This window comes from Raphanus sativus, chromosome 5 (assembly GCF_000801105.2).
Source record: "Raphanus sativus cultivar WK10039 chromosome 5, ASM80110v3, whole genome shotgun sequence".
Classification (NCBI taxonomy): Eukaryota; Viridiplantae; Streptophyta; class Magnoliopsida; order Brassicales; family Brassicaceae; genus Raphanus; species Raphanus sativus.
This window is the reverse complement of record NC_079515.1, coordinates 20,532,911-20,637,534: the sequence shown is the minus strand read 5'-3', so window position 1 is coordinate 20,637,534 and position 104,624 is coordinate 20,532,911. Positions and strand designations below refer to the sequence as shown.

The following is a 104,624-nucleotide window of genomic DNA, read 5'->3' as shown; positions in this document are numbered from 1 at the left end:
TGCGGGTATCCGCCGACCCGAAAAGTATTTAAAAAATAAAATAAAAAGAAAAGTAAACACTTTTTCAAAAATGTGGTAATTTAAAAACAATTTAAAGTTTTTAAAATATATTTTTAATTATAAATATAGTTTTATATTTTTATAATAATTAAATTAAATAATTATTTTAAAAAAAAATATAATCCATGGATATCCGCAAAATTAAATGGGGTGGGTCCCGGTATAAATTATTTTTTTTGCGGGTTGTGCAGGTTATATTTTTGACCAAAACAAAATTGAAACCCGCGGGTTGGCGGGTTCGACCGGCAATATACCGGATCAATTTTTAAATTGCTATTATTTAATAAAATACAAAGAAAAATACAAATATAATCACAAAGAAAAAATATAAAAATTAAATTAAAACAAAAAATATACCCGCCCTCTAAAGGGTGGATCAAAATCTAGTTATCCATTTTAAAATTTCACTTAGTCTGACTAGTTAATATTAGTTTATAGTTTCATTTAGGATCAACTTTGAATATCAGGCACATGGACTATGGAGGGATAATTTATTAAAAAAAATTCTGGAAATGATAATACAGATGATAAGTTTAGGAGCATGAAACCGTAGTGGAAATATTAAAATGTCAAATAAAGAACTATTAAAATGGTTGGTATGGATGGCTGTTGTTGATTTTTCTATTCATTTTTTTTTGTGTGTTTCTTTAGCATATAGTCTGCGTACAACCGACAAAAACAAAATGAAGAACAAACAGACCTTCCAATTAATTCAATATTACATGCATAGAATATGTTAGAAAAACGGTTGATACAGAGTCACGTTTTCAGTTTGGTTTACAAAATAAAGTAATCTTAACTATCTCGAAACGCCATGTAAATATGTATAACCTTTTATGATGCTTAGAAGTCAAATTATTTCCAACTGATGATGAATCATGTCTTGAATATAAATAGAATAGACAGCCGTCTTCGTTGGTTTGGTTGGTACAGAAAGAGATGGTATAAGTTGCGTCAAAGAAGTAATCCATCTTCTTTGTCAACAAATAAGTATTCCATCTTTAACACATAAGTATTCTCAGTTACAATCGTAATTTTAATCTGAACTGTAATGTCATCATATACTTCTTACCGTTATTTTCAAACCCACCAACCGCATCATCATTTTTTTTTTTTTGGAGAAATCGAACGCCAACTTTAGTTGCTCACATGAAATGATTGGAAAAGTTTGACACGCAAGATCCGAATAGAAAAAAAAAAAAAAGAAAAGATCCCAATAGAATAAGATCGAAAGGAACTAATATCCAACGTGGAGAAATGGCAGAGGGTGACACGGAAGTGGACCGAAAGCACACCGTCCAAGACCTCCCTGTCCTTGTCACTTATCACTCCGCCTCCCTACATATGCTTTATCAACAATTATGCCTCAATTTACAAGCTGTAAACAATTGGTGGGGGTATTTAACTATTTATCTTGGTATAACAAAAAGAATAAAAATGGCAATACTATTTTAAATTTATTTTTTTCACAACATATTATATCAAAGATATATTGGTTCTACTTCTAACAACTATTTAAAGCTTCTAACTATTATTATTCAGATATATAGTATTTTAAAGCAAGGAGATGCATTATTAAAAGAATAATTAGATATAGGAAAATATCAAGTGATAAAATATGTTTTGCATGAGGAAATGGAAAAAAATCTATTTTTTTTTTCAAAAAATACACGCCAGATCATGGAAGGATTAAATAATCAGTTTCCGGACATATGGCCCATAAAGGTTTTTAAAAAGTTAGATGCCAATCGCTTGGCAGCGAAGGTGATGATCCCAAAGGTTGCAAAGTCACGCAACTTCGAATAATAAAGTTTGAAATTAACAAAAAAAAAGGAAAAAACATTTTTGGAAACAGTAGAGGAGGGTGGTAGCGTCATTTCGAAGCTTCTCCGTAAGTCCACCGTACCTAACCAAAGATTCTTCATTACGTCAAAAGTTAGGAACAGAGCGGAAACGCCTGTAGAGAGAGAGAGAGAAGGAGAGATATTCAGCGGAAGAAGTTGAGCTGAGATACGAGGAGAAGAAGAAAGCGGAGGCTGATCCGAAGAACCTTTTAAAAAAACACTATTATTTCCGGTAATTGTCGCGATCTCTGCTCTCAGACCTGATTTCAGTACTGTTGGGTTAGATCAACAGCTTTGGTTAGTTTCTGTTTGGTCTAATTAGTACTATACTACGGTCGTTGTGGTTTCTCTTTGTGGATTTTGGTGTGATCATCTTATTAGAGCAGATCTCTCTCTCTCTCTTTTTCTTTTTTTGCTGATGATCAGGTTTGATATGTTTTTGACCAGGTTACTCCCGATTGCTTCGGACAGTGAAATATTTTTTTTTGTCTCGATTTGGCCTCCGTTGACTTGGTAATATTCGTTTCTATTTCTCTCCCTCTCTCTCTCTTTTTTTTTTGTTGTTGTCTATATATATGATTTATATATGATTGATTAATTCTTATGGAAGCTTAACCTCTTCTTTCGCTTCTTTAGTTTTTAGGATTCTTTCGGAGGAATTTGGCGTAGAGTTTTTGCACATTCTGGTTCAGGAGAGTGATTTAATATCATCGTCATAGTCTGGTGGTGGTGGTGGTGTGCGTGTAATTTTGCTTGTGAAAAAAATGGCTGCTGTTGCGAATTTTAACACTAAACGCTATTCTTGGTGGTGGGATAGTCACAATATCCCCAAGAACTCTAAATGGCTTCAGGATAATCTTACAGGTATGTTACTCACAGAGGCTGCTACTACTTCATCTTACTTAAAATGTTCTGTAAAAATTTGACTTTTTTAATGCGCCTTGATTGCTCAGTGACATATTGAGGCTTGATCATTTTCATCATATATTCATATGATGCAGAGTTCACAATAGTTTTTGTTTTGTATCACGCGGGTAACTTTGTATGCGGTTTTACTAACATTGTTTATTATTATTTTTTAAACAGATATGGATAGTAAAGTGAAGCAAATGATCAAAGTGATTGAAGAAGACGCAGATTCCTTTGCTAGGCGAGCAGAGATGTATTACAAAAAGCGTCCTGAGCTTATGAAACTGGTTGAAGAGTTTTATCGAGCTTATCGTGCTTTAGCTGAAAGATACGATCAGGCGACCGGTGTTCTTCGCCATGCTCAGCAGACTATGGCAGAAGCGTTCCCTAACCAAGACCACACCATGATGTTTGGTGAGGACTCACTCGTTGGTTCTTCCACAGAGGAGTTTGATCCACAAACGCCTGAGAGTTATCCTCCTATCCGAGCTCCGGTTTACCCCAGCGACTTGCAAAAGGATGCTCTGGGGATCTCTTCCTCTCATTTGAGTACCGTAAAGCGGAATATAGCCTTCATGGAAGATCCTCAGTCTGTGTATAACGGGAAAGGTTTGAGAATTGGAAAGGCAAGAAAAGGACTGGATTTCAATGATGTCGATGGAAACGGAAGAAACGCCAAGGTTCTTTCAGAGTCTGAACGCGCTAGCAAAGCTGAAGCTGAGATAGTGGCGCTAAAAGAGGCTCTTTCGAAAGTACAGGCTGAAAAGGAAGCTAACTTGGCTCAGTTTGATCAGAATTTGGAGAAACTGTCTAATCTTGAGACTGAGGTATCTCGTGCACAAGAGGACTCAAGGGGTTTTAACGAACGAGCCACAAGAGCCGAAGCTGAGGTTGAAACACTCAGAGAAACGCTCAGCAAAGTAGAGGTTGAAAAGGGAGCCAGCTTTCTTCAGTACCAGCAATGTCTACAAAACATAGCTGATTTGGAGGATCGCATTTCTCTAGCCCAGAAGGAGGCTGGAGATGTAGAAGAGCGAGCCAGCCAAGCTGAAGCCGAAGTTGTATCCTTGAAGCAAAGCCTTGTTCGATCAGAAACTGACAAGGAAGCTGCTCTTGTCCAGTACCGGCAGTGCTTGGAAACCATATCTAACCTGGAAGATAGGTTGCGCAAGGCTGAGGAAGATGCCAGGTTAATCAATCAAAGGGCAGAAAATGCTGATGGTGAAGTGGAAAGCTTGAAGCAAAAGGTCTCCAAATTGACTGAAGAAAACGAAGCTTATGAACTCCAATACCAACAGTGCCTGGAGACAATTGCGGATCTAAAGCTCAAGCTGTTTCATGCTCAAGAAGAAACCCAGAGGCTTAGCCGTGAAATAGAGGATGGGGTTGCCAAGTTAAAAGTTGCGGAGGAAAAATGTGTAGTGCTTGAGAGATCAAACAAAAATCTGCACTCTGAGCTGGATGGTTTATTGGAGAAACTGGGGAATCAAAGTCATGAACTCACGGAGAAACAGGAAGAGATGGGAAGATTGTGGACTACTGTGCAAGAAGAACACTTGCGTTTCATGGAGGCTGAGACCGCCTTTCAAACCCTGCAGCAACTGCACTCTCAGTCTCAGGAGGAGCTAAGCAGTTTGGCATTGGAACTGCAAAACAGGTCTCAGATCCTTGAAGATATGGAGGCCCGTAACATTGGTTTACAGGAGGAAGTCCAGGAAGCAAAAGATGAGAACAAATGCCTCAGTGAGCTCAATCTCTCTTCGGCTGCATCCATCAAAATTTTGCAGGAGGAGGTTTCAAGATTACGGGAGAAAATACAGGAACTTGAAGCAGAAGTTGAATTGAGAGTGGACCAGAGAAATGCTTTGCAGCAAGAAATATATTGTCTTAAAGAGGAACTAAGCCAGATAGGAAAGAAACACCAGTCCATGGTGGAACAGGTGGAGTTGGTTGGTTTGCATCCAGAAAGAGTTGGATCTTCTGTCAAGGAGTTGCAGGAGGAGAACTCAAAGCTTAAGGAAATAAAGGAAAGGGGAAGTATTGAAAAGGCTGCACTGCTTGAGAAGTTAGAGTTGATGGAAAATCTTGTTCAGAAAAATCTTGTTCTGGAGAACTCCATAGCAAATTTGAATTCTGAGCTGGAAACAATCAGAGGAAAGCTGAAGACAGTGGAGGAAGCTTGTGTGTCACTTGCAGAAGAGAAATCGGGTCTTCATTCTGAGAAGGACATGTTGATTTCCCGTTTGCAGAGTGCTACAGAAAACAGCAGGAAACTCTCTGAGGAAAACAGGTTACTGGAGAATTCTCTTTCTGATGCCAATGCAGAGCTTGAAGAACTCAAGTCAAATTTAAAAAGCCTAGAAGACTCATGCTACTTGCTGAATGATGAAAAGTCCAGTTTAGTTAATGAAAGAGAAAGCCTACTCTCTCATATGGATATAATGAGAAAAAGCATTGAAGATCTGGAGAAAGAACAAGCAGAGTTAAAAGTGAAACTTTTGGAGTTAGCAACCGAGAGGGAATGTTCTCTTCAGAAAATTGAAGAGCTGGGAGTGTCTCTAGATGCCAAAGACCGTGACCACGCTAGTTTTGTGCAGCTGTCTGAGAGTCAGATGAATGTCATGAAATCAAAGATCCATCATCTTCAAGATGAAAATCAACGCCAGGAGAGAGAGTATCAAGTAGAACTGGATCGAGCTCACGATGCCCATGTTGAGATTATTGTTCTGCAGAAATGTTTGCAGGACTGGCTTGAGAAGAGTTCCTCTCTCGTTGCTGAGAATCAGAAGATCAAAGAGGCTTCTCAACTGTTGGAAAAGCTAGTCTCTGAACTAGAACAGGGAAATGTTGGGAAACAAGTGCAGATTGAGTCCTCCATTAACTGCATTAAAACACTGAGAGCGGGGATTTTCCAGGTATTGATGAAGCTTGAAGTTATCCCATGTATAGATTCCGATGATGAGAACTCGCAAGACCAGAAAAACATGCATGACATATTGAGTAGACTTGATGAGATGCAAACTATGCTTTTGAAGGTTCAGAATGAAAACCAGCAGTCCGCTATTGAGAACCTCGTCCTAGTTGAATTTCTTCGGCAACTGAAATCAGAAGCTGTTGGCATTGCAGCAGGGAAGAAACTCCTTGAGAAAGAACTTGAATCTCAGCGTTGCCAGCTCTCCCTTTCGCAGGATGAGATCCAGAAACTTAGCTCCATGAATGGGGAATTGACCACAAAAGTTTATCAAGGAGTCAACAGAGAAGAAGTCTTGAAGGTGGAAGTTGAGGATTTGCAAAGGCAAGTCTTGCAACTTGGAAGTGACTACACCATTTTGCAGGGAGAGAATTACAAAACTTTGGAAGAGAAAATGTACTTGACAAAGTCTACACTGCGGTTAGAGGAGGAGAAACGTGAACTAGAAGAGGATATCTCTTTGCTTCTTTCCGAGGCTATATACCAAAGCAATCTCATTCTTCTTTTGGAGGATGTCGTTTTGGAAAAACTTTCAGAGGCGGTGAAACTAAACGAGGATTTGGACAGACTCAGTTTTGTTAAGAGTAAGCTCGAGGAAGAGGTAAGGGAGGTTGGTGATAAGTTAAAATCTGCAGAAACTGAGAACTTGCAGCTTAAAGGTTTGCTAGAGAAAACAGACACCGAGCTGCTCTCTGCTAGATCAGCCAATGATCAGTTGGAACAGGCAATTTCTGATGTGAAGAATCAACTGGTTCAGAAGGAGAAAGAACTTCTAGAAGCTATGCTTATGATCTCCATAGTGCAAAATGAAAAATCTGGATTATCCAAGGCAGTGGAGGATTTAGAATGTAAATACAAGGAAACTAAAGCAATAGAAGAAGATAAAGATAAGCAGGTTCTGAAACTCCGAGGAGATTACGATGAGCAGGTTAAGAAGAGCGGTCATGCCAACGAAGCTAATCTGAAACTGGAAGCTGAACTCGAAGGAATGAAAGTGGGGAAGGAAAAGCTGAACCAGGAGCTTTCCAAAGAGAAGAATGATGTTGAACTATGGGAGTCTCAAGCTTCAACATTGTTTGGAGATTTGCAGATTTCAGTTGTTCGTGAAACATTGCTTGAAGGGTTGATCCATGAGCTAGCGGAAGCCTACAAGAACCTTGAAAAAAGAAGCACATTAAAAGACGTGGAGGTTGACCAGCTTAAAGGAAGAGTGAGCAACTTAGAGGATGCGAATAAAGGACAAAACGATCTTATGAGAAAATATGTCCAAGCCATTATATTGTTGGAGGAGAGCATAGAATCTCTGGAAAAACATATTGACATGCCTCACGCATTCAAGAATGAACCAGCCAAGGTAAGTTAGCAAACTCTGCGTTTAATAATCGAACACTTCTATTGATCGTATTGAAGCGTTTAGATAGCTTTATTATTGGCGAAAGTCATCATGCCACTGAACTGATGTTGCATTTGTTATTTTTCTGTTAATTAAGAAATTTTCTTGTGGGAGAAGTAATCTTTTGTGGGTATGTATTTCATTTCAGGACACTGCTTCAATGGTGGATAACAACGAGGGTTTCTTAGAGCTTCAAGAAATATGTTTGAGAATCAAAGCTATTGAAGAGGCTGTAACCGAAAAGCTTGCAGTGCAAGAACTAAGAACAGCTGCCCGCAGAAGTGGAAGTCTGCAGAAACAGAACCATGAAATCTATCCAGAAGAAAACGAAATGATCACGAAAGATATCTTACTCGACCAGGTTTCTGATTGCTCGTCATATGGGATTAGTAAGAGAGACATTTTGAAGATAGAAGATGATCACAGTCTTGAGGTAAAGCCACAACACCCTCAAAAAGGTAAATCCATGTCTGAAGAGTCACTGGTCGTGGACAAACTAGAGGTCTCCGACAGGTTCACGGATCCAAACAAAGAAGTAAACAAGAGGAAAGTTCTCGAGAGACTTGATTCAGATTTACAGAAGCTCTCGAATCTTCATATAGCCGTAGAAGATTTGAAAAGCAAAGTGGAGAGAGAGGAGAGAAGCGAGAAAGAAAAGGAAGACGAGTACGAAACAGTGAAGGGACAGATCAATGAAGCAGAGGAAGCGTTAGAGAAACTTCTAAGCATCAACAGGAAACTGGTGACAAAAGTGGTGAGGGGATTTGAGATATCAGATGGAAGCAAGTCATCAATGGATCTTGATGAGGATGAGAACAGCAGAAGGAGGCGGATATCAGAACAAGCGAGGAGAGGATCAGAGAAGATTGGGAGGTTGCAGCTGGAGATACAGAGGTTACAGTTTTTGTTGCTGAAGCTGGAAGGAGAAAGAGAGAATCGAGCGAAAGCTAAGGTGTCGGATAGTAAAACGAGGACTCTTCTTAAGGACTATATCTATGGTGGAGTGAGAGGTGAGCGACGGAAGAGGATTAAAAAGCGGTTTGCGTTTTGTGGGTGTGTGCAGCAACCACCTCCATCTCCTTGATCGTTTTGAAACTTGTTAAAAGCATAATAATAGTATTCATGTGAATGAAAAGTGAGTTTGAGTTTAATATATGAATGACAAACACCTTTCTTAATATATGTTTTGCGTTTGGAAGATTTTAAAATAAATTTGTATATTGCATATGGCTCAAGTTCATATTGTTGTTTTGAATTTAGAAGGAAAAGTCGAAGGTTATGCGTCTTAGCGTTTCAAACGCAGACGCAGCACCACAGTCTAAGGGGCTGACTGGTTTTTCCGCTACCATTCGCAAACGCAGCTTTTGCGGTTCATAGCGGTTGTTAGTGTTTCGAAACAATCACATAAAACGCTATAAATCGCTTCAAACGGCTCTGAACCTCTTAAAATCAAAAGCTGGTTCCAACTAGCGTTTGCGGTTGCGGGCTGTTGCGGGAGGGTAAATTTTTTTTCTTTAAAAACAGAATAAATAAAATAATACTAAAAATATCCAATAAAAATTTTCAATTGAAATAATAGAAATTGTAAAATGTATTCATATTATATTTCAATTTATATTATAAAAATTCAAAACTAAAATATTTTCTATAAATTTTTAAAATTGAATAATATGATTTTATAAATATAAATTTTATATTATCATATTATTAATATTTTTAATATTTTTATAATTACCTAAAATGTAAATATTGTTAAATTATTATTTAACAGATGTTGGGTTTGGTAGTTTACCAGTCATAAGAATCCCGCAAACGCAACAATTTTTAACAGCTGTACCAGTCGTACAAATCTCTAGAAAACACTTAAAACCGCAACTACCCGCACCCGCAAACTCCCGCAACCGCAACCGCTGCGGTTACACCAGTCAAGCCCTAAATAACTCAGTTTAGCGTCCGATTAAACTTTATAACTTATAGTTTAGTAAAAATCTAATAAAAAGATATCATTTACTTTGTTGTGTTGTTAAAACAGGTAATCAATACTATTAATTTTGGAACATGACCAGTTGATATTAGTTGTGTCCAACTTAAAAAAAAATAGAAATTATATATAACCGTTTATGTGCCATATAAAATAACTGCTTAACCTATAATTTTACTTTTTATAACACGGCAACAACAAACAAAATTCCATAACAACCACTACATTCCCGATTTTTTAGGACCGCAGATAGTAACCAAAAGTTCTTGAAACTATTTTTTTCTTATTTTTTTGTTACCTAATAGTTAATAATATAGCCCATATCTAATTCCAAAATCACATTATTTATTTAACAAACAATAATATTCCAGAACCACAATATACGTGGTGGTTATAAAAATAAATATGATTATAAACAAAAAACACAAATATAATTACAAAAAATAAAAATGAAAATTAAATTTCTAAAAATGTACAACACAAAATATGTTTTGCTTACAAAATATTAATATTTCGGGATATATATATATATATATTAAAATTAAAACAGAAATATATATAAACCGATGGAAATATATTTCTTATGAAACTTTAAAAGTTAACTAATAAGTTAACTAATATTAATACTCCCTCAGTTTCATAATAAGTGTCGTTTTAGAGAATTTTTTTCGTTGCAAAATAAGTGTCGTTTTAGAGTTTCAATGCAAAATTTATTAACTTTATTCTCCATTCTATTTTTCTATTGGTTGAATTGTATCGGTAATGATGTTTTTATATTGAAAATATGCAAAATTAAATGCTTTCTTAATCCGTGTGCACAAGTCTAAAACGACACTTATAATGAAACAGAGGGAGTATTAATTAATGGTGGAAGCGGGTCATTAATAAAATTTAATTTTATGAATGACGGGGTTTAACTGGTTTAAGTGAATTTTTAATAGAAATAAATATTCATATGAACTCATTTAGTTTAACGGGTTTTAAATAGGTTATTCGAATAGAAAATATTTATTAAATGTGATTCTACTTAAAGTTAGTGAAGACCATTTTAACCCAACTACATATATATATATAACAGAATATGTTAAAAAAATATTTCTTTAAACATTTTTCAAAAAATTTGTTCGGTTTTAGTTGCGGGTTGAGTTTGATATTAGTTTTCGAATATAATAATTTAAGAACCGTTCGAATATATAGATCATGTCTAATAGAGTATGTGACTTTTATTTTTGGGGCGATTGGGATATAAATATTCTTGACTAAATTATGTTAGGTAACTATTAAGTAAATATAATATGTTGTAAACTTTAGGAATAAAGTTTTAAAATTGTTTTTGAATGCATATGATACAAGTATATAGTTATGCAACTTGACATATTGAATATAGTCACCAAAAATATATTAAATTAAATTAATATTAAACACTAATATAATTATAAAAAACACAAAATTAAATTAAATTATTTTTAAAAAACATAAAACAAAACATATACTCACCCTTTAAAGGGCGGGTCAAAATCTAGTCTATTCTATTATTAATCTTCAGTATGACCTATTGATAAAAGGTTGTGTCCATCTTTTTTTTTAAGAAAACTAATTTTTTTACAACTGCATGTATTATATCTTAACACTAACCACGTTTTCTTTTTTCTCTATAACAATTTTTTTTCTATAACAAAACAGTTACTTTTTTTTTGCTAAAACAAAAACAGTTACTTTTCTTCCTGCATAAACCAGTTGGATTATTGGTTTTTGATCCTACACATTGATTTTTCATCATCACCCGATATGAAAAAAAAAATATGATAACTTTTTTTTTGGTAAACAAAAAATATGATAACTTGGTGAGTATAAAGCAGACTGCTATACAGTATTTATAGCTGTTATTCTGTTAATCATGGTTGTTTCTCTAAATCGTAATCATCCATTTTTTTTTCTTTCTTTTTTTGGTTTCTAGAATCAAAATCCAGTATTATATGTCAAATTTGCAAGATTTAAACATAAAAATCAACAAAAACATATAACAATCACAGATGAGCAGAACAAAAACAATGGCGGTTGTAAAATCATGTTCTGCAAAACCTAATTCGACTAGGGAAAAAGATAAGAAATTACATTTATACCATTAGTAAAAGAATTACAAAAAAAAAAGGAAAACAAGTTGAACGTTCGAACCCAGGAACTGAGAACGGGTGGGTACATTGTTGCCACTAGGCCACGAATTTTTTTATAGACTGTGTTCCTAACTGGTTATGATATATATATATATATATATATATATATATATATATATAAACCATAATTTTTTAAAAAGTACTCAAAATTAATCGAGCAATGTCCAATTTTATATAGGAAACTGTTGACTTTATATATTTATACAAATATGAAGGTGGATAAGTTTATCCTATTTAACCTATTTAGTAGAATATAAAGCACAAGTACAAAATTTATCATTATCAACAAAATTTAACCTATTTAGCATAAACAAATATTAAAAAAAAAGATCTTACATGCATCTCCTCATTTTGTAAACTATATCTTCTTAAAGTTTCAAATGATATTGTAAGTAATCAAAAACATCTACTAAAATATTTTACAACCAGGTTTATTGGTTCAACCGCGGGTCTTGATCGAGTATGAAAATTATAACTAATTCGTTTATAAACCACATATATACTCCACCAAAAAGAATTAAATGGCTATGAATAGTTACGCATCATCACAAATTTAATAAACTATCAAAATCTATTACTATAATTAATAAAAAAATTACACAAATACGATTATAAAGAAAAACACATATATGATAATTAAATTTCTTTAAAAAATGTAAAATAAAAATATATATGCCCTTTTGAAGGCGGATCAGAATCACATCAATACTAACTATTTTAATACAATTATTAAAACATCTTATTAATCATTTAAAAGAAATATAATACAAAAAACCACAAATATAACTAAAACACAAATACAAAATTTAAATTTCTAAAGAAAATGTAAAACAAAAAATAAACCCGCCCTTTTAAGGGCGGGTCAAAATCTATTATGTCCTATAAAACGTTCGTTCTTCAATCCAGACCAGACTAAACCATAAACCGGAAACATATCTGAGTTGGATAGATAAATTACTATCAAAAATCAGAATACTAATTGTTTTTGTCTTTTAAATCACAAAAATAATTTTATTGTTATTATATTTATTTAAATTTTTGTTACAATTCACGCTGATAAGTACTTAAAATCAAAATATTATTTTATATCTGAAACCAAAAATATTATTTCTATTTGATACCATTTGTTTTGCATTTAAATTTTCTTTCACAATTATCTCTACTGAAAATTTTAATTACTAAACTTGGTTATGCTTGTCCAATTCATGGAACTAAAAAAGCTTTTAGTTAAATTTATTATTATTCAGTGATTGTCCTTAATTAAATTCAGTTGATATCGATTGAACCCGATCAAACCATATTGATTTATGAACAAAATATTTTCGGTTCAGTTACCGATCTGGTTTTAAAAATATTTATCTATTTTAATTCGTCCTTTTTTGACTGATCCCAAAAAATCAAATCATATTTACTCTAATTGTAAACTTGTATAATCAAATTTAAGCACAAATTTAAGATAGTAGCAATATTGTTTAACCGAAAATTGCAATATATTCAACCCCGTCATGTTTTTAGTGATTTCACAGTTTTCAAGTTTTTTTTTAGTTTACACAGTAGAAGGTCATGTTTTTTTTCTAAAGCGTAATACAAAATAAGTTAGAGATGAATAGGGATGAGTCTACTATATTGTTAATTCCAAATATCAGCATACAATATTTATGTTATAATATATTAGATTCACAGGAATATCAGTTAATAAAGAAATCATTTGATAACTGTACTCTATCATATATCTCGGTTACAAATCTTAATTATTGATTGCATAACTAATATAATGATTGAATTTTTTTTTAGTGAATCATATATCTTATACTGTTACATAAACTAAGGAAATTTTATAGATTTCATTAGTTTAAGATTATTATTTATATGGGATTCAATTTAATAAAAAATATTAGAGAAACTGATTATATTAAAATAAAATAATTTCTATAAATATATTAAGTTAAATATGGGAAGCTATAGTAAAAAGACCGAGATCATAATATGGTGAATACATTTACTACCTATTTTGAATAGTATATAGACTATAGAGCGTGTAAAATTATGGAAATATATTTCTATAAGCTCATGATTTTTTTAAGCTGAAAATATAATTATTATTTTTTGGGGGATATTAATTAGTTGTGTTAATAAATAGAGGTATATTCTCTCATTAGTTGATTTTTTTTAAAAAGAAATTTCTTTAAAATATTCCTGAAACTTATTAATTTTTGAGGGATATTTTAATATATTTCATTTTGTTTATTAGTATTTTTGAAAATTTTTCATTAAATTTTAATTATAAACTTGAAAAATATAAGTTAATATATTTGTGTCATCTATATTAAAATTTTAATAAAAATTATAAGGAGTACATCTACATAGAGTTTTTACTATACAACTCTAGTGATCACATAAATATACGTTAATATATCTATATTATTGATATATAACATAACTATGTGTATTAGTAATAAACTTTTCTATAATGTTTGATTACAAACTTGATAACATTTTGCTGGTACATTTAAATATAAATGTGTTAAGTGTTCGTAATGACATTGTCATTTAACAAAAAGTAGATGCCACTTAAGTATAAACATGTGATGCAACTTAAATATGTGATTCATAATTAGTATTTGTTGGTTTCTTAAGTGGTGATAAACTGATATATCTTAATTGAACTAATTGAGTAGTTTTAGGAAACTTTGTTATTTAGTTAGCCGGAAAAAAAAAAAGAAAAAAAAAGGAAACTTTGTTATTTAGTTTAAATAATTAATCAATACAATTTTATATTAAATAAGATAATGACATGACTGTAAATGCTTGTAAAAGAGAAGAAGATTTTCTTAAAAAGTCTTCTGTTTTAATAATGTAGATGATAAAAAATAATTAACAGTAATATTAAAATTACATAACTAAAACAAAATTAACAAAAACATACAACATAAACACAATATAGAATATGATTGATTGGTTATTTTCTAATTCAATAATAATTTATAAAAAAAATAATTTCAGTTTAAAATAATAAGTGAACTTAATTTAAAATTATATCAAATAAAATATGTTATTAATAATATACAAAAATTTAAAAATGAATATATTAACAATTAAAAAATGAGGGAAACTATTTGATAAAATCACACACATTTTAAATTTGCGTAACTTTGAAGAATAAATGCGCAAACCACTGTATATGGTCTAAATAAATAAATTGGACTTATATGGGTATAAATTATGAGAGATTGCTTAAACAAGACTTAGGTAACTAATGACTTTGGTTTCATATTTCTTTTTTGCTTTAATATAGTAAACTACAAAATACCTAATATAAAAGGGGATTTACCAAAAATCTCAAAACTTGATTTTGAATACAAAAGGTATACCTCAAATTCGATCAAATGCAAAAATAATCCAAAAGACTAATGAAATTATAGCAACCCCCTTATGACCAAACAAACCTTTTATTGAGTTTACAATTATAATCCTCCGCCTGAAAAAGCTTATAAGAAAGCTTCCGTTTAGTAGATTTTTAAAATAATTTCATATTTTTAAAACTATTTTGATGGAGAAAAATTGAAATCATGTATTAATTAACATTTCTAAATAGTGTAAATTTAGTTTTACTAAAATTTAATTATTTTTAACATAGATAAATGAATGTAGATTGAGTCATTATAGTCTTTAGTTTAGGATTTGGTAACATATGTTATAGTGTTTAGTATTTTTAGGGTTAGATTTTGAAATTTTATCTTTAAAAAAAAAATAACCTATATGTGTTTAGTAATTATCAAATAACTTGATTTAAATACTTTCTAAATTACACATTTATAGTGTATAATTTATTGTTTGTATTTTGCATATAGCTATTACTATATTTTTTATAAAACATGCTTATTTGTTTTTGATGAAATTATTTTGTATTTCAATTTTTTTTTAAAATAATATTTATTTATTAATAATATTTTATGTTATTAGTTTAGGGGAAAATCCAAAATTTAAAATCATCATTCAAGATTTTTAGAAAACTAAAAATTACAGAAAAAATCAAAATCCCAAATAAAAACCAAAAGAATAGATAAAACTACGTAAACAATAATCGATAATAAAAATAATAGATAAAAAAAAACCAAAATAATATATAATAAACAATCATCACAAAAATGTATGTTCTAATGGTTTTAATGCTTTATCCAACTATAAGGCTTTTTATAACTTTTGCAACTATTATATATCTATATATTATTTGAGAAGTGAATTTACCTACTTGTTATCTTCTCCATGATTTTATGATAAATTATTAGTTTAAAAAATATTATCAAGTGAATTTGCTTACTTCCATCTTCTCCATAATTTAGGATACTTCATTAGTTTAATTAATATTATTATTTTACATAATTTGTTTACTTTTAAATTTTCAATGATTTTAAGATAAGTCATTATTTTAATTAATTATTATTTAAATTATTATTTTAATATACATATTTATCATGATATTTAAGCCATTTAATTACTAAATAAATATTAACTATCTATACCATGGACGGATCTACGTTAGTGGAGAAGGGGTCAACTGCCCCAAATCATTTGAGATATTTATTAATTTTGTAGCTAAATAACCAAATATTTGCTGTTCAGTTGTGTTTGCTCCCATTAATTTTTTTTCTATCTCCCATCAATGGTGGTTCGAGTTAATTCGTAGTATTTTAGATTTTTTCTAAAATCGTTATTTTAAATTAACATCAACTACTGATTTACTCCCGTTACTTTTTACTTTCCGCCACTTACACATGTATATGTATGATAGAATATTTATTAAGTATTGCATCAGTTCTTTCTTTCCAATTATTTTCAACAATTATCACTAGATTCATTTCAATATTTACTTGATCCATTTGTACTTATATCTATTATCTATGCGGAATATTAACTATAATATTTTTCCATCTTCCATTTAAAATATTAGCTTATTAACTTTTTATATATTTATATTTTTAACATTTTGTTTAGAGTATTATGGTTAGCCTATTTATTTCTCCAATGTATACATGTAGTAGCTTATTTTAGCTTCAAAAATTAAATATACTTGAGAAAAATTAAAAATAGATGTATCACATAAATTTAAATAAGTTTGTGTGTGTTTAAAAAAAATATAATTTATATGCCTAAATTCTATTTTAAAACATATTTTTAAAAATATTTTTAAAATATAGTTTATTACATATTAAATATTATTATAATTAATTATTTTTAGTTGTTTTAATGTCCCCATTAAAAAATATTTCTAGATTCACCAATGATCTATACTATTATTTGAAAATTGAATTTAGTGTCATCATCTTCTCTGTGATTTTAGGATAAACCATTAGTTTAGTTAATATTATTAAGTGAATTTGTTTACTTGTTACGTTCTCCACGATTTTACGATAAATCAATTAGTTTAACAATATCAACCCGATAATATCATAATTATGTTTATCTTACATTTAGTTATGTTTTTAGTGATTAATATTATATTATGAATGATTTTGATCATTATCATTATGTTGTGAGTCCTAAATTTCTTATTATACGCCTTAAAATCTCATCTTGTAACAATTTTGATGATTGAGGAAAGAAAATCCTAAGAATGGAATGTAAGCGTTTAAAAACAATTCCGTCCATATTAAATATGTGAGTCTTTCTAACTTTTGTCGAAGTTAAAGAGTCCAACATTTTACTTGTGTATAGTTACATGAAAACATAAATATTGTGCATCAACAAATTTTTCATGGGTTTAAGAAGCCTTGCAACAAATCAGGTTATTTATCTGCCTCACTGAATTTTTTGTTAGTATTAACTTTGGTTTGAAATTTCACTATAGTAAGACTCAGTTAATTGGATCTTAGATTCAGTATTTTCTGAAAGTGATTTTCTTAGTAGTAGAGATCAGGATTCAGAGGTATGCCAACCTGAATACTCCACTTTTTAATATATTTTAAAAATATATATATAACTTTTTTGGTAAAAGTATATATAGAATTTATTTGCTAGAAGCATAAAATATATTTTAAAATAAAATTTAAAATCATAATAATCTGTATTATTATCCAAAAATATATTTCAATTGTAAATTTTTTTAAAAAATTAAGAAACAAAAATACATAATTAAATATTAATTAAATAGAGATTGAATGTTGCATAATCGAAAAGGAAATATTCAGTGATTTTAAAATTTTATTTATAATATTTATTTATTATCAACAAATATAGTATATAAAATATTTAAAAAATATTTATAACATGTGAAAGTTTCCAAAAATATTTTTTTAACGTCTGGATCGATTATTATCGATTAATTATGTTATTACAACGATGAGAATATTACAAAGAAGATTATACAACCGACAATTCTACCACCATGTGAGAATACACGCCTGACTACACCACTCTGAGCCGTCCTATGAGATCTATGTTCGATGGTACGTCATGCACTAAGCTGAAGATCTCTTGTAATATGTTTCTCCATAATCTTCATAATTTGGTATTTTCTGGGGTTTGAACCCCAGACTTCTGGGTATAGAAGTAATTGAACCCTTAGTCAAACCACTGGACCAAGGGGGCTTCCACATTTCCAAAAATGTTAATGCAAGAAAAGAGATACTTTGTTTGGTTTAAACTTTTTGAAAACATAAATAATAACTTATCGATGATACTTATATAAATTGGATAAATGAATTACAAATACTATTTGTTGAATATAATTAGTAGCAAAAGGTATATTTACATTTATTGACCAGGTTTTACCTTTTACTTATACAAATATATACTTCTCTTTTCGCCCAATTAATATTATCTTTATTCGATGACGATTTACCAATATAGGTGACATCAACATTTTATTTTAAAATACCTAAAGCCACAATCTGCTCAGTGACATATATAAGCTATATTTTTAAGAAAACAAAATGGTCCTACGTTTCATTTATTTATAAAATAATATAATAGCCCATAATACACGTTATATAGAGAAAATTAATCATTGAAAAATAGAACTCGACTTAAAAAATTATATCGAAAATTTCCAAACTGGATAATTGTCTATTCAAATCATTGTTCTACACGACCAAACAACGATTATGTAATTGTTTTTTTTACTAAAAAAATAAAGAAATAACAATGATTATGTAATTGTTATGGAATTAACATCTATCTAGTATTATAATTCTGCAAACACATGACATACACCTTTTTCATAGAGGAAAAAAAGTTTTGGTTACAAGTTTTTTTTTGTAGTATTAGGTAGGAGATAGAACTAGTTGCACCAAAAATAAAGAATAATGAGCTAAGAATCAGTTTAAGAATCCATGAACAGTAATATACATTGTGTGTTTTAGTAAAATATAAAGTTATTTGATTGAAACTAGACACAAATATGTCAAGGTGTGTCATTACTAAACATGCCTACTTGACAATTTGAATACGCATACAACTATGAGAACAAGAAGTCAACCTTTGCTACTTTCACGTATTAGATCTCAAAGTGTGCTTATACGTTCTTAGACCTTGACTTGGCTCATTGTCTGCGCCATCTCTACATAAAATTCGTAGTCGTTGGGTTGCAATTCAAGTCTCAATAGGGTCAAAATAGAAATATAAATTACAGCGGGGACATAATAGTAGAAAACAAAAGCAAGAGGGCTAGCTAATAAAGTAACAAAACTGAAAATTACAACGAGACAGGAACAAGGCGGGGGAGAGACGCCGTCAACAAATTAAAAAAAAAAAACAGCACAAGAACAAAAAATAAAAAAAAACACGACGAAAGCAGGAAGAAATTGAACAACAAATCATTAATTTAATTAAAACAAAAAAAAAATCCTTTTTTTTTCCTCTGCTAAGCTTCTTTTCTTCCTGTTTTGTCAAAATAAGTTTGCTCTCATTAACGTGGAAAAGGGAAAGAGATTAATCAAAGTGATTTGGATCTTAGATCTTTCTGCTTGCCACGAAACCCTAATTTTAAACAACACATTGTACTTTAGCTCAATCTGATCTTAAAGAGTCTCTTGAATTTAAATTCCTTTGGCGTCACTTAAGGATAAGCGATGAGAGTTTTGAGTTGATTTATTAGTTTAAGTTTCTGATCGACGACTCGACTCGACTCGGATCTTGGGAGTTCGGGTCTGCTCTCGTCGTCGGATGAACCATGAAATGGTCAACATTGCTTAAGGACATCAAGGAGAAGGTCGGTTTAGCTCAATCCTCTTCTGACTCCGCAACAGCCGATGCGTTTCCCGTTGACCTAACTGCTCCCTCCTCCTCCTCTCCATCTACTACTTACGCCGGCGAGTCTTCTCGCTATGACTTCAACTCTTCTCCTTCAAGGTATCCTCTCTACTCTTCTGGATTCCCGCTTGATCTAGTTTAGATTTGCTTTATCAAGTGATCAACATCATCAACTAAGTGGATACTCTCTTTTTAGATTGCTTTATTTGCAAACACTTGTGGTGCTAGATTTTGTGGTATAAGATTTTGATAAATAAGAGTCAGAGGCTGCTTGCTACTTACTTGTATAAATCTTTTTTCTTTGACATGTTTAGTAGAAATAGTTAAATCAGTTTTTTTTTTTTTTCTTTGTGATGGCCACATCTACATACAAGCTATCAGTTGTAATACTGTTGAATTGGAGGACTCTGTAATTCTATTGACTGATGATTGCTGTAAAACAATTGGTAATCCTCTTTTTTTTTTTTTTACTTCTTTGAAAGCAGAGAACACCATGAGTTGGAACTGGACTTCAAGAGGTCGTGGGAAGAGTTCCGTTCATCAAGCTCCGAAAAGGTTCTTACTTTGATCATTTTTGCTATATTTGTTCTTTTTTTTGACAGAATGTCCTACCTGTAATCTTGGATCAGTTTCTCTTTTTGCATTTTCTATATATGGTCTCTGCCTACAAAAGACTAGCAAATAATTAGTGCTAATCGTTCATATGTCACACAGGAGAAGGAAGCCGCCTTGAATCTCACCGTGGATACGTTTTGTAGATTAGTGAAGCGGAATGCTAATATTGATCAATTAGTTACAATGTAAGCTGTTCCAAACTATTTCTCCCATTCTGGTTGGATATACGTTGAAGTGGAGTTTGTTGTTTCGAGAGAAAAAAATTGCACTTGCACCAAACTAAAGTGTCTCCGAGTCTTCACATCTGAATTATTAGGGTGAAAAAATACGTTTCTCAACCTGCATGTTATTCCCCTGTCCAGCGGGTCCTCTTCTGTACTTCATATTCTATGACCGTAGCTCAGATATGGTAATATCACCTATATTGAGAAATTTATTTTGATTGCAGGTTAGTAGAAACACATATATTCTCTTTTGTCATCGGGAGAGCATTTGTGACAGATATTGAAAAGTTGAAGATCGGCAGCAAGACAAGGTCATTGGATGTAGAGAGAATATTAAGGTTCTTTTCAGATGTCACCAAGGTTTGCCTTTTTCTAAATATCGTGCATCTTGACATGCCAACCTCTCTGCTCTGTTTTTAATACATGATTTCTTCCTGCAGGAGGGATTTAGTCCTGGTGCAAACCTTTTGACTGCTGTTGAAGTACTTGTATCTGGGGTAGTTTTTTTTTACCTTTTCTAGTATACCCATTCCATAAAAGCTTACAAAGCTCAATTTATCTTACTATGCTGGATCTTTTATGCCTTTTTAGATATTATGTGTTACCTACTAAACGCCTTATATGTGTTCTTTTCAGCCAATCGACAAACAATCTCTACTGGATTCTGGGATATTCTGCTGTCTAATACACGTTTTCGGTGCGCTTCTAGCATATGATGAACTAAGGAAAAGTAAAACAACTGATTTGGAAGAGAAATCAGCGGACAAAGATGCTGGATATAAAGTACCTCAAACTAGACGACTTGAGGTTCTGTTTCCATAATTTTGTTCCAAATTTTAATTCGACTAAAACAAATACTTTGTTTTGAGCTGGATATTGACAACTAAAGTTTAAACTGCACCTATTATTCATCAGTTCAATAAATACTTTGTGCTCCTCATTTTTGTAGGTGGAGGGTAGTGTTGTACACATTATGAAAGCATTAGCAAGCAATCCTTCTGCCGCTCAGAGTTTGATTGAAGATGACTCTCTTGAATCGCTTTTCAATATGGTTGCCAGTGGCTCCGTAACGGCCTTCTCTCAGTATAAAGAAGGTCTAGTCCCTCTCCATAGCATTCAGCTTCACAGACATGCAATGCAGGTATTTTTGTGCATCTATTTTAGATTATTGTGTTGTGAACCGATAAAGTTCCGTGAACGGCTTTTTTAGCTTGATGGTTGAAACTTGATGCTTATAGTTTCATTTAACACCCTTTCGTGTCTCTTCCAGATCCTTGGACTTCTTCTAGTCAATGACAATGGGAGCACATCAAGATATATACGCAAGCACCATCTGGTATGACTGTGAATTATGCAGACTGCCTAAGTGTTGTTTATTGATTCGTCTGCATACTTAATAAGCTTTCAACGTGGGTATAGGTTAATTCTTTCTTGCTGATTGAATTTAGGATAAAGGCAAATTATATTTAAATGTTGTATGCGTATATTTTAGTTTCTTCAGAAGCTTAGTATTACGAAGTGATAAGTCCAATAAGCTATTCGAAAAGGTTTTCATTCTCTACTGTGAATTGCTTATAGTAGTCTTCCAAAGTTACAAACTAAATAACTTCCTGAGTTCTCCTGCAGGTAAAGGTTCTTTTGATGGCTGTCAAAGATTTTGATCCAGATTGTGGTGACTCAGCTTACACAATGGGCATTGTGGACTTGTTACTTGAGTGCGTGGAATTGTCATACAGACCTGGTAAATATGGTCTACACCAATATAAGGGCTCTAAATATATTTCTAAATATGTTCTCCATATGGAAAATGCAACGAGAGAGTAGAACATTCAGTTGTCACATTAATATATTTGGACATGTAAGCTGTTCTAACTATGGCTACTAATCGTTTTCAGTTTTGACTTTGTAGCGGCTGGTGGTGTTAGGCTCAGGGAGGACATACGTAATGCACACGGTTACCACTTTCTTGTTCAGTTTGCCCTGGTTCTATCTTCCTCGCCAAAAAATCAGACTTTTGGGTCCAGTAGTACATCTATCGATCAATATAGTGGTTCAGATGTTTCTGAAGTGTTTCCCGATGGAGGAAATACAAACAGTAGGGAAAATGCTGATTCTTCGTCACAAAAATTTTCTCCATCATTGTCGAGGTTGCTTGATGTCCTTGTCACCCTGGCTCAGACTGGTCCAGCTGAGCCATCTGTAGGTAAGGCCTCACGTTCATCCCAAACGAAGCCAACTGGGCATAGCAGAAGGCCAACTCCATCTGTTGATAGTATATATGATGAAACATGGGAATATGGAAATAGTATAGTTAAAGACCTGGAAGCTGTCCAAATGCTGCAAGATATCTTCCTGAAGGCAGAGAATAAGGATCTTCAGGAAGAAGTATTGAACAGAATGTTCAAGATATTCTCGAGCCACGTGGAAAACTATAGATTGTGTCAGGAACTAAGGACCGTTCCATTACTTGTCCTCAACATGGCTGGTTTTCCTTCCTCGCTGCAAGACATAATTCTCAAAATTCTTGAATATGCTGTCACAGTTGTGAATTGTGTTCCAGAGCAAGAATTGTTGTCACTTTGTTGCTTATTGCAACAGCCAATCACATCTCAGTTGAAGCAGACCATACTTTCTTTCTTTGTGAAGCTCATATCGTTTGATCAACAATATAAGAAAGTCCTACGTGAAGTTGGTGTTTTGGAAGTCTTACAGGATGATTTGAAGCAGCACAAGCTTCTTATGGGTCCAGATCAGTATAGTGGAGTCTCCAAAAATTCAGATCGGAAGCCTAGCTCAGGTAGCTTTAAAAAGCACTTAGATACTAAAGATGCCATCATTTCATCACCAAAGTTGATGGAATCTGGGTCAGCAAAGTTACCAGTCTTTGAAGTTGACAACACTATTACTGTTGGTTGGGATTGTCTGATCTCTTTGTTGAAGAAAGCTGAGGCTAATCAGGCATCTTTTCGTGCGGCTAATGGTGTGACGATTATTCTTCCTTTCTTAGTATCGGATGCCCATCGAACTGGTGTCTTAAGAGTCTTATCTTGTCTAATAACGGAGGACACTAAACAGGTAAACTAAACTCCGAACAAGACTTAGCTTTGTTTTACGTACACAGATTTGTTCCCCTCCTTTTCTTGGATCAGTTACACCACAGTAAAGTAAACTATATTGCAAAGTTGATGAATTAGATTAAACTGATGCCACTATTGTATATTTTGCATTATTGTCAAAATCCTTACTTCTCTTTAATTGTCTCTCTAACCAGGTCCATCATGAAGAATTAGGAGCTGTTGTTGATTTGTTGAAGAGTGGAATGGTCACTAGTATTTCTGGCCATCAATACAAGCTTCATGATGATGCCAAATGTGATACAATGGGTGCTCTGTGGCGAATTGTTGGTGTCAATGGTTCTGCCCAAAGAGTCTTTGGCGAAGCCACTGGTTTCTCTCTTTTATTGACGACCCTTCATACTTTCCAGGGGAACAAAGAAAACATGGATGAGTCTGATTTGATGGTTTACATCAAATTGTTTAAATACCTATTTCGCCTTATGACAGCTGCAGTCTCTGAAAATGCTGTTAATAGGATGAAACTGCACGCTGTTATAACGTCTCAGACATTTTATGAGCTCTTGGTAGAGTCTGGATTACTGTGTGTTGAGTTGGAAAGGCAGGTTGTACAGCTGTTGTTAGAACTTGCACTTGAAGTGGTAGTTCCACCATTTTTGACATCAGAATCTACTGCTACAACAGATAGTGAAACGACTACCTTTATTGTAACAACCCCATCAGGCCAATTCAATCCTGATAAGGAGAGAATCTACAATGCAGGTGCCGTCAGAGTTCTTATCCGTTCATTGTTGCTCTTTAGTCCGAAAATGCAGCTAGAATTTTTAAATCTTCTGGAATGTCTTGCGCGTGCCAGTCCTTTCAATCAGGAAAACCTCACATCAGTTGGTAAGAACCACGCCTCTTGGGGTATTCTTCAATCAATTTTCAGATCCCTATCGTTGTTGTTTTTCCCTCTTATTCTCTCACCTCTTTCTCTCTTTCATGAATTGTAATTGAACAGGCTGCGTGGAACTTCTGTTGGAGATAATTTACCCCTTTCTTCTGGGTTCATCTCCATTTCTTTCTTATGCTTTGAAGATTGTGAAAATTCTTGGAGCATACAGGTACGAGTTACTGCATATTTAGTATATTCAGAATGCATTTCGAAGGTTGCTACATTTGTTCTTTCAGTCTGTATTCTTAGTACGTAGTTTTCGTTGTGTAGATTGTCCCCGTCTGAGCTCCGAATGCTGTTTAGATATGTTTTGCAAATGAGGATTATGAATTCAGGTCATGCAATAGTTGGTATGATGGAAAAGCTAATTATCATGGAAGACACAGCCTTGGAACATCTATCCCTGGCTCCTTTTGTAGAGATGGACATGAGCAAAACTGGGCATGCTTCTATTCAGGTGTCTCTGGGAGAAAGATCTTGGCCTCCTGCTGCTGGTTATTCATTTGTTTGTTGGTTTCAGTTTCGTAATTTTTTAAAAACTCAAGAAAAAGAACCAGAAGCATCCAAATTTGGCACTTCATCAAAGACGCGCATCTCGACTGCACAGCAACAGAACATTTTTCGGATGTTTTCTGTTAGTGCTGTAAGCAATGAAAGTCCATTCTATGCAGAACTTTACTTCCAGGAGGATGGTACTTTGACCCTTGCCACTAGCAATTCAAGTTCTTTGTCGTTTTCTGGATTAGAGATTGAAGAGGGCAGGTGGCATCACCTTGCTGTTGTTCATAGTAAACCGAATGCGCTTGCTGGACTCTTCCAGGCTAGTGTTGCAAATGTCTATCTTGATGGGAAACTAAGGCATACGGGTAAATTGGGGTACTCTCCGTCACCTGTTGGAAAATCTCTGCAAGTAGTAGTTGGAACTCCAGCTACTTGTGCCAGAGTTAGTGATCTAACATGGAGAACACGCTCATGTTATCTTTTCGAGGAGGTGCTCACATCAGGTTGCATTGGTTTCATGTACATTCTTGGTAGAGGGTACAAAGGTCTTTTCCAGGATGCGGATCTCTTGCGCTTTGTGCCAAATCAGGCTTGTGGTGGGGGGAGCATGGCTATCCTGGACTCATTAGATAGTGACTTGACTTCATTGCCCAATGGGCAAAAGGTTGATGGAAGCAATAGACAAGGCGACACTAACGCAGATGGTAGTGGAATTGTCTGGGATCTTGAGAGGTTGGGGAATCTTTCCTTTCAGTTACCTGGCAAGAAACTTATTTTTGCATTTGATGGGACATGCTCTGAATTCATCCGTGCGTCTGGAAGTTTTTCCCTCCTTAATCTGGTTGACCCATTGTCCGCTGCTGCTTCTCCAATTGGAGGTATATGGGGACCATTAATACTCTAGTTCCTTATTGTACATTCTTATCCGATCTAGTTACGTTATTTAACTGATTCTGCTTTTTCAAATGGTTTAGGAATACCACGTTTTGGACGTCTGGTGGGAAATGTATGTATCTGCAGACAGAATGTGATTGGCGATACTATCCGCCCCGTGGGAGGAATGGCTGTTGTACTCGCGCTTGTTGAGGCTGCCGAATCTAGAGATATGCTACATATGGCTCTTTCATTACTTGCTTGTGCGCTTCATCAAAACCCTCAGAATGTCAAAGATATGCAAACCATCAGAGGATATCATTTACTAGCATTATTTTTGCGTCCCAAAATGACCCTATTTGATATGCCATCTTTGGAGATATTTTTCCAGATTGCCGCATGCGAGGCTTTGTTTTCGGAGCCAAAGAAACTGGAGAGTGGACAGAGTAATATTAATATGACACATGCGGAGGCTATATTCGAACACAGCTATGAGGATCTTGGTCTTTCAAGATTCCGCTACGAAAGTTCCTCAGTTGGGTCTCATGGGGATATGGATGACTTTTCTGTTCCCAAGGATTCTATTAGTCATCTTTCTGAGTTTGAAACCGGTATCCCTGTTGAAACATCAAACTGCATTGTCTTATCCAACGCAGATATGATTGAACATGTCCTCTTGGACTGGACCCTTTGGGTAACATCCCCTATTTCCATCCAGATTGCGTTACTTGGTTTTCTGGAAAATCTGGTTTCAATGCATTGGTACAGGAACCACAATCTTACAATTCTGCGAAGAATGAATCTGGTGGAACATTTGTTAGTGACACTTCAGAGAGGTGATGTGGAAGTTCCGGTGCTGGAAAAATTAGTTGTTTTGCTTGGATGCATCCTAGAAGATGGATTCCTGACTGCTGAGCTTGAAAATGTGGTTAGGTTTGTGATTATGACATTTAATCCACCTGAAGTGAAGTCACGAAGCTCATTCTTACGCGAGTCAATGGGAAAACATGTAATTGTGAGAAACATGCTTTTGGAAATGCTCATTGATCTCCAGGTGACAATAAAAGCAGAGGAACTTCTGGAGTTGTGGCATAAGATAGTCTCGTCAAAATTAGTAACATACTTCCTCGATGAAGCCGTGCATCCTACTAGTATGAGGTGGATCATGACCCTTCTTGGTGTTTCTCTTGCTTCTTCTCCTAACTTTTCCCTTAAATTTCGGACAAGTGGAGGTTATCAGGCGCTGATGCGGGTACTTGAGAACTTTTATGATTCCCCAGACATATATTACATACTGTTCTGCTTGATTTTTGGGAAACCTGTTCATCCAAGAATACCGGAGGTTCGGATGTTAGACTTCCATGCCCTAGTCCCGAATGATGGAAGCCATGTGGAGTTAAAATTCATAGATCTGTTGGACTCGGTGGTAGGAATGGCTAGATCTACTTATGATAGGTTGATCATGCAATCAATGCTCGCCCACCAGTCTGGAAATCTCTCTCAGGTCAGTGCCAGTCTTGTAGCAGAGCTTGTAGAGGGGGCAGAAATGACTGGGGAGCTTCAAGGAGAAGCTTTGATACACAAAACGTATGCGGCACGTTTGATGGGTGGCGAAGCATCAGCTCCTGCTGCTGCGACGTCTGTTCTCCGGTTCATGGTTGACCTTGCCAAGTTGTGCCCTCAATTCTCTGCTGCTTGCAGGCGTGCAGACTTCGTTGAAAATTGTGCTGACCTTTACTTTTCCTGTGTCAGGTTGGCATCATCAGACCTATTGATATAATTTTCACCACCTACTAAATATTGATGATTTTCTTTTGGGCTTTTTGAAAATAAATTATTTTCCTGCATCGATATAATAGTCGCTGAATATACTAGATGTGGACTGTAATTAGTTTCACGTGTCATCTCTTGCTCAATTTCAGAGGGTCTAAGATAAGACCAGGATATTTTCATGATGTTGGATAGCGTAACCTGCTAGATTTTATTTGCATAATTTGCGCCTAAAAGCTTTTTCGTCTGTAGGGCTGCCTATGCTGTGAAGATGGCGAAACAGCTCTCTGTGAAGGAAGAAGAGAAGCACACAAATGATGACGATAATGGCTCACAAGGAACTCTCTTTAGCTTGCCTCATAACCAGGATAAGTCCGCTAAAACCTCCATTAGTGCTGGAAGTTTCGCTCAAGGGCAGGTCAGTCTTAGCTCTGAAGAAATGCCTTTATCGGCAAATTATGTGGTTAGTGATAAGATGGAGAACATTCTTACACCACCACAGGACTCAAGTAAATTATTTCAAGGTGTTGAAGATGTTAAGAAACAAGAAGATAATCATGTTGACCATGCATCAACTTCAAGTCAAAAGGATTTTCAAGATCGCAAAGCGAATGCAAGTCAAGTTCAGGCAACAGATTCTCAGAGTTCTGCATCTTTCCCTATGATCGAGTCTCCCCTTTTATCTGAAAAATCAGGCCTCAAAGTCTCATTCACTCCATCACCATCTCCGGTTGTTGCAGTTGCATCCTGGCTAGGCTCTAACTATAATGAATCTAAAAGTTCTACAGTGGTTTCTCCATCTCTTGAATCGTATGTATCTGTTAATGAAGTTGATGCATCTTCAGAACGAAAGTCAGGCTCCCACGGGTCTTCTGCTGTCAATACCTTCTTCACAGTTAGCCCAAAACTTCTCCTCGAAACAGATGAAACTGGCTATGGTGGCGGGCCTTGTTCTGCCGGAGCGAGTGCCGTGTTAGATTTTATGGCAGAGGTACTTGCTGACTTAATGACTGAACAGATTAAAGCTGTACCTGTTCTGGAAAGCATACTGGAAATGGTTCCTTTCTATGTTGATCCTGAAAGTGTGCTGATTTTTCAAGGCTTGTGCCTTAGCAGAGTCATGAACTATCTTGAAAGGCGTCTCTTGCGTGATGATGAAGAGGACGAGAAGAAATTGGACAAGACCAAATGGTCTGCGAACTTGGATACATTTTGCTGGATGATAGTGGACCGTGTTTATATGGGTGCTTTTCCTCACCCTACTGGTGTTCTTAAAGCTCTTGAGTTTTTGTTGTCGATGTTGCAATTAGCTAACAAAGATGGTAGGGTTGAAGAAGTCATTCCCACAGGGAAAGGTTTGTTATCCCTTGGAAGAGCAACACGGCAGCTTGATGCTTATGTACATTCAATCCTGAAGAACACAAATAGAATGGTACTATATTGTTTCCTCCCATCGTTCTTGATAACTATTGGAGAGGAGGAACTGTTATCACAACTGGGTTTACTTGTTGAATCTAAGAAGAGGCCATCTCCGAATCCAGCTGTTGATGAATCTGGGATTGACATCTCAACAGTTCTGCAATTGTTGGTCGCAAACAGGAGAATCATATTCTGCCCAAGTAATCTTGATACTGATTTGAACTGCTGTCTGTGTGTGAATTTAATCTCCCTGATCCTCGACCAGAGGAAGAGTGTGCAAAACATGTCGCTTGATATTGTGAAATATTTGCTGGTACACCGAAGATCTGCCCTTGAGGATTTGCTCGTCACTAAACCAAACCAAGGACAAAACTTTGATGTTCTACATGGCGGTTTTGATAAGTTGTTGACTGGGAATCTACCAGAATTCTTTAAGTGGCTTGAAAGCTCGGAGAAGATTATCAACAAAGTATTGGAGCAGTGTGCTGCAATAATGTGGGTACAGTACATAGCTGGCTCGGCGAAATTTCCTGGTGTCAGGATAAAAGGGATGGACAGTCGCCGGAAGAGAGAGATGGGGAGAAAATCACGAGATATGTCGAAGTTGGACCTCAAACACTGGGATCAGTTGAATGAGCGGAGATATGCGCTAGAAGTATTGCGTGATGCCATGTCTACTGAGCTTAGAGTTGTTCGACAAAACAAATATGGTTGGATACTTCATGCTGAGAGCGAGTGGCAAACTCATCTCCAGCAGCTTGTGCATGAGCGTGGAATATTCCCAATGCGTAAATCCAATGGTTCTGAAGATCCCGAATGGCAGCTCTGTCCGATTGAAGGCCCGTACAGAATGCGCAAAAAGCTTGAACGATGTAAGCTAAAAATTGATAGCATGCATAATGTTCTTGATGGAAAGTTGGAACTTGGAGAAATTGAGCTTCCCAGAGCCAAAAATGAAGATGGGCCAGTTATTTCTGACACGGATTCTGATCCAGCTTTCCTGCTCAGTGAACTTTATGATGAGTCGTTTTTGAAAGAGTCTGATGATTTTAAAGATGTCAATTCTGCCAGAAATGGATGGAATGATGATAGAGCTAGCAGTACAAACGAAGCAAGTCTTCATTCTGCTCTTGACTTTGGTGGCAAATCAAGTACGGCGTCTGTGCCAATAACAGACAACGCCCATGCAAAATCTGAGACTGGCTCTCCAAGACATTCATCTTCTGCTAAAATAGATGAAGCCTCGGAAGAAAAATCAGAGAAGGAACTGAATGATGATGGTGAGTATTTGATCAGACCATATCTGGAGCATCTTGAAAAGATTAGGTTCAGATACAACTGCGAGAGAGTTGTTGATCTCGACAAGCATGATGGGATCTTTTTAATAGGGGAGTTCTGTCTGTATGTGATAGAAAACTTTTATATTGACGATGATGGGTGTATTTGTGAGAAGGAATGCGAAGATGAGTTATCTGTTATAGATCAAGCGTTGGGTGTGAAAAAAGATGTCTCTGGAAGCCTGGATTTCCAGTCTAAGTCTAGCACATCATGGACGACAGCAGTGAAAACGGGAGCTGTAGGAGGAAGAGCATGGGCATATGGTGGTGGTGCTTGGGGAAAAGAAAAAATGGGCACGACTGGTAACTTGCCGCATCCTTGGCGTATGTGGAAGCTTAATAATGTTCATGAAATTTTAAAACGTGATTACCAGCTGCGTCCGGTTGCCATTGAGATATTTAGTATGGATGGATGTAATGATCTTCTCGTGTTCCACAAGAAAGAGAGGGAAGAAGTTTTCAGAAATCTGGTTGCCATGAATCTTCCAAGGAACAGCATGTACGTTATCATCACTCTTTTCATCTCGTTTCCTTTTGTTCCTCCCTACTGATTTAGCATTAATGCATATGTTTCTTTTACTTTATAGCTGTTCACTTTTTTTTTAATTGTATATCTGTCAATCTATGCTCATGAGTAAGCATGGGAAGGGAATAGAATCTGTCTACATTGATCTGGGAAAGTGTTATTTATTCTTGTTTATTTTCCCAGGCTCGACACAACCATTTCAGGATCAGCAAAACAGGAAAGTAATGAGGGAAGCCGCCTTTTCAGATTAATGGCGAATTCATTCTCGAAAAGATGGCAAAATGGGGAAATCAGCAATTTTCATTACCTAATGCATCTCAATACCCTAGCAGGACGTGGATACAGTGATCTCACGCAGTATCCGGTATTTCCTTGGGTTCTCGCAGATTATGATAGTGAGAGTCTTGATTTGTCAGATCCGAAAACATTCCGCAAGCTTCATAAACCAATGGGTTGCCAGACACCCGAAGGAGAAGAAGAATTTAGGAAACGGTTTGTGCTGTGCATCTTTAACTTTCAATACTGCACGTTCCTTGTTGTGTTCTTCGTCATACATCTAACTTTTTCATGATAAGTCGTCAAGGTTTCACGATAACATAATTCGATCCAACTTTTGCTTATCCATGCATTCCTTTTTGTCTCCTTGATTTCAGATATGAGAGCTGGGATGATCCCGAGGTTCCAAAATTTCATTATGGTTCTCATTATTCAAGTGCTGGAATTGTCCTGTTTTACCTTATACGCCTCCCACCGTTCAGTTCTGAAAATCAGAAACTGCAGGGCGGTCAGTTTGATCATGCTGATAGACTCTTCAATAGTATAAAAGAAACTTGGCTAAGTGCATCTGGAAAGGGAAATACTTCAGATGTAAAAGAACTCATTCCTGAATTCTTCTACATGCCCGAGTTTCTGGAAAACAGGTTCAGCCTTGATTTGGGTGAAAAACAGTCAGGAGAGAGGGTTCGTGCCAATTCCAGTTCTTTTAATTGTGTTTGAATATACTATTTTCCTTTCATGTAATGTTGATATGGATAGTTCTTCTGCATAATTTCAGGTTGGTGAAGTCTTTCTGCCTCCGTGGGCTAGAGGTAGCGTTCGTGAGTTCATCCTCAAGCACAGAGAAGCGTTGGAGTCAGATTATGTCTCAGAGAATCTGCATCACTGGATAGATCTCATCTTTGGTTACAAACAGAGAGGAAAGGTACATTACACAATATTTTTTCTCTTGCTTCTAGCAAGTAGAATGCAAAAATAAAAGTATTGCGTCATGTTATTTAATCCTCCTTTATTGGAATGTTTATTCTCAGGCTGCAGAAGAAGCTGTAAATGTTTTCTATCACTACACATACGAGGGAAATGTTGATATTGATGCAGTTACCGACCCCGCAATGAAGGCTTCCATACTAGCGCAGATTAATCATTTTGGGCAAACTCCGAAGCAACTATTCCAGAAAGCTCATGTCAAAAGGAGAACAGACCGTAAAATCCCTCTCCACCCTCTGAAACATTCGACTCGTCTAGTTCCTCACGAGACACGTAAATGTTCATCTTCTATAACCCAGATCATTACTTTCCACGACAAGGTGCTCGTTGCCGGGGCTAACTGCTTCCTGAAACCCAGTGGCTATACCAAATACATAACATGGGGTTTCCCAGACAGGAGCTTGAGATTTATGAGCTATGATCAGGACAAACTGCTATCAACTCATGAAAATCTCCATGAAAGCAACCAGATCCAGTGTGCTGGTGTTAGTCACGATGGACGCATTGTGGTCACTGGAGCAGAAGATGGTCTTGTTTGCGTGTGGAGAGTGAGCAAGGATGGGCCCCGTGGTTCACGACGATTACGGTTAGAGAAAGCCCTATGTGCACACACAGCTACAGTCACGTGTCTACGTGTAAGCCAACCGTACATGATGATTGCAAGTGGGTCTGATGACTGCACAGTTATAATATGGGATCTCAGTTCCTTGAGTTTTGTGAGGCAGCTCCCTTACTTCCCAGTTCCCATTACAGCAATCTACATAAATGACCTTACCGGGGAGATTGTTACTGCTGCTGGAACTGTCCTTGCGGTTTGGAGCATCAATGGCGATTGCCTTGCTGTGGCTAATACATCGCAGTTACCATCTGATTCGGTATTATCTGTAACAGGATCGACATCTTCTGACTGGCTTGAAACAGCCTGGTATGTAACTGGTCATCAGAGTGGAGCAGTCAAAATATGGCGGATGATACATTGTACAGATCCGTTGAGTGCCGAGAGCAAAACAAGTAGTAGCAACAGAACAGGAGGGCTGAATTTGGGTGATCAAGTGCCAGAGTACAAGTTGATCCTACACAAGGTGTTGAAATTCCATAAACAACCGGTCACCGCTCTCCATCTCACGAGCGACCTTAAGCAGTTACTGAGCGGCGATTCAGCTGGACAGTTGCTTTCATGGACATTACCAGATGAGACGTTAAGAGCTTCAATGAAACAGGCATCATTGAAACAAGCTTCATTCAAACAGGCTTCATAGGTTTAGGATGTAAAGCAGAGAGCAGTCATTCCCCTTTGGGTTTCTTTTGCTAGAACCGGGCAAGGGGACTTGAAGACAGGACCACATAGTAGGAAGCAGACCAAAGTCTAAACAAAGGTGTTGGCTCTGTTGATTCTCTTACGTCACTGGCTTGCAGGTTAAGAAGAAGAGAGCGAGGCGAGCCGTTCTCGCGTAAGGAGTTTTCGAGTTTGGGAAGGAGAAAAGGTTTGGTTTAAGAATGTGTGTAAATAGATGGGAAGTTTACAAGCTTTACAGGGAAGTGTGTGTACTGTGTACTGTGTACAGTATTGTATTTTTGCGGCTTTTTTGTTTTTTCACTGTATTATTTTCTTTTTCATGAAAACATCGTTGCAAATAGCAGAAGCTGGGCAGCCCCAACTGTATTTTTTATCAGATTCAGTTCTTGTATTGTTTTAATAGTTTGTAACCTCTGTATTCTTCATCTCTTGCTTCAATGTCAGTGTATTTGTTCTTTGTTCTTAATAGTTCGTTCTTGTTATTGTGAGAAGATTATGATTTTATTAATATGGGCTTGCGAAACGGTGAGGCCCATTGTGAATTTTAGGCCACACATTATGTGTAGTACATCTCGAGTGTGTGTTAATTGTCTGGAGACTGCCGAGACACTCATGCACCACATGCCCGAGGACAAATCTGTCATTCAGGTTTCCTATCTAGTATATATAGACTTGGGAACCGTCGATTATTGGCCTCAGAAAAATAACAAGAACCTGCAACGAGTTCTCTCTTATGTTCTTCATTTTTCCACAATAAGACCAAATGATGAACACTAAGTTATCACTTTCTCAGACCAACATCATTGGTTTCACAATCCGGCTCAACGGTACACGCACTCGAGGTGGACGTTCAAGCATTTCCGCAACTCTCAGCTCAAAGCCAGCCTACTCTAGAGAACTCAAGGTTGCAAAAGAGACAACAAGAACGGAGCCATCCAACAAGAAGAATGCAAGTAACGAAGACAACTTATTGTCGAAAATGGCAATTAATTATCTGTCAAAGACTCTCCAAGACACCGCTGGTTCGTATATCTCCCATCTATTCTTTGAATCTTTTCTTTATTTAAGATAGAGAGGAACAAGCATGTGATATTTTTCTTCAGGGATGAGTAGTAGTAGCAGCAAGAGTAGTGGTTATGATAGCTTAGTGGACACGGCTACTAGGGTTGCTGTTAACTTAAGCATCAAGCAACAGCATGAGCTTGTTCTTGTCGCTTTGGACAGAGCACTTCCAACAGTGATACTCTCCTTGGTAAGTTCTCATGGATTTATGAGATCAAATAGTATGAAAATTTAATAAACAATAACATTTTCTTGCTAAAATTACAGATCAAAATGCTTTTACCACCTTCAAAACTATCAAGAGAGCTGTTCGCTCTATTCACCACAGTATTTTTCGCTTGGCTTGTTGGACCTTCAGAGGTAAGATATATAAACTGCTGCATTAACTCTAAATCCTAAACTTTGCCTTCGTTTATAAGTTGTAACTAACGGAAGTATTTTAATCTGGGAACATTATTAAAAAGGTGAGGGAGACTGAGGTTAATGGAAGAAAAGAGAAGAGTATGGTGTTCATAGAGAAGTGCAGGTTAGGTGTAATCTCTCTATTTGGTCCCATCTGATCACTTAATGTGAGACAAAAATCAGAATCATTCTTCCATAAACAATCATTGCATTACATAAACCACCAGTAACAACACTAATTTCACTACTGAGATTTGTCACTTAATCATGTCTTTTAAACTTTTCAGGTTTCTTGAGCAGACTAATTGTGTTGGTATGTGCACTCACCTTTGTAAAATCCCATCACAAATCTTCATCAAAAACTCACTTGGAATGCCTATCTACATGATGCCCGGTACTAAAAATCTCACTCGTTTACTATAAAGTTGCAATTACTAAAGCAAGAAGATTTAGGTTTTAAATAAAACAGTTGAAATCAAACTTAGTATATGGTAAAAATAGTAGTCTGCACTTCTCACTTGTGGAAGCTTATAAGTTATAAATATTATCTTGAAGGTCCCATTGAGTCACCACTAAGGACACAATTAACTACAAGTAGACCCATTAAGTTTTCAAGATGTATAATGATGGGTGATTATGCTTTCTAAGAAGTCAATGATTTGACTTAAGACACAAGCAATCATTCCCTTTTGTAATTATCACAACACTAATATACATTTGTCTTGAGTGATTTTCCACAGATTTTAATGATCTTAGCTGTAAGATGATGTTTGGTCAGGAGCCTCCAGAGATCAAAGATGATCCTGTAATGAAACAACCATGCTTTCAATTTTGTAAGAATCAAAACCTTTTGGCCAACAAGATAGCTTCTTAAGCAAGGCATTTGAGTATCTTTATCAATGACAATTCTCTGGTTTTTGCAGGCAAATCAAACAGAAGCTATGGTATGAAACACTAGAGCTTGTACAAGGGACATTAAATACAATTGTGATATCAAAAAAAGTATAGTATTTAAGTTTATATTGTAAAGATAAATCGGAGATTACAATTACTTATAGAAGCAAACCTCACATATGCCCTATGATATTGACCCAAGAACATCAAAATTGTTTGAGTTTGCAAAAAAGAATAAGACAATTAGTAAATCTATAAGACCAAGATAAGTTGTAGACAAAAAAAAAGCTGCACAACTGAAGAAGAGCTGCAGAATCAATATTGAGGTGTGTAAGAGTAATTAGGTTGGTTTTGGTTTTGTCTTATATTCATGTGTCCTTGTCTTCCTTCTCTTGAGAATTGCTCCCACATCATCTGTTCTTCCATCAACATTCTCTGTTTCTTCTCCATTTCATTCATCTGCACATATGGTGGCGCCGCAACCACCAATGAAGCTGCAAATGGATCCATCGGTACCGGTCCATTGCTGTTTCCATTGGCCGTTGCTGGTGCAGGTAGTGCCAACATAGTTGCTGTAGTTGATAGTAAATTCATGTTAGATTAGTAGAATGCAAATGGAAACAGAGTAAACAGAGCAAAAGAACAGAGCAAAGTAATATTTCTTTTGAAACCTGCTGGTCTTCCTGCAGAACCAAATGCCATACTGCTTGCACTTCCGCTGGCTCCATAAGCCGTGGAGTTTTGCACAGAAGCGTTTACAGTGCCGTGCTGATACATTCCGTTAAGAAGCAACATATCAAAGCCTCCTCCGAGTTCAGTCTTTTTTCCTGATAAGTTTGTAGCTGATTGCACCAAAGCTGTCTCCCAATCTGCTCCATCATCCTTAAACGCTTCCCATCCGGGACCAGACTCTGAACCTGTACCGCTCGCGTATGGGCCATCGAACAGAGCCAATGCTAAGCTATCTCCAGCTTCTGCAGCTTCACCGCTGCTTATATCCACAAGATCCAGCAAATCACCAACTTCTTCTTTCTTCTCCTCTATTATCACTGGTTCCTCTGCTTCTTCCTCTGTTTTTTCTTCTTCCTCTTCTTTTGGTGGAGGTGCAGGTAAGGCCTTGATCGCATTCATATCTTCTTCCTCCTCGTTTACTTCCTCTGCTCTTGCCTCATCCTCCTCTTCAACAGATTTTGAGTTATCGTTCTGTTCTAAAGCGGTTTTGTCTCTTATAAACTCATCCATGAGAGCAAGCTTCTTCTGTGTTATTTTCTCTATCTCTGGATACTCGGAAGACCTAGCGATCCCCATGTTCTTACACCAAGAATAGAACTGATCTAGCTCTTCAAACTGTTTCGAGACACGACAGAAAATGTCATAGATCTTGATCGAATCAGGAATGTCTAACTCCATAAACCGCTCGATCAAAACCCCCATTATCTCTGTCACATCATAATATATCTGAAAACTCTCCTTCACTATCGGATACAAAGCCACAATCACAACTCTGTTGTTCCTCGCGCCTCCTGTTATGCACATAACTTGTTACGCAAGAAACAAAGCAAAGAACAAGAAAACAAGTGGATGCGGTGTAAGTTGTATATTTTGTACAATGGTCAAAATCTTTATGTGAGGCTTAGTTGTGACTAATATTGATATATATATATATATATATATATATATATATATATACACTATAATTTAGTTTTTATGTCTAACTATACATCATTTGTTGATTTATAAAATTAGATATACAAAAAAGAAATTAGACAAATTTATGAATTTACACTAACATTGTTACTTGATTAAACAAATTTCTATTAATTTTATTTGACTTGAACTAATAACTAAACGATTTAGAACAGTTTAAACGGATTTGAATCGCATATATCGGATTTTTAAAAAATTGTTTCAGCTTGGTTGGCGCCTACACCAATTTCAAGAACATTGATTTTATATTACCTGCTGGACGACAAGCCAAGAAACGGTCAAGAAGTTGCTGCAAATGTTGTACTCTGGTGAAAATTTCCTCTGTTTTCATCTCAGCGGTAGGTTGTGACCTAACCACTATAGCCGTGGAGAGATCAGCCTCCGGGTTGTCTTTCTTGTCTTCCACGGTATCTCCTCCAACGCAGTAAACTCCACGTTTCCCATGTCTCGCTTGCATCCTCAAATCAAGCCTGTCGTCGAGGTACAAGGCGTAAGTCCTTACAAAAGCAGAGTAGTCCCAGGAGTTTGACCTAGAAACATCTCTGAAGTCAGACATGTTGAGGAGTCTGGTCCCACGTCGAGTAGCGAAGAAGATCTCTTGCTCATAGGCTTTGTCTCCTTCTCCTAAGAGACGTTGGATGAGAATCAAGGTTTTGAGAGCAACCGTCCAGCATTTGGTTTTGTTTAGGCGTCTAGAAAGCGTGTTGACGCATGCGTTTATGTAGTTGCGTGAGTAAGAAGTTAGGCTAAGAATCTCTCTTATGTATTTTTCTTCTGCTGGATACTCTTCGTGACGAGTGGCTTTGACGATGGCTACGTCAAGCTCTGATAATGAAGCGCTTCGTCCGTTGACTTTGGCTAGACCGACGCTGGTTTGGTCCTTCACGGCTCCTATGGCTCGTTTAAGTTTACTCGAACTCATATCTTTTGTAATTTATTATAATTTATTTTAATTAATAATGAGAAAAAAGACAAAGAGATGAAGAGAGAAAAGGGAAGAACGAGAGGATTGCTTTATTTTTTGTTCTCGTTTCCTCTCTTCTCCTTTGTGTTCTTTTTGTTTGTTTGTATTCTTCTTTGTGTATGTTGTTTTGTTTTTGTCAATGTAGTTTCTTTGGTGTTCGTTGATTTTTACCATGCAAGTCGCCGAAGTTGTCGGAGATTTTGGCCGGTGTTTAGTAACGCCACGTGACCTTTTTAATTGGTAAACTGAAATTTAGCTCGTCTTTACCATTAATTATGGGAAGGAGGAGATACTGATTAAGGAGTCATTCTCGTTCCTGTGATCTTCGTTTTTTAGCCATGGTACACACTATTTCGATAGTCTTCGGTAGATGAGGTTATATAATTTATAATTAGAATTTGTAATAGCATATGCCATATACTTTGATGAGGCTTTATATACAGTATATGAGTACTATAGCTCATATATATATGAATAAATATCGATCAGCAAGCTAATTAAAATTGTTATGAAAATGTTTTGGACAAGACTTGGGTTCACCCCCTGTGGTGAACCTTCAAATTCACCACCTCTCTAATAACCAATCAAAGTGCCAATTAGACTAATTATAAAATAATTAAAAAAATAAATAATATCATATTTAATAATGCTAATGTCAATATTTAATCCCTAAATTGAAACTATATACCCTAAATCCAAATTCTAAATCCTAAATTTTAAATTATAAACCCAAACTCTATACCCTAAACCCAAATTCTATACCCTAAACCTAAATCTTAAACCCTAAACCCAAACCATAAATCATAAACCAAGAAATCTAAATTTTAAACCCAAAATTATACCCTAAACTCAAGGACCCTAATTCCAAATCCTATAATCTAAAACCAAACCATAAACCCTAAACCCAAGCCGTAGACCCTAAACCCAAACCCTAGACAGTAACCCAAACCATGAACTCTAAATCCAAAATTTAATTCTTAACCTTAAATTTCAAAAGAACAACATCAATATTAATCCAAATATTTAGGGTATAGGGTTTGGATTTTGTATTTACGTTTTGGGTTTAGAATCTAGGATTTGGGTTTAGGGTATAGGTTTGGGTTTATAGTTCAGGTTTTTGGGTTTATGATTTATGGTTTGGGTTTAGGGTATAGAATTTGGGTTTAGGGTATAGAGTTTGGGTTTATAATTTATAATTTAGGGTTTAAAATTTGGATTTAGGGTATAGAGTTTGAGTTTATGGATTAGATATAGTGATATTAGTATTATTAAAATTGACACTATTTATTTTTTTAATTATTTTGATTTTTGAAAAAATTATTTAATATTTTTAATCATTAATCTAGTTGGCACTTTGATTGGTTATTAGAGAAGTGGTGAATTTGAAGGTTCACCATAGGGGGTTTATAGAAAACTGCGGTTTAGTCAGTGTGATATTTGTTCTGCAATATATTTCAAGCAACATCTGAACTTGCTAATCTATATTCAATCGCCCACAAATAATAGTATATCCTATAGTTTTCTGCATAAATTTATATATTAAGAATCTATGATAGAGCTTCGACGATAAAACTCATTTACCCCCAACAAAACCTTTTTTTGAACTGCCCCCAACAAAACATGATTGGCTATACTAACATTTATGTGTGACCCGGCCTCACATAAAAACAAGCAGCCCTTCAAAGTTCTATGGAGGCAATTTACTTTATATACCGCAAGGATCTTGAAATATATATACGATCATGAACAAGGAAAACAACTTTTTTCATGCATGCAAAAGCATTCAAAGAAGAATAAACGTGTAAATTCTTTCAATGTGTGTGTGTGTGAAACGTGGCTTATCTTGGTCTTGCCTTCGTGGAATATTAAACAGCTTTCAAGTACCTTTTCATTTCTCCGCATATACTCATTATTTCCTTGGATATTATTTCATAAATTATTTTAGTATTGGGAAAAAAGTATAAATAGAATTACAATTCAGGAAATGTAAGAGAAAGAAAAGCAAGTTGGTTCAATGTCTAATCACTTCTTCTTATCGAATATGTTCTTGGTAACATACGCCTTCTATCTCTGTTGTTTGTATTATCTAATGATAGTCTATGTCTAGGTCTGAATGCTTTCAGTTTCTTTGTTGGCATAGCTATTGATAAATTAAATGTTCATTATTCGAATTATTCTTATCATTTATGCCTGAAAACATTAGACTAATAATCACATATATTGACATGAACGTCCATAATTAAGTATCAAGTAATCATATATTATTATGCGATTGTCTGGACTCTGGATAGTATATTTGATTAGTTCTCTCTTTTCTTGTCGGTCGAATAATCCGAACGTAGAGAGGCAGCATCTTCTCCCGCTTGTACTATTTAAACGAAAATATGGCTCTTTCGCGGTCTTGATAGCATAATTCCATTTACAATGTATTTAGATTCTTTCTTCCAATAATTAATTAGTATAAACTTCTTGAGAATCGAAAACGAGATAGAATATTTGTTGATTGTGGTTCTTTCTTCAACCTTTTCTCTCGTTATGTCATTTCAATCATGTATAGTATAAGGGACTCCGATCCCAGTATAATTCCGGAAACAAAAATCCTCTATATATACTAATGACTTCGCCCTTGGACCAGAATCAAATTAACCAAATATCACCATTACTTGCACCAAAACACTTACACGCACATCAACGTTCAGACAATAATATATCAATGGAGAAGATATCAAAATTGCTAGAAGACAAGCCAGTGGTGATATTCAGCACGACTTCATGTTGTATGAGCCATACGATCAAGTCGCTTATATCTGGCTACGGTGCGAATCCAACGGTATACGAACTAGATGAGATGTCTAATGGATCGGAGGTCGAACGAGCACTGGCCGAGCTTGGATGCAACCCGACCGTGCCTGCTGTCTTTATAGGGCAACAACTCATAGGTGGTGCACATCAGCTTATGTCTCTTCAAGTCAGGAATCAATTAGGTTCGTTGCTCAGAAGAGCTGGAGCCATATGGATTTAAGAGGCCTTAATCGCAATAAAGAAAGTTAAAAAAAATCGCATTAAAGCTCTTAATGTTTTTTACTTATATATTTCTAGTATAGAGCATGATCAGTGTTTGAAGCATAATATATCTAGTGTTACAAGAAAAAGATTAATGTCACTTTTTCTTTAAAAATACATTAAAAAAATAATTCTATTCAATTCGCTTGTGTAATGCAATAGCAATTGTTAAGAAACAAGATTGTATCTTTTATAATAATATTAACTAGATTTTGACCCGCCCTTAAAAAGGGCGGATATATTTTTTGTTGGAAAATTATTTTACGTAATAAAAATTATGTTTTTGATAACATTATATATTTTAACTTTTTATGAAATTTATTTTAAATTTACTTATATGATTTATTTTTGTTATTTTCAATATGACTAAATTTTAGAAGACTCTATATAATTTTACATGTAATAGATTTATTTAAAGCAAAGTTAAACTTATTTTACACTGACTTTTTTTAATTTAAATAAAATATTTAAATATTTAAATATTAAACTTATCTTCAATACTTTTGTATTGAAAAATTCATTTGTGCGTTTCAAAATATTCTCTATAATTTTATTAAATTATTTTATGTGATTTAGTTTTTATTTCAAATAAAACTATTGTTTAAGGAGTTGAAATAATTCATACCCGTATTATGATTTTGTTAATTTAATCATTTGTTATTTCAAATTGACTTTATTTGAGGTTTTATTTAATAAATGCTTTCAAATAATTAATAATGTGAAAGATTTTTTGGAAAGATATGATTCAAATATTCAAGAAACAAAATTTTCAAAAAGGCAAAGAACTGAATTATATTAAATACTCTTTAATATAATTACAAAATAATGACTTTTGATTAATTTCAAATAATGCTTGGAAAAAAGTACAAGAAATTTTTGTAATTACTTAGAAATTTTATGAGTAGATTCATAAACAGTCATCTGCTTTAATAGTATAAATTAGATTTTGATCCACCCTTAAAAAGGGCGGGTATATTTTTTGTAAGAAATTATTTTACGTAATAAAAGTTATGATTTTTTATAAATTATATATTTTTAACTTTTTATGAAATTTATCTTAAATTTACTTATATGACTAAATTTAGAAGACTCTAAATAATTGTAACCCGTAATATGATTTTATTTATTTAAACCGAAGTTAAATTTTATTTTATACTGTTTTTCTTTAATTTAAATAAAATATTTTATATCTTCAGCACTCTTGTATTGAAAAATTCATTTGTGCGATTCAAAACATTTTTATATAATTTTATTAAATTTAGTTTTTGTAGTTTAGTTGTTATTGTTTATATCTTTAATGGATAAAATATATAAATTAGCTCCAAAAAGAAAAACGAATTTAAATGATTTTGATTAGATAAATGATTAAAATTAATAATTAATAATACTAATAATTATCCAAAATCAAAAAAAATAAAAATAAAAATATAACTATATATATTGTGTTATTATCCAAAAATATATTTTAATAAATTTAAAAAAACACATAAGTAAATATTAATCAAGTAAGATCATCAATTTTATATTATTGAAAAGATAATATTGAGTGATTGCCAAGATTTATTTATTAATAATGAATATATATACATAAGATTTTTAAAAAAATCATAATACATAAAATATTTCAAATGAAAACAAAATTATTTATTATTATAGTATTAGTGATTAAAATTAGTAATTAATAAAACAAAGAATTGTCCAAAATCTAAAAATTATATTTTAAATAAAAATAATAATTCTTATATATATTGTGTTGATATCCAAAAAAATATCTTTTAGTAAAAAGTTAAAAACTTAAAAAACAGAAAACACAGAACTAAATATTAATCAAGTAAAATCATTAATCTTATTATATAAAGCTTGCTTCTTCAAAATTACTAATTAACATGATCGCGACACGTGTCATTAAAATTTTTAAGATTGCGACATGTGTTAATCTAAACTATAATTAAAAATATATATTAAGATAATAACAAAAAAAAATTTTGTTAAAAAAGTAATTGTAAGTATATCTAATAGTAATTTTCCATTTTAAAATCCTAAACAAAACATAGTTGCAAATAATTATTTGATAGTAATTTTCTTTTTAATATTTTTAAAGAGGTTAAAATTCATAATGATATAAAATATATATACTAAGATAACAAAAAAACGAATTTTGAAATAATTAGTTTTAAAATTGATTTAATAGTAAAAAAGAAATTTTGAAAAATACTTAATAATATTCTAAAATTACTTAATAGGAAAATTGGTTCTTCAAAGTTGTTAATTAACATGATTGTGACACATGACAATTATACATTTAAAATTGTGATATGTGTTAAACTACTTCATAATTTTAAAAATATATATAAGATAATAAAAAAAATTTTGGTGAAATTAATTATATAGTCAATTTCCATTTTAAAAATCTTAAACAAAATATTATTTAATAGTAATTTCCTTTTTAAATAAAATAAAAACAAAAAACGAATATATACTAAAACAATAATATATACTAAAACAATAATATTTAGAATATATCATGAATAAAACAATATATACTAAGAAAATAAAAACAAAAACGAATTTTGAAATTATTTAAGGGTAAAAAGAAAATTTAAAAATTACTTAATAATATTATTTTAGAACTATTATTTGATAGTAATTTTTTCTTAATATTTTGAAGTTGTGTTAGAATATCTCATGATTAAAAATATATATACTAATAAAATTAAAAGAAATTGAAGAAATAATTTTCGTTAATTTAATAGTAAATTTTAATTTAAAAATATTTAATTGTATAATTTAATTTTAAAAATTATTTAATAGTAATATTTAGAAAATTTCCTTTTTACAAATTTTAAAGAAGAGAAGTTTGTAAAATAACTTATTTAATACTAATTTTCTTTTTCCAAAATCCAAAAAAAGATAATTGTAAGAGATTATTTGATATTAATTTCCTTATAAAATTTTGACATTTGTTAAAATATCTTATGATTAATAAAATATATAGGAAGATAATAAAAACAATTTGTGTTTTAAAAAGTAATTTTTTGCAGGATTGAGCAAGAAAAATATTTGGTGAGTTTTCTTGCATGTTCTTTCACATCTTCGTGTGTTATCTTTTTTTTTTGTGTCACATGAGAAAATAATTAGATATCCCGATCTTCACATTAAACTGACGTTGAACTTTTTCTAAAAAGAATATAATTGTCATGCTATTATACATTAGTTATTGTTACAATTATACTTAGTCGTTTGAACATATAGATGTAGTGGTGAACATGAATCGGATATCCGGATTTTTGGAGATATTCTAATCCGATCCATTTTGTTATAATAATCAATTATTTGATCCAATTCGATCTGTAGCCACACGAATATTCGGTGCTCCGGATATTCAGATAATTTTAGATTTTTGACTGGATATCCGATTCGATCCGCAAAAATAAATTAAAATTAGTAAATAAATCATAAATTCCAAATATAAGATAAAATAATAATAACATTTTATTACAAAAATAAAAATTTATTACTTTTAAAATTCTAATAAATAACTTAATAAATTTATTAAAATTTACTAGAAAACTTATACAATATAATATTTATATAAATTATTTATATACATATACGTCTTTACATACATGTATATGTATTCATATAACGGATCAGATCAGATATTCATTCTTAATAATATTGGTATTTTTTTATTTGCTTAGTTTCTTACAGATATTGCATATAAGTATTTTCTTTGCTTTGTAGAGTTACATATATTTGAAATTTCGGTTCATCAAAACAGATAAAATCAAAATTTACGGATATTTTGTCCAACTGTTATGGTATTGTGACTAAGTTAGTGTGACTATTATGCTTATATGTGATTATGATTATGTGTGTTTATTTTTATCAACATATAAAAATTGGTTATGTTGTTGTAGATCATGCTACTATGAAATTTAAATCAAAGAGAACGATTTTCCAATGGATTGTTGTAGGTCATGCTATTAAGGAATTTAAATAAAAAATGAAGACTGTCCAATAGAATAGCGTTATGGATAACTCGCCTATACAATATGAATATTGATGCCGAAATCCTAACCGGAATTTATGTGGAAAAACAGATTTGTATTCTTAGAATAAGTCTCATACCTACATATGCAAGATGACCTTTCAAAATGAAAAGACTTCAATTTTCTATAAGAGTGTTCTATGAAATGACTATCAATCAGAACTAAGGTCAAAGCTTAAAAAGTTGGTCTATTTGTCAAGTTCAGTCTTACAATTATATGTCGCACTATCAAAAGTCACTACAACTGGAGAATTTCAAATTTGTAAAACATACTGACAATGGTGTTTTACAAAATATTGTATATAGAAAAAGATGTTAAAGTCACACCATGAATGTTAAAGTAAATAAATTTAATGTTTTATCTAGAAATATATTCGATATTTAGCTGACTATCGATAAAAAATATTGACTGGTGTTATATAATATTAATATTTTTAATTGTGTCGTTTTTAGTTTTCTTACACAATATAAACAATATAAAGAGTTCACAGTTCTATATATTTCAATTAACTATAGCTAATATTATTTTGAAAAATTATAAAAAGTGAAGTATTTATTAAAAATATAAATATCAATGTACTATTTAAAACACAATTATTATTAAAATAGAATATCAATAAAAAATTATGTAAGAAAACAGATTATTGTTATTAAAATGTCACCAATATATACTGAAAATCCAAGAACTAACGTGAGAAAAATATTTCCAACTTTTTTATGTGTTCGTGAATTAAAACATCAAATAAAACCCGTGCAACGCACGGGTCCATATCTAGTTTTATATAATTGAAAGTTAATATTGAGTGATTTCTAATATTTATTTATTAATAATGAATGTATATACATAAGATTTTTTTTAAAAAAAATCATAATACATAAAAAATTTCAAATGAAAACATAAACAATAATTTATTATTATAGTATTTTAATTAGTAAGGAATTTATTAATAAGTAATTTTAAATGTTTACCCGAAAACATATTATTAATTGGTATCATATTTTATATAGCTTTGTTGTGATTATAAATTTATAATGCCTTGCGTATTTGTGTGAAAATTTGTTAAATTTGACTATGTTAATTACACACTTATCGGGTTAGAGAAATTTAGAATTTACTAACATTACACATTCACCTATTATTCAAGAAAAGAGTGTTTTATATATGAGATAATGAATCAAACATATGTGTTGTCGGATAGTACGATGGATTAGAAAATGTGCTAAGTAACTCGGACTAGAAACCTGCAAATTCAGATAAGTTATTATAGATTTAAAAATGTGTTAAGTACTCCAAATTCGAAATTTCTGTGATTAGTTTGGGTCTTCGCCCTATTTAGATTACCAAAATAATAATAATATAGAGAAATTATTAAAACAGTTGAGTTTACAATTTCCATATTTTTATGTATTATTTGAGTCATCAGGCGTCATAATAAATGTAATGTATGTTCTTGTAAGTTGCAACATGCAGATTTGGTACAAGTCAATGGCAAATACTAGACAAAACCCATCGCTCACATTTCACAAAACACAATTATATCAAGCTATACATACACACTGAAACCACAAATCAAACCCTCCAACGACAAAGTATATAATCATTCACTATACAAAGTGAATCAAAATATTGAATTTTGAAGACTTGTTTCTTAAATCAAGAAACCGAGTGTCGTCTTTTTCTCTGAAACAAGAAACGGCTGTCAGTACTTGCCTTTCCCTTCAAGGAAGGTTTAAGACTACTGAAGCTAAAAAGAGAATTGAGTTTGCTTATCTTTTTAGCAAATGATTTGAAAAGCTTAGCCCCTGGATTGGTTTTAACGAGTTCTTGTCTAATAGAGATATGATCTTTCTCTAGATCCGTTAATCTCATCCTCATCCTTGCAACTTCAAGCTTTAGCTCTCTGTTTTCTCTCCTCACCGACGCATAGTTATCTCTTGGTGATATCGCTCCACTTCCTTGTGATTCAAGTCAACCAAACAAACAACCATAAATTAGGTCAAACGTCTAAATGCTAAATCATCATATTATATATAATAGTATACTATATATTATACATTTCAGAGGGGTCATAAATAGCATTACCTGCTCCACTCCCTGCCCGTTGAGGAAACTGATGATAGTTACCACTGAACAGAAACTGAGTAGGACTAATGCTACTGCTCATTGCGTTTCTGAGTCTGATCTGCTCAAAGTACAATACTTGTACCGCCATTTGTACCGGTAGCCTCTCGTTTTGCGCTGCATGGCTACAAGCTTCTTGTGATAGTTTCTGTGAATCTATCGTCTTACATAGACGATAACGCTCTGAATCCTTTATATTCGGATGAACCTGCAGTAAATAAACATATGTATAAGTTTATTGTTTTATTTTTGATTAAACAGGAGCCGAAGCCCGACTAATTCTGCTCATGTGCCGTCTGTCTAACTACACGTGGAGCTAGCAATTTCGCACTGCATGACGGCTTTTTATCCAGTGGAAACCACTAGATCACCATCGAGTGGTTTATAAGTTTAATATTGAGAGGGTTGAAAGTGAAAGGAGTTTTTACTTTGAGGTAGATGTCAACGGCTCGATAAAGACCATCACTGATGATACGAGCATGATCTGGTAAGAGCTCTGCTAAAGCTATGAACTTTGACGTTGTCAGATTCGTATCCAAAGCTATCTCTGCTAGATAGTTATCCATCAGCTTCGATACTTTCAAGATGGAGCTCTGTTTTGGAGAACCAGGACTGTCGAAATCGAAAATCATCTCTGTTTCATCACCAAACCGATTACGATGATGTCGATCTTCTTCTTCATCATCGTCTTCTTCTAGGTTTAAGAATATAGAAAAGATTCTCAAGATAGAATCAATGTCATACATCGTGTTGTTGGCTCCGTTAGGGTTTGTCGGAATCAAGACATCTTCGAGGATGGCTTGGTCTAGCTGAAGACCGATCCTTCTCTCTAAGTCTGATCTACATGATCCTGAAGAAGCAGATGATGATGACGTAGTCATTTCCATTTTGAGAAGACTTGAAAGGAACGCCATTGGAACAGAGCTTTTTCTTCCTTGTGTAGGAAGTAACCTAACGATTGTTTCTACAATCAATCTCTGTTTCTTCTTTGATTCAAAATCAACAACCCTTTCTTTCTCCAGCTTTGTGTCCCTAACTATTAGCCCTTGAAGAGACTTATTCGTGTAACTGATAAGAATCTTGCTGATCACGTCTTGTCTCAGCCCTTTAGACCTAACCGCAGAGACAACTCTCTGGAAGAAATCAAGATTCAAAACTGCTACTGACTTCCCCCACCAGTCTAACGGAGTCTCTGGTTCCATATTCGTACCCGAAAACGTATAATCGAGCTTTAGTAGACCCGAGGTGAGCTGCTCTTTGCAGGCGTTGTTGGCGATAGCTATGACTAAACGATTCACCAAGTTGAGATCTTCAGAGACTGGGACAAGGGCTTCACAGTGATGTAGAACGAGGATGGAGTTCGAGATACTAGGGAGGACCGTTTCTTTGAAGAAATTTTCTGTTTTGATAGCGAGATTGTCCTCTGAAAAATCCTCTGTCATCTCTAGGTAATGAGATGCACAACGAAGCTTAGCTACGTTAAGAAGATTGATATCAATGTTGATTCCATAGCAGAACTTAGCTGCTAGCTCGAAAGCCTCAGATCCTCCGGGAACACTCGAGAGACAAATACTCGAAGTTTTCGAATCCGTAAGAAGCTTCCGGATCTTTCCACTCCGAGACACCAGAGGAAACTGAGAATACCAAACCAACAAGCAAAAAAAGTTCAAAACTATATAGCTCAAGAACAGAGGATCCTCTGTTTTGGCATAGATGCTCTGTTTTTAGGTTTTGTGTTTGTTATTCTTTTACCTTATGAAGACAGAAACTTGAAGATCCAACTTGAACTGTAAGATCACTAGAGACTTCAGATATTGGCCTGCAAGAACAGATAAACAAAACTCATTAAGTTTCTGAGATTTTACAATAATGATCTGTAATTTATTGAAGCACAAGATCTGTGTGGACTTGAACTTGATGATCATGTAAGAACTGCTTGTGGATTCCATGACTCCAACGCTAAGATTCTAGGATAAGGAAACAGTAACTCTATCATCTAAAATAGTGTGTGTTTTTCCTGGTTCTGAACGCCATTTTTAGATTCACAGGCGAGACATGTAAAAGGTTATGTCAGCATCAAACTTTTCAAATGAAGACAGAACCAGATGAATTGTTAATGTACGGACATGTTCCACATAGATACAAAAAAAAGGATGAAATTATTGGTGTTAATGAACAGTAAGAGACTTTGACAATAAATGATTTGTGGCTACAAAGATTCACATGACATACAAAGATTTTGATCTTGTAGCTAAAATTTCATGAGAAAGAACAAATCTCTTATTCGTTTTTCCTGACGTGTTCCTAGTGAATGCAGACAAAACTAAAAATGATAATCATAATTACAATACTATATATTACCATTCAGAGGCATGCCTGATGCTTGAGTTCAGACGAAACCCTCGCTTTCCTGTGAAAGTTGGTTTCAGTTCTCCAACTGTAGGAAGTCCCATCTCTGTCTCTCTCTGTCTTTACAGAAGAAGAATTGCCGTTGTAAATTGCAGGGAATGTACGTAGTTAATGATGCAAAAAGGTACACAAAAGAGTTTTGATATCTTAGGTTAATTAATCTGTTAATTACGTGTAAAGCTGAGGTCATTATTATCACAGATGAAATTAAGTTAGGGAAATAAATGAATGTACATACATAAATTGCTAGTAGTGTCCCTTGATGCATTTCAATCTCATTATTATGGTCTAAGGTATCTATTTATGTTCTTGTTTTTTTTTTTGCTCTTGTTGATTGTATGGTAATCGTAATGATGCCTTCTAATTTCATGATTATGTGCACTCATGTTTACCTTCAATATTAACCGAAATCAAAACTTCATTTTATATTCTCTGCTAAAGAGTCACCGATAAGCTTTTTTAAGCCTATTTACAATCAGTAGCCATATTAAAACGATTTTTAACAGCAAAAAAAAAAATGCTGCATAGTGTTTATCTACTAATATGATAATATCCAGTGGTGGATTTCTTTTGTAATGTAAAGTTTTATTTAAAAGACAGTATTGTGTCATGTGAATTATTTGGTGTGACCAAGCTTTAAGCTCACTCCATGCTTTATTCTGAATATGTATTATTTAGGTGTGGTCCAGAAAAATGTTATTTGCTTTGGTTATGAAAATTAAAGAAAAAAAAATGAAACAGAAAAGCGGTAGTGATTCCTAGTGATTACACCGATTGAGATTTATACTTAGCTTTAAGGCTGTTAATGTAATGATGCTAGGCTGATCGATATATTAATCTCGAGTCCCTCGAAACATAATATATATGATCTTATGGTAATTATGGCAAATTAATCTATGTTGGATTAGTCACAGTACAAATGTTAAGCTTTTGTGGGTTTGATTGTGTAAGGTTGACCAATTGATTAATGGTATTACAAATAACTAGGAAACGAATCCGCGCATTTGCGCGGACATATAAATACTTTACTAAAAATTTAAATTATTTTTGAAATATTAATAATATATATCTAATATTTATATTTTGTACTTATTCATTTCTATTTCATTTATCTCACATATTTATCAACTCTTTTTATTATACACAAAATTTTCGAGATATATTATATATGTACATATTATATGATGAAAATAGAATGCTAAAATAGTTTAAAAGTTCTAAAAAACAAAAAAAATATAATTTTAAAACAAGCATATAAATACTTTACTAAAAATATAAATTATTTTTTGAAATATTAATAATATATATCTAATATTTATATTTATTACTTATTCATTTCTATTTCACTTATCTCACATATTTATCAACTCTTTTTATCGTACACAAAATTGGCGAGATATATTATATATGTACATATTATATGATGAAAATAAAATACTAAAATAGCTTAAAGTTCTCAAAAAAACAAAAAAAAAATTGTTAAACAAGCAAAAAAATATATTCATCTCTCTTTCTCTCTCAAGCTTTTCTCCATTTTAGGTCACATGGGTTATTATAATTCAATCGGATTCAAACCGGGTTCGAAAATTATATTTAACAATATTTTTAAATAATATGCATATTTTTAAAAAGATAGATCATATCAAATAAAATGTTCAATAGTCCTAATGTTGATAAAAACTTAAAAATAACAACTAAAATGTAACAAAAGTAATAAAATAATTTAATAGTTCAAATATAAAATTAATATGAAAAACACATTTAAACTTTATCCTCCAGATGTTTATCACTTTATATCTTCATCACCTTTTAAAAATTTATATACACATTAGTTAAAAACCTATGTTTTGATATAAAACAAGTGTTTTGTTCTTTTATAAATTATACAAATTTCAAAAACATAAATATTTCAATTATTAAAGTTTTGAACATAAGTGAGAAGTAGACAAAAAAACAGTATCTTGACATGTAAAATAGTATTTGTGACTAGCAAAGACGTAAAAAAAGACTATACTTTATTAATTTTTCAATTTATTTTTACTTTTTTAAAAAAGGAAAATTTAATTGTTTGATCAACAAAATTTTACTTTATATACGAACCAGGTTTTGACCGGTTCATTGTGTTGTCGATTCCTGGATTTTTGATGGTTAAACATAGAGTTTTAACTGGTTCAATTTTAGTTAGATTTTAACATTAATCCAATCCATATTGTTGTCCCGTTTATGATCGATTTGGTCCGAGTTTGGAAACACTGCCTTTGGGCTATCGTCTTTATCAGTGACATAAAAGGCAATCGTCTTTTTTTTTTTTTGAATGAATGTTAATTTTATTCATCAAAAAGCCTTATTACAAGGCAATCATCTTTTTTTTTTTGAATGAATGTTAATTTTATTCATCAAAAAGCTTTATTACACATAATATGCATACTGTTTTTTCTTGAGCAACAAGCAAAACTAAAGACAAAAGAAACCAACTCCAATCCCCCAAGTCCCCCTCAACCTTGACCAAAACACTAGCCAAGTTTGGAAGAGCTATAAGATTTTCCTCATTAAAACCCCATTAGAGAAAACCCAAATGGGACAAAACTCTAAAGGGGAAAAAGAGTAAAAATCTTATAGCTAGAGGACATAAAATTTTCCCGACATTGCTACCCACACTTCAAGAATCCTCGAACCACTCTTCAAATAAACCTGTAACCTTCTGATCACTGAACTTCATGATCATTTTTAGCAATCGTCTTATTGTGGTGGCTATTCATGGCCATTTTTCTTATAACATAGCCACAATGTTATTTGTAGCTAATTTCTACACATAGCAAGAGATTATATTTGTAGCTATATTGTCCACAATTACACACAATCGTGACTGCAGTTATTTTCACTTAATTGCCCCAAGATGTGTTTTGGCTAACTTATACAATTTAATAGAAAAATGTAATTTTATAAAATCAATAAAATAAAATAATTAAATAAAATACAAAAAATATAATTAAATTTGTTTATAGTTACAAAATAAGATATACAAATATGAGGTTGTATATGTAACTCCACCTCCATTGTCACTGGCTCGATCTCCCCCATCATTATCAATAGCTTTGCCACCGTAGACACACCTCAGCTGATATGAGTCCTCTTTTCATTACAAAACCTATTTGAATCCACTACAATTTTTACAAGTAGAAAAGCATAAAACTAAACCATTCATAGCTAACTGCTGGTGCTAATGTTTTTTTCCTTGGAGTAAGCTTTTGTGTTCCCCTCCAATACATGCTTGGCGATGATAGAAGGATATGACAAGATCGAGAATGACTTATGACAAACACACATCACATATATAATAACAGTCTACAAGAAAGGTGAAGGACATGAGAGATATGAGTCAAAGAAAATGCTTACAATAAAGAGAAAAGTAAAAGAAAAGGGCGACTTGCTTTTAGAGTTCATGCGACACAAAATAGTATAGAGAAGAGCAAGTAAAAAAGCTGAAAAGAATGTTTATGATTGTGTATCTTGTTTTGTCCTGCCCATTAGCATATAAACAGAAATTGAACCTTGAAGTTGAATACATGAGAGAAACATCCGAAGAAGTTTAACAATTGAGCAAAAAGAAACTCTATTTGTGTTTTCAAGGTTATGAGGCCCTGTTCGTTACTTGAATGTAGCGTCAGAGTCCAGCGACAAAAAATAACAAGCTTGAGAGTCTGGAGATCAATTTGATGCAGCGTGTTGTTTGTACGGTTGCCGCCGGGGATGTCGGTGGTAGTGTTTTCACCATTTTTATTTCCTGCTGTAATTTTCAGCGGCTCATACACATGTATTATGTGACGTAAGCGGCAGGTTTATGCATCCTCAAAATCATAATTTAACCAGTTGCTGATTTGTCACTTTAAATCCTTTTATATTTGTGATCGCACGTTTTTGAGACTTCGTTCAAGCAACGAACAGGGCATAATTATAGAACATTAAGTAATACCGAAACCGCGAAACGTTGATAAAAGAGTATAATCAAAACAAGAGTGCTTTTGTTAAAACCTTAAAACGAGATATAAAAAAAAAACTAAAAGAAGACACTCCATAAAGGAAACCTAAGTCGCTTCCTTAAACCTTAATTGATGTTGTCTTCTTCAGCAAATTTGGTATATATATAGAAGCATGATGATTCTAGGTCTTCTGGTCAAACTGTAAACTCGCTCGTCCTCAAACGTTCCCATAAATTCCTACCATACCCCACTGCACGAAACGAAGACGGCGTTTGCGAAGTGTCCCATAGAAGAGACGTCTGCTGAGTGACTACCTTGCATCATATGAAAAAACATGAAGCGTATATATACATATATTGATCAGAGAGGATTGTGATGTTTGAGGCTAAAACAATTCAGGGAAAGATGCTAAATAGAGTACATATATTGATCAGAGAGAAGTGTGATTAAAGGGTTGCGTTGTTTGAGGATGAGAGGAAAGACGGCTAAATACAACAGTTTTTGGTGACGTAAGCCACTCAGAGCAATAGAATTTTATGTCCGTTAGATCAAAAGTAAAGAAGAAATCTGACTGTTGGATTCAGTTTTTTTTTCCTATAAAAAATTGATGACATCATCAATGGTTTGCTATTATATATAGATAGTTTATTAACTGACTAAGATTTAAGATATTTTGTTTCTGAATTGTTTTAATCATGAAAACATGAACAATTAAAAAATAAATATTTTCTTTTCAAAAAATTAATACTAAACAAATAATATATACATAATAAATTAAAAAAGAATTGAGTCGATTTTTAGCAATAAATCCAATAAATTCAAGTGATATAAGATATCTATACTATATTAAAAGGCTAATAAGATCAAAGGAGAAGTCGTCCACGTAGGCAGATTAATTCAGACCAATAGGAAGCTGATTTTTTGCCATGTCAGATCAACTCACCTTCTTCGTCGTTTACGCTTTGTTAACGAGAGATGATCAAACGACACACGACGCCATCACTCTGCAATCAATCCTTTGCAATCAATCCTTGGCAATCAATCCTTCGGAGCTTTAATCTATGGATTCTTTTCGCCTTTCTCCCTCAAATCTTATTTATACCACTCTGATTTTTCACAACTTCTTAATCTCCCTTTCCATCCTCGAAAAAAGGAACTCAGATCATGAATCCGACAACAAAAGCCCTGTTTCCGGCGACCATATGTCGAAGAAAGCAGCTTCCGCCTGCCCGATCAAACCTACTGTTGAATCTGGTGTCTCTTCAGCCAACTCTGTCTCTGCGAAACGAAACGGCAAGTCCGTTGTGTGTTCCGATGTGCCAATCAAAGGTAGGAGTGGAACCAGTGTCCCCTCCGCAAAAAATGCTCAACTGGTGTTCTTTAGAGATGTCAAGTTCGGTCCACAGGAAACCCAGCTAAGGTTTCGATTGATTCATTTTTGGGAAGCGCGTAACGTCCTCACGAAGAACCTTATTGGTCTTGAAATGCTTATGATTGATGAGCAGGTATATTCAGCTATGTCTGTTCTTGATTTTAAATCCGTTATAATTTTTTTTTTCTCGATGATAATACTAACAGTCTTTGCTTTCGTCCTGATCAGGGTACGGCGATTCAAGGATTCATCGCACCAGATTATTGAGTTTAAGCTTTGTGTTTTAAGAGAAAGCAAGCGTCGAGGATAAAATGTAAACTGTTTTTTTTTTCTTTTTCAGCTTCAGAAACCCTTTTTGTGTACTTACCCATATCGTTTCATTTTCAGCTTCAGAAAGCTCTATCGTTAAGCCAATACAGGTTAAAGAGAGCGCAAACAGCAGAAGTTCCAGGTCTGCTTCATGTTTAATCTGTGTTCTGTGAAAGCTTTTGGCAGTCAAGTAAATCGTGAATTGGTATTGTTTCGTTTGTAGGAAAGTTTCTAGAGTCATAGATACTACTGTTATCCCCGAAGTGACCTGTCAGACTGAAGATGACGTTGAAAAGGGGGTTGTCTCTCAAGGGGAAAACCAAACTGTTGACAATATTATCAACAAGAAGTTTGTTGCAGCTAACCCCGTAAAAGACAGTCTGCATAGCAAGAGGTTCTTATATTCAGTCCCGGGAATTACATTTTTAAAATCTTCCAAAACAATGGCAACAAGAATATCTTATTTGGGTTTTAATTCCTTTGTCTGGTTGTTTTCTGACAGGCTATCCGTACAAAGGAAATCTACCAGGTTTGCTGTTCAAGAAACTCAACAAACGGAAACTAAAGTAACTAAAGAAATAGCAAGGTTATTAAGAGTTTTTTTATAAACTCTGAATTGATAATAGCGTATCAGACTGACACTCTCCGTTTCGAGCAGGCTCTCTTTGAGAAGACGGTCTGCTCGGTTAAGGCCCGAAGAAGCTGAACCATGTAAAAGCTTTCATGAGAGAGGCGAAGTCAGGGAGACGACCAAGAGGAGAAGGTTTGTTAGCTTAACTTCCTATTTACAAATAATAACCTGTATGAATATCACTAAAAATAATGCAAAGGATAATATTTGAGAAGCGTAGTAAGCGAAGGATCAAGATCTGAAGCTTTAGAACCATCTGAAAGCGGACATGACACATCTAATACAAACGGGAAACGCAGGTTTGTTAGTAGCAGTTGAACTTCCTACAAGTTTTAGAGTCTCAGTGATGTAATGTGAGTGTTATCTTTGTGGTGTTCTCGCCATAGTGTCGACTAGAATGCAATCAACAAAGGGTAAATGTCAGACAGCTTCAGACACCAATGGAGCCAATAAAGATATAGTGACAGAGTGTGATCTGTTACCATCAACGGTGTCTCAGGGGGACCATGAAAGAGAATCAAAGAACAAGCCAAGAACATCTGTGGGAAGAAGACCATCGAGACATGCAGCAGAGAAAGTTCAATCATACAGAGAAGTCTCACTTAATGTGAAGATGCGGCGAAACTTCTGAATCTCCAGCATCCTCTTGGTCTCTATGTTCTTAATATGCAAAGTTGTTGTTAAGAAGCTTACTTCATAGTGCGTTTTTATAAATTTTTAGACTCTTTGATAATTTGTTTCTCATGGTTTTTTTTCCGACAGATTGTGCGTACCAAGTACTTTGAAATGCCACCATTGACCGTCTCCGAGGCAGTGGAGCAGCTGGAGTTAGTAGCTCACGATTTCTACGGCTTCCAGAATGAAGAAACCGGTATGCATACATATGCTTGATTGCATGAAATGCAAGGAACATTTACCTCCTTTTTTTTTTTGGTCTGGCAGGTGAGATAAACATAGTACAAGAGAAGAGAAGGAGGGTACGGTCTGATAATCCCTAAGAAAGATGGTAAGGCTGAGAAAGTTGAGCCGCTTCCAACAGATCAATTGAATGAACACTCTTTTCCTGAGTAGAGTTGTGGATTCTCGAGAGAAAACAGTGAAAGAAATTGAAACTGTTACGGTTCAGGAAATAGGTGTACATAAAAGGCTTAAAAACTCTTTTTCTTTTTTAAGATGATTATGTTTTGAGGTAGAAAGAAAATTGAAACTGAAGTTATGATCTTGATTCTCTCTAAACCAGATGATCAGCATAATACATTTCATAAAGCAAGAATGTCGCATTATAGTAATCATACAACAGAATTATCATCACATACATGGACACGAAGCAATGGCCACCACTAACCTCTGGTTCACTATTGATGTGTTTTTCTAATTAAAATAATAATATTATCTATAAATAAAAGAAATTAGTAATCATCTTGGGACCAGAGTGATTGTCCTCGATCAGCAGTTCAGCACGAAGAAATTGGATTTTGAGAAGTCGTAGAAAAATCAGTTTTCCCTCCTGTCAAAATCAGGTATAACCTCCTGATTTTTTTTTGTAATGAACAAATAGAAGCCAAGTTCTACGTCGTACAAGCCTAGGACATCACTCCCAAAAACTTGAATACTTTGAGGTGAAGCATTTGTCTTTGTCATTCTCTTGGTTATATCCATTGGATACTTTGGAGGAATCAAACTAAACGCCTTACTCTACAGGCTGTTGAAGGGATTCTAAAGATCAAGGACAGATACAATCCTGCAACGTGAATGCTTGAAGATGGACATTCACATGGAAGTACCTTATTGCACAAAAATATTAATTTCATAATTATTGCACGATGTCAACTAAATAAAATTTATAATCAGTGTATTTGCAAAAATAACTTAACTAAAACACATAATATAATTCACAATATTATGTAGTTAGAGAAGAAAATAAAATTTTCACAAAAAAATAAGAACAAAAGTAATGTACATTTTTATTTTTTTCATGTACCATAACTTAACGATCAAGCAAACAAAAATTAGGAAATTTACCATAAAATTTAACAAAATGATAGAAAAGAGCATCCACAAATTAACTTATAATCAAAACAGTGATTTTCAAAAAAAATTAGAAAAAAAATTATTAGGAAAATGAATCAATAACATTTATTTTGAAAATCAAAGTTCTTTACTCAGATAACATAGTTTATGTGCTTTTCCATTATAATGAATACAAAAAATTCAAGCAACACATGAATATTATTTTTATTATTTTTTTGAAATATATTAATAAAATATCTAATATTACATAAATGATACTATAATTAATAATACATTTAACTCAAAAATTTTTTAACAATATTCTATCGTAAAATTTAGTAAATTGATAATCAAAACAATAAATTTTAAGAAAATAAAATTTAAAAGTTATATTAAGAAAATTAATCAGTAACATTTTTTGCCAACTAATCAGTGACATTTATTTCAAAAATAAAAATCATTTATATAAAAACAGGGTTTACTTTATTTTCAAATATAATAAATATAAAAAGTTATATCAAACATGTATATTTTATTATCTTGGTCAAATATATTAATTAATTATCTAATATTACATAAATAATATTATAATTAATTATACATTTTAACTCAAACAAAAAATTTACAATAATCTACTGTAAAACTAAATTTAGTAAAAACATAAAATAATCCACTAAAACATATTAAAATTGAACAAAAAATATTGAATTATTTTACAAGTTTTTTTTCTACTAACAAAAATGAAAAAGAAAAATAATAATCTCACAGGTTTCTTATGGTCGGTTATCCAACTCCAGAAAATCACAAGAAATGATTTAGTGACACATCCAATTTTAATATATAATTAAAGGATAAATTAGTTAATAAAAGAAAATCAGTTAAGCTTTTAACAAGAAAAAAAGAAAATCATATTTTAATAAATAACAAGTAGTATTTATTTCGTAAACTCATAACTAATTTTTCAGATAACGTGGTTTTTATTTCTATACGAATTATTGTTATCGGCTTCTTATGTTTGATTTCTATATCTAGGCACACATGTCCACGCTGTTCTATCTATAAAAGATTTTAACCCTAGAGCAACCAACAGGAAAGACCTCGACGAGGCTTTGATCAACCTACGAGCATCAGTGAGAGAACCCATTCTGGAGGATGCTGAGAAAGTGTGCTTCACCTGCCATGGCAGATTCAATGGGACGGGGATTGTAAACTCACTGAGGTGCAACCACATATATCATCATATATGCATCGTCGAGTGGTTTTACCATAACCTAAGTTGTCCCACATGCCGTGACACAGATTTCTAAGCTGAAGTTTTTCTCTTTAACATTATCCAGATTATGTTATCATTCATCCTTAGATAAAAAATGTTTCTTTCTACCATTGCCAGTTACGTTTGATTTATCGAATTCTAGATTTAATACATTTATGATCTAGAAAATATATACTTTCAAAAAAAAAGTTTTACTCCTTAACATAAACCATATTATGTCATCATAACTCCTTAATTAAAAATGTTTTTTTCCACCATTGCCAGTCAGGTTTGTTTTATCGACTTCGACATTTAATACATTTATGATTTAGAAAATATATACTTTCAAAATTACTTGATAAAAAAGTAATTATCAATACATATATGTACCTTTTAAGATATATATTACAGAATACTTAGTAATAAGTAAGCAAAAACGAACATTTTTCAAAAAAAAAAAACTCAGAACACATCATCTTCTGAAACTAATTACCAAAATTATAAAGATATAACAGAAATTTACAATTTAGGATATTTGCCACAATTACGTATATGTAACACTACAGCTTCTGTTCTTCAGATACTTGGTCTCTTTCTCCTTTAGTTTTTCATTCCCACAGAACTTCGTACTTGGATTTATTTAGATTTCAAAAAACTACATTGTTAGATTGTTTTTGAAAAGTATTTGAACCTAAATGATCTCATTGTTTAATACATAATATTCATATAAAATAAAATAAAATAAAATTCAATAGTGTCAATTGAACATCAACCATTTTCCGCGCGTAGCGCGGACACCAGATCTAGTGTAAGTAAATATATGGGACATGAAAGAAGAGGTTGGTTCTGCCTTCAATGTATGTATAATAGTCTTATCGAAAATGTATATTTTGCAAAAGATGTGAACTCAAATGCAAATATAAAGGAAACAAATTTGTTATGACGGCGCGTGCGTCAGGCTCCGAGAGCATCATCTGATCCTCTTCCTTCCTCGGTTCGCGTTTCTTTTTTTTTGTATTGGAGTTTGAGCTTCTCAAGCTGAGTTTACCTCTTTGCTTATTCGATTCGATTCCGTGGTGATGGTGGAGAGACGGAGGAGTCCTCTGGTTCTATCATCCACCAGAGCCACACTCCGCTCTGTCCTCAATTCGCTTCAACCCGACGAGACTCCGGGCAGACCCGATTCGATACGGCGGAACCTTACGTTGCCAGCTGGCATTCTCAGGTGGCAAGGAGAAGGAGTAAATGGTTCCGACTTAGATGACTCATCACTGGTCGGACTCTCCACTCAGCTGCTCAAGAGACTTTCCATCAACTCTGGCTCTTTCGTAAGTCCTTTTATCTTCTTACAACTTAAAAAAAGAAGGATACTTTATTGTAAAAAATGGATGCTTTATTGTAAAAAAAGGATGCTTTATTGTGAGTTTTGATGTTAACATTGAGTATTGGTATTGCAAGGTTATTATCAGCAACGTTGACATAGGCATTCAACGGATTGCGCAAGTTGTTGTACTTGATCCTCCCAAGACGACGACTCTTCTTGAAGAAGATGCATCTCCCATACACTCTCTTCACACGATGCTTGTCTTCCCCACTTTTGATTTGATGACAAGTCAACAGTTACCAGACCAAGAGGTTGCTTACTTGTCTCCCATGTTAGCTTTTAATCTCAGCTTGCATATCTCCTGCCTCAAGTCCCTAGTCCATCGAGGGAACGAGGTCTTGGAGAAGTATTTTGTTGCTAGACTCGATGAGGAGCTGGATGAATCGAAGATTGGTTTGGATTTGGAACCTGTGTCCCAAGTTCCAGGCTATGCATCACATCTGAGGGTTTCTTTCGTTAAGATCCCCGAGTGTGGTACCATTCAGTCACTGGTGGTCAATTCTTCACTTGAAGATGAAGAGCGACAGGGGTTGATAGATTCCGCTTTGCATAAGTATTTTGGAATTGATAGACAGCTGTCAAGAGGCGATGTGTTTCGAGTTTTCATTGAATGGAACTGTTGTTCTAGCATTTGTGTTCCGTGTACTCAAGGGTTAGGAGGCTCCAAAAGCGAAGACTTTATCTATTTCAAGGTATAATCTTGTTTTCTTTTTTCGCCAGGAAAAGAAAGCTACTGAATTATAGTTTCCTGTGTTCAGGTCATTGCGATGGAACCTTCTAATGAGAGGTTTCTTCGAGTCAATCACTCCCAAACCGCTCTTGTACTTGGAGGAACGGTCTCTTCTGGTCTTCCACCAGATTTGCTTGTTTCTAGTTCAAAGGTTCCTATCCCTTTGCAGGAGGACACAGTAAATATATTGGCCTCGGTGCTTTCCCCACCTCTCTGCCCATCAGCACTCTCCTCAAAACTCAGGGTTGCTGTTTTACTCCATGGTCTGCCAGGTACTAGAAGCCAATATTCATCCATTTATGTGCATACAAATGATCGCATGCTAATAGCTTTTTTTTCTTTTTTTTTTTTGTCTCTAATTACTTGTTTCAAGGGTGCGGGAAGAGAACTGTTGTTAACTATGTAGCCAGAAGGTTGGGCCTGCATGTAGTTGAGTATAGCTGCCACAGTTTATTAGCATCCTCTGAAAGGAAAACATCTACTGCTTTGGCCCAGACTTTTAATATGGCACGAAGGTAAATTCATTGTTGTCTTTTTTTTTCCTATCTATTTCTCTCTCAGGTATTCATTACTTGAACTATGTAGATCAGCATGCTGTCTTTTCTGCATTCAGTAAAATATTGGTAATCACTAAACACTTCTTTCTTGAACGTGGCGAAATGCCTTTGTTTTCATTGTCACAGGTACGCACCAACGATACTTCTGCTCCGCCATTTCGAAGTTTTTAAAAATCTAGGATCTCAGGACGGCTCACAGGGTGATCGAGTTGGCGTGGCCTCTGAGATTGCATCGGTTATTAGGGAACTCACTGAGCCAGTTTCTAATGGTGAATACAGTTCCATGGAAGAGGAGTCGAATAGCAATTCCGTAAGATTTCCATTTCCTTCACATAATATTTTTAGAAAATTCTTATCCGAAGACATCTTCAAATAAATTGGCGTAACAATTAAAGAAGAAATTCTTGATTTGAAAAATACATCCTCTCATGATGCCTTATATGAATATATCTGTTAATGCAGTCTGTAGATGAAGTTGGGAAGTTTAGGGGACACCAGGTGCTGTTAATCGCATCTGCTGAAAGCACTGAAGGTCTCTCTCCGACAATCAGGCGTTGCTTTAGCCATGAGATACGGATGGGTTCTCTAAACGACGAGCAGAGATCTGAGATGCTGTCTCGGTCCCTCCAAGATGTTTCTCAACTCCTCAATGTATGTGAGTACATTCAAATCAAAACCAGAAAGTGTCAGTTTATTCATCTATCATCAAGCTATAGTTAAGAACTTAAAGCTTGATGCACAGATACTATCTTTTTTTTTGTGTAGACCAGCTCAGATGAATTTGTGAAAGGATTGGTTGGACAGACTTCTGGTTTCCTCCCTCGGGACTTGCGTGCTCTTGTAGCTGATGCTGGCGCCAACTTATTCATCAGTAAAGAGTCCGAGACTGAGAAGATTAATCCTCTGTCGGGTGATCCTCTTGGAGTTGATGTAGACCAGCCAAGTCAATTAGGTAACACCACTGAGACACAAACAGCTAAAGATGACTTCACTAAAGCTTTAGACCGATCAAAGAAGAGAAATGCATCAGCCCTTGGTGCTCCTAAGGTAACATTACCACAGTGTTTTCTCTTATGAGACCGATGTGCATTCTTAAAAAATGTTTAATTGCATTTTTAGGTTCCGAATGTGAAATGGGATGATGTTGGTGGGCTTGAGGATGTGAAGAGTTCGATATTGGACACAGTTCAGTTACCTCTCCTGCATAAAGATTTATTTTCATCTGGACTACGTAAACGTTCTGGTGTACTTCTCTATGGACCTCCAGGAACTGGGAAAGTGAGTAAAGCTGCTTTTGCCTTCTGACTCTTAGCTACTGTTCTGGCAGTTATCTTTGAAACCTTCGTTATTTAAATCTGTATAGACTTTACTGGCAAAAGCTGTGGCGACAGAGTGTTCCTTAAACTTCCTCAGTGTAAAAGGCCCAGAGTTGATCAACATGTATATTGGCGAGTCAGAGAAAAATGTTCGAGATATTTTCGAAAAGGTATTTAATACTATACTTCTCCTCTTAGCTTATTGAATCTGTGGTCCCGGTTCTTAAGTTGATTGAGAGGAATGTGGCAGGCGAGATCAGCACGGCCGTGTGTGATCTTCTTTGATGAGCTGGATTCACTTGCTCCAGCACGAGGTGCTTCTGGTGATTCAGGAGGAGTGATGGACCGAGTGGTCTCTCAGATGCTTGCAGAGATCGATGGACTCAGCGATTCTTCACAGGATCTGTTCATTATAGGAGCAAGCAACAGACCTGACCTGATTGATCCAGCTCTTCTACGACCTGGCAGATTCGACAAACTTCTTTATGTTGGAGTCAACGCTGATGCGTCTTACAGAGAAAGGTTTCACACAATTTAAAACAAATCAAAAACACATTTACTTACACGTTGTCTTAATCCTTATTGTTTTTGCAGGGTACTAAAAGCACTTACTAGGAAATTTAAGTTAAGCGAAGATGTATCGCTTTATTCAGTAGCAAAGAAATGTCCGTCTACGTTCACTGGCGCTGATATGTATGCATTGTGTGCCGATGCTTGGTTTCAAGCAGCTAAGCGAAAGGTGAGAAAGAGAAAGCTTTTTAACATACACTTTAAAAGACTGTATAATCGTTCTTCTACTGTTAATTGTATATGATCATTCTATGGCAAATGCAGGTGTTAAATTTGGATTCAGGGGATGGTTCTCTTCCAGAAGACGATCCGGACTCTGTTGTTGTAGAGTTTGTGGATTTTATAAAGGTACAACCTTTATTTTTTGCAGCAGACAAAGATCTGTTTTTTTTTTTTTTGCTGCAACTTGAGAAACCTCTGCTTATTGTGATTGTAGGCAATGGATCAGCTTTCACCATCACTCTCCATAACTGAACTGAAGAAGTACGAGGCACTTCGAGACCAGTTCGAAGGCCGTTCCAGCTAAAAACTCCTCAGCATACAAATTACAGAGCTGAAGCTTTTTTTTTTAATGATAATAAACCCATCAAAAGGTCTCTTATATGTCAACATGCTCAAATTCCTTATGAATATATAATCAGGTCTGTTATAGAAATTGAAGTTTGTTTACAAAACTGTTAAATGTCCCTCTCTTATACACTAAGTTCGGTTGATTTGTTTCCATAGTGAGGACAAGTGGTTAAATCCATGTGATTAATTAAATTTGGGGGTGAGAATCCAAATGGTAAAGAATCCAATTAGTAGTAATACAAATCTGACAGTTATTATTGTCACGTTGTCAACACACAAGGAATGTACAAAAGCTTTGAGACTTTGACCGACCACTTGAGATGCTGACATCATCATTTGTCACGTGGAACATTGCTTTGTTTGTGCGAGCTTGTCCGAAAAATCCAGTTAGAGTTTTCCCTTTTCTTTTTTTTTTGTTTGTTCGAGAAAATAGCGACCAACGAGAAGAGAGAGAGAGAGAGAGAGAGAGAGAATGAGAAGGAATCAGAAAATGGATATTTGAATTTACCAAAAGCTTCGATCTTTGCAAGTTCTTCAAAATCTTGAGGTGAGCTCGCTATTCACTTCCAACGTTGTTCCTTTTAGCTAAGTTGAGATTTTTTCTTGTTTTCCCCCATCTCGATCTGTTTTTTTTTTTGAGAATTGGTTCGAATTATAGAAATAAAGGTTGGGTCTTTTTTTTAATTTTTAGATGATTTCGGTGAGCAGCAGCGATGCTAGAAACGAAATAGGGTTAGGGTTTGGTGGAATTGAGGAAGTAGACATGGAGATGGAAGAAGATGAGGAAGAAAGCACACATTCTTATGTCTCTTGCGTTGACCCTGACGTTGCTCTCTCTTATATTGTAATAACCTCCCTCTTTTTAGATATATATTCTCAACTCTCTCTTGATTTCAACTACTTAGAAACAAAAATAAATAACCCATTTTTTTTTTGAATTATTTGAAAAAGGATGAGAAGCTCGAGAACGTGTTAGGACATTTTCAGAAGGATTTTGAAGGTGGTGTTTCTGCTGAAAACTTGGGTAATTGTTCCTTTCTTATTGCTAACTTACTTACCTTTCAGGGTTATTCCCTTTTTTCTAACACCAATCTCTCTCTCATATATATGTATTAGGTTCAAAGTATGGTGGCTATGGTTCGTTTTTGTCTATGTATCAAAGATCTCCGGTTTGTAAGAGTCCACCACAAGTTCAAAACCAAGTGGTAAGACCCTCAACACTCTCAAGCTTTTATAGAGGTTGAGTGTCTCTCTAATCTTACAGTCAACCTATTTTTTTTTATTTTTAATAGGTGGGTCAATCTAAGTGCTCAGCTTCATCGGCTGCATCTGGTTCCACTTCAAAACCTCCTCCTCCTCCTCCTCCTGCCTCCGATGTTTTGGCCAAGATGAAAAACTTGGTCAAATCAAGTAGTGATAGCAAACAAAAACCTGTCACCAAAACCTCTCCTTCTCCTTCTTCTTCTTCTGCTGCTCCTCCATCGAATCATAAGACATTCAAACTCCGTATCAAAGTTGGTTCAAGTGATCTCTCATTGAAAAACGTTTCAACCTATGATAGTAAACAAGGCCTCAATATGCCACCATCAGAAGTTGAAGGAAGGTTACTGAATGGGGTTCATGATTCGCCGACTAAAATTCTTATGGTTAATATTTTTTTTACCCTCTTTTTTTTGTTTTCTTTTGTTCTCTCAGTGATGAATGTGAGTTTGGTCTTGATGCATTTCTTTCTGTAGGCTATGGTGTCGTTCCCTTTGCATAAAGATCAGCTTTTGTCACCTCTCTCTGACGATCTTATTCAGTTGGGAAAGAAAGGAAACATCACGAAAGATGCACAAAAGTGTGTGAAGAAGGAAAAGTTAAAGTATGTGCCACCGTCAAACAGGCTTGATGGAAGTCATATTGGATTCGATACTGAAAAAGAGGCTGATAAAGAGTCATGCGAGGAGCTTGTTTCTAAGACTATGAAGCTTCCTCTTTTGTCCTGTCTATCACCGCCGTCATCTATCCACCGGGCAAAAGAGATTGATAAGATATCGGATTCTTATGTGGAGGGTACATTAAGAGGGATGAACAACACTGACCTAGATGCAACTTCGATGGGTTCAAAGCCTGAACTGAAAGATGATGTTGAGGGTACTGAAAGTGTTAACACAAGAAAAGACGTGGAAGAAGGTGAAGCAGTAAAGCCTTCAGGTATTGAACATGTAGATTACTCTTCTGTGGTAACGGTTGGTAAGAGTGAGACAAGGAGTGAAGAGCAAAGTTTGAAGTCAAAACTTCCTAAAGCACAGAAGTCGCAAAGCAAGAATAGTTTGAAAGGCAAGGATGCTGCTGTGAATATAACTAACACGAATGTACCAGATAAATTGCAAGAAGATATTGGAGGATCAAAAGAACAAGAACAGAGTGTTCTGGTTCCTAAAGCTAAGAAAGAAAAGCTCTCAGAAGAAAGTGCATTGAAGGAGAGTTTCAACAGTGTTAGAAATGTTGAAGAGGCATGGAAGTGTGAACCAGATTCGAAGCATCCTATCAAGTCAAGTGACTTATATAAAGATGGACACAACAGTAAGCAGAGTGTTAAATCAGAAGTGAAAAATAAGCATTTTGTTGAAGGTATCTATCTCTGGAATGTATTTATTTTCCTTATTATGTTTCCTTTCTGTTCAAACTATCTGATGCGCTTGATAAATGCGTGTGTAGGAGGAATGAAGAATGTGGGAATGGAACCTGAAAGAGAACTTTGTAAGAAACCAAAGACTGGAAAATCAAGATTTTCTGCTGTAGACCAACCTGGATCCAACAAAGCTATGAAGGATATTGGTAAGGCTTCCCCTCACGAAGACAGAAAGAGGAAACGAAAGGAAAACAAAGAAAGTGGAGATTGTATGAGAGAAGCCACAGTAATGGAGTCAAGTGGAGAGAAAGTTAGAAAGCAAAAGAGGCTTAAGGGTTCAAGTTGTGATGTAAAGGAGTTGCCTGAAAGTTGTGATAGGGACAGAGTAGTTACTCAGGGAAATGATAGAGATAGTGTCCAAGAAGCCAAAGGTTCGCTAGCTGACTCACTAGCTCCTTCAGCCTTAGACCCACGTGAGCTTAAATCAGAAAGAATCTCAGAGCAGGATGAACCCAATGATACTGCTGGTGATACGCGGAAAAGATGCCGAGAAGGTGAAGGTTATATCACTATGGATAAACCAGGAACAACAAAGAAGGCTGCAGAAAATTTCAGGGACAGCAAAGAAGGTTATTGCACAGAGAGTGAACCTCAAGAAAAGAATAGAGAAGGGAGGTCATCTGCAGCGTTGAAAGAGAATCACAGGGGTACAGCGAATGAAGTGCAAGATCTTGGCGCTGCTGTTGAAGTAAAAACAAAAGAAAGCAGAAACAAGAGAAGACCTGCTAGAAAAGTGTCTATGGAGAGTAATAAAGAGGACTCAAGGGAACATCAAGATCCTATTAATAAGCTAAATACAAATAGTACAGACCAAGTTGAAGTCTTGAACCACGGCAGGGAGATATCAAGTGCAAAGACAAAGGTAATGAGAAATGATAACCATGATGTTGGTTCAAGAAACCAAAAGCAAAACGGAAGTGCACATAATGATCATGTTGGCTCAAGCCCTTTGAAAAAGGAAATTACGAGTCAGGCTGCATCCAACTCAATCAAAGAGGCTACAGACTTGAAACACATAGCTGATCGTCTTAAGGTTTGGGCTTATTTATGGCAAAATGTTGTCTGCTTTCTCTCCCCCTGGCTTAACATAGACAATTGTCCTTTTGCAGAATGCTGGGAACAATCACGAGAGCATTGGTTTTTACTTTCAGGCAGCGCTTAAGTTTCTTCATGGTGCCTCCCTTTTGGAGTCCTCTGGCACTGAGACTGCCACACATAAGAGCATTGCCACATCCAAGCATATTTATGGCAGCACAGCAAAACTTTGCAAGTAAGTTTGGCATTCAGCAAGATCTGACTTCACTGTGATGGTACTTGTTCATGTTGGCCTCTCATGTTCGCTGAGTTTCTAGTATGTCCAAATGTTGTATTGAACCGAGTCATGTTATAAAATCTAATACTGTTTATGTAACAGGTTCTGTGCACATGAATATGAGAAAGATAAAGATATGGGGGCTGCTGCTTTGGCTTATAAATGTATGGAAGTGGCCTATCTAAGGATAACGTATTCCTCCCATGGAAACATAAACAGATATAAATCTGAGTTAGAAGCATCTCTGCAAGTGATTCCTTCAGGTATTTAGGGGGAAAAAAAGAAAGAACATATATCTTAAAATGTTTGGGGCTGATGAATTACTTTCCATCTTGTTGGGACAGGTGAATCTCCTTCCTTTGCTTCTGATGGTGAAAACCCAAACAAGACATTGGCAGCTGAGAAGGTTGCCTTGTCCACCCCTGTGAGGTCATCCCCTAAAGTAACTGGAAACCTTGTTCTCTCCTCAGGAAACAATTCCTCTCTTTCACAGCTTTTGACTTTTGTAAGTTCAGTTAGTTTGCTTCTGTGATCTGGTACCTTGAAATATATATATAATTTAGTTTAGGTTTACAGAGTCATTTAGCTGCTCTAGTTAGGCTGGAAATATCAACAGGATTTTAGTACGTAGTTGTAATAATTTCTTGGTTGAGACTTGAGCAACATTTAATTGGAATTATCTTCAATATAGGAACATATATTCATTACCATCATCGTTAAAAATAGTGTTGTGTATGTAAACATCATCAGATTTTTGAGTGAGAGTATTGCACCATATCTCAGTTATGCTTAATGGATGTGTTCGTTGGATGCATATATTTATGTCTTGCAGTCGCAAAACGTAAGCCTTGCAATGGATGCATCAAGAAAAGCACAGACCGCGTTTGCAGTTGCTAAAGGAAAATCGTCTGACACCAGATACAGCAGTAATGGCGTAACATCCATCAAAAGGGCTCTTGATTTCAGTTTTCAGGATATGGAGAAGCTGGTGCATGCGGTGAGGCTTGCAATGGAATCCATAAACCGGTGATTATTATGGATTATGATCTCACCTTTGTACAAGTAAGTTTAATACCATAGGGGCCATACTCAGCGGCGAAAAGAAGAGAAGGGAAAACGACCTTTGAGTTTTTGCTTGAAGATTATATAAACTTGTTTCACTGCGTTATGTGTATAGTGTTAGGATATTATTTGTGAGTGACTTGAAGAAGATTCAAAGTTATCATCATGTGTTGTTCATATATATAACCAGTATAAGAGAATTTTAGGATAACAAGGACTGGAACTAAAATTACTCAACATTTTTAGCAACTGTTTCTTTCTATTCGTTTGATCCATATTTTATATCAAAATTTGAATCATTTTTGTAAAGAACGAAGGTAAAAAAACACATTTTAAATCAGAAAAGTATTATCAAATATTTCAGAGAAAAAAAAAGAAAGACAAGAATGTATTAAAAGACGAAACCTAAACAACATTTTTGCTCTCAGTATGTCTTTGACTAAGCAACGTATTTGAAGGTGTTGGGATTTTCAGAATCCCTCTCCAAGTAATCTCTGGTTATCAAATCCTCAATACGTTTCTTGATCATCTTTATATCAGGCTGCAAAAATTAAACAAAAACCATTAAGAAACATTCATGATGAAACCAATGCGTGAGTACTCTTTTTTGGTTTTTTACAATTACCTTGAACATTCGGCTAAGCTGCTCAACACATTCAGAGACTAACTGTTGATGTGGCAACACTTTTCTGCTCTTCATGATCCGCACAAGAGAAGCATCAATAGCATAACGTCTATCTTTATCAACATCTTCAACTACTTTCTTGCGGTCATCCACAGGAGGAAGAGGGACCTGTTTCACAAAAATAAAAATCATTAGTAGCTAGCCTTTCTTTATTCGTCTGAACCAACAGAATGATCTTATGCATACATACCCTGATTCTCCGCATTTTATCGGTGAACTTGGAGTTGAATTCGAAAGAATCGGTTTTGGAGACGATTTTTGAGGCTGGTTCCTTATTAAGAAACTTGTACTTTGCGCATGAGAGTGAATGAAGCACCCTTACAAGATCTTCATGGCTAAGGTTTAGTTGTTCAATGAGCTCCTGGTAGGTTAATCTTTCTGAGTTATTGAAAGCACAAAGCACAGCAGCCTGGAAACAAAAAGAAATATATATATATATATATATAAAAATATAACGTTGAAATAAAAAAACATAACTAAGAAAAGAAAAAAAAGATATGGACATACCTGATAGGTAGAAACTATCAACTCGATAGGTTTAGAGTCAAATCTTGCATTAAGATGACAATTTCCCAGAGAGTAAATCCACATAAGTCTTCGGTGACCGGTTTTGGTTTCATAATAAGCCTTGAAACTCTCAATACAGTTGACCATTTCGAGTGGTAGATTGAGGTCTGAAGTCTTGTAACTGGGCCAAAAACCAGTGGTCAGAACAGTGACCGTGAAATCAACACCTTTTGGTTTATTTTTCATATACTCGTCGAAGTCAGTCTGCTGGTCTTTTGCCAATTGCATATCGGTCACCATTCCCTCCATCTTTGAAGTAAACTGCCCACCGAACTGTCCTTTAAGCTTTGTAAGTATACTTCTTTCATGATCATCATTAAACTTTCCGAATAATAGCCTACGTGCTTGCTTCTTCCTGCATGCATACAAGAAGCCATTCTAAATAAAATATTCATAGTATATTTAACACTGTAATAAAATAGCATTAAAGAAGTCATTCTAAATACTATCTTGAATAAATGAATTAGCCTAAGCAATAAGATTCAAAGAGGAGCGTATAAATGAATTAGCCTAAGCAATAAGATTAAGAGGAGTGTACCTATAGAACTCGGCGAAAAGATCTTTGTCACTAATGTAGTCAAGCAACTTAACAACCTGTAATCATTAAAACAAAAGACTATATTAGCATCAAAACAAAGGGTCAATGACATTGAACATATGAAGAATAAAAGAAGAGAATTCTTACATTGTCAACGGTGGAATCAATAGTAGAGTCATCATTGGATTTGTCATTCGCTGCCTTCCTGAAAAGATTGTCACAAAACGTTGCGAGTAACTCTGCACTTGAGCTTCCAGCCACTTTCTTGTTACAAAAGATTTCAAAAGCTTCTTTCAATGCCTTATGGAAGAGTGTGTGGTTCTGAAAACATTCCGTAACATAGGCCATGTACTTATCGTGCAAGTCCATTATCTTCCCGACAAGAACCTGTTCCTCCACGCTACCACTAGTAGCTGCGTCTTCGGCTTGTTTGATAAGAGCGTTACCTTCTGAAGTAACATGAAGCCTAAAGGCTTCCGTAACAGGTGCCAAACCTTCGGGGATTGCGTGGTAAAGCCTGTACATCCTCGAGAGATCATCCGTCTTATCATCTCTCAGCAATGCGCTGCAACCTGAGTTCTCCTTTTCTAGAAGCTGTTTTGCAACCGAAACCAACAAATGGCTTTGCAAAACGTCAACTAGTTTAGGCCCGGTGTCTGAATGAAGGTAGTGAGCGACTCTCTCCTTCTCCTTCTTTAAAGACTCCTCAGACTTGATCATGTACTCAGGGCAAGAATCCTCTTGGATCCAACTTGAGGCCTTGCGGGAATAGTAAGACTTTGTTTCTACAATAAAGAAGTCCTCAAAATCCTCTATATACCTGTCCGTAGTTCCCATCCCATTCTGAACAAAGAGATCTAACACGTTCTTCAGTAGTGCCCTATCAATCTGTTGGCCCTCTCGCTCTTTATGGATCTGGATAATACAAAGCCGTGTTAGATAAAGTTCTGTCTATACATCATCAAGAGTCGTGCGTATACATGTACTTACCATTGCAAGTACAACTTGTTTGACATTGAAGTGAACGTTATTGTAAACATGCTCGCGGAAACAGATCATGCCAACTTCTGGTAGGCCTGGAAGGCTTCTCCGTGCAGTGTAGTAACGGTCAAGATAGTAGAAGAAGCGAGTTAACCACCTAACCATACTCTTATTAGTATCCCACCTCTGAGAAAGCTCTCTCAGCATGTATTCATCATGCTTCTCCATGATAGAGGGCAACACCTAACACACACACAAATATGTGTTAAAAACTATTTATAAGAAAGTAAATTAAAAAAAAGTGGGTCGATACTCACCGTATGAGTGTCATAATCTATAAAGATGTCACCATACTTTTCATAAAGCCGTTCAGAGCAATCGTTAGGTGGTTTCTGGATGCACATATTGTAAACAGTTGTGTAGTTTCCAATATATTCGTGAGACACAAAGGCTGGTTCAGGCTTTCCTTCAAGAATCCTTTTGAGCTTGGTTACATAGGCATCAATGAGTTCAGATCCTTTTTCAAAGGTAATAATCTCAGGATTTTGTCTAGATCCCATTCTGAATCAAATTCTACAACCAAAGTAAAACGAGAATCAAAAACCTATACAATCAAAGTAATCGAAAACGAGAATCAAAAACCTAATCTTATATAATAAAAGAGTAAACCCTAATTAAGATGTTTACTTACCGCACAAGTATTTAATTAGGTTTCTGAGAGAGAGAGTTATGAGAATTGAGATTGAATGTATTAAGAAAAGCTTTGCAGAGGTACTTATTTATAGTCAACGAAACTAGTATAAGGCGGTGGTGGCTAATAGTTATCAATTATTTTACTTATTTTTATTAAAAAGAAATCTTAAAAATCGAGATTCTAAAGGAAGTAAATCTGGAAACTTTATTATTATCATATATATAAATAAGTCAATATTTCGAGATCTTTCTTTTTTTCGTTAATGATTTGGAGATATATACAAGTTTGGTTTATTTTTTTCTTGTGATAATTACTTAAAAAGAAGGTTTTATATAGTTGTAAATTTTAATTGTTTTAGTTATGATTTTTTGGATAAAAATGTTAGTGGGTGTTAAATATTATTTTTGAATTTTAATCTACATATTTATGTTAAAAATAAATATTCAATATTTTTTATATTCGATTTGGATCCATGGTTGAACTGGTAAATTCAGTGAATAGTATATAATCCGATTTAAATTAATTAAAATTTTGTTAGTAAAAATCTGATAAAACCTGCAAATCTAAAAAATATCATTAAATTGTGATATAATAATGATCGACCCATTAAAACTCCAAAGAAAACTGATAAGAGTAATTCTTGGGTTCACTCCCTACGGTGAACCTTTAGGTTCACCCATCAATAAGAGTTCACCATTTTATATTTAATGTCTTTTAAAAAAGGAAATAAACTATTGTCAATATTTATTCTTATCTTTTAATTTTAAAATATGACAATATTTTGTTTCCTTTTTTAAAAGATATTGAATACAAAATGGTGAACTTCTATTGGTGGGTGAACTTAGAGGTTCACCCTCACGAGTGAACCCAAAAATTACTCAACTGATAATATTTCTTAAATTAATTTTTTTTTTTGAGAAAACTATACTATGCATATATTTTTGACTAACTTATATTATTACTAACTACATATCTTTAAATAAAGACAAACTATCATTAATTGTAGTTTAATTATGGAAATAGTTTAAACTAACTAATCTCCATAAATATATCTTTCCTAAAAACATGGTTCCTAGTTCCTACAGATAAATATTTAATATTTCAAAATTAAGAAGATACTCCATTTTAGACAAAAAAAAATCCGGTAAACTTCCAAAAAATAAAGCCAACATCAACGAGCACAAACTACACATTTTATATATGTTTGCCATGAAGATTTGTTAAAAAAGGTTTACGTGAAATTATTATATACCGTAAGAGTTTTTTTTTTGATAAAAATTATAGTAAAATTAAACTGTTTTCAGTCGTGGAAACTCCGTTGGTCCAATGGTTTGACTAAGGGTTCATGTAATCAGTGCCGGCCCTTGGGCAAAGCAGAGGAAGCAGCTGCTTCCAGCCGTGTAATTAATAAGTTATTTTCGGCCACAAATTTACAAAAGTCTTCAGTAGTCTAGCGATTTCTGTGCTCTATATAATGTTTATCAGCCGGGGATCGAATCCCCATCCCACCATATTTATCTTTTTATTTTCCTTAAAAAAAAAAATTCTCCTAAAAAGTGGCCAATTTTTTTTCTTTTGCTTCTAGTCTATAAATTCCTAGGACCGGCTCTGCATGTAATGCTTCTACATCCGGAGGTCTGGGGTTCAAACCCCAGAAAATACCAAATTATACAGCTTATGGAGAAACGGATTACAGGAGATCTTCAGCTTGGTGCAGGGCGTACCATCGAACATGGATCTCATAGGACGACTCGAAGAGGTGCAGTCAGGCGTGTATTCTCACAAGATGGTAAAATTGTTGGTTGTATAATCGTCTTTGTAATATTCTAATCATTGTAATATCATAATTAATCGATAAAAATATTAGAATTAAAAAAAAACTGTTTTCAGCATATATCGTAAGAGTTATTTATGTAATTTATTTTCATTATTAAAATCAACTTCAGTATAAGTAGGCTTATAAAAGATAAAAAGTATTATATGTGAGAAAAGGGTTAAGCTAATTTTTTTGATAGAACTCAATCACCGTATATTTTTAAAATATTGATTTTTCTTTTAAAAAGAGAGAAAATGTGATTTTAAATTTAATTATTCAAAATCATCTTAAAATAGAGAACGAAACCAAATTAAACTCAAAAATTTTATCGGGTTCTAACATTGTTATCCAGGTCAAACCAAAACCAAATTTCGATTCATAAATAATCAAACGGTTTCTATTTCTTTTAAACAAAAAAAAAACAAAAACCAAAACCAAATTGAAACCAAAAAAATTGGAATCTAACTGGAAACTGAATATTAATGGCTAAACAAATTAGTGAACAAATTGACGGATTAATAAATTTGTTAAATAATTTAGCGCTTTGAAAGCACAGATCAAAATGTATTCAATCCTATTAAAACATAAGCAGAACATATAGACCTAACTTGATCGTAGGTAGATTTTTTTTTAAAACTATGCCTTATACAATTTTGCCTAACCTAAAATATTACTAACTATATATCCTTAAATATAGCTTAAATATGGTAAGATTTAAATAATTAAATCTAAACAAATATCTCAGTCGATTATGTATTAATTAAGATCTTCCATATCATATTTCATTTAATAAATCTATAATAAATTGTATTTTTCAAATATTTTTTACATCTTTAATTTTATTCTTCAAAAAATATAAATAACAAAACAAACTAATATTGTTGTAAATAAAATTTTGGTTTTTCTAATATCATTTTCTTCATGTTTGGATAGTAAAACATTTATCAAAATAAAAAATTACAAATCTAACAGTTTTTCAATTTTATTTACAAATCAAAAGTATACAAAATTTAATTTAAGAAATATTATCAGTTGAGTAATTCTTGAGTTCACTCCCTAGGGTGAACCCAATAATATAAGTTCACCATTTTGTATTCAATATCTTTTAAAAAAGGAAACAAAATATTGTCATATTTTAAAATTAAAAGATAAGAATAAATAAAAAATAATATTAGTTGGAAACAAAAAAAAACTTAAAAAATAATAATTTTAATGTCATCGACAAAAAATTAAACCCTAAATACTAAACCCTATACCCTAAATGCTATATCCTAAACCCTTAGGTAAATCTTAAGAGAAATTCTTGGGTTCACCCCTAGATTGAACCTTTAGGTTCACCCAACCAATAGGATTTCGTTATTTCATATTCAGTATCTTTGAAAAAAAGAAACAAAATATTGTCAAATTTTATTATGTTTTTAAAATAAAAAATAAATAGAAAATAATAGTAGTCGCATAAAAAGATTTTATATTTAAAATACGTCAGCAAAACACTAAACTCTAAACTCTAAACCCTGAATCATAAACCTTAAATTCATGGTAAATTCTTGGATAAATCCTAAATCTTTGGATTTTTTTAAAAATATTTTTAACACAATCAGCAAAACACTAAACCTTAAATACTAAACCCTAAACTCTTGGATAAATCATAAACCCTTGGATAAATCATAAACTGTAGGATTTAGAATTTATCCAAACATTTTGGATTTACCAAGGGTTTAGGATTTACCCAAGGGTTTAGGGTTTAGGGTTTAGTGTTTGGCTGACGGTATTAAAAATATATTTTCTAAAACCTATTTTTGTTTGCGATTAATATTAATTTTTATTTTTTAGTTTAAAAATATTAATATAATTTGATAATATTTTATTTCCTTTTTTAAAAGATACTGAATATGAAATAACGAAATCATAGGGGTGAACCTAAAGTATTTCTCAAATCTTAAACCCTTGGATAAATTTTGAATTCTAGAGTTTATGATTTATCCAAAGGCTTAAGATTTATCAATGGGTTTAGAGTATAGTATTTAGGGTTTAAAACTCTTACGGTATATAATAATTTCACGTAAACCTTTTTTGACAAATCTTCATGGCAAACATATATAAAATGTGTAGTTTGTGCTCGTTGACGTTGGCTTTATTTTTTGGAAGTTTACCGGATTTTTTTTTGTCTAAAATGGAGTATCTTCTTAATTTTGAAATATTAAATATTTATTTGTAGGAACCATGTTTTAGGAAAGATATATTTATGGAGATTCGTTAGTTTAAACTATTTCCATAATTAAACTACATTTAATGATAGTTTGTCTTTATTATAAGATATGTAGTTAGTAATAATATAAGTTAGTCAAAAATATATATATAGTATAGTTTTTTCAAAAAAAAAAAAATAGTTTAAGATATATTTATGGAGATTCGTTAGTTTAAACTACTTCCATAATTAAACTACATTTAATGATAGTTTGTCTTTATTTAAAGATATGTAGTTAGTAATAATATAAGTTAGTCAAAAATATATATAGTATAGTTTTTTCAAAAAAATAATAATTTAAGAAATATTATCAGTTGAGTAATTCTTGTATATAATTTTAAAAGAATATTCTACCTAGGATCAAATTAGGTCTATATGTTATGTTTCTATTTTAATAGTATTGATTTAATAGAAGTTAAATCTAAACACAATTCATATTTATTCGATGAGATGTAGTATTGGTTTAAAATAAGATGTCTTAAATGAAAGTCCAAAGTATTTTGGTTTTATTTTATGTTTATGATTATTAACGGTTTTCTTTAATTTTACTAAATTGTATCTTTAAGATAAGTTACTTTAGCAAATATGAATGATCTCATCACCATGTTCAACCGTAAATGGTCATTGTTTTAACAAAATCATTCCCAAAGGACTTAGACAAAATCCTAGTCTTAAATATTTAGTTTTGAAAGTTTTTGATGATTTTCTTTATAATTGTTTTTCTATTAAATTATTTCTATAAGGTAAAATCTTAGAACCGTTATTATATTAAATATTAATGATGTTCTCAGTAATTCAACATGATGAATCCCAAATGATTGATATCCTTACAAGACGTTTTAAATGGACATTTCTTAACTTATCAGCCTATAAGCAAACTCATATTAATATACAGATTTGATCCATATTGATCTAAAAATAATAAATTCTGATAAGAAAAACTAAAATTAGATATATTAAATAATACTTAAGAGAGTTATGAGAATTGGGAAGTGAGTGAATGGGTGAATGAATAAAAAGTAATATTCTAGTCTAGGGTAAGAGTAATGAACAACTAAAATTGTCAATTATTTATATTTTTAGAAATAAAAGGATATTAACCATTTATCAGTTGAAATTAAAAATATTAAAAATTTGGAAAATTTATTATTATTAGAGTTTTGCTCTGCGCGATTATATATTTTGACTTGTTACAATTATATTTGTTTCACCAAAAAAATCAAATTGACCTTTTGAATACAATATATAATTTGAATATTTTTTACATGTAACAGATAGAATTTAAATGTATAATTTAAAATGTAAATATATTGTTTAAAAAATAAATTAACCTTAAGAAAACATATAATACTACAACATACGCTACCAAACTCTAAACCAAAGAATACTATGACTTATTACATTCTTTCATCTATGCTGAAAACAATTCAATTTTACTATATCTTAATTTACATCATTTCCAAATATTTATAATTATATGATATCAATTTTTCCTTCAGTAGAATACTTTTCCATTAAATTTATAAAATATTTTTAAAATCTATTACATGAGAAGACTTCATGGAAGTCTTTCAGAAAACTTACGGAACCTCAAAATACTTACAAAACTTCAGAAGATTTTACGGAGTTATATTCGTAAAAAAGATTTTTGAATTTTTGTTTGGTCATAAAGAACTACTTATAATTTCACTAATCTTTTAGATTAATTTTTCACTTGATTTAAGTTGAGATATACCTTTATGTTTAAAATTAAATTGAAGGTCATATTTGGCAATAAATTCAGTCACTATCTTTATAGATTTAATATTAACTTCAGACACTATGCTTCAACCACAAAACATTTTTATTTGTTAAATGAGAATTCGACCAAAAAAATCCTGAACTTTTAAGGAATTGCCAAAAGAGACATGAACTTTAGGGCTGACAAAAAAAACACAAAACTTTTATTCACTTTAGAATTAATTAACAATGTTTTCGTTGACTTGCCAATTTAGCACGCCGTCAGCAAATTAAACAGAAAAATTTGACGTCACTAAATGTTGGTGTTAAGTGAAACGACGTCGTTTTCAAATCGTTTTACATGATTTGAAAATAAAAATAAGTAGACACTGGATTTTGAACCCACATTGTGTGGATCAAATGTAAGGTACTTTACCACTCAGCTAGTGGTTCATTCAATTGAATTACTAAAACATTTAATTTTATTTGGTACTGATTGAATATAAAAATAAATTATCTAAAACTTTAAAATTCCAAAATTTAAAAAATAATACCAAAAAAAGAAAATTTTCATTTTTCGGATTATAAAAAGAAAATTTGAAAAAAATAAAAAAAAAATTAAAAAACAAATTTCCAAAAAAATGTTATAAAAAATTTCGAATCTGAAAACATATAATCAGAAACTTTTTATAGTTTATAGTTTCTGATTATATGTTTTCAAATTCGAAATTTTTTATAACATCTTTTTGGAAATTTTTTTTTCTAATTTTTTTTTTTCAAATTGTCTTTTTATAATCCGAAAAAATGAAAATTTTCTTTATATAATCCAAAAAATGAAATTTTTTTTTTGATTTTTTTTAAATGAAAAATTTTGGAAGACTGTAAGTGATTAAAAAATCTGGTGTCTACTTGTTTTTATTTGCAAGTCATGTAAAACAACGTCGTTTTTGTCTTATTTGAAAACGACGTCCTTTCATTTAATGCCAACAGTTCTTAACTGTCGGTTAACGGCGTGTCAATATGGTCAGTCAATCATAAGTTGCTTAATAAACTTAAAAAGTCAACAAAAGTAAAAAAATTTGGTTAGGTTAGTGTACATGGTTTTTTGGCAATTTCTGAAAAGTTTGGAATTTTTTTTGGCAGAATTCCCATTGTTAAATTAATCTATCATGTGAATTTCATTGTCCATTGGACCAAAAAAACATTATATATATTTACTGGGTCAGAAGATTAAGTTTACACCTAAATAAAGAGGTCAGATATTTTACAAAAAGAAGATATATTACTTTCGACTCATTTTAATGATTCATTGCGATTGATATCTAATTTTAAAACAGAGTCGGTTAAAACTGTAAGTGATTGATATCCATACAAAACCATTTTAAATGGATTTTTCTTGCCTTGTCAGTCTATAATCAACTTCGTATTGAAAGCTTATACAATTTTGATCTATGTTGATCTAAAAACTACACAATTTTGATCCAACATACTAAAATTAGATAGAACACGAGCTATATCAAACAATATTAAAGACTATGACTGTCAGAAATGATGATATTGGTTTTCTTATGCAAATGATTAAAATTTTGATATTTAAGACTATGTCAGAAATTTTGATATTAGAAAAAAAAATCTTATTTTAAAAATGACACTAAGTAAATAAAAGAACCATAGAAACATCCTAAACCTTTAAAACAAAAACTTTGAAGTTTCAGTTACGCCATTTTAATTTTCAATTTTCAAAATTGTCCATTTTAATTTCTATATTTTGCTGATTCGTTTTAGATACACAAAAAACAAATGCTAAATCGAGTTAACAGTATTCGTAGATCCAAATGGTTAATCAATAAATATTGGCATTTAAAATAATTAAGGGAAACTCTATAAGAATGAAAGGCATCTATTAACATGTAAACCCTAAAATTTTTTGACTAGTACTTTTAACCTTCAAAATAACATTTGTATTATAAAAAATCTTCAATCTAATTTGTTTATTTATCAAGTAAAAAATTACCAGTTAAATAATTAAAAACGATGAAGTGTTGATTTTTTTAAAAAAAAATACTTAATCAAAATAAAGAAAAATCAGAAAATTAAATAAAAATAAGAAAATTAAATATAATTCAAAAAGATTAAATTAAATTAAAATCAGAAAATAAATTAAAATTCACAGATTTCACAAAATGGAAAATTTAAAATTGTTTTTTTTTTAAATTACAAGTTCAAGAAAATTGACATCATCGTTGACACTAACAATTTCAAACATATCATTGATAATAATGATGGTGTCTTACATCTATATTATTAAAACTGAAGTACAAAATCGGAGTGTTTGGAGACTTGAATAGGAGGATTAAAACAATTTGGAGTGTTTGGAAACTTGAATAGTAGTTTTAATAAAATTTGTTTGGATACATGAATAATAGTATATATTAATTGTGTTTCTATATTTCACTTAGTTTAACAATTTAATTAATTATGTTGTCTTAATAATAATTTACATCATTAATTATATTACCATAATAATAATAGTGCATATTTTTATTTATTAGTTAATCAATATTATCTTTGTGCCAATTATAAAATCAAAAATGTTAAATAATTAGGTTTAACATATGATTAAACCTTTGGTTTAGTTTATTTTACTAAAATATTTTTATTTTAGTTTCAAATCTGTGGAAAATTATGTACCCAAAAACATAGTTCAAAGATATGTTTTTATGAATAAAATAATAACTTAAATCAAAATAATTAAAATGTGTTACATTTATTGCCACTTAATTTTTCACTCCATATAATTATTTTACTTGATAAAAAAGTTCTTTCTATTTCACTTAATTTAGTCAGATACATAGAAAGAGTTTTTATTAATTTATAAAATCAGTTAGACATAAACATTCCATTTAGGTACATGTTGTTCCTTTATAGTATCATTTTTTTTGTTTTGAAACCAAGTCCTGCTTGAATAATATAACTTATGTGTGGATTTTGAGTTGGGTCATTCTGGATCTCGATGAATTCGATTTTGATGCATATGAACCTAAAAATATCTAAATAACTAATGTATCCAAAATGGGTTCGGATATTTGTAACAAAAATAGCCATATAACCTGATTCGGTCAAGGTCTTTTGAATATCGTTAATTATATTATGCTACATCTAAAATATATAACACTAATTATGAAAAATAGATATCGATAGATAAAAATATATTTCAGGGGCCAATTTAACAAAATATTAGTTGGTTCCGTTGAAATAAATATATTTAAAAAATTTATATGAACTGAAAAAAAATCAATATAAAAATACTGTACATTTGGATTCGAAATCATTTCTTTTAACCTACGTTACATGGAAACGGAAGCGGGTACGTGGAAGCGGAAGCGTATGGAAACGTAGAAGCGAGAATTTTTGAAAAATTAGGAAGTGGGTACGTGTTGGAAGCGTATATCTATATATAAGTATATATTAAAATAGAAGATAATCCTATAAAATTTAGGACTAAAAGTTATATAATTTAGATTTAAAATAAAGCATTTATTCATTTATTGAAATATTTCATGTCATAAATTAAGTTTTAAACAAATTATTATATTAATTATTTTTTATACTTCATAAATAATTTGCACAATATATTTGAATTTAAGATATACCTTTTAATAAAAACTTCAATGCATAAAGAAAATTTATAGTATTAGTTTTAATATTTGTATATTTCTATTCACTCATTTTTTTACTATTAAAATTTTGATTTTATATAAATTAAAACTATGATTTTATTTTTTTATTGATTTATGACATTGTGGTCTTTTTAAGAAACGGAAGCATGATTCCAAAATGGAACCGTAAGCTTCCAACGTGTTATTTAAAAAACTATTTTAGAAGCGTTTTGGAAGCGAGATTCCGTAAGCTTCCGCGAGATTCCGATTCCGATTCCGAAGCGGGAAGCGGACGTTCGATGAAGCTTCCGTGCAACCCAGCTTTTAACAACAAACTACACAAACATATTGATTTGTATACAAATCTAAATTACAATGTAAATATTTAATTAATATAGAAATATGTCATATTGTTTAAACAAAATATCAATGTAAAAATATTGTACAGTTGCGTTCTAAAATCATTTATTTTAACAACAAGCTAAATAAATATATTGATTGGAGAGTGAATAAAACAAAGTTAGAGAAACACGTTGTTTACCAAAGACACTCTATGTATCAAATTTATTATAAAGAAAGTTTTACTAAGATAAATACATTCAATAATTACAAACAAATAATATATTTCATAAAAGTGAAAATAATACCCACATTTTCGAGGCGCCGATCAAAATCTAGTAACCATTAATAATGATGTTTTTTACATATCTCCAATGATAATTTCCGACATCATTATTGAAAAAGACGGTACATATGTGTCAAAGCCAATGTTTTCGACAACCATCTTTTAAAAATGGTAGATATCGTCAAGAAAGATCCGTTTGAAATTGTTATTGTCAATGATAATATGTTAGTGTTCTAAAAAAATTTTTGTAGTTTTTAAAAACTATTTTAAATTTTCTATTTTTTGTGAACTCTGAATTTTTATTTAATTTTTAAAAGTATTTAATTTCTGATTTCTATTTTATTTTCATTTTTATTTATTTTGTTAAGTAATTTATTTTTGGAAAAAACTGATACATCAGCATTGTTACTTATACTTTTTTTTTGATGAGAAAATAAATCCGATTGAAAGTTTTTGTGATGCAAATGTCAATTTAAAAGTTAAAAATGCTAATATAAAAAACTCAAGATATAAAATGTTATTAAGCAAGTGCCACTTTCAAGTTTTTATGCAAATATATTATTTGAAAGCTGTGGTATAAAATAGGGCTAAGACAAATCGGATATCCAGAGTATTTGAAGATATCCGGATCTGGATCCTTATCTGGCGGATCAATGTTTTTACTATCCTTATCCGGATTTGAGGTTCTCAGATATCCGTGTGTCGAATATCCTTCTAAAAATTGTAATATCTGCATCCAGATCTGGATCCTTAAATGAATAAAAATAATATTAAAATATATAAAATATCAATAATTATTAAAAATAAAAATATATATAATATTTAGTTGTATCTATGTTTACTATTACAAAATTTATATAAATTTATATATGTATTACTATAGAAATAAAATATAATAAATAAAATTAGTTTTTATATATATTACTAATTTAAAAATAATTATCAATAAAAATTACATCCAGAATAAAAATTAAGATATCCGGATTCAAATTTGGTTTGTACAGATCCAATATTTTTTTATCCGGATTCGGCCCCAGGGGCGGCTTAGATGGGTGGGCGGGGAGTGCGATCGCCCCAGGGCCCAAGGGTCCAGTTTTTTTTTTTAGAATTTTTTTTGAAATTTTTATTAAATAAAATTGTAAATATAATATATTTTAACTAAATTTAGTTATGTATATTTTAGAAACTAAATTTATCTTGAAAATTTTCATACAAAATAATATAATTGCTTAGATAATTATATTAAATTTTAGATTTTAACTAATTTTCAAAAGAAAAATTGCCAAAAGCTATATAATTTATTTTTGCCCAGGGGTCTAAAAATGTTTATGAACCGGCCCTGTTTGCCCTGCCCCCCCCCACCCCCACCCCCCCCCCCCCCCCCGGTATCTGGCTTATCGAATCCAAATCTGAGATAATAATTTTGAGGCCTAGTATAAAATGGTGTAAAGGAAGTTTTTTGGTTTTGATCTGAAAGTTGCGAGTTTAAATGGCAATTTTCTACTAAACAAAGGGTGTACCGATGCAGAACTACAGGTGCTACGACCAGTACACTATGATCATTAGCACCATAATTTACAAACTTTTAGTTTCTCAACATCTGAGAGATTTATGAATCTCAACCTCGAATCCTATCCAACATGGGATGCTCCATTACTTCTCTAGCAGAAGGACGGCGCGTTGGATCACGATCCATCATTGTCTATTTTTTATTTTTAAAAAAAATAAAGAAACGTTAGAAATTGTGTATGTTTCATGAAACCCACAGAGGTAAAAAGAAATTGCAAATAACGTATATACCTTTAGCAGTTGCTGTAACTGTAACGAATGGCCGGGAAGAAGAGGAAGTTTGCCATCTTTGATATTGAGGGATTGGTTTCTTGATTCCGTAAGAGGCGATCCTCTAATCAGCTCGTAAACCGTCACACCTAAGGAGAAGATATCCACTTTATCAAGGTTCTCGTAGTTTTCGTTTAGTATTTCTTGTGGCATGTAACGTGCATCCCCTTCCTCTACTGGCAAGCTTTTATCCAACCGCGTTGCACAACCGAAGTCGCCGAGCTTGCAGACACCGTTCTTGATGTATATGTTGTCGGGCTTTACATCTAGATGAGCTACTCCTTTCTCATGCACAAACTGCAACGCCTTAGCTATCTGTAACAGAGAATGGTTAGTGGTACTGTTAAATAAGAATTCTCATGAATCAAGAAACTCTCTATGGAAGTGTGTACCTGATGCATAATCACCAAAATCTCTCTCTCTGAGATTTTAAGCGAAGAAGATTTCTTGGACAAGCTGTGATCGCAGAGTTCCAGTTGAATGTATAACTGCTCGTTTTCAAACCACGAGTTGTAGTATCCTACTACATTTTCATGGAATCCTACAAACAAACAAAAATATAGAGACTGTTTAAGGTCACTCTGACAATAAGCTTGCAAAGAGCGAACCGCTGAAAAAAGGTTTTAAGGACAAGAAGGCAAAACAAGGGACTATACTGACCTAGAGCAGCAAGAGCTTGAACTTCCATCATAGCTTTACGCCTGTCATAAACTCGGTTATGATTATAAATTGATCCAAACAAGTTGAACTATTTCTAATACAGCACAAAGAAAGAAAGAAAAAAAAAAGGTAGGAGAAATCTCTACCTCTCTGAATCTAGATACAGCTTCCTTGTGCTGTATTTGACAGCATACAAGCAACCATCAATTCTTTTCAAAACTTTAAATACACGGCTGAAATTCCCAGCACCTATTTGCTGGAGAAACAAGACCAAGTTATGTTAGAATCAGAAAGAAGCAGCAACATAGTTCCATCCCTTTTGTAAGGTTGAGATATAAAAGACCTTCTTAGGTTTACCTGAATTTCATGAAAGTCTGTGAGATATCTTGACAAGCCATCCCCACCAACACTTGCAGGGAGAAAACCTGCATTAACGGTTATAATTCTTAAGCTTTGACAGGAAATTCAAAACCAGCAAACCGAGAGGGTAAAAATAACTCACTGGCACATTTTGACCTCTGATAACCGAAAGGGTCAGTAGCGGTATCAGACTCATTAATCACATATGGATTTCTGAGGCAAGGAGGTGGCATAACCCGAGACCTCAGAGCAACCGCAGTGTGTGAAACGTATCCAGTCCTCTCCGTTTGATTGGCTTGGATCTTATCCACCATGATCTCATCTGTGTCATTCTCTTGTTCATCTACTCTATGATTTGAAAACCAAGTAGAATTTGAAGTTCTCGCTGTGAAACTGTCTGCATAAAACATTTTTTTTGAAAAAAAAAATCTCTCATTCACACATTGTCAAATACTTGAGTGAAACTTAAATCAACAAATACATAAAAGTTAGAAAATTAGATAAAAACAAGTGAATCAAACACACCAATAGTACTAGAAAACAGTCAAAGCTCCAAAGCACAAATCTTTGAGTGAAACAAAAAGCTTACCCTGCCGGCACCTTTTGCTTTTGACAGTATTAAGTTTAACAGGAGACCTAGGACAAGGAGACTGATCCTGCAAAAAAAAAAAGCGAAGGTACTATTAGAGAAAGAAACTAAAACCAATGGGATAAGATTTAACAGCAAAATGCAGACCTTGCTGTTGTCTAAACCGCTCATCAAGTTCTGATTGTCCGGAGTTATATAGTCAGGTGTGCTGAAATATTCAATCAGACAAAAAACGATTAAATAAGCGTAAAAATTCGATTAATGAATATCCAAATCGTATTCAGATCTCAACAACCTCTATATATATATACACAGCTAAGATTTTACCAGAAGAAGTCTTGGCTGAGAATGAATGACTTCTCTCCGCAATCGCCGCCACCTCCGTCAACCGAACCCAGCTCATTCCGGAGCTCCGACGACGACGACTCGGCGGGATTCGAGAGTTGACCGAATTGAAGCAGAGAGTGTCGCTCTAACGTCCCTTCCATCTCACCACTCTTCTTCGTATCGATCGTGCATAAGGTTTTCCTCTTCGCCAACACTCTTCTTCCTTCCTTCTCGAACATGACGATTTTAATTTAATTTTAATTGCTTTTGTGGAAGGAAGTGGAGGTATTTGGAAATATTTATAAATTTTAATTAAAAAAATTTGCGCGCTCTCTCGCGAGCTTTGGTTTGGAGCTGATCAATTGCAGCAAGGAGTATGGTGTACATCTTCTACTATTGATTTCTGACCGTCTGTTCTCCCGGGTTGTAGTTTTCGGTCAGATGTTAGGTGGGCATGGAGCGTGTCATGTAAGCTTTGGGCTCTCTTAATATAGAGTCGATTACTTGGGCCACGGTGCTGACAGTCTGACACTTTAGAATAGTGCACCTGTTTTCTTTATAGAAAAGAAATTAATTATGATGTTTTCTTTAATTAAATAAGATTTGCATTTCCTTTGGTCAACAAACTTAAAAATCAATCTTCTACTAATTACTTTCTCCTCATTACGGGATGATCTGTAACTATCAAAAGAATAAGTAGACGGCTTATAGCATTAGACAAATATATTTATTCTTCTATATTTGGCCATACAAGAACTAGATGTTAGGTACACGAGAAATAGAAGTGGAATTAAAATACTACATTATTTAGAATACAACACAATCATTCAAAACTATATATACCGGAGTACATTTACAAATATAAATAACTGCTTGATTTCTAAATCGTAACATAATCATTCAAGTTGAATTAAAATACTACATTATTTAGAATACAGCACAATCATTCAAGTAAAAATATATATACCATAGTACATTTACAAATAAAAATAACTGCTTGATTTCTAAATCGTAACATAATCATTCAAGTTGCTTCACATATTTTTGGCAAAAATTGTGTCATATACGGTAACCATATATGTTTAATTAGAAAATTTTCAAGTTCTTGAGTTCCAATCAAATTAGATTGCAATTGGGTTTAGTTATGGATAACAAAAACTTTTCCGTGGAGTACTAATTATTAACATTATTAGCCTATTGTCACTGATAAAATCAGATACGATAGCAATATCATCCTAAATAACTGAACATATAATCTAATAGTTTAACTTTTATAATATTTTTTGTCGATTTTGTACTAACAATACTAACATTTGTACTATTAACTATTAGTTATATTTCTCTAAATTTTTATCTTTTTAACATTTTATTTTCTTTTAATTTCGAACGCCTGTAGCATAGTATCTATAAAATATTTATTATACATTTATGATTTTTCTTAGCCACATGTTTCACACGCTGGATTACCAAACTAAATAGTCTAAACTCTCTAATATTTCTATACCATCTGTATAAAATAGAATAGTTTGTATTGTTTATGTTCACGTATTCTTCATATTATAAATAGATATTATATTGTATATGGGTATAGGATTTATTGATTAGAGTTTAAAATTATTGTATCCCCTAGATTATATTTACGAAGTGATTTTGCCACATATCTTCTCCATAATCAATTTCACAAAACAAATATGACATGGCTAATGAAATTGATGACATGGCTTCCGAAAAAATATGACATAGATAATTTCATTTAATGTTGATTTAAATTTTTGGCAAACTTATTAGAATATAGTAATAATTCATATATTACATTTAATATTGATATTTCTTTTTGGTAATTTTTTAAATATAGTAATAGCTCATACATCATTTATAAAATATGGATAATTTCATTTAATATTGATTTATATTTTTGGCAAACTTATTAGAATATAGTAATCCCCTAAACTATATTTACGAAGTGATTTTGCCACATGTCCTCTCTATAATCAATTTCACAAAACAAATATGACATGACTAATGAAATTGATGACATGGCTTCCGGAAAAATATGTCATGGATAATTTCATTTAATGTTGATTTAAATTTTTGGCAAACTTATTAGAATATGGTAATAATTCATATATTACATTTAATATTGATATTTCTTTTTGGTAATTTTTTTAAATATAGTAATAGCTCATACATCATCTATAAAATATGGATAATTTCATTTAATATTAATTTATATTTTTTGCAAACTTATTAGAATATAGTAATAATTAGTATATTACATTTAATATTGATACTTTTTGATAATTTGTTTTTAAAAATATAGTAATAGCTCATACATCATCTATAAAATAAATATATTCATATATAATGTTTCAAATTTCGAAATATTATTATTTTGTATAATTATACAATTTGTATTACTAAAGGTTTCAAAATTTCCTACAATTTGTAAAAAAAAAAATATCTAATCGTAAGATCATTAGTTTCTTATATATCTACAACTTTTATAAATATTGTTTACATTAAATTTTTGATAATTATACAGTTTTATATCATTTTATTAGTTTTATACAAATTGATTTAATATATATCAAATCTATATTAAATATTAGTAAGAAAATAGTAAAATCTATAATATTTAATTAAAAATTTTAAATATAAGTTAGATTTAAAAATTTCTTACTGCGTATGGTGCAGGAAAATACCTAGTCTTATTATATAAAGCTTGGTTCTTCAAAGTTACTAATTAACATGATTGTGACATGTGTCAATAAAAAATTAAGATTGCGACATGTGTCAATACATTTTTTTGTTAAAATTTAAAAGAGATTTAGAAAAGGAAAATTATCATAAAAAGAAATTCTTTTATGGTTTCTTTTTAGGATTTTAGAAAAAAAAATTACTATAACATATTATAACAAGATTTTATAAATTTTGTTTTTTTTTTAAATTCGTTTTAATATCACATACTATTTTTAAAATTTGTATTTGTTAATTTATACTAGATTTTACTATACAAATCTCTTTTATTAGGATTTTACAAAATTAAAATTATTATCACAAATTCTTTTATGGTTTCTTTTTAGGATTTTAGAAAAGAAAAAATTACTATAACATAGTATAACAAGATTTTATAAATTTTGTTTTTTAAAAAATCGTTTTAATATCACATACTATTTTTACAATTTGTATTTGTTAATTAATACTAGATTTTACTATACAAATCTCTTTTATTAGGATTTTACAAAATTAAAATTATTATCACATAACAGCTTAAAATTTTCTAAAAAGTTAAGATTATGACATGTGTTAATACATTTTGTTTTGTTAAGAATTTAAAAGAGATTTAGAAAAAATATTATTACAAAAGAAAATTATTTTATGGTTTTCTTTTTTGGATTTTAGAAAAGGAAAATTACTATTACATAGTATAACAAGATTTTATAAAATTGTTTTCTTAAAATTCTTTTTTAATATCACATACTATTTTTACAATTTGTATTTGTTAATTAATACTAAATTTTACTTTACAAATCTCTTTTATTAGGGTTTTACAAAATTAAAATTATTATCACATAACCGCTTAAAAGTTTCTAACTAATATGAATGTGACACTTGACAATATATACTTTAAGATTGTGACATGTTTTTAATTTTTTATCTTATTATGAATAGTTAGGGATCTTATTCAAAAATATTTGGTTGTAATTTTCCTTTTTTCAAATCCTAACCAAATTTTGTTTTTATAAAAGTACTCATTTTCCTATAAACAATTAACTTTCCCCTATTTTAATAGACAACTGTATGTTTTTAAAAATATAAACCAAAAATAACTACAAATATTTCACATCTATATTTTTTTATGTTTTCTTTTTAGAATTTTAAAAAAGGAAAATTACTATTACATAATATAACAAGATTTTTTAGTATTGGTATTTTTAAAATTCGTTTTTAATATCACATACTATTTTAACAATTTGTAATTGTTAATTTAATACTAGCTTTTAGTATCATGTTTAACATCAAATTATTAAAAAGAAATGTTATTATTAAATAAAGTTTTACAATTCACCTTGGTTTGGATTTAAAAATATAACAAATTCTATTTTGGTTAGGATTAAAAAATAAAATTATTATATAAATCTCTTTTATTATGATTTTAGAAAATTTAAAATTATAATCACATAATCGTTTAAAAGTTTATAATTAATATGATTGTGACACATGACAATATATAATTTAGATTATGACATGTGTTTAATATTTTTAATCATAAATAAATAGTTTGGTATTTCATTCATAAATAATTTATCGTAATTTTCCTTTTTTCAAATCCTAACCAAAAAATAATTGTAAAAGTACTCCTACTATTTTCCTATAATTAATTAACTTTCCTTTTTAATAGATAATATTGTGTTTTTTAAATATAAACCAAAATAACTACAAATATTTCACATCTATTTAGATTTAAGTTTCCTCATATTATTTTAACAAAACATAATAGTAGTTACAAGAAAAATATTACCTAACTTTTTTTTATTTCTTTGTACAGCTTAGTTTTTATTGTCCTTACTACATCTTATGATGTTATCATAAATTTTGTAAATTATGATGTTGTCGTAGGAGAGTATGTATGAATGTGATGAATATGTGTCTGTACATATAAGACAAAATATATTATTAGTTAAACAAAATATCTTCGATTAAAAAGTTGTTAGTTTTTTACAAGATTTAAAAAAAAATATTTATAGAATCATAAAAAGACACAAATTTTTTATTGAAAATTATATTTTAAAAATAATTATAAAATAAGTAAATTTTCTTTAAAAATCAGTAAAATAATATTTCAGAACTAATCTTATTGTTTTCTTTTAAATAACTAACTTTTATTATCATTAGAAAATTTTCTGTTAAAAAGTTGTAGACCAAAAATAACGTCAAATATTTATCCGATATGCCAGTAAAAAATAGATTGTAAAGTGTGTTAATAAAAATCTGACATTATTTTTATAAAATCCTAAATAAAAGACATTTATAAAATAGTTTTTCCTTTTTAAAATCTTAACCAGAAATTGTAAAAATATTACTGATATTAAAAATGAAGTTTGAAATTGAAATTTTAAAATACAGTTAATATTAACTAGAAATAGTTATTTGATAGCAATTTTATTTTTTTAAATCCTAGAAAAAAGATAATTGTAAAAGATTAAGAATATCAATTTTCTTTTTCTAAAGAGTTAAGAAAAAAACGTAAAAGAATATTTGATAGTAGTTTTTTTTCAAAAACAAATTCTGAACAAAAGAGATTTGTACCATATTTTCTAAGTCCTAACCAAAAGATAATTCTTTTATTAAATTTTAAATAAAAGAGAATTATAAAATATAATGTTTCCATTTTTAGATCCTAACAAAAATATTTTAAAAATATTTATAGTATTTTTTAAAAATAATTTGATGACAAATATGATTCTAAATTATTTAATCAACAAAAATCAGAAAATAGAATGTTTTCATGATTGGTCTTTATATATGTTTGGTCATACGAAAATCAACCGTATGTTTATATATATTTTCATGTCTGGTCATAAAAATAGATTATTATCATTATTGTCACCATATGTGATATTTATATGTGTTTGGTGACAAATAAATCAAGCTTGATAGTCATATTATTATATTTTTACTATGTAAAATTTTTCTAATTCATTTTAAATATACTGTTATTGTAGAAATATATTACTAATAAAGAATGAATTAAGATAATAATTTAAGATTAACTCATTTTAATAAAATGGTATATTGTTACTATAAATTGAGAAGCAAGTAATTTGAAAATAATAATAAAGCACTCATTGGAAAAACTACAGATCCAAAATGAAAAAAAAACAGAGAAATTGATTGAAATACTATAACTATAATATTACTTTTTAATACTACTTTCAAGCAAAAATACCATAATATTTGAGTTAAATCTTTAGTGATTATTATTTAGATTTAGGGGATGAAGTTGAGTTTATAAAGTTATATTCAGTTTTCAAATGATATATATGATTGCGACTGTTGTTGTATATTTAAAATTAAATTAGAAGAACTTTATAATTATCTCTAAGATTGTGTTTTCTTCAACCTTTTACGATATATAATAAAATAATTTATTTATCTTAAGATTTATCACCACAAAACTATAGTTTTTTTTCCACAATACTATTGTTAAGAAGTTATGTTTTTTATAAACGGTTATTCACATAATCAAAATTCATAAATATAGTCTTCAACATTCACATAATTTTTTTGTAGTTATAAGATGTATGCAGTGATGGTTTCATTATCATTAATTAAATAATAAAAAGATGATCCAAAATGATTTATATTGGTTGAACAACTAAAATTACACCAGACAAACCAATATGTAGATGATATCAAATGCACAAAAAACAATTTCAAGAACTCTAAAATGACAATACAAAGTTCATTAAATGACTAAGAAAACTTTAGAATATATGTAAACAAGAAGAACAACATAAAGTAAGTTAATAGAAACATTATGTCATCGAGTTTATTGGCCTTATTTGACTTTCAAGTATTTTAATTTCACTCTAATTTTTATTTCGGGTTAAGGTTCGCTTTAAATTTTTAGGTATGAATATTTTCTCTTTTTTTTTTAACGCTGATATGAATATTTTCTTTAACACTAAGTATAAAGTTGATAATAATTCAACTATGTGCCATAATTATTAAAATACAAATATTAACCTGAATTTATATGGGATAATGAGTTCTTAACTATAAAATAAATTTCACAAACATATCAGAATGAATCCTAAAACTGTTTTAGAATAATTTGTTGTTTTTATATTCTTTATAAAATTAAAATAGAAAACAAAACCCGTGCAACGCACGGGTCCATATCTAGTATATGTATAAGAGAATGGTAGGAAATAGTGTTTAGGGTTTAAAATTTAAATTGAAAAAATAACTAATAATGTTGTACTATTTAAAAAAGAGTCTATGTTATTTTTTGTAATTGAAAAGTATCATTGATAGCATTTGCATCGTTTTTTCTCTTGTTTTGTGAAGCTATGATTGTATCTTATTTTTTCATAAGATGTAACTACTACAAAATCCCATAATCTATGATCCACTACTACACTTCATCAATGACATCATCTTTTTCTCATTCATATATATTTTTCATCTACGTAGTTTCTTCTCTCTTTTTTTTTGACCGGAAACTTACAACTATAAAGGGTAATAATTGAAGAATCTGTGCATAATTGTCAATTGTCATGCATTTAATCATCCAAAAATTGGTCATTTGGAAAATTCTCCTTTTAATCTAATAGGAAGAAGAACAAAAAAATTCTCTGTGAAAAAATGGAAAGATAACTGAGAAAAAAGCTCTTAAAATAATTCAGTGGAAGACTGGACATGGAATAAGTCAAATACTCCCTCCGTTTCAAAATAGATGAAGTTTTAAGAAGTTTTGATGTTTCAAAATAGATGATGTTTTCATTTTTCAATGTGACTTTTTACTTTATCAAAAACTGTGTGACCAATGATATTTTATAATATCTTTTGTAATTGGTTAACTAGTTTTAAATTTATATTTTAATCATACTTTTTAAAATAATAGACAAGTTTCTTAAAATTTGTGCATATCCTAAAACTTCAAGTATATTGAAACAGAGGAAGTATCAAATGGTTGAATTTTGCTACTTGCAAGTACAAATAACAAGTATTGCAAAAAGTTAACGATTTACCTTGATATTACTTGTTACTTGTTTTACATACTGAAAATCATAAAAACAAAAGTCCTAAACAGATATTTCTTTTTTTTTATAGAAGTGAACAATATTTTCATATAAAAATATATGTATTTTGTTCTTTCTTCTTTTTTATATTAGGTGCAAATATTTTATATGAAGTAATTCTCATGCTTTTACCAAATAAACAAAAATGATTTTCATAACTTTCTCTGCTAGCATATTATCTATCAATTGTAGTTATTAAAAACTTGGAAATATATCCAAATAATTCATAAGCACTTTTAAATATTTTAAATAGTAAGTAACCGACTAAAGTAAGTAACATGGGCGTCGACAAAAAAAATAAAAATTAAGTAACTTACAAATAACATGTTTTTGGACAAGTGTTTTAAATAACAAGTATCCATTTGTACAAGTGTTTTATTTATTCCAGTTGATGGTTATCTGATGATTTTAAAATTGGCTAGCAGAAAGCGTCGATTTAGGTGGTTGATGCGAAGATAGTTTTATGATATTTGATACTGGATAAGCTTTTGGTCGAAATCGAGTCTGTAATCAACATTGTATTCCCGTTCATCGGGTTTTAAACTTAATCTAATATTAAAAGAAAAATTGGTACGTACCATGCATAAGTAAGAAGCCAAGTACAAAAGTGCTTAGCTTGAAGAAGGATCTCTCGCAATCTTTGGGAGATACTGTGGATATACAAAAACAATAGATAAGATTACTCAGCTTTGATTGTTCAGAGTTATATAGTTGACTTTTTTTGTAGCAGCAGCGGAGGGATTACAAAGTCACAGATATTAATCTGGTGAACTATACCATCATTCATCAATAATTAGAGACTTCGTACAAAGGTTTTTGTTCCCTCGAACGAAATATATATTGATTTCGATATGCTTTGTAATTGTACCAAATATTCAACTAGTTTTAGTAATGAGTGAACCCTTTGTTGGTTTGATTCTTTTCTCGAGCTTTGGTTAATCTCAAGATAAAAGTAATAGTTATATATTATCATGGGAACAACTCATCCCTTGGTACACAAGAAAGGTGGGACTCTTTAAGTGGATGTCAGGTAAAAGCAAAATGTTCCTCGCTTTTGTATTGCAAAAGAATGACATATATAACTTTTAACGTAAGTGTATATATAGACGTATGACTAATAGATGAGATATAGAGGTGTCTCTTGATGGACTGGACTAAGAAGGTGTCCAGGCTTATGACAAATTGGAAGCGTGAGGTAGAACTAAGAAATCTCGGTAAGATATATTTTACATAGGTTTATCGAAAGAAAAAAAACAGATAGTATTAATTTTGATTTTTGTAACTCTCCCTAGAATGAATTCAAACAAGAATAAAACACGACAATGTTTAAAAATTAATATGGAATTTATTAAAATTTACAGGTTACAAGGTCTATGGCAATCCTTTCTCCACCAGCACGAGGCGTGTTCTTGCTGTTCTCCTTGAGAAAGGGCTCTCTTACGAATCCATTACCGTGGATTTAAAATCTGGTGAACAGAAGACGGAGTCTTTCCTCTCTCTCAACGTAAGTACGTAATGTTATCGCCAAAAAATCGGAAGATTAGTTAGTACGTACTTAGTAGCTTCAGCCTTCAGAGTGTGTTAACATGATGTATATGCTACTTCAAGTACTTTTCGTTCAAGGCATGCTAGGTCTAGTTTAAGTTCTCATCTGTGTTAACTTGATGTAGTATAAGCTAAACTCTCATGTTCTAAGTTTCAACCTAGGTATTATTGATCAGGTATATAGAACGATCGTATGGCGGATCATTTACATAAAACATTAATATGTTACATGTATAGGATCAGAATAATTGATACTCACCTCACCTAGTGATTAGTTACTTGTAATGTGTTTGTTATCGATGCAGCCTTTTGGTCAAATCCCAGTTTTTGTAGATGGAAACATTAAGCTGCGTGGTGAGTTAGTTTTAATTACAGTAATAACTTCATGATAAATATTTATTTATAAATTAATCGATTTTTCAGAATCATTTCAATCTCAAATTATTATTATTTTTCCTCTAGAGTCTCGAGCCATAACACAATACATCGCATATGTTCATAGCGCAAGAGGCACACAACTTCTGTACCTTCAAAGCCACGAGACAATGGCAATACTAACAGTGTGGATGGAAATCGAAGCTCACCAGTTCGATCCATTTGCGTCGAAACTCACTTGGGAGCAAGCCATTAAGCCTATTTACGGTCTAGAGACTGACAAAGAGGTCGTCAAAGAAAACGAGGCTAATCTAGAGAAGGTTCTAGATGTCTACGAGAAACGACTCGGGAAATATAAATTCTTAGCTTGCAATACCTTTACTTTGGCTGATCTTCATCACTTGCCCAATATACAATACCTTTTGGGAACACCAACAAAGAGATTGTTCGAAGATCGACCTAAAGTGCGTAAGTGGGTGACTGAGATTACGGGTAGAGAGGCTTGGAAAATGGCTTGTGATCATGAAAAGTACTGGTTTGGTAAGCAAATGAAATAATTGAAAGCAAAAGAAAACTGTGTGGGAATGTGATTGTGTGTTGTATTTTGGCTTTTGTTTGTAAGCTTGTGTTGTTTGCTGTGTGGTGAATCTTATAAGATTCATTTGTGTTTGGTTTATGTATGTCTGGTGTATATGTGAATAAAGGGAATAACAATAACCAGTAATTTAAACTATTCAGAGAGAATCAATGCCTTAATAAAACTTTAAAACTCAGAGAGAGAAGAGAGAGAAAGTAGATCGAGTGTTGGTATCGGCGGTTGATCGGTGCGTGAGTGTCCGTGCCTCCGCCGGTGTCCGTTTCCTTCCAGATAAAACCATCAGCCTTTTGTCTTCTCTCCATCTCCTCTGGCTTCCGCTTTGTCCGATCTCTGGCTAGCCTCCAATCGTGGTGGGTCTTCCGTGGAGTAACGACGCGGTGGCGGTGAAGATGTTTGTAGATCGAGTTCCTCTTCCGGGAGACGGAGGCTCTCACAGCTCCGTCGCCGCCGGCCTTTTGTTTCCGGGACAGGGAAGCTTCTTTAGTTCCGCCGCCTTCGGCTCTAGCTTCCGGGAGGTAGAGACTTTCACAGCTTTGCGTCGCCAGCTTACACATACTTATGAAATATACTACTTTTATTTAATATAAATATTTTAAGTTCAAATATTAGATATATATATTCTGAAAATAAATTAATCAAAAAAACATAATCACATTATAATGTTTTTTTCTTAAATCATGTATCATAAAATTAATTTTAAATCTAAAATAAAAAATAAAAAAATGCAATCTTATAATAGGTTATTAATAACAAAATCATCAAAGTTTAAAGACCATAAGTTTATATAAAATTAAAAAGTATATGATTAATTTAATAAAAAATAAAAACACAATCATATATTTTATGTTTTGGATCATTGGTATCAGATCACAGCTTAATAAGGAGTGTTTTAATTTTTACCGGATTATATCAGATTTTTAACGAAATTTTCATTAAATAAACTGGATTATATACAAGATACGGATCTATCAGTTCAGCATATCTGAGTTGAATATGAAAACACTTCTTAAAACTCAAACATTATTTTCAAAAAAAAATATTTATATGTTCTCTAATAAAAGTTATAAATTGATGAAAATCACTCTTGACCAAATATTTTTTCTATTTCTTTTTATTTTAAAGAGAAACTAGATTTTTACCCGCACTTTAAAGTGCAGGATGTTTTACGATATAAAAATTAAAAAAATAAATGTTTTTGTTACTTTGTCACAAATGTTATAATAGATAAATCCATCATGTTTAAATCCATTTTCTTTTTTGACCTATCCCTTTTAAAAAATTTTAATCCGTTTAGATCTATTTTTCTAATATGATTAGTGATTTAGTTTATGTATAAAACGTTATTCCCTCTGTTTCATTTTATTTATCGTTTTAGACTTATGCACACATATTAATAAAACATGTGATTTTATATATTTCCAAGATAAAATCATAATTACATATTCATTTCAATCAATAAAAAAATAAATCGAAGAATCTTATTAATAAATTTTGCATTGAAATTCTAAAATGACATTTATTTTGAAACGAAAATTTTTCTCTAGAACGACACTTAATCCGAAACGGAGGGAGTAGTATTTATAGGCTTTGTCGTGCATAATGAATTGTGTTTTCATAGAAATTAATGTACAACTAATTTAGTTTCTATTAGCTTTTGTCTTTTTTACTTCTTTTAACACAGTTTACAAAAAAAAAATTACCCACAGTTGGTGTAAGTTAAATGTTTGGCCAACTTGACTTCTTCTACGATATTTGAAAACCATAAAATCCGTTTCTATTAAATGGTAATGATAGTAGATTATGGTAAGATATCTTAGTATATAGGGGAGAAAATATAGGTAACGTATTTTCCTTTAGTGATGTGTTATCAATGACCTATCATAGAATGAAAATCTATTTATATAAAAGACAGTTTTCTTCTCTCCTGGGGTGTCCACGTCGCCATCCACGTCATCAATTCGCTGCATGCCACGCCGCCACGTGTCCAGGATGGTTAAACTCACCGTTTCATTTAATATGTTGCGTGATGAGCTTTAATCGTTTAACGTGTGATGGGCTTTTTATCTATACGATGATTCCGGCCCGAGTAGATGAAGTGCGCCTCTAATCCTAATTTTGCTTAATCCAGAAATGAAGTTCGTCTCCTCTTCGTGTGAGACTCGGTGACGTCTGAGTTTCATCGCCTGGCTTTCTACTTACCGACGACAGAAATCTGGAGACGTTACGGAATCTGGCTGATTCCAAGCGTCATCTTTAAGGCACTCATTAACAATCCTTTCTCAATTACTTCTTTTCTGTGCATTCTTGACTATAAATAGGTAAGTCCCATCCTGTGAAATTCATCATTTCGATCATCTCAATCAAAAGCTTTTTGAAATTTGGAAGATGGTTTTGGTTTCATTTGTTGATTTTTTATGTTTGTTAGTGTATTGCAGGCCACTTATGCAAGCCACCGTCAACGTACGATGTGTCACCGTCACCGTCAAGCGGACTGTTCAGAATCACCAGCTGCATCCAAGCGTCAGTAAGGAGTTGAAAGAGCCGGAGAAAGACCGTAAACAAAGTAATATTAGGGATATTTTTTGAAACATGTGTCGTTGCTGGATTCACTGTTGATGGAAATGATTTTAAGGATCTTTGGTAGGATATTCAAGAAGGTGAGATCAAATTTTTTTTTTTTATCAGCAGGAATGTGAGATCAATATTCACGATTACCTAGAAAAAAAACGCACACAGAAAAAGATAATTTATGGGAATTGAAAAGGTGATGTCTTCTCTTCTTCATTTTTACATAGGGTGAGTTGCTAAGATTCTTCCCTAAGAATGAGTCAGTTTTTGATTACTGTTGCGTTGAGTTCCTTCTGTTTTGCAATCCCAATCGTTTATCAAAATCTATATTACATAGATTTCTTGCATATAACTGTTTTCTCTCTTAGTCTCATATTTAACCCTTTTCCAGTGAACTAATATGAACTACAGTGAGGTGAATTATATTTTCTTCTCCTCTTCTTTCCACATACAATATCTTAACTTATATAAGATCTTAGATGCCCATTAAAATACTTTGGATACATTTTTGCTTCTTTTTTTTTCTGGTTTCCTGTGAACTGACCAAGTTGTCTTGATTTGGTTTTTGTGTAGTGCTTTTGTACACTGGGAAAACGCTGATGATGTAGTTCGAGAAAAGGAGTAGCAGAGCTAAGGGTCTGACCTTCCACCCCAGAAAACCAAGAAATCTTGCCAAATTTCTCAGAGGTGTCATCCAGCAATGGTATTAACATGTTTGGTACAGATGAATCAGCAGGAACACAACTTGGGATTTTTCTCACGTTTGATTTTTTAAGTGACAAAATAATAACTTGGTTGTTTTAAGTGTATATATATGTAAGAACACTTCCTTTTAGCCATGGACGGTGATTATTGTCAAAGAGAGTGTTGGCTGAAACAGATGCATCTGTAGGGAAGGGATAACTGATGTTAATGCAGTGAGTTATATATATAAGAATGTTTTTCCCCACTGATACCTGTTCCTGAGAGAACATATATAGAGTCTTTCTCCTTCTGCGTTTTTTCATTGGTTCTTCTTTTTATTTATATCATAGTTTTGTTTTTTTTTTTTAAACACCAGTTATATATCATGCATTACTGCATTATCATGTGACATGAAAACTAAAATATAAATAAAAACCACAACATAAAATTTGTTTTAAGTTGTAATATAGAAAGATATTACAATTTTTAAGTTTTTTTTATGTAGAAAGATATTACAAATTTTTATGTAGGAAGATATTACAAATTTTAAACCAGTTTTTTAAGAAAAATATATTCAAAAGGAGTGTATATTTAAATGTGAGGGTCAATTAAATTACTAAGAGAATAATTAGAAATAATTTTTTTTTTAAATAAGTGAAATGAAACATTTATGTAATCCAACCAATCAAATACATAATTAAAATTTAATAAGTTTCTTACATTTTGCTCATCACTTTATATATAATTTCAAATAACGAAAATGTCAGAAATTTAGATATTAAGTTTTTTGAAATTTAATATGCCAGAGAAAAAGATAACTGAAAATAATGTTATAATTATCTAACTACTTAGGGGGGTGTATTGAATTAAGACTTTTAGAAGATTTTGGAATGTTTTAATTTTTGTGAGTTTTAGGGTGATTTTGAAGTTATCTGAGTGGTTCTAATAAAATTTTAAAGATAAACGAAGAAATCTACATGTGATTTTGTAGATACTCTTTTATAAATTTCAGAGTTGTTTAGGTGATTTCCTTATTTGTAATCTAAAATTCCCAGCGCGTCTTTCATTCGAGAACCTTCCCTCCTTCTTGTTTGGTTTATGACATTACCAAAGTTGTGTTTCTCCATAACCTTTTCCATGTATTCTAAGAAACTTATGCTAAGAGAAAACAATGTTTCTGATCCACAGTTGCATGATGAGAGTCAACTCGACAATCGATTAGAATCAATCACCAAACCTCCGTGGCAGACGGTGAGAGAGAAATCAAATTACTTGGCAATGTGGTTTGTTTCAGAGAAATAGGAAGAGAGTAACTTCTCTTTCAAAACCCAGAATTAGGAAAAAACAAGATTCAACTCACCACAGTTCACAAATGGATTAACTGGGTACGCTGTGAATGCGTCATGGCAGCTATTGCAGTGAAGAGTTCATGCTGCAAGACTTTTGTATGGACTACTCGTTCAGATTTTTTGAGAATGTGAAAATTCTAGTTCTTTATTTTATTTATTCATCAAAGCTCGATTTTTGAGTCAATGACCATGAATGCATTGAGCAGATATATATGTATTATTGACCTCGATCTGGAAAACAGTGACAAGTTATTTTTAAAACTTTTGAAGTTGGAATAAGCCGTGAGAGCAAGAAGACACGTCTCTCAGTTCTTGTTCGATAAGATATGACACTATTTTAGAATGTTTTTTTTTTTGAAGTAGATTTGCTTTAACTTTTATAAATTGTTGATTGAATAACATGAGATTTCAAGTAGGTTTCATTAATTTTTCTCAAATTTCATATTGAATAACACTTGATTTGGAAAGAGTTTTTAAAATCATTAGTTGAATAACATGAGATTTTAATAAAATCCCAAAATCTCTTAAAACTCATGTTTCAATACATCCCCCTTATACTTATATAATAGGTTATACCATTTATATATCAAAATAAATGTAAAAAAAGATATAATAAAGATTATACTTTAAACAAAAAATTCCGGGCGTAGCCCGGGCTGACCCTAGTATATGTATAAATTACTTAAGGAAATAGCAGATTAATGTCTGGTAGTTATAACTAATTTCTCTATCTATTATATTAAAACAGAAGTCACAACTTTGATTCATATTTTAAAAAATGAACTCTTAATTACAAACTAGATCATGATCCGTGCGTCCGCGCGGATTTATTTTGATTCACATATTTTATATACACGTTGTATATTATTTAAGATTTATAATATAAAAATTTTAAAATAACCCGGATCCAAAAAAATCAACCCGGACCAAAAAAATTCAAATACCTACTGAGATCCAAATGTTGAGGACTCGAAGAACTCATACCTGAAATGAACAAATTTATACCCGACCCATTATGCTAAATTCTAAACATAATATCTTTTGTTATATTTTTAATTCATTTTGTTGGGTTGGTGAGATTTACTATTTATTCGGAAGATTTTTGGCTAACTTAATGGTATATATTTGTAGGTTTCTTTTTTTCTGAACAGGAAAAAAATAAAAAATTGGTTTTTGATTAAATTTATCTTATATAACAAATTGTTGCTATAAATAATTTTTATAAAAACTAATTTGTAACAGTAATATCATTTTTGTTATAAATTAGAATATTATGGTTTATAAATTCAAAGTATAAAGTTAGTCGTCTTCATAATATTGCTAATATTGATAGATGTAAGTTAATGAATACATACAATATATTGTATTATTAGTAATATGTCGTATAGTATTATATGTTAGTAGATGTATTATTAATAATCTATCTTATAGTATAATATGTTAGTGGATGTATCTAACTTATAGTAAAATGTATGCAATATAAGGAAACATGCATAGTGGATATAATAATAAGGTAAGAAGTGAAAATTTATGGTAATAGTTGATATTAATTATTTATAAAAAGACATGTCTAATAATAAGTAGATTAGTATAACATTAATGACATAAGGTCCAACTTAAAAATCCACCTAGAAGAAGTTGTAATGTTTCTATTTTAATAAGATAGATGACTTATCATTTATTAATTACTAAACATATGGTTCAATAATATATTTTTCTAATCTATTAATCCTAAAAATTAGGATTGGTTAACATACATATATTCTAACATTTTGATCATAATATCTTTTGATATCTTTTCATTTAAAACTTAATATATATATTTTAAATTCGAAAAATCTATTAAAAAGATCTTAACAAGATCTTAATTTTAAAAATTATATATAAATTTTTTAACTAATTCCAAAATTAGTTTTGAAATATTATTATACATTAATATATTCAGTTGTCTTTTATAAAATGAAAAATAAAATATTTATATCTTATTTTATCTATTATATAATCACAATCAATCATGTTAATTTTTTATCATATTGAACTTAATATGATAAAATTATATTAAATTGATAAATTTTTAATTTTTATTTTTATAAAAATAAAATATTTATCTTAAAAATATAATATGATGACAAAACGGCTTAACATCTATATACTAAATGTATAAAAATTAAAATATCTTTCATTTTATAAATATAATAATATATTGTGTAAAATGAATAAACGTAGAAAATACTGCTAAAAATAAATCCAGTTTTGAAAGACGGGTAAAAATTTAACATAAATTAAATAAAAAATAATTTTCAAATATGTTTTTCATGCACATATTAATAACTAAATGTAAATACAATAAAATAAATATATAATAAGAAGCAAAAATACGTACAATAGTTTAAACAGTTGATTATTTACAACATGCAAACTATATACTATTGTATTTGAAATAGTTTTATAAATATTTAAATATATGATTAAAATTAAAAATGTATACTACTAATGATCTAAATAAATATATATACGCATATAAAAATGAAAATAAAACCAGCACGGTTGTGCGGGTCGAAATCTA

General features: G+C 32.2%; 13 protein-coding genes and 1 long non-coding RNA gene across 25 annotated transcripts; 10 read left to right on the top strand and 4 right to left on the bottom strand.

Annotated features, from left to right (window-relative positions):
• Window positions 1-1,816: 1,816 nt before the first annotated feature.
• LOC108861471 (protein NETWORKED 1D) lies at window positions 1,817-8,404 on the top strand. Of its 4 annotated transcripts, none has more exons than XM_056986130.1 (5): window positions 1,817-2,136; window positions 2,352-2,417; window positions 2,548-2,768; window positions 2,991-7,138; window positions 7,326-8,404. In XM_056986130.1, exons 3-5 carry the CDS (start codon window positions 2,669-2,671, stop codon window positions 8,259-8,261), a joined length of 5,184 nt encoding a protein of 1,727 aa, XP_056842110.1. In that variant the 5' UTR covers window positions 1,817-2,136; window positions 2,352-2,417; window positions 2,548-2,668; the 3' UTR covers window positions 8,262-8,404. The 4 variants fall into 4 exon arrangements, with proteins under 4 accessions (XP_056842110.1, XP_018490842.2, XP_056842111.1 ...); XM_018635340.2 differs by having other exon boundaries at window positions 2,541-2,768; XM_056986131.1 differs by having other exon boundaries at window positions 1,817-2,201.
• Window positions 8,405-19,175: 10,771 nt separating this feature from the next.
• On the top strand, window positions 19,176-33,740 carry LOC108861199 (protein SPIRRIG-like). Its single transcript, XM_018635027.2, has 19 exons — window positions 19,176-19,681; window positions 20,068-20,137; window positions 20,297-20,382; window positions 20,646-20,781; window positions 20,862-20,918; window positions 21,058-21,228; window positions 21,371-21,562; window positions 21,692-21,757; window positions 22,048-22,162; window positions 22,331-23,496; window positions 23,693-24,383; window positions 24,499-24,601; window positions 24,703-25,811; window positions 25,908-27,558; window positions 27,829-30,831; window positions 31,042-31,350; window positions 31,512-31,818; window positions 31,913-32,059; window positions 32,166-33,740. Exons 1-19 carry the CDS (start codon window positions 19,503-19,505, stop codon window positions 33,378-33,380), a joined length of 10,773 nt encoding a protein of 3,590 aa, XP_018490529.1. The 5' UTR covers window positions 19,176-19,502; the 3' UTR covers window positions 33,381-33,740.
• Window positions 33,741-34,100: 360 nt separating this feature from the next.
• LOC108861281 (beta-carotene isomerase D27, chloroplastic) lies at window positions 34,101-35,961 on the top strand. 2 transcript variants are annotated; one of them, XM_018635119.2, is made up of 7 exons: window positions 34,102-34,440; window positions 34,522-34,670; window positions 34,748-34,840; window positions 34,945-35,006; window positions 35,170-35,276; window positions 35,623-35,715; window positions 35,806-35,961. In XM_018635119.2, exons 1-7 carry the CDS (start codon window positions 34,182-34,184, stop codon window positions 35,838-35,840), a joined length of 798 nt encoding a protein of 265 aa, XP_018490621.1. In that variant the 5' UTR covers window positions 34,102-34,181; the 3' UTR covers window positions 35,841-35,961. The 2 variants fall into 2 exon arrangements, with proteins under 2 accessions (XP_018490622.1, XP_018490621.1); XM_018635120.2 differs by lacking the exons at window positions 35,623-35,715; window positions 35,806-35,961 and having other exon boundaries at window positions 34,101-34,440; window positions 34,945-35,049.
• On the bottom strand, window positions 35,874-38,569 carry LOC108861280 (putative clathrin assembly protein At1g03050). Its single transcript, XM_018635117.2, has 3 exons — window positions 37,736-38,569; window positions 36,448-37,299; window positions 35,874-36,348 (listed from the first exon to the last, which is right to left on the bottom strand). Exons 1-3 carry the CDS (start codon window positions 38,403-38,405, stop codon window positions 36,092-36,094), a joined length of 1,779 nt encoding a protein of 592 aa, XP_018490619.1. The 5' UTR covers window positions 38,406-38,569; the 3' UTR covers window positions 35,874-36,091.
• A 2,562-nt stretch (window positions 38,570-41,131) lies between these two features.
• On the top strand, window positions 41,132-41,635 carry LOC108860246 (monothiol glutaredoxin-S1-like). The gene has a single exon (XM_018634147.2). The coding sequence runs from the start codon at window positions 41,161-41,163 to the stop codon at window positions 41,467-41,469; it is 309 nt and encodes a 102-aa protein (XP_018489649.1). The 5' UTR covers window positions 41,132-41,160; the 3' UTR covers window positions 41,470-41,635.
• A 5,353-nt stretch (window positions 41,636-46,988) lies between these two features.
• Window positions 46,989-49,755, bottom strand: LOC108857445 (BTB/POZ domain-containing protein At1g03010). Of its 2 annotated transcripts, none has more exons than XM_018631433.2 (5): window positions 49,592-49,755; window positions 49,436-49,502; window positions 48,112-49,317; window positions 47,645-47,891; window positions 46,989-47,517 (listed from the first exon to the last, which is right to left on the bottom strand). In XM_018631433.2, the coding sequence occupies exons 1-5, from the start codon at window positions 49,630-49,632 to the stop codon at window positions 47,216-47,218; spliced, it is 1,863 nt and encodes a 620-aa protein (XP_018486935.1). In that variant the 5' UTR covers window positions 49,633-49,755; the 3' UTR covers window positions 46,989-47,215. The 2 variants fall into 2 exon arrangements, with proteins under 2 accessions (XP_018486935.1, XP_018486936.1); XM_018631434.2 differs by having other exon boundaries at window positions 49,598-49,755.
• Window positions 49,756-55,274: 5,519 nt separating this feature from the next.
• On the top strand, window positions 55,275-57,615 carry LOC130494727 (SHUGOSHIN 2-like). The gene is made up of 8 exons (XM_056985769.1): window positions 55,275-55,591; window positions 55,785-55,895; window positions 55,977-56,147; window positions 56,256-56,339; window positions 56,412-56,516; window positions 56,600-56,683; window positions 56,771-57,255; window positions 57,327-57,615. The coding sequence occupies exons 1-7, from the start codon at window positions 55,275-55,277 to the stop codon at window positions 56,778-56,780; spliced, it is 882 nt and encodes a 293-aa protein (XP_056841749.1). The 3' UTR covers window positions 56,781-57,255; window positions 57,327-57,615.
• Window positions 56,782-59,701, top strand: LOC130494926 (uncharacterized). Its single transcript, XM_056985768.1, has 3 exons — window positions 56,782-56,991; window positions 57,147-57,255; window positions 59,427-59,701. Exons 1-3 carry the CDS (start codon window positions 56,782-56,784, stop codon window positions 59,699-59,701), a joined length of 594 nt encoding a protein of 197 aa, XP_056841748.1.
• An 832-nt stretch (window positions 59,702-60,533) lies between these two features.
• Window positions 60,534-64,924, top strand: LOC108863208 (peroxisomal ATPase PEX6). The gene is made up of 13 exons (XM_018637550.2): window positions 60,534-60,974; window positions 61,105-61,722; window positions 61,789-62,032; window positions 62,134-62,275; window positions 62,444-62,627; window positions 62,780-62,968; window positions 63,083-63,364; window positions 63,437-63,595; window positions 63,681-63,803; window positions 63,884-64,155; window positions 64,228-64,372; window positions 64,468-64,551; window positions 64,640-64,924. The coding sequence occupies exons 1-13, from the start codon at window positions 60,726-60,728 to the stop codon at window positions 64,727-64,729; spliced, it is 2,781 nt and encodes a 926-aa protein (XP_018493052.1). The 5' UTR covers window positions 60,534-60,725; the 3' UTR covers window positions 64,730-64,924.
• A 235-nt stretch (window positions 64,925-65,159) lies between these two features.
• LOC108862660 (cysteine-tryptophan domain-containing zinc finger protein 3) lies at window positions 65,160-70,086 on the top strand. 3 transcript variants are annotated; one of them, XM_018636866.2, is made up of 11 exons: window positions 65,160-65,320; window positions 65,465-65,617; window positions 65,725-65,797; window positions 65,890-65,978; window positions 66,066-66,419; window positions 66,510-67,389; window positions 67,477-68,483; window positions 68,560-68,720; window positions 68,865-69,025; window positions 69,107-69,267; window positions 69,595-70,086. In XM_018636866.2, exons 2-11 carry the CDS (start codon window positions 65,465-65,467, stop codon window positions 69,790-69,792), a joined length of 3,237 nt encoding a protein of 1,078 aa, XP_018492368.1. In that variant the 5' UTR covers window positions 65,160-65,320; the 3' UTR covers window positions 69,793-70,086. The 3 variants fall into 3 exon arrangements, with proteins under 3 accessions (XP_018492368.1, XP_018492370.1, XP_018492369.1); XM_018636867.2 differs by having other exon boundaries at window positions 65,168-65,320; window positions 65,482-65,617; XM_018636868.2 differs by lacking the exons at window positions 69,107-69,267; window positions 69,595-70,086 and having other exon boundaries at window positions 68,560-68,760; window positions 68,865-69,031.
• Window positions 70,087-70,140: 54 nt separating this feature from the next.
• Window positions 70,141-73,372, bottom strand: LOC108859803 (cullin-1). Its single transcript, XM_018633715.2, has 9 exons — window positions 73,287-73,372; window positions 72,913-73,168; window positions 72,605-72,838; window positions 71,762-72,529; window positions 71,615-71,670; window positions 71,017-71,431; window positions 70,700-70,918; window positions 70,450-70,617; window positions 70,141-70,365 (listed from the first exon to the last, which is right to left on the bottom strand). The coding sequence occupies exons 2-9, from the start codon at window positions 73,153-73,155 to the stop codon at window positions 70,264-70,266; spliced, it is 2,205 nt and encodes a 734-aa protein (XP_018489217.1). The 5' UTR covers window positions 73,156-73,168; window positions 73,287-73,372; the 3' UTR covers window positions 70,141-70,263.
• An 11,431-nt stretch (window positions 73,373-84,803) lies between these two features.
• LOC108857831 (wee1-like protein kinase) lies at window positions 84,804-87,597 on the bottom strand. Its single transcript, XM_018631853.2, has 10 exons — window positions 87,132-87,597; window positions 86,952-87,012; window positions 86,805-86,871; window positions 86,358-86,612; window positions 86,213-86,280; window positions 86,002-86,111; window positions 85,856-85,896; window positions 85,588-85,736; window positions 85,157-85,510; window positions 84,804-85,058 (listed from the first exon to the last, which is right to left on the bottom strand). The coding sequence occupies exons 1-10, from the start codon at window positions 87,368-87,370 to the stop codon at window positions 84,975-84,977; spliced, it is 1,428 nt and encodes a 475-aa protein (XP_018487355.1). The 5' UTR covers window positions 87,371-87,597; the 3' UTR covers window positions 84,804-84,974.
• Window positions 87,598-96,047: 8,450 nt separating this feature from the next.
• Window positions 96,048-97,592, top strand: LOC108859189 (glutathione S-transferase F4). 2 transcript variants are annotated; one of them, XM_018633053.2, is made up of 4 exons: window positions 96,048-96,153; window positions 96,301-96,443; window positions 96,790-96,838; window positions 96,947-97,592. In XM_018633053.2, exons 1-4 carry the CDS (start codon window positions 96,084-96,086, stop codon window positions 97,414-97,416), a joined length of 732 nt encoding a protein of 243 aa, XP_018488555.1. In that variant the 5' UTR covers window positions 96,048-96,083; the 3' UTR covers window positions 97,417-97,592. The 2 variants fall into 2 exon arrangements, with proteins under 2 accessions (XP_018488555.1, XP_018488556.1); XM_018633054.2 differs by lacking the exon at window positions 96,790-96,838 and having other exon boundaries at window positions 96,301-96,447.
• Window positions 97,593-99,351: 1,759 nt separating this feature from the next.
• LOC108860987 (uncharacterized) lies at window positions 99,352-100,974 on the top strand. 4 transcript variants are annotated; one of them, XR_008945853.1, is made up of 3 exons: window positions 99,352-99,775; window positions 99,893-100,221; window positions 100,599-100,974. It is a non-coding gene; the product is annotated as an uncharacterized LOC108860987 (long non-coding RNA). The 4 variants fall into 4 exon arrangements; XR_008945852.1 differs by having other exon boundaries at window positions 99,893-100,253; XR_008945850.1 differs by having other exon boundaries at window positions 99,893-100,974.
• Window positions 100,975-104,624: the final 3,650 nt, after the last annotated feature.

What these genes read in the sequence shown, in the direction of transcription:
- LOC130494926 (XM_056985768.1), top strand. Translation starts at nt 56,782, where the DNA reads ATGCAATCAACAAAGGGTAAATGTCAGACAGCTTCAGACACCAATGGA. An exon ending in ACAGAGAAGTCTCACTTAAT is followed by an intron (nt 56,992 to 57,146) that starts GTGAAGATGCGG and finishes TTTTTCCGACAG; the next exon opens with ATTGTGCGTACCAAGTACTT. An exon ending in CTTCCAGAATGAAGAAACCG is followed by an intron (nt 57,256 to 59,426) that starts GTATGCATACAT and finishes TTCTATATCTAG; the next exon opens with GCACACATGTCCACGCTGTT.
- LOC108862660 (XM_018636866.2), top strand. Translation starts at nt 65,465, where the DNA reads ATGATTTCGGTGAGCAGCAGCGATGCTAGAAACGAAATAGGGTTAGGG. An exon ending in CGCCGACTAAAATTCTTATG is followed by an intron (nt 66,420 to 66,509) that starts GTTAATATTTTT and finishes TTCTTTCTGTAG; the next exon opens with GCTATGGTGTCGTTCCCTTT. An exon ending in TCTGCAAGTGATTCCTTCAG is followed by an intron (nt 69,026 to 69,106) that starts GTATTTAGGGGG and finishes TTGTTGGGACAG; the next exon opens with GTGAATCTCCTTCCTTTGCT.
- LOC130494727 (XM_056985769.1), top strand. Translation starts at nt 55,275, where the DNA reads ATGTCGAAGAAAGCAGCTTCCGCCTGCCCGATCAAACCTACTGTTGAA. An exon ending in GAGCAGGTATATTCAGCTAT is followed by an intron (nt 55,592 to 55,784) that starts GTCTGTTCTTGA and finishes TTTCTTTTTCAG; the next exon opens with CTTCAGAAACCCTTTTTGTG. An exon ending in GACAGTCTGCATAGCAAGAG is followed by an intron (nt 56,148 to 56,255) that starts GTTCTTATATTC and finishes GTTTTCTGACAG; the next exon opens with GCTATCCGTACAAAGGAAAT.
- LOC108861280 (XM_018635117.2), bottom strand. Translation starts at nt 38,405, where the DNA reads ATGAGTTCGAGTAAACTTAAACGAGCCATAGGAGCCGTGAAGGACCAA. An exon ending in CTTGGCTTGTCGTCCAGCAG is followed by an intron (nt 37,300 to 37,735) that starts GTAATATAAAAT and finishes TGTGCATAACAG; the next exon opens with GAGGCGCGAGGAACAACAGA. An exon ending in TTCTGCAGGAAGACCAGCAG is followed by an intron (nt 36,349 to 36,447) that starts GTTTCAAAAGAA and finishes TATCAACTACAG; the next exon opens with CAACTATGTTGGCACTACCT.
- LOC108857445 (XM_018631433.2), bottom strand. Translation starts at nt 49,632, where the DNA reads ATGGAATCCACAAGCAGTTCTTACATGATCATCAAGTTCAA. An exon ending in TACATGATCATCAAGTTCAA is followed by an intron (nt 49,503 to 49,591) that starts GTCCACACAGAT and finishes CTGTTCTTGCAG; the next exon opens with GCCAATATCTGAAGTCTCTA. An exon ending in ACGGGCAGGGAGTGGAGCAG is followed by an intron (nt 47,518 to 47,644) that starts GTAATGCTATTT and finishes TTGAATCACAAG; the next exon opens with GAAGTGGAGCGATATCACCA.
- LOC108859189 (XM_018633053.2), top strand. Translation starts at nt 96,084, where the DNA reads ATGGACTGGACTAAGAAGGTGTCCAGGCTTATGACAAATTGGAAGCGT. An exon ending in GGTAGAACTAAGAAATCTCG is followed by an intron (nt 96,154 to 96,300) that starts GTAAGATATATT and finishes TAAAATTTACAG; the next exon opens with GTTACAAGGTCTATGGCAAT. An exon ending in TGGAAACATTAAGCTGCGTG is followed by an intron (nt 96,839 to 96,946) that starts GTGAGTTAGTTT and finishes TTTTTCCTCTAG; the next exon opens with AGTCTCGAGCCATAACACAA.
- LOC108861281 (XM_018635119.2), top strand. Translation starts at nt 34,182, where the DNA reads ATGATGAACACTAAGTTATCACTTTCTCAGACCAACATCATTGGTTTC. An exon ending in GACTCTCCAAGACACCGCTG is followed by an intron (nt 34,441 to 34,521) that starts GTTCGTATATCT and finishes ATTTTTCTTCAG; the next exon opens with GGATGAGTAGTAGTAGCAGC. An exon ending in GCCTATCTACATGATGCCCG is followed by an intron (nt 35,277 to 35,622) that starts GTACTAAAAATC and finishes GATTTTCCACAG; the next exon opens with ATTTTAATGATCTTAGCTGT.
- LOC108860246 (XM_018634147.2), top strand. Translation starts at nt 41,161, where the DNA reads ATGGAGAAGATATCAAAATTGCTAGAAGACAAGCCAGTGGTGATATTC.
- LOC108861199 (XM_018635027.2), top strand. Translation starts at nt 19,503, where the DNA reads ATGAAATGGTCAACATTGCTTAAGGACATCAAGGAGAAGGTCGGTTTA. An exon ending in GGAATTGTCATACAGACCTG is followed by an intron (nt 22,163 to 22,330) that starts GTAAATATGGTC and finishes TTGACTTTGTAG; the next exon opens with CGGCTGGTGGTGTTAGGCTC. An exon ending in AATCTTCCAAGGAACAGCAT is followed by an intron (nt 30,832 to 31,041) that starts GTACGTTATCAT and finishes TTATTTTCCCAG; the next exon opens with GCTCGACACAACCATTTCAG.
- LOC108857831 (XM_018631853.2), bottom strand. Translation starts at nt 87,370, where the DNA reads ATGTTCGAGAAGGAAGGAAGAAGAGTGTTGGCGAAGAGGAAAACCTTA. An exon ending in GCGGTTTAGACAACAGCAAG is followed by an intron (nt 86,872 to 86,951) that starts GTCTGCATTTTG and finishes TTTTTTTTGCAG; the next exon opens with GATCAGTCTCCTTGTCCTAG. An exon ending in CTGTATCTAGATTCAGAGAG is followed by an intron (nt 85,897 to 86,001) that starts GTAGAGATTTCT and finishes AGTTTATGACAG; the next exon opens with GCGTAAAGCTATGATGGAAG.
- LOC108861471 (XM_056986130.1), top strand. Translation starts at nt 2,669, where the DNA reads ATGGCTGCTGTTGCGAATTTTAACACTAAACGCTATTCTTGGTGGTGG. An exon ending in GCTTCAGGATAATCTTACAG is followed by an intron (nt 2,769 to 2,990) that starts GTATGTTACTCA and finishes TTTTTTAAACAG; the next exon opens with ATATGGATAGTAAAGTGAAG. An exon ending in TCAAGAATGAACCAGCCAAG is followed by an intron (nt 7,139 to 7,325) that starts GTAAGTTAGCAA and finishes ATTTCATTTCAG; the next exon opens with GACACTGCTTCAATGGTGGA.
- LOC108859803 (XM_018633715.2), bottom strand. Translation starts at nt 73,155, where the DNA reads ATGGGATCTAGACAAAATCCTGAGATTATTACCTTTGAAAAAGGATCT. An exon ending in AACAAGTTGTACTTGCAATG is followed by an intron (nt 72,530 to 72,604) that starts GTAAGTACATGT and finishes TGTATTATCCAG; the next exon opens with ATCCATAAAGAGCGAGAGGG. An exon ending in TGATAGTTTCTACCTATCAG is followed by an intron (nt 70,919 to 71,016) that starts GTATGTCCATAT and finishes TTTTGTTTCCAG; the next exon opens with GCTGCTGTGCTTTGTGCTTT.
- LOC108863208 (XM_018637550.2), top strand. Translation starts at nt 60,726, where the DNA reads ATGGTGGAGAGACGGAGGAGTCCTCTGGTTCTATCATCCACCAGAGCC. An exon ending in ACTTTTAATATGGCACGAAG is followed by an intron (nt 62,276 to 62,443) that starts GTAAATTCATTG and finishes TCATTGTCACAG; the next exon opens with GTACGCACCAACGATACTTC. An exon ending in CAGCCCTTGGTGCTCCTAAG is followed by an intron (nt 63,365 to 63,436) that starts GTAACATTACCA and finishes TTGCATTTTTAG; the next exon opens with GTTCCGAATGTGAAATGGGA.